Source organism: Coturnix japonica, chromosome 2 (genome assembly GCF_054131305.1).
Source record: "Coturnix japonica strain WE chromosome 2, WE-NBRP24, whole genome shotgun sequence".
Taxonomy (NCBI): domain Eukaryota; kingdom Metazoa; phylum Chordata; class Aves; order Galliformes; family Phasianidae; genus Coturnix; species Coturnix japonica.
In genome coordinates, this window is record NC_140664.1 from 106,488,958 (window position 1) to 106,633,136 (window position 144,179).

Genomic DNA, 144,179 nt, shown 5'->3' on the forward strand with positions numbered 1-144,179 from the left:
AAAGAAAAGAAGAATGTGATCACTGCTTAAAGGATGGTGTAAGTATTGTTTTTCCAAAGTAATTTTTTTTTTTTTTTTTTTTTTTTTTACACCCAGGAGAGTCACACTCACATAAGTGCTGTCTCATATATTTTGAAGCATAAAAGGTGACAGTCTCCTACTTAAATGAATGAAAACAATGATCCTTTCTAATTAGATTTTAAAGGAGAGCACTAATCAGCAATTTTTGAGTGAGAAACTGTAGCCAGATAATTCATATCCTTGTGATACCTTCACCTTCCCATTTGCCTTCTCACTGCCATTGTTCACATGGTTATTTAGCTGATTAGATGCTGAAATGTTGGGCTGGCATTTATTCCAGCTATGTAAGCAGTTTTATGCAGACCAAGGGAAAACACCTAAACAGTACCAAAGTGAAGAGCAGATGTTTGCAGTTTACTTTCCCTGATTGAATTTTAATAGAATTTATATGAGGTCCTTTTCATGTTCAAGTTATCACATTAGGGAACTTGGGCTCTTGGTGAAGAGTGACAGACACTAGACAAATTTGTCCGATATTTGCAGAGGACGAAGATTCCAGATCCAAGCACAAAAGAGAATGGAGTGGTGTTCACTTTTCCCATATAAAAGGACAAAGTAGATTGCTTTTGTGTGAAGTTCATAGCTGGCAGTGTTATCTAATACCTCAACTGATGCAGCACATTCAGTTTCTGCATTAAGCATTAAGATTATTTAAGGTAAACATTTTGACTTTGCTTGCAGGAAAGTTATAATGTCACTTATTTTAATCATTTTTGTTTAACAATTGTCAGTTACACCAATCACACAGTTCTGATAGAGTGAGGACACAAGCTGTCTTGCCCCTTTCTAACACTTATTGCACTATTTTTGCAAGGCTTTAGAAGAGACAAACTCTTATCACCCTCTCTGGTTTCAAGTATTGGAAAACAGACTGAGAGGTCAGGACTACATGAGTGGTTTTGTCATTCCTCTGGGGAAACGTTACCCACCAGTAGTAAAGGAAGACTTCTTCCTCCTTTCAGAACAAGATAGTATTACAGACCTGAAAGATGGCTGCTCTCCTGGCTGCTCCAGCAATTATCAAAGTAGACTTGGTGTCTGGAGCCTTTCAAAGGCAGTATGTCAAACAAAATTTTACTCTCCAGGTTAGAAGTTAAGCTCATAAGTACAAACTGAGCAAGAGCCAAGAGATGCTACCTTTAAAGCAGGCAAAATGCCATCTGTCAGCAATGCTCAGCATCTCCAGGAGGCAGTGGTTTCTGGCTCAAGTTGAGTTCAAAGACCTGTGGGACTCAGAAATTATAAAGCATCTATATGCTCCTCCTTGTGCTGGCCCTGCTGTGTACCACAGAATCTGTCTGTCACCCTACAGCACCGATCCATAATGGTGATAGCTTCCACAGCTGACAGATGTGAGCTTCTACAGCATGATCTGTAGGTGTGCAGGATGAGAAAGTTTCATAGTGAAAATCCAATAGGAATCAAAGGGAAGCAAATATACTAACACAGAAACATTGTGTATTCCCACAGTAATCTGCTTTCCAGACTGCAGAATGCAAGAGAAGACCTGTATCATCTGCTGTGTATTATGGTGAACCTGTTCTATCAAATGGGCAATTTCTGAAGACCTAGTAACTGTTTTACCTCTGGTCACAGTGTTTTCATGCAGTGCATTAGACCCAGAGTAAACAGTTCCTTTTGTACTACTGTTGGAAGTGGACCCAGAAAAAGTTCAGGTTTCACATCTCTCTTGTTCCAAAATCAATGCACAAAAGCAGACCTACCTTTAGGTTCCCTGGACCTTACCTCCTTCTTCAGCCTACTGCTGTCAGGAGATGTCACTGCCACACCACTGCCTGCAAGGGCAGGGCAGTTCACAGCCCCCCTCTCCAAACTATCTTGTTCTGCCCCCAGTGACCACTCTTCCTGGAAAGTAATTCTGAAGACTCATAAGAATGATCTGGGATGTCACTAAGAATGCCTGAGATAATGCAGCTGAAGCTATTTGGGTAGCTATTTGTCAAGGCTACCCAAAGGGAAACACTACAACTACAGTTGACTTTTCACCTCACCATGTTCCTTTTCTGTCTTTTTTCCTTTTTCAGTTGTCCTGATCTTTTGGAGGCACATCTGTCATTTCCTACCAGTAAGTAAGTTCAAAGAGAAAAAAAAAAAGAGAAAAGAAATGTAAAAGAACTAGTATGTTGTTTATCCAGAGTCAAAAACAACTTTTATTCACCCTGTCCCTCATATAGTTCCAAACAACACATACTAAGTCAGGTAAAAATCAGAGTAATTAATCAACTTTTCCATTAAAACTTACCAGCTATTCAAACCACTGTCATTCAAAGATTTCCCCTCCTCATCATGTGTGCCCCGGTGGCACAGTGGGAGGAATGCCACTTGCAACACTGGAGGCCCAGGTTCGAATCCCCCCTGTGGCGCAGGTGGTAGAAGTGCCGCTCTGCTACACAGAGGCTCAAATCCCGGGGGTTGGACTCAATGATCTCTAAGGTCCCTTCCAACCCACATGTTACTATGATACTATGATCTCAGGTACAGCTTTTATACTCAAGTACATGCTCAGGAGTTTTCACATTCATTAGTACCTATATGCATATATATATGAACATATAAATCATACATACTTCATTATAGACCATGTGCTTTAGTTATCATGCTTCTTATTCATGAGTGATCATTTAATAAGTCTTTTAGCAGAATCCCTAACCATATGAAAAGCTGTTTTATAACACACTTCCCTCTGACTAACTTACAGGTATTAGGATACAGTGGTAATCAAGAAAGTCATGGTTGCAGCTAAATTACACTCAGTTAGGGGATGTGTAAATTTAAGACTGAACTCTCTTTCATGCTCCCAAGGAAAGTTTGGTCTTATCCCAAATCAGCTTCCTTCTAATCAAAACCAGTGGTGAGTGAGAGAAAAGAGGCATCACCAAGCACAGTTTGCACATGGGTAACAGCAAAACAAAGAAATGAACTTGCCCGAGATCACACAGGAAGAAAGAGGCAGAGCTGGTAATTGAACTCAAATGTCCTGAATCACTGCCCATTCAGTATAATTTCTTTATTCTTTTTCCATTCTGTGCTGGTTTTAATTCTTTCTTCTTTATTTAGACATTATGGTGACAGCTGCCTTACCAGCAATCTGAAAGGGATGGAAAGCAATTGACAGGGACTTCATGGACACAAAAGTCAGCAAAAGTGAAGAGATTTCACTTTCACCAGAGTATATACTGAATTGTCTGCTATCTACATCATAAGTACACAACACTGCTTAAATAGCTTCTTTATTACCTTCTATATAGATCATTTTTGTAATTGATAGTTATTCTATGAAATGCAGTCTGCTGCTGAATTAAAGATTAAACCAAAACTAAGCCTTTAGACAGTGTGAGTTTGTGTATTATTCAAGAATCTTGTTTATTATCAAGGTGGTTCTACTTTTTAGTGCCCATAAAAAATAAAATAAACTCATCAGAGGAATGAGCTGACCGTAAATTATATTCCCAGAAGGGACGAGTCTGAATTGTCATTACAAGAACAGCCTGCCTCAATTTTTTTGAAAAATGTTGTGTTACAACATAGAGTGATATAAGCACACTTGATACAGCTCGATTTCACCTAGTGTTTTCCTTTGTATATTTAAGAGTTGGCAACACGTACTCTTTCCTGCACTTTCTTCATTAACAGTAGAGAGGGGATGGATTTTATTTCTACAGCTCCCAGCCCAGATGAAGCCAAACACAGGAGTGGGACTGAAGAGAGAGGAAAGGAACAAATAGCCCCACAAATCCACAAGAAGATTTCTTCTTCCTGTTGTGTGCAGAGCAATAACCCTAAAGAACAGATTGTTACGAAACAGCTTATTGTCCTGGAAGCAGGCAGGAAAATGTATTTTACTCCTATCCACTACATACACTGGCTTTCCCAGCAAGGGAGGTATTACAGACTTCCCTAGCCTGGAGAAGAGGAAACTCAGGCTCTGGCCACAGATTACTGGGGCACCATGACCTGTTCTGAAACTGATCCCTACAATTGGATACCCACATGTAAAGCTATTCACTGATAGTGAATCCACTTATCCAAACTAGATGTCTCAAATATGTCAACTGAGACCTGTCCCAAAATTGCTTCTCTCTCCATCAAGCAGAACAGGACTTTTCAGTGGCTTGCTTGCTCAGATGAGAAGACGTAATGTCAAACTGATGAATTAAGAGCCCATCCCCTTCTTCACTGTTAGTAATTTATGTGTCAAATCCATTAGGATTTATAGAGAAACAGCTAAACTATCATGTTAATTCCTAAAAGGAAAAAAAAAAAATAAATAAACAGCAAACTTTTTTTTTCTTTTGTATGAAACATGTAATTACTTAGTCAAAATTTAGAATGGAAAAATATCTCTAGATTCTCTGTACAAAAGTATAAAAACATATACTTTTTACAAGCAAAGTGTTATGCTAGTATTCTATAGGAAGGTAATGGAACAAGGTCTAATGTATTTCATGAGCTCTCTAGTGGTCTTTCCAAATGAATCAGCTGCTAAGGAAATCACACCTATAGCAGTTTAAGAGCAGACAAACTATTTTAAAACATAAAACAGCTACAATGATTTTTACAGTGAAAAAAGAAATATGAAGTAGAAACTTTATTGAGCTGTTAAACGAGACAGTAATCAGTGTAAAAATCTAACATTATTAAGAGGGACTGATGTCCTTAAAACACTACATACTCAACCAAGAGTCATGGTCAAGAACACAATATGGTGGGCCCTGGGTCTGTGGTGTTATATCCTAGGGTGCCTGCCCTCATCAGCTCCTCTCTTTGCTATGCAAATATCAGCATTACTGCAGCATGAGGGTCAGCTATTCATAGGATGACTTGTCTGCATTATTTTGGTTGCTATATATTCCTTGCAGCCCTTGTTTTGCTTGCACTTCTCTAGCATTGATTTCATTGGTTGTGCATACATACATAAAGGCTATTTTAGTACAAGGCCATTTAAAACCTTTCAGGCCAATCAGCACCATTGAGATGTCACAATTTACAGGCACACAGGAGATAAAACGATTTTAGCACCTGTATCTAAGGCAAGAAATTGAAACATTTATTCTTAGTCTATAAAAGGAACAAACCCTGCCACACTGGTAATTATTTCTAACTCTTGGTCATATCCTATAAAAGCGTTCTTTGTGTTTCAGAGGCCCAGAAATGCAGCTGTGCTCTCCCCCTCTGAGAAGGAAATAAGGTCCTGATCCACCCTCAGTATCTGAAGACAGCTGCCCTACCTTCTATGCCCAGAGGTCACAAAGCAGAAGCAGGAATGTGTGGACCAAAAAACCTCAGGAACAGACCAGCAAGAAAAGAGCAGGTTCAGCCCCCATCCTCATCCCCTCTTGCAATAAAAGTTGTAGCATCTTGTACAGCCTCAGAGTAATGCTGAATAACGGGTTGTGACAAACGTTTCTGTTCTCCAGTAAAATTAAGCTTAAAATCTGACATAACTTCCTTGTGAAGACATTGAATATTTCAGTAAGACAACATTTGTTAAAGGTCAAACCATTTTGTCTGCCAATTTAAAAAAAAAAAAAAAAAGTCCTTTGGTTTTCACTGACATTTGCCCCATTATTTACCTGTAGTGTTGTGTGGGTCTTTTATTGTTTTGTTTGTGTATTTAATATTCCCCAGATTAACCCTGATGAAGTATTTTAAAACTTCTTATTTAATAGGACAAGAAACCTCCCACCCGAAAAAGAATCATTCCAGGTCAATGTGAATGGGAGTTTTTTTCAGTCAGTGAACTGAAAAATCAATTATTCCAACAGGCACTGCTGAGAGGAACTCAAGGTCAGTGTGAGACCAAGAGGCAAATTGGGAAAGAAGAGCTGACTGATCCTGCCATAACACTTTTCAGCATAATGCCACTCATCTTTTTCCAACATATTTGCTATTAAGATTTCCAGCTGTCACATCTCGTGCTTGAATCTTGCTAAGGTTTATGGAAAGAAGGAAATAAAAAACAACCAACCAACCAAACAAACAAAAACCAACAAAAAACACTCAAGGAAAAAGAAAGCGGATCCACTATTGCAGCTGGAAACTGAGAAAGATGTAAACTTATTTTTATAATTTGGTTAAAGTAGAATACATTTAAAGAAACAATTCTATTAATGCCCCCTCCAAACACAGACAGAGCTGGCAGGGGGAGGAGGGACAATAAAATACTATTCCTAGAATCAAGATACAAATGCTAGGACCAGAGAAGTACCAATTCATTTCTCAGTACCTTTATTTACAATCTCTTCTTACTCTGAAATCAACACTTTATTCTCTAAACCCTACATTTTTATCCATACTTAAATACTTCTTCAGATGTTTAACTCTCCCCTGCTTCTTTACCTTTTTTTTACTATGACTGGCTTGGAAAGCATTTAGAGGGTATAATGAATAGTCTCAAGATGCTTGATAGATATTTGTACCAAATTATCAATTACCGCAGAAAGACAGAAGGTTTGTTAATTTTTTACTCTCAACAGTAACATAGAACAAATCCTTTTTTTTTTTTTTTTTTTTTTTTTTTTTTGTTAAAATCTGTCAAAATACAGGTACAGAACCTGATTTTATTAATTAATGAGATCTTCACCTTCCTCTTCTTTCTCCACACACAGGCAAATGAGAGTAGTAACAACTCCCATCAAACTTCAAATCCCATCTCTCACACGACAGGTGACCTAGTTCTTTGTGCACCTATATAATTTGTTACCAAAAACATTTTGATAGTTGAGGAAGAAAAATCTATTTTTAATTTTATTTTCTCACTTCTTTATTGATGTTTTTTCCTCTACAGCAGAAGTTAAACTGGCTTGAGTATAGCTGAAGTAAATTGGGAAAATATAGGCATTTGTGCCTGCAAAGTGGTATGATCACACAAAAGTTGCCATCTGGGCATGGGGCATAAATATCTGATTAGCATTACATTTTATTTTCTTTTTGGATGATATTACAACTTGTTTAACTGGAGACATCCTTTAGCAAGATTTTTAAGTACTCTATGAGGTCCTGCTAGAGATAATCAGTTTCATATTCTGGTACCAAAATTAAGTGATCCAGTTCCCATATGGAACATTAGTGCCAGCAAGCTTTCAGTTTCCAGGTTTTAACTAAGTTCTGGATATGTACTGGAAAATAATAATAATAATAATAATAATTTTAAAAAATAAATCTAAGGCTATTGAGCAATCTTTATTGAAAAGGTAAATGAAAAGAAATTTTCATTTAAGTGACGATCAATGCTTTTGCCTTTAAGCAACACTACTTAAAAGTCACTCTGTTCCGTGAAAATAATGTGTTTCTGTTTGGCATAATTCCAAGGCGTGCTATAACTACAAATAACTGAAAAAATGAGAATTATTTCTTGTTCTTTCTACTTTATTTACTTCTGCATTTGTATGCACTCTGTATATCTTCTGTTTGTGTGCATTTCTCTGACTCTTTCTCATTGTGACAACAGAGAGAAAACAGTGACTGTAAAGCCCCAAAAATATTCAGAGCAATCATAGAGTAGAAATTTTATCAGAGAGTACATTTAAATCTATTTATTTATTTATTTATTTACTTAAAAAATAAATGAATATATTTCATGATGATAGTATCCCTTTAAATCTTTCTACTCTGGTAATCTCTATTTCTGAGTATTGTATGCATAATACGAGGCTGAACTTTTCAAAGCAAAATCCCATTTTCTTATTTTCTGCAAAGCTTTGCAACATACATTTTTAGGTTTTTTTTTCTACTGATGTTGAGATGAGGATTTATATGACATTTCTAAGTTCTGAAAGTGATTTGATTTTCCTCTTCAAACACCCCAGATACTTTGCCTTCTTTAAAACATTCCATTTCATACCCAGTCCTGCAAAGATATTTCAGCACAGGCTTAATCCTCAGGCAAATCAAGTCCATAAACACATTAAGTTAATACAGATATATGCCTTAAAGCTAGCACCTAAATGTGTGACCATTCTATCTCCTCTTGACTTCAAAAGACTAGCAGTCCAGGTATTTTCAGAAAGGCTTCTTCATATTTCACTAAAAAAATTAAACAAATAAATAAATAAATAGTATTTATATTTCTGTGATCCTTCAGACCCCATAAAAACCAAAACTGTTTTTATCTATTGCCTTGACTCATATTAAAATGAAAACTAAAATCTTACATATATATTTATGTATTTCTTTTTATTTTCATTTGATAAAATAATCTTCATATTGAAAACTGTGAAACTCCAAGGTACCCCAATCTAATATATTTGGATTCACCATCCTCAGTAATGCAGGCTGAGAAGTTTTCCAACAGAGTTCTTTTCTGCTGGAAAACGTTACTTCATGGCTGAAAAATGCTGCTATTGGAAGTCCCTTTCTACTGCACGGCCTGCACCGTGCCTGTGGGACTGTGATGAGGAGAGAGCACAGAAAGAGGAGTGGGAAGCGCCTGCCAAGGTTGGTGATGGCAGGCAGGATGGAGAGATAAAATTGACAAACATTTTAGGAACCGGTTACATTTCCAACAGCCAGCTGGACTGCTCTGCCTGCGGCACTGCTCTGGTTTCACTGAAGCAGAACATGATAGTGTTAATTTCCTCATTCTTTTTTCTCTGCTTTGTCAAGATCACCAAAACATCCTCAGCACTAAGTTTTCTTTGGAACTCTGACCCCGGTGTTCTTCAGTTTCTGTTGAAATTATTCCATTGTAAAAGCAAAGCTATTAGCATTACTTAAATGTAGATTCAATTGAGCTGCATTCATATAACTTTTTTTGCACTTGAACAATTAACATTCTGTGATAAAGCACAGAGTTCTGGAATATGCATTTGTAAATTTATATATGTATGGTGTTGTGGTTTTTTTTGGTTTTTTTTTTTCAGGTCCTAGCAATTAAAATTTCAATGATGGGCTTTTTTGTTGTTGTTTATTTGTTTGCCATTTGTTGATGTTGTTGTTGCTTGTTCCTGAGTACTAGCAATAAGTTACCACCACTGTTTACAGTGTCCAGTATACCTGAGGGTGGATGGAATTCTCATTTTAGGATAGGCTATTTAATATTTATATTTCAGGATCTATGAACAAGTCCCTGCTCTTGTTTACAGAACTCTTTACTAAAGTACATGCTTTTATGTCTTGCTGAATGGTGGACAATAGAGCTAAATGTGGTCTGGCATTTGGAAACTCTGCAATCTCAGACCTTCTCACAGTTAATAATACAGGAAAAAAACTGAGTAGAGTACTTCATGGCAGTGTGTTTTTACTGTATGTTGACATTTAGTGCTGACCATATTTATGTTACATTAGCATAAAAATCACTCCACTAATGATATTTAGTACCCTTTCAGAACCACTAACAATGAATTTTAAGGAGAAAAAAACACATCTGAATATAAATTCCATAATCTGTGTTAAAAAAAGCAATATTATATTGCTCATATTTTTATGTGTGGTGTTATAAAGATAGCAACCTATTTTCAGGCATTGTATAAAGCATCATCTAAAACAATCTGTGCTAGTGAAATTATCTGGCAATAGTTTTCTGTGATTATTGTTCCTGCAGTACAACTGGAAGCTCAGAAATTCAGCAATCATCATCAGTTTAGGCACAATTAACCATCATGATCTGCAGTTCTGGGAGTCCATAGCTAGTCCTGCTGACCTCATCTTGCCTTTACCTCTGCAATAAAAAGGTTTCATCACTTGTGGCCTATTCGCTCCCCACTAAGCTGACGGCAAAGTATTCATTACATTCTTGTGTCACCACTCTTGTGATCAAAGATTTTTTCTTGGTCTTCCTTGAGAATAGAAGTTATAACATTTTCAGACTGGTCAGTGAATCAGACTGCAATGAAATGATTGCTCCTTTGCCAGATGTGAATCGTTCATTTTAGATTAGAAGGGTTCTGTTTATTTTACTTTACATTGTTCAGTTTATCATGTATTTCTTGCCTTTTATGATACTCTAATATTTTTGCAAAGTAATCCAGAAGTCAATATTTGCCATTTTAATTATGCTTCCTGCGTGCTAATATGAAAAGATAGATTAGCAAAAAACAAACATGAGGGGAATTTTACAAAATCCACCTTAAAGTGAAACATATTATATACCCTCTATAAATATAAAATTCTTATTTGCATAGGTTAAGAGAATAAATTTATATTTTCTGAGAAAAAAATAAAGAAGCTATCATTTTTAGCTTTTAATTTAAAATATGCCAACCAATATCTATGCTAAAAGCAAAGAATTTAAATAAGATTTAAAGTGCTTTGATTTTTTAAATATCGAATTTAATGAAAAAAAAAAAAAATACACATGGAGTTGTAAAAGGTTTCCAGCAGATCTTTAGCATATAATGAAGCAAGCGCATATATTTCTAAGTCCCTTAGACCGGTGCAGGGCTTATAATTAACCAATGCTCTATTTGTTGAGCAGGGCTCCACATACTGAGCTATTTATAAAAGAAATACTTAGTTTAAGTCATAATTTTTTGAAATCAAACAAACAGTTTCTTAGTACTTTTACCCTTCAGTCACAGAAGCAGCATATGTGCATGTACCTACTCAGGGATACATAGATTTACAGACTTCTGTAGCAGCCCAGTTTGAAGGCTCAACCCTGGTGAACTCCATGCCCAGATACTTTCAAATGACTACACAGAAACTGCCATGTTTGCAGGGATCTGCCTACCAACTATGAACAAGTTCACTGGCATTTACTTTGATCAACAGAAGTTATGTCTGGCTTTGGATTTCCCTAAACTTCAAGTGGAAAGGCAGATGCATGATATATGGTGTTATATTTTTAGGATCCTTCCAACTTTTGTTCAGCGCCAGAGCTAGACATGACATTCTGTCTGACCCTGGCATCTGTTTTTGCAGTGATCGGGGCCAAAGCTGCATCCTGGCACTTAGGCTCAACACTTATCCTAACTTAAATACAATAGGTTGTACTTAAGTCTGAAACTTGAGATATTTCTCCTAAGTGTTTCAGAATAAAGTCTCTTTCAATTAAGAACACACCAGAATATGATCAGAATAGCTGAGGCACAGACAGACATGACTACTGAGGATCAAATTACAAATCTTCATTAAAATTCATAGGCAGAAGCAGCCCAGTACCAGCCTGCCATTTCTCTCATATTTGCATTGAACAGTTTGAAATGGAGTCTGAATAAAGAGATCTCATTCAACAACTCATGAAAGGATTTATTCCATCCATACATGCTGAGAGAACCCTCCCAAAATATAATTAAATAAAAATTATTATTAAAATCAGGAAAATTTTGAATAAAAACCCCTAAAGTCCATCGAAGGGAAAAGAACTGTTATAACCCCAAAGTGATCAAGCTGCATTTTTGAAAGTCATCTTTAAAAACCCCTCTGAAGTCTTCTTAGCTTCTGAGCTAATAGCCATCTAAGCAGGCCTCTGAAAGCTCTGATACCTAGCCAAAATCTTCTCCACTGCATGTGCAGCTGTCATGTCTATTTTTGCATGCCCTAACCCTGCTAAGATCTGTAGCTGTCTTTCATGAATGTCAAAATTGCTTTAATGTTGAAATGCCCCAAGAAGATGTGACTTTTTCAGGTAATCTCAGTTCATCAATCTGTCCAAAACTGGTACATCATCCCATAGTCAGTAGTTTATTTTCTGACAGTAATGGGCAATAAAATAATGGAATGAAATATTTTCATATGAGAAGCCTAATTCAGTATAGGTTAATAAAGTCTGGGTGATTCATCATGGTACATTATTTATCCACAGTAACTTGCCAGGTAGATGTGTGAAATCTCATTGGAGTCTGTTGAAATTTATGTTCTGAGCACTCTTTGGCTTTCTTATTTATTTATTTAGCTACAAAGGACATTTTACTTTCCCCATGGCAATTGAATAATAATTAGAAGTAGTAAGAACTGTTTGATTTCTTGTTCAAAATGCATGGCTCAGTGCTATCCTTCTTAGAACGCTGAACTGAGGAAAACTCTTGAAATGCTGATTTTAACACTGATGTAAATCCTGTTGAAAGTGCTGAAATGGTTAAAAACATTTTGGGAATTAAAGAACATTTGGACACTGATCTGAAGATCCTATACATATAAATTAAAAAGCTACCTAGAACGATTTTGAGAACTACTTAAATTAAACCTGTGTAGCTTATGTGCTAAGATAAGCCCCAATAGTCTGAAGAATGGCTAATGAAAATTTATGAGAAATGATCACAGAATGTTGTAAATGAAAATTTATTAATTAACTGCATGAGAAGACAGCATCATAAAGCACTTCAAGGTGTTTTCCACAAACTTCATTACTGATAGCAAGGACTGAATTTAAGAAAAGAAGTTATCTCCTCTCTCCTGTAATCAAAGAATCTCTAGTGCTGGCAACACAATGTGATGCCTGTCTGTGAGCAAAACACTGTCTCCCTGGAAACTGCTGGAATGTGCCACTTCATCTGATCTCAAAATGAGAGAGAAGAAACAAAAAGTGTGAAATCCTTTGCTGTTAAGGTTAGCATTTTACTAACAAATGCCTGGGGTTTGGTGTTTTGCAGTACCTAAGACATACAACTTTTAATGAATGCAAGACACTGAGTGTCATTTTCAATTGCACCTGACATGACAGAGGTCCTTCTTTCACTGTTCTTTTCCTGCCTTGCGTAATCAAAACAAAATTATAAATACCTCTTTTGCATAATTTCATAATTAACCCTCTCTTTGCTAAATACCACATCAACACTTTCCTGGAAGAAAACACTTATTCAACACCACCACTCAGACCTTAACCAAGTATTAAGTACATGCTAGGCATAGATGGGGGTATATACATTAATAATTTTAAATACGCACACATTCTAAACCAAAGTTATAGAAAAGGGACATTAACACCTACAATGTGTCACAAGTAACATTTTTTTCTATTAGAGCTGCTGTGGATTCTCTAAACTGAAAAAGAATTAAGGCTTGGCAGGGAGCTTCTTGGTCTCCACAAGAATAACTGTCCAGACTCAGATGAAATTTCTGATCACAATGAGAAAGTGAAGAGGGATGGGAGGTGAAGAGAAAGTGAGTTTTTGGTGGAGCAGTAGCAGTTATGCACAGCCTGATGCCCAACAGTCATATGACTTTCCCCATTACATGATCGAGACCTATGCAGGGCAGTAGTGGAGGCTATATCTAAAGTGTCCTTGGATTTCTTGAACAAGTCAACTTGCAATGAGAAGAAAGCAATATGAAAATCAAGCTCTTAGTTACTGTGGGTTGATCATACTCATTTTCTATCAGGACAGAAAGCAAGTTGCTTCAAAAGCCTTTGATGTTCCACTGGTTTTAGGGTGGGAAGAAATTAACTTCTCCAGAAGTCTTATGAGGTAGATACAAAACACGTCTGTATGTAGCCCACCCATTTGCTTAGTTGGAAGCAACGTTTACCGACAAGAACATAATCCCCACGCAGCCTACCCAGCATAAACACAGTTGCACAGTGAATAAAATACAACAATTTTCCATTCCTAGAGTTTTTAGGTGAATGCTGAATAATGCAAGACTGCATAAAGAGTGCTTGAACACCATATTTGAGAACTGGACTTGCATTCGCTCATATAATACTGAAACAATGCTGGGTAAACCTGGATTGCACTGATCACAACCACACACAAATGACAGCTTCTCTGTCCTTTATCTTTGTTCTTCATCAAGCTTTTGTGTTGTGATCTTGCTCCACAGAAATGCTGTAGCAGTCAGCAAATGGGGAGATATAAAAAATTACTTAAACAAAAACAATCAATAATTGAATCTTACAAGTTTAACATTGGAAAGTCCCCCAAAATTGAACTTTTCTATCATGAAGTATCCATGCTTTTGTATCTGTTTGTAACACAAGGATGTCAAAGCCAGTTTTTGTAGTTTTTATGAAATTCAGCTGATTAATAGCTGAAAAGCACTGAACCTTTAAATAAATAAATGTCATTTTTCTTTAGGGGAAAATCTAAATGACCTGCCATATAACGGGCATGGGTCAAACATTAAGTAGTGAGGTTATTAACAGCAAATCCATATTTGTTTAGAGATCACTTACAGTCTGAGGTATTGGAAACATTTAAAACAAAACAAAGCAAAATGTGATCATGAAATTAAAGGAAATTATTTGTACTACAATTCAGTTTTTAATAATATGCTCACATAGCTGCAATGTTCCAAAATTAATGAATGCTTAATCTCATTATTTCAGTTTTCAAAAGGTAAGATTGCAGTTCCTTCTGCATGCAATTACATTTAGAACTGAGATAATATCCTCTTTCTAATCTTGACAGGGAGCACATAGCACAGCACTTAGAATGAGGTTGGCTGTACAAAAGCAAGAGAGGAAAAATGATGGAAAATGAAGATAAAATGAAAAGCTTGACTAGAGTGTTCTCTGAAATAATATATTTGCTGGATTTTGTTGCCTAAATATATTATCAGATTTTTATTTTTTTTTACAGAAGCATTGGTCAGTAAAGACAGTGGGATTGGTATTCATGATAAGGAGTAGTCATCAACAGAGAGAAAACAAAAGCAAGTGAAATATTAGGTCTGCGTTCTGAAACAAGTGTTATTATTTTAAATTCATACATGAAAGACTATGATCTGCCATTCCCAAACTTGAAACTTTTAAACTAAGTATTCTCCTATGCACCCTCTTGCCCTCCACGCGTTTTATAATTAGCCACACATTTTTAGCTTATTTCAACTTTTTTTTTTTTTTTTTTTTTTTTTTTAAATCTTTTCAGTGGAGTCTGTAGCTCTGGAGCTTGGAGCTTGCAAAGACTCTTATTGTTGGGCTATGGAAAGAACTCTGAAATGTCTAATCTGACCTAATACTGTCTACTGACATTTTGAAACACATATAGGGTCTTTATTATATTCCTAGAATAAATCAGCAAATAATTGACTTTTCTGAAAACAAAATCTAATAGGGCAGAATATATCCCTACTAGAGTAATTTATTGTTTTTTAATTGGTCATATCATCATGGATAACACTTTAATAAATAATAACTCTCCTAGCCAGCTATTTTAAAAGCTGCTGAGAAGAAAGAATAAATAAGGATTTTATATGCTACATAAACAAGCAACAGAGAAGCAAGTAGTTCATAACAAAAGCATGATCAGCAGTCATAGGTTCTTACTAGCCCTCTTAGTTGCTAATAGTTTTATATAAAAACACAGATAAAAATGCAAGCTTATTGGCAGAGTGATATCATTTTTTGGATCTTAATTACTTAGTGTTTCTATTACCTGGGAAGAACTAACACAGATGCAATTATGAACAAATTATAAGCAAATGTTTTCACTAACACTGCTTCAAAGAGGAGAAGAGAGGAAAGGCAACGGAAAAGGAAGGGGGAAGGGAAGGAAGGAAATACTGTCTTATCTCCAAAAGCACCAGCCCAGTTGAAAGATTAGTAGGAAGTTCTAAAAGTGCAAATGATTTTTAAACACTTGCGGTTCTTCACATCTTCAAATTGTAATGTTTCCTCATTTAATACAAAATTAATCTGTTCTTCATGTCTTCTGTCTTCCAATCACATTGTTTTCCTATAAGATATTTATCTGAAATACAGTTTCAGTTAGAAAGCTGATCCATTGCCATTGGCAACAGAAGTGGGATTCTTCATTTCTTCCTTTCTTTTTTCTCTCCACAGTCTAGGGTTACCTTCATGATTCACAAAAGCCATCCTCAGTTGTTGCAACTGTCTGAAGAAGAAATCTTGGCAACTACTGCATTCTTATGATTTCTGTTCTCTATCACATCTCATCACAAATATCTACCTTGTCATTCAGATTTTAGAAGTTAAGAAAGAAGCGGAATAAATCTTTGTAGCTCTAACACTGCCCCAGTAGTACTCAGAAAGGTGCCGAATGGTTTGAACACAGAACAGGTCAGCACAGTACCTTGCACTACATAATGGATGTAATAATGGTAGAGAATTCAGTTTTCCTGGACATGTCATCCTGGTACTTGGGTTTTAAAACAGTGTTTAGGTTAAAACGTGGTCTTCTCCATGTGCAACCTATGGTTTTCTTGGTTGAGTCACTTATACCTATTACTCTGCACTTCCTCAGTGCTTACTTTGCCGGAGCAGCATTTCTCCCACACAGGTTTTCCAGACTGAATGCTGATGCCCAAGATATGATTACCAGCTCATGTCAAAATTTACTAAAACCACAATATTTTTACCCCACCTAAACTGTCAGATTTAAGTTGACAGAACTCAGCAAAAATATTATTAAAGCTTAGGAACTCCGGTGCTCTAACTTCTATATTTCACATAGCTTTAACTAATTCAGACTTTGCTTCTGGCTACATGGTTTGTTATTAAGTCTTTGTAACATTATAGGTCTGTCCCTGTGAATCAGACTTATAAGCTAACAGAAGCTTTAGTCTGCTTCTTGTTGATAACAATTTTTCTGTGATATGAAGAATTGCTGTGCATTCATGAGGTTAACCTGGAGCCTTTGACAGGTTGAAGAATATTCTGAGATTTGATTAGAAAGGGGAAATGAAAGATAGGAAAGCCAGTTTTGCCATGGAGATGATTTTCCTTGAGCTCAGAAGTAATCTGTAAAGCAATAAGCTAAAAGAAGCATTGGCACAGGATGTTCTGTCAAATAAACTACACTAGCTTATGTTTACTTCTTTTCTGATCCACATGGTACACCCTCCACTTTTCAGACAATGCCTATACATTGAGTAAAATGTCATCTCAGGAAAATATTTGATGCCACCAGAACTCACTTCCTGCACTATTTGTGAGGTACGAACAGAAGAGAGATAAATCAGTGGCACCGATGAAAGAATGCTGTGGTTATCACAGCTTTCATGGTTCTTGCACAGGGCTTCAGAACATGTTGTATTGAGGAAAAAAGGGATAGCCTTCTAATGAAGATAAAACAATTCTGCTGGGTTGTAGAAATAGCAAACTACCATTTTTATCTCATTGGTATAGACCACAGTGAATTAATTTGAGCAAGAAATTTCACAGGAATCTTTTCAGTTTTGTCATATACAGAACCTGTCATCCAAACTGCCAACAATTACATTACCATTTAGCTGATTCTCACAGGTTTTAGACTTTAAAACACATCAAGGATTGTGCCAAACTACTCAGCTTCAAAATTTCTACAACTCTGGTTGTAGCATGCTCTGAACATCAAACAAAAGCAAAGCACAAAGAAACTGCCACTTAGCAGTTGACCAACCACAACTCTGATATGGAAACTTACGACATTTAACAGTGAAAAGCAGAATGCTTCAGTTGATCTGAATGCTAGTGAGCAAAGTAGTGAGCAAAGTTTTTCCTACGCCCTTCCTTTATCTATTCCAAAGGAATAAAAATATACTAAAAATAGTGGCTTAATAGGTAAATAATCCACCTCAATTGGAAGGTCAGTATTGTAGGATGCAGCTATGGAAAGGTGGCAAACAAGATTTACTCTTCCCCCTTCTTGTTAGTCATGTTTTTGCTTGACTAAACCTTTTCACTTTTTCATCCACAGCCAAGTAGCATATTAGTTAATTTGGAGTTCAGAATTGTACCTTCAAAATCCAGCAAAGCATCCAGAAGTACATCTTATCATACTGATCTAGAAATGCATATTGGAAGACATAATTTAAAACCCCTGAAAATCTCTGGATGAGGCAGGAATAAAGAAAAATATTTCACCAAGATCCAAACTATGTTTTGAACAGGATAAGTCATGGTGACCCTCAAAATGATGACAGACATAAACAGTTCTGTATTGTTCGCCAAAATAATACAACAACTACTCTTTTTAGTTCCTCCTACAGAGCTATTTAGTGCACAAAGGTTTGTGGAAACTCTTGGATGCTCTCCAACCTTTCAAAAAACATTCAGACTTCTTGTCAACACTGACCCCCTTTCCCAAGGCACATAGCCAACAGCTCTCAAGCACGAAGCATAGGCAGATACAGCTAAAAGAAATTCTTTCATTTCCACGTTTCAGTGTAACTGCATTAAGGTTAACATTACTTGGTCACACAATTATTGATTTTGATTTCCCATCACAGAAGATACCTTAGAGTGACAGGGAAGCAAGAATCTCTGGATTTTCAGTATGTCTGTAAGAAGTACTCTCTCAAAGGATCATATATATATATATAAATAAATGATTGAACAAAAACCCTAAACTTTTCCATATTTGTGGTTCATAAGACTCCTCATATTGTATTTATTCCCACTGCCCCATTTTTGCCAAGGAAGCTTTGGGTGCTGGTGTGTATAATTCTTTTTCTCGTACAAACAGGAAGGATGGGGACTGACAGTAACCCTCAATTCTTGGAATTATTTGAATAATCAGAGTCAGTACAGATCTTTGCATTAATTTCATAAGAAATGAATTGAATTTCAAGTTTCAAATAGGGGTCACTGTTGCTTGTGTGATGGACAGAGGTTGAGGATCCATAGAATCGAGGACTGAGCTGTCAATACCTAAATCATGTTTCTCTAAGTCTCTCTCTCTCTATATATATATATATATATTTAAAGAAAGATTAAACAATCCCCATTGAAAAATAATTATCCTACTTCCATCTTTTCCTTGCAGTCTGGTTCCACAAACCACTTTTGCTAGTAGCCAGTCAAACACTCCTCATGATCAAGGATTAATGCAGAGAAACATAATAACCCATAATAAAATATTCTGTTTCACAAATTCTGAATAACAGTTAAAACCTATAGCAGTTTCCAATTCTAGATTCTCCAAACCAAGCCAACCAACCAAACATGGCAACTATGAGTCAGCAGACTCGTAGTTTGTAGCTATTAGCATCTTTCCTACCTCTTCCTTCCTTTTAATATTTATTTTTCTTTTTAGAGGAACAGTGAAAAAGCAGCACTGAGATGGATGGTGCATTGCTTTAATAGCGTTTATTACTTCAGGTTTACACAATGAGGAATTCATACCTAGTGACTTAATAATGCTGATGGCATCATTAATCTTGGCAACAAGAAATGGCTAATCTACTTTAGCAGCAAGTTCATTAAAGGTTGAGTCTTTTTTTTCTTTTTCTCTAGAAGAGGAAGGAAGCCTAGACAAGAGCCTTTCAGAGAGTGTTTGCAAACTATTCCTATAAGCAGGCTAATGTGGCAATTCAAAACTAGGAAGGAAGAGAGCAATGGAAAAATCATAAATTCTTAAGAAAATGTTATAGTACATAGATTAAAAGGGTTATTGCTCAGAATATTGAGGAGTTTTAAATGAAACTGGCTGAGGCAGAATAAAACGGATATTCACAAAAAATGAGATTCTAGGAGGAGAGTTAATGATGAAGTGCTGTACTGGCAGGAGGCCAATATTGTCCAGATTAGTTTAGTTGAGTAGGAAGGATAATGTCAGCTGACACGCTGGCAGGAAGAAAGGCCTGAGAGATGGATAGCAACTTAAAGGCAGGCTGGTCCATCAGTCAGTGGAAAGCTTGTTGCAATGATCAGACTGATTATTCTATCCACTGGGATTTGGAGTACTTCAAAGTAACTACAGAATCCACCTGTCAGGGAAACAGTTGGAAAAAAGGCAATCCCATCAATCAAAAAAGCATATGACTGGTGACAGGCTAAACATATCAGAAAAGAGACATTGAAGGCTGTACTCACATCAGTATAACCCTGAAGTGAAACCGGGGCAACTTTACTGACATCTTCAGAACTGAATTCAGATTTACAGTGAACTGCATGAATTCAGAGTATAGCCATACTGGTATATCCAACCAAGTCCACCAGGAAGGCTTTTGTAAAGAAAATGCGTTGCTTTGCAAATAGAAATTGCAGTCAACTTCTGCCAGAATTTCATCCATGGCCTAAATGTTCAGCCAAGGTAAACAACCACAATTCCATAATCACAGAATGGACTTCAGCCCCTTAATATCTTCCATGAGACTGTGACAGTATTTGCAGAACTTCAGTCTCTCCAAAGCAGATGTTGAAACAGCTTGCAAAGCTACTAGCGTAAGTGTAATATAAATATTACTTGCTAATCTTCTAGACTGAAACTGAAAATCCAATCTTGCTGTGCAGTGCCATCCTAAGAGGTTTTTATTGCAGGAGGAGCCAGAGGGCTTAGACAGATGGGATCCTATGAGGCCACAGACTTTACAAATACACTAAACCTGATCTTGCCTTGCCAAAGGTCCTTCAGGGAAAGAGAGATATTATGAAACAGTGTAGAATGTAGACTTGGGTAGGATTTGTCTAAATATAACAAATACAAATATGAGATAGAGGACTAGTTATGGGTATGCCATCTTCACAATAATGATAAACTTTAGGGTGAGAGTCAAGTCTAGGAGCAAAATGGTAAGCTGGGGGACTTCTGGTTTTCAAATTAATTTGAGCACAGGAAGAGGAGCTGCAAGGTAGAATCAACAGAAAGTTACCAACCCAGGAACTAAAATCTCAGAGTCCACATCTAAAGTGCATGGGGGAAAGGCAGTGGTCTCTAGACCCATTCTCTCAAAGAATCTGAACAAAATTAAGGCAAAAAAAGCTGACACACTTGATCATAGTTCTACTTGACTAAAGTGTTGCAGAGTAACTAGAAACAGAATGACACTTCCAATTTATAACATGATTCACTTGTATTTGTGATGTTGTATATTGTAATGTTGATAGATTTTGTTTTTACTTCCTACTCACATTCTATGAACACAGTTGAATGAATGTCTTATTATGAGAGAATATGACAAACTTTATTGGCATCAACTCTTTTCAAGAGTTTAGCGGTGGACAAGTATGAAAACTGGCTGACCTGTTGTCTGTTTCAGTTTCTATTTTAAAATCTGAAATTAACCATTCCATCCTTTATAAACTCAGTTTTGATATCAAGTGTTGGGAGAATTTCAACATGCTAGTTTATGATTTTGTTTTGTTTTCTGTTTATCATCATGTTTAAGGTTGAAAAGTCACACCTCTGTTATCTCACATAACAATAAGGATATTCACATTTGCAAGGTTTCTTTGAAGCCTAATTCCACACTGTCATAACTTTACAGAAGCCACTTTAACTTTGCAAGCAACTACACCAAACGCACATTTCAGAAAATAAATTCTTCATTGTTGTTCCTTTAAATTTCCTTTAAATTTCTATTCTATTTCTATTTCTATTCTATTCAAAGGAAACAATTAAAAAAAAAAATTATGGACATAAAATCAGTCATGATGCACCCACTTGGAATATAACGATCACATTTTCCCACAAATTTAAGTTAAAGATTTGGGTAATTAAAATAACTGATGAAATTTCTCCAAGTACCTCTACTTCCTGCATCCTATTCTAAGCCTCAAACTATTTGCCCCCAAAAGTATGACTTCTACCAGATTTTAGGGAATATTGTTAAACTGATATGATTTTAATCACATCAAAAGGAATGACATGTACTTAGGTGGCAATTATCATTAATGCACTGAGTACACCACAAGCCATCATACAGCAATCAACAACTTTGAAACCTTTGGTTCAAGACAAGGAATTAGAAATGGAAGTTACAGTCATAATCAATGTTACAATCAACAAGCAACTGCTGCCACAGAGGCTGAAAGAGGTCAGTGGGCAATGCAGAAATCAACAGCAACAAGAGCAAATTCTGAAAGACTGTGAAACATACTGAAAGGCAATGCATGAGGTGCTAGTAAGTGAAGCCTTTTATTTTTTATAATGCTATGGAGGCACTATGGGATAAGTGGGCTTTTAAAACTACCTATGCAATCTATCTGTACTGTAGTCCCCAAGAAAGCCAATCTGATAATAACTCCAGAGGTAATTGGAGAATCTGCAATTCCATCAAATAAGGATTTATTTTTAAATTGTCCTAGTAATCATTATGCAGTAGAGGCAATAGATACATTTAATGAATAGGCATTAGGTGCTTTGCTGAGATGCAATGTTAAAGATATCTTCAGCATAACAGACAGAACAATCTAGATTGTCCAAAAATGTCCAATTAAGCTGATTTCACCTTTCTCCATTTTTGAATGCAAGCCCTTGAATAATTACAGCTATGATCTACTAGATGCTAAGAATCAGTGGTTTTCATGGATTTTTATTAGTGTTGGGTTTGTCCTTTACTGTGGTTGGAAAAAAATAATCTAAATTGAGAACCAACAGACAAACTCTTCAAATCCTTAATGATTTCAAATCAGGCACCTACATTTTCTGGGGCACCACCTGAATTTGTTTCCTGCTGAAATAGTTTTGTTTTCAGTAAAGGAAGTGATGTTATATAAAAACCCCAGGGCTTTCTTAGATGCAAAAGAAGGTCATTTCTGTTCCTGTAAGCTAACTAACTTACATGCATTGTTTCACTTTTAATCATCTACAAACTTGAGTTAGTTTTCAGGTGTCTGCAAGTCATTTTCACTCAGACTTACAATGATGTTCTTTAAATGTAGAAGTTTTACTTTCATTTGACAGAATAAGCAAAGGTCACACTTACATTGCTGGCTGAGTTTCATACGTATTCTGGAGGAAAAGTAGATTGAAGTTCTGGTGCACCTGTTTCATCCCAGAAGAGATTACCCTTGAGAAGTCAATGGTAAGCGTTCATTGATGGAGAGGATATTATGTTGTTTTTTCATTTTTGACTGCCTTTCTTGCTTTTGCCATCCAAGTATGACAAAGCAAAATTTGTCAGAAAGATGTGTCATATTCACAGCTAAAAGAAGATTTTCCCATATAACAATTTCTTGTTTAAAGGCAATTAGCATGGTAATTACATCAAAGGTAGTGGAAAACTCTTGATGCAGCTTTGCTTTCTCCCTGTTTCTAGTTATTGTCTATTCATGTTTGATTATTTAAACAGCCAGATTTACACTGATAAGCTGGTATCGAAAGACTACTTCATTTTCCCGGGTTCTCTAATTATCTATCAACAAAAATTTCGTTTAACATAATGTAAACAAAAGGAAGTACTAGCAACAAGTGAAAGCTGGGAACTGCCATGAAGAGTGGTTGGCTGTTCACTTCTAGCAAGTCTCCAATCATTTCTACTCCTTGATCTAAGCATCAGAAAACAAGCAAGAGACCCAAATTATTTCCCTCTGTGGTTCAGCTTTGTTTTGCCCTACAATTGGGTAGGACAATTTTTAATCTATTCTGCCTTTTGCTTGCACAGGAGAACAAATTAAGACTCTATACTGCTTTTGTATGTCATCAGAAGGATGGCACAAAGATTTATATCTACTGAAGATCCAACCAGCTGTTCAGATTAATCAAAAACAAAGGGTAGCTGAAGTGACTTACTCAAGGTCAAATGGTAAATGAAAGATAGCATTGAACAGAAAACTCTAGCCCTTGCTTTCCTTCCGTTAGAGCACTCCTCTCCTAGACACTCATAATTTAAACACAAACAGATACTCCAGGTTCAATTGAAAAAAGCATGTGAATGAGAGGAGGACTATAGCATTTAGTTTGGAGATAACTGCAACAATCATGAAAAACTTTCTTTATCTGACCATGTACAGTCTAAGACTCATGCAACTCAGTCTGCTTTAAGAATGCAAACACACACACACAAAAAGAGTTCACTCATTATTTTAAGCAGCCTTCTATCTGTTCAACCTACATGTGGCAGCTAATCTCATTGACTCCTTAGCTGCTCAAGTTCCATGATCTTGCAAAGGAGGTAAGAGCATCCATCTGGATGGTATATGTGGGTTAAGAAAAATGTAGTATATTAGTGGACTATGACAGCCCTCCAGTCACATGAACAAGATTGAAAGACTACCTAATTTAAAATTCATTCTTCTATTTGATTCTACTTCCCTTTTCTAATATGTTTATCTCATTTTTCATCACACTCAGTTTATGCAAAACATGCCCAGACAGCATTATAATTTATGTACACAAACACTTTTGCTTTTTTTTTTTGTTTCACTTTTTAACTGTGTTAGCAAAAAAAAATATATATATATATGTTTGAAGTTTTGCTTGTCCTCTAGCAGAACTGCATTCACATATGGGGATTGCCTGGTTCAGATGACAACTAGACTCACTGTTGATTCCTTGCATAGGATCAAACCCAACCTACGCAACATACTTCTTGACTTCAGCCTGACTGTTTTAAAAGCCTGTTAATAAAAAGCTCAGCAAGTTCACATACATATATATATATATATATACACTCTATACCTACATAAGCATTTAAGCTAATGGCTTGTATTAAAATATACAATTAAATATTCCAGGATTCACAGAGATTGAGGTAGAAATCCCCAACTGATCTAAGTTCACAAAACTGAATGAATATTGTTCAAAAGCCATTTTAGTATTTATTTCATCAATGTTGTAAGATTTCACCACACAAATAATTTAACTATTAAGTCAAAGCGTTCAATATACACAAGTCACTCCAAAAGTAAGGCCTCTTATTTCCATACAACAGATACAAAGAGCACAATAATACTATGTGATAAAGCAAGTTCTCAACTACAAAACACTATTTTTTCCAATATAGTTATCACCACTAGCTATTCATTTCTGCCATTGATGATCAAGGTCCTGCATGCTGCTTTCATAAAAAACTTCACCAAGGAAGATATAAAGAAAACAAAGCACACCAGTTCATTCTAATAGCTCTAGTACAGTACACTTTTTTAGATTTGCTTTGACATTTATACAAACTAGAGGATATGTGTGGAATTACCAATCACTTTTTTCCCTAACTCATATATTAAAAGTTTATTTAGGAGTGTAAAATTGTCAGAAGGAGTGAAAGGAAAAAATTACTCCTGAGCACTCTCCTCTGGAGGCAAACAGCTCTGGAGGAAGGTGCTTTCAAATGTCCACAAAGCAAAGTTGATTGTTACATGGTAGCACCCATCACTCGCCTCCTCCATAAATCAGTTACAGACTTATCACAAGAAATGCCTCAGGAAGCAAGCTTTGAGACAGAAAACAAAGAAGGAATCTCATAAGTGCAAAGAACTGCACATAAACTGGAAGAAAAGATAATTCTTTCTGCTATGCTCTGTACACCTGTCAAGCCATAACAGGAAAGCAGACTACAAAGTGAAATATTAAGGAACAAATATGATTTTCAAATGAAGTAAATGTACAAGACAGAAAAAGCAGCAATGGCTGAAATTTTAACCTTATCTCGGCCCTTTTTTCTTAAGCTACTCTTCTTCCATAAACACCTAGCGATTGGAACAGACAAGTCAGTAGGGAGTGTTTTGATGTAGAAGCATTGATAAAACATTGCAGTTTTCTTTTTGCAAGCATTGCTAAAGAATGATGTTGTATAACAGTTCATTTCAGCTTCTGGTTACAGAAATATGGTGCCGTTTTTTGCACAGATTTGAATTACAGAACAATTACAGTTATACTATTAGCCCACAGTCCAAAATTTGATTTGATGTCAGACTCTCGTAAAATTCACAGAAGGAATAATGGGTTAAGCAAATCAGTACAACAACGAAATAAATAGCTAAAATGTGACAGATCCAACTATAAACTTCCACTGATATTGTGTGTTTGTGAAAAAATAGCCAGAAAAACTCCATCTATTATTTTTTCTTTTTTTTTCCCCTCTCCTTTTTTGCCATTTCTTACTTTATCAAGTTTTTATTCAAATTTTATTCAGAATAAAGGATTAAAGAGTTCCATCTCACCATTTCTGTCTCTTCAGCAAGTCACTGAGTTCTTCTATTTACCTCAGTATTCTCTGGGAAAATTTGACTTATATTCTTTATATATCAAAAAACATAGATGTGCCCACATAGTGCCATAAACAGAAATGTTAGCACAGAAAGGAAAGCCAGAGTGGAAGTCAGGGTTATTTTAGTGACCTAATATTGCTGAATATACATTCATATATGTATCTACTATAAATGCAGGAAATGACAGAACTAAAATAAAAACTGCAGAAAACTTCATATTACTAAATTTAGACAGCCCTGAGACCATCAGTCTAGTGAGAATATGCTTATTGGAAATGCAGTTAATCACATCTATCATAAAAGAGTACAAAGAACTGAGGAAGTAGGTGGCCCTATCTCTGAACTAAGGCATCCACACAAAGCCACCTACTTATTTTGAAAGAGAACTTCACACATATTACTCCTATATCACAAAAACTACTTATTCTTTCTCTGGGGATGTCAACACAACCTAATGTGAAGAAAGCTGGGGTCTTAACTAACAGATGTATAATATCTTGTCTGTATACAGGGGAGTTATAGTATACTCAACAGATGAACAGGAGCAACTACGTCCTGCATTTCTCATAGAGGCAGAAAATATCTCTTTCTTATTGTTAGCCATGATCAACACAAGCTGGGAAATGAAAGAACTGAGTACAGTTCTGAAAAAAAGAACTTAAGGGTACTGGTGGATGGCAAGCTGGAGATCAGCTAGGAATGCATCTTCACAGGCAAGAAAGCCAACTGTATCCTAGGTTGCACTAGTAAGACCACGGCTGGAATACTGCATTCAAATGTGGAGTTCTCAGTACAGAAGAGACATAGACCTCCCAGAGCACATCAAGAGGAGGATGACAAAAAATGATCCAAGGGATGGAACACCTCTCCTACAAGGACTGGCTGAGAGAGCTGGGATAGCTCAGACTAGAGAGCAGAAGGCTCTCAAGTGACCTGATAACAGCCTTTCAGTATCTAAAGGGGAGCTATAAGAAAGGAGACAGACTGTTTAGCAGGGGCTATTGTGATAAGACAAGGGGAAATAGTTTCAAACTTAAAGAAAAAATACTGAAACAGGATATAAGAAAAAGTTTTTTACATCAAGGACGGTGAGGCACTGGAATAGATTGCTCAGAGAGGAAATGGAAGCCCAGTGCATGAAGGCATTCAAGTTTAGGTTGGACAAGGCTCTGAGCAACTTTATCTAGCTGTAGATATCCTTGTTCATTGTAAAGGAGCTGGACTAGAAGAACCTTAAGAGTCTCTTCCAACTCAAACAATTCTATGATTTTATTAGACCACAAGCTGGTGGTGAGAGGAAGAGGCTTAGTTCCACACATTAAAAAAAAATTATTAGTTACTCAGAAGTTTCTGAAATACTTTTATGTTAAATCTGATTACTAATTGTTTTTACTCCTTCTGTTAGATGGAGAATGGAAACATGAGAATGAGGCCATTTCAAAATTCTAGCTTAAGCCTGTTTTAACTGAAGCATGTTTGAGAAACACATGCAGATTGGCTAGAAGACAAGTGGAGTACACAGTCAATATGGCTCAGTACTTCTTGATGATTTCTAATTCACTTCACACAGCATAGGAAGCACTCCTAGATCCTTGACAAACTCCCCTTGATAGAGGAAATCATCCTTACTGATGCCAGTAGAATTTCTGTGAGAAACATCCTGGTTGGCGGCACCTGAAAGTGAAGTTGGCAGGGGAACTCTTCAAAATAACAGTTTATTCAGTTTTGAAAATAGTTGTAAAATCACTTAAATACTGTGGGAAATTTACAAAGATACTTGGTCTTTGCATCACTCTCACTGACAGATGAATGGTGAGGGGGCAATGAATTGGGAAATCTACACTTTGGTTTACAGTTAAGAAACATTTGTGAATTAAGCTTTTATCTCATCTTTAACACATACTATGAAATGAGTATAATTGTTGTACAGCTATACAATTATACAGCCAACAGGTAAACAGAGGTTAAACAGATGTTTCATACAAAAGATTATTGTGATAAAAAGATAATATATGATAAATGGAAAATGCTCACCAGTGTTGAAGGTTTGCAGTAAACTCCACAAAGGAGTGATCTCCAGAGACATAGGTTCAGTGTTACCAGGCACTGAACTGGTTTCAACTAAAATATCTACCCTCAATTCTAATGAAGATATTTGTTGCCCTTCCCTGCGTATCCAAACTAACAAAAAATTTCCAGATTATTTGGAAGATTTTTTTTTTTTCATTTATTTTTATTTTAACAAGCCCTTCATATTCAACAAGGATTAAACTCCAGATATATATTTACAAAGATCTAACCCCTAGATGTTTGACTTCTGGGAAGACATAGAATTACAAGGAGCATTTCCATGATAACTGTAATGGATTCCCAGCCATCCTTCAGTCAACTGTTGGCAAAAAAAGAAATAAGGAAAAAGATGATATGGCAAATCATAAATAATGTGTGCCCCGGTGGCACAAGTGGTAGGAATGCCGCGTTGCAACACCAGAGGCCCTGGGTTAGAATCCCCCCTGTGGCGCAAGTGGTAGAAGTGCCGCTCTGCAACGCAGAAGGCTCGAATTCTGGGGGGTTGGACTCGATGATCTCTAAGGTCCCTTCCAACCCCCACGAGACTATGATACTATGATACTATGAAACACTAACAATACTCCCAGAATAGAAACTTTCCTACTGATAGTCAGTCTTGCTTGCAAATTGTTAATAGTTTCAAATGACATATTCCACAGTAGCAGTAGAATGGAAATTCTGAATAACTTCAGAACTTCAGTGCTCTGTGACTATCTTAGATTTGTTCATTTAAAATTGCCACTATAAGACAAGATTACACCAGCTTAAAGGGAAACAGGCTTTTAAAGGGAGAGATATCAAGGGTTTACTTGTGAAAGATTATGTACGTATGCTTTTGAACTCAAGAGAAAATAAAATGTTTTTGTTTTTTTTTTTAATTAAAAAGCATTCTCTTTCTTATGTCATTTAAAATGTTTTTGTTATATGTCCTAAAATATCATAATTAATTTGACACTTAGAGAGGTGAGCCAAGAGCCCTAGGCTCTGCCACCCTCATCTTGAAGGATCTTGGGAAAGTTACATCATCTGCTTGAGTATTAATACATTCACATAACAACAGGGAGAGAGAGGAACAACACTGACTTACTTTCAGAAAGGCATTGAGATGCTAATGGTTTAATTAATGTTTTTTTTAATTGTTGAGAAAGACTTGAAATGAAATTTCCATATTAATGTAAATTATCACTATTGTAAAAGATAAAATGAAGCTCTGTAAGACAAAAGCTACAGAAAGCATTGTCCAAATAACAGAAGTGAAACTTCAGGTGTTATTCTAAATTGTTTAGAAATGTCATTAAAAGATGGTGGTACAGAAAAACGGAGTACAACTAAAAAGGCCCACTCATATACGCTGGAACAACTTAATGTTCACAAATGGTGAACATGATAAGTACAGAAATGGAAACGAAAGAACTAGAATTGATATTCTACAGCACAGCTCTAACTGACAAGCAAATTGATGAAAAGATGGTTTACTCTACTAATTCTGAAAAGTCTGAAGTTTTGGCATGCTTGGTAGACTAAAGGGACTTATCACTGAGAATGCCACCGTCTTCCAGAACCGAGATCATTATTTATGATCTTCTTGATGAGACATGATCCAACTAGACTTAAAAAATAAGGAATACACATTCTGTGTCCATTGAATAAATCATTCTTATTGAACCAGATAGAATAGTAGGTTTTACCATTGTTTCTCTCTTTTTACTTGCCTTTTTTTACAGGCTGTTAATGTGGAATTTTACTTAATGCTTTGTAAGACAGTGAATTATTCTGCCCTACTTTTCATACCTTCACATAAAAACTTAAAGCAGGTTGAATTCTGCATATATGTAATAGTGAATCTTATTTCATATTTTGCAATGGCAAAGGCAAACTAACACCCATAATTCACATATTTCAACCAAGATTAGTAGAAGGTAACTGACTCTAGTGAACAGAATACGCATACAATTCTATGTGGTGTGTTTATACGCTGAAGCCTAGCTCTTCCTTCTGGTGAAGGTACAAGCTAATCCTTATAGACCTTGGCACTGCAGAAGACATCCGTAAGTGTCACTGGACCCGGTCCCATACTTGTACAATACTTCAAAGCACAGCTGCCATAGCCAAGTTTATTTACTCAGCAGCACATCGAACTCCATCTGGAGGAGGTTTAGAGCTCTTAAAATAATTGGAGAAGCCATAAGGACTGAGACATGCTTCCCCAAACAGCACGTTGACAGTAGAGAACAAAGCAAGATATTTTCTACCTTCCCCATTTCTCCGATGAGAGAGGATTTGTCCCACTCAATTTATTTCTGTCCTGCTTGACAGCTGAGGCTGTCAGTGACAAATTCTATTCGGGGAATGTGGTTTCCAAAATATAATGCAGCTTATAATTATTAATTATAAAATGTCAAACCCACAGTTTAATATGGCTGTGTAATACTACACTCCTACATTTTGTAAGGTCAGAAGATGACCAAGTTTATAGCGACCAGGTTATGCTGAGCAATAAACTATATGCTTCAGGAGTTGTGATGCATTGCTTGAGGTACTGGCAATGTTCCCCATTGGCGTAGTTCAAATGGTCTTCATGCTGCCGAGGTGCTTACTATCACAGGACAGACAGAAAAAGTAAAATTTCAGCTTTAGGTGAGGCTTGCATAAGGCAAACAAAGTATTCTGAATTTCAAACTCATGTGTATTTATCACAGATTAATTCTGCTAGGAATGGCTGAGATAAAGTAAAAATCTTTCTTGGAAAGAAGGGAAAATCAATTAAAACATGGTCAGTGTCAAGGCAGCTCCATTTAAAACAGATGGGCAAAAAGCCCTTATTAAATCATGTACTTTTAATTTTATTTTATTTAGAGTAAAAACAGCATAGTGTTTAAAATTGCATATACATGATTAACTATATAGAAACACAACCTATTTTTTGTTTGGCTATTAATTTTAAGTCAGTTCATTACTGCATGTGCAGTTGACATAAAATTTTAGAGTTCTGAATGAGAATTATCATTTGATTGGAATGTGCACTTTTGAATTTTTACCTCCACAAATGTACAGCATGAAGAAAAAGTAATGTAATAGTAGATAATTTATTAAGACTCCTGAAGATTTCTTAGACTAGATATTTGAACCACATATAGCTTTCTGTGAATGTTCAATCTTTCAGCAATGCTTACAGTTCCTTGATAAATCACCTTTTTTTAAGCCTGTGTTTGCATTGGATCACCGTGATTTTGTTCATCTTAATGATGCTGTGAAATCTTCCAGTAAAATATGAAAGCATTTATTTCCATCTTTGTTTTGCTGTGATAGATCACACACAGAATCACAGAATCACAGAATGACCAGGGTTGGAAGGGACCTCAAGGATCATGTAGTTCCAAGCCCCCTGCCTAGCAGGGCCACCAAACATCCAATCTGGTCTTGAACACCTCCAAGGGCAGGGCATCCACAACCTCCCTGGGCAGCCTGTTCCTAACAGCCTAACCACTCTCCTAGTGAAGAACTTCCCCCTATAATCCAATCTAAATCTTTCCTCTTTTAACTTAAAAACATTTCCCTGTGTCCTGCCATTGTCAATAGGCTTTGCTACAAACAATGATTACACTTACAATAAAATTTATCAAAATTATGCCGTAACATTTTAATCATACCTTTAGTCTTCAGTGAAAATGCATTAAGAATAATGTTCAGCACAAAATATATATGCATAGGGTTTAATTTTAGAAATGAATGTATATACCACCATATGAAGATAGAAATGTAAGTAATATTCAGTCATTGAAATTAAATCTTCTTAAGATCTTTATAATTCTCAAAGAGCTTTAGAAATACACCTTTCCCAAAGTACAAAGTCTTTATTTAAAGTACTTCTAATAAAAAGGAGACTATTTTAGGATTTATCCAGATGAAAACTATGGAAATTATTATTTTGCCTACATGTGGTTCAACAATTTCATTCATTCAAACTTTACAGAAGAAAACATCTCCTGTAACTCTCTCAAGAACTGAGGAAAAAAAGACTGACAAAGACTTGCTACAAAATTTTCAATGAAAAATAGTAACTAACTGTGGGGTTCTCTGCTGTATTTATTATGAACTTATGGAAAAGGCAATTAGATCAAAACATATATTCATTTTCCTTTTAAAACATCTGTCAATAGAGCCCTCAATAGTTCGCACTATCATTTCCACACACAAATGAAAATAGAGCTTGAAGCCCAAAACTCCTGTCTATGGTAGATCATTTATTTTTTATTTATTCTTTAAAGCAATGATGACTGTATCATCTCAAAGAAGTGTGGGTACCAAAAATATTGTTACAACTTTTTTTGTTGTGATCTATGACCATGGACGTTTCCTTAGTCAGTGTTATTCTACGATTCCTTGTTGTCATTCTACGATTCTGTGATCTACGGTCACAAAAAATAATTTCCCTTTCTTCACAGTGCCTTTAATTGTTTATGTAACTGTAAGAACAGATAGCACATTATTGTCAGTACACAAAACATTTGCTCTATCAAGATGGTCAATTTCCTGGAAAAGAGAAGAGCTTAATTTATCATCCCAATAAAGTGATCTATGTGAGTGATTTTTGGTAACAGCTTCATTTGTTTGTGCTACTTCTGTAGTAGCAAACAATTGTGATTTGTAATTTTCTGTATCTTGACTTCACAGTCAAGGATTATGTTCACTAATTTCTATGGTAGAATATATATATATATATATTTATAACTGAGTTCATTTGCATGAATGTTTCATTTGACAGACCAATGTGACTATTCAAGAAACCTCTTCTGAAAAAAAATCTGCAGTATATTTTATGGATATTATCGCTATGTTCAGTGATATGAATAAAATAGTTTTCCCACTAAAACTGCAAAAAAACTGAGTCAAGGAGTACTCACTGCAATTCTGTTAGCTTCAGATTTCACCCTTCTTTTACTCTAGACAGTTCTAAGTACTCAGCTTGAATCATACCAATGGTTTGGGATGACTTCTTCCTTCTAGGTGAATGTTCAAGGTTAGAAGAGAGTAGGTTGTCAGAAATATTTAGAAAATTTTGAGGAGATTTTGAAAGTCCCAAAGTTTACCCTACCTTCCTGGATGCATTCTACTTTTTCTAGACAACTGAAATAGTGCAAAAGGAGCAAGAAGGTGATATTCTAAACTCATGACTGGAGTACCCTCCTTGGAGCCAGTTCCCGCATTTGCTTCAGAGCATGCTCCTTCATAGGAAGACAGAGCCCATAGCAAATTAGCAGAGCTTTGTGTGCAACTGCTTGCCTGGCAGCTGAAATAAAGACCCACATTCCTACTATCCTGTAGAGAAACAGGGTTTCTAGTCTCTATTCTACTGGACATAATACCACGGTATTTTCTTTCCCACAGCTGCTAGATATTAAACATAAATAATCAAAGACCTTTAGGAGGACCGAAGATTTATTATTTGCAGAAAACTTTTGTCCAGCCCCAGTTGCAAATCATAATGCTACACTTGTGACTTTTTTTATCTGCACTAAGTGGGAAAGAATCCTCAGGTAGAGTGGTGGTAGAAAGTTTTAATTAACTAATGTAGTGGTTCAAATTGAAGCCTTTGCTGGGGAGGACTTCTTAAAAGGATAACTGATATTTCTGCTAAGTCATACTGTTTTATTGCAGTGAAGATGGAAGGATGAAATTGCCAGCCTCTTGAATCATCACAAAAACTGCCCACCAATTTCTAATTGCAAAGAACTCTTAGAATTTTTACATGGTACATCTAAGTAGCATTATTTCACATGATTCCAAACTACAATGACAGGATACTATTGCCATGTTTAAAAAGACAACCACAGTTACTCAAGAGAACACATTGCTATATGTACTGCAGAAGCAAGTCACTCCTCTAAATTGAACTTGGAAGCAATAATTTCAACACTAGTTATTGACTTCATCAAGAATTTGTCTATAGTTCAATCATACTATAATCATTGGAATTAATGACAAGAACTTAAACAAAAGCTTTCTAAACACAGGGCTGAGATGGTACTTAATTAAAATTAGGTGTCTTTCTCATGTTAGGGGTCTTGTCAAAGGAGATACCCACTGAAATTACATGGCCCACATTACACCAGAGCTAAGACTGCTTTTCAGCAATGATTTCTTCCAGTTTCAAAAATCTAAGTGTGCAGTAACAACTGATTTGAAGAATACTGTTTGAGATGAATCCTATTCATTGTGAATAATAATGTTCACTCCTCCTACATGTAAGAAGTTTCATCAAAGAGGAATAAAATATCAAGTTTTAAAAAAAATAGTTTGAATGTCTTTTTACAAAAATGAGATTAGGTACATACATACATACACATCTGTGGGTTAAAATCAGAGCTTAACAGACTGAGAAGCATAAAGGAGACTGAGCAGCAGGAAAAAACATATTTACCAATGTACCTTGGAAAATATTTGCATATTTTAGCAGCAACAAACAATGCAGGAATGGTAGATAGGAAAATTAGGCCCTGAGCCAAGCAGATTAAACAGAAAAATTACAAAATCATGTAAACAGGCAGCAGCTACTTGGGTATTGCAGAAAAACTCTACAAAGAATCACTGAAAAAGAAAAGTAACCCTTGCAAAAGGTGAAAAAGCTGTTGGAATCAGAAATAAAAGCAGATTCTGGAAGCTGAGAAACTGACACTACTGATTGATGTCACCTCTGGCCTTAAGCCTCAGATCACCAGGAGCTGAAGTGTGCAATAGAAATATTTCTATGTGTTTAACTCATTTTACTTTTCCCTGATCATTCACTGGTTGCCACAACTGGAAAAAAAAAAAAAAAAAAAGAAAGAAAGAAAGAAAAGCAGCTGGACAGAGTTCTACTCAGGTCTAGTCTATTTGTATATGCTTATTATTTTAGCTACCTTCCCTCCACCTTGATTTTAGGAAGAGAATGTGAAAGGAAAAGGAAACTCAGTAGAATATGATGTTCTGATAAGAACATTAACTTTTTTAGTCTAGTTTGAATAGAAGAGAAAGTTATTTATCTCACAAAGCGAGCATTCCTTAGCACCGCATTTCTTTTTGAAGATGAAGTAGAAAGTATTTTACTCCACATTTCATTCTTACTTTCTTAACTCTTCAAACTGTGATGATTTCCGAGTTCTGAATTAAATTATAGAAACAGACAGCATGTTACAGCATGAAAGTACCTCTAGCATTTCTTGTCAGTCTTACAGCTCACTAGTGTAGATATTAAACTGCCATTCAACCAATGACAAGCTGCATAAGTTCTGATGGTTAGAAGAATCTCTAAACAATAATGTCTGCTTCCCTAAACCAATGTTTGATTTCTGCATCTAAATCTGCTCTAACATGGACATCATGCTGACATTAGCCTGACATTGACTGAACATACCATTTCATTTTCAGTCAGGCATGCAACTTACAGAACAAGTTACAAGGCAAAAAAATCCAGCAGAATGTTGGAGTGATACCTCTTTTTCACTTACTCATGCTCACAGTAGATTTGCTCATTTGTTTTTCACAGCTAAAGAAGTAGTAATGAATTGGCAGGAAAGTTGTGTTTATTTTCTCTAGTAAAACTGCAAATGTTAAAAATCTATTAAAATTTATTGGAACTGGCCAATACTCGACTCTTCTTGAGTGAGCATGGGCTTTGGTCTCTCCAAAAAGAAGTAAAACAGACTGTTTAAAACGGTTGGCAACAATATCATCCATACAGCAAACTTTTATATCCAGACATTTGGATTCATGTCAGCGTCTAATATTTTGAGAAAATGATCCAAAAAGCAGCCCCAGGGTTGTGATTCAAAATAAATCGCATTAAATATGTCTACCCAGACAGCTGGGCATCAGCTCATAGTTGTTTTTGAGACCAGATTGGTGGAACATGTTGTCAAATGAGCTTCCAAATGCAGGTTCAGGCGCCCTCTTGGGAGCATGTGCCTGTCAGTCTCCCTGCACACAGACCGCAGGATGTCCATGGATGAACGTGTTCTTGACATGTAACATCACAAAAAAGCTTTTCCAGAAACCATGATTGCAGAGGTGGATGAAAATAGCCATTGGCTTTGCAAGAGAGCAAGTAACATGACTGAATTAATGGTGATACATCCAAGTGATACCAGTAAGAGATAACAAAACCAAATAGAGGCTATTTGCCTCACTGAAGAAATATTCCCAAGCAATTCCTCACACACACTCACCTAGGATATATTTTTATCTCTATAGTAGAAATTGTAGAAGAGTTTCATTCATCTCTGTACTTTTTTTTTTTCTTTGTCTAGTATTCATAAGAAGAACATATCTTTCTTCTGGGCCTCATCTCACTAAAAAAATCTGTATCTTTTGAAAACAGAACACAGGTGAAAGAAAAAGTGTTAATATATGTGTCAAAACATGCCAGACTTCTTACTCTTTTGTAGTATTAAAGTTTAGGACTTTCTTTTTTTTTTTCTTTTCTTTTTTTTTTTTTTTTTCACCTGATAAGTTTTCCACAATGCTAAGATGCATCAATTTAGATTTAGTTTATTGTATTGTTAGGTTTTGTTTGGCTATAAATCCCCTGAATATTTCTGCTTCGCTGCAATGGCTAAAGGCATAGCAGTGGGAGAAAGACACTGGGATTGTGTTTGAAAGAAAAGAGGATTTTCTGAAGATTAAAAGGGACCTGGCTTGAATTTTTGGAAAGCTTACGTTTGAGGATAGCTTACAACAGTTTTAATTTTATTTTAAACAGATGGAGAATCATAAACCCAAATTGCTTATTATATCTTTCAAATTACAAACCAGAACTAACTGCAGAGAGATTTATATGACCAATAACAGTGATAGAAAGCAGAGATAAGGGGAAACTGAATGCCTATTAGAAAATATCTGGAAAAATGTTGGTCACGCGCTGTTTCTCTGTTATCCAATCCATGAAGAACTCAGTAAGATATGGCATGAATAAACTTCTCGTACTACTAGTTAACTTAAATATTTGGCTTCACCACCTTCCCCAAAATACAGCATACAAATTTTCTGTTACGAAAAAAAATCACAGTGCAGACATTAGAACAGATCAAATAAAAACTTCTTAGAATTATTCAAAATATTTTACATTTACTGATGTTTTTATGGTTGAAAAATCCATTACACCAGCACAGATGCTGAAGTCAGGCATGAGAGAAGGACTGCAAAGGAAGTGTAGTACCTTAACTTCTAAACAAGATCTTTGTAAAAAGACTGCATTGCTGGTAAGAACGAGCATATCTCCCACTCTCCACTAATGACTCATTCAACTGATCGGAGTGTCAGGCTGAATTACCCTGCCCAGTCCTTCCATTCTGTATCTGAGAAAAATAAAGAGGGAAAAAAACAGAATCTTCAAGAAAGATAGGACAAATTTCAAAATAGATACCACCAACATCTGGCAAGTACCCATGCTGAAGCTTTCACCTAAAATTAATGCAAAAAAGAAGTTACATGCATTCTATTAAAAACTATGTATTAAAGCTTTTCTTTTTTCTTTTTTTTTTTCTTTTTCTTAACAGAAGGTACAGGTACATGGTAAATATAAAGATTTAAAGTAAAATAGTTCTAATAATTATAAACAAAGTAACATGGCATCTGTTACTTAGATATAATGTCACATCCAGTACAATCAGTTGCTGAATTTAAATAATCTTTACAATTCTGTAGATGTCATAAGTAATAGAGCTGTTATTGCTTGTAACAGTTAAGCAGGTATGAAGCAAATTTCATCTATATACATACATATATAGAGAGAGAGAGACAGAGAAAGAGTTAAATTTCAAGTATCTTAAACATCTGAATCAGTCATTACAAAGATAAAGTTCTCACTGATTTCAAAGGAATTCCGTTTGACATCAATATATGATATGTTACTCTTCCTACAATGGTTGCATCCTGCAGAGTGGAACAGTACACTAACTAGTAGAATTTACATCCTTAAAGTCATTCTGGCTGCTAGTTGATCTTAAGATAGTTTGAACAGGGAGGAGAAAAAACAAAATAGGAAAGAAAGAAGAAAAACTCTACAAATGTTTACTTGCATGTAGTATTACACAGTGTAATGCTTCACATGGACATAAAATTTCATATGCTTAACAAAGCCTTTTAACCAGTACCTCTTTAAAGATACAAGTGCTAGCACTACCAGCACAATACTAAAAGTCAGAATAATCATTTTGTTCTGTTGTGGTTTGTTCCATTTCTCTATTTCTTGTCTTCCTTAATGATAGAAATTGAAATGCAAGTCAAATGTAGATTTTCAAACAGTCTCCATGTTGTAACATGAGTCTTATTTAATTCAAAAGAATGTAATATTCAGCAACATAAGTTATAATTTCAAAAGGTTAGCTGCTTTTTAAAGATTGTGTCATTTTATCACTTATCTTTTGAAACTGAGCTTACAGAATTCCTCTGTGATACATACCGTTTTCTCCAGTCAAGATAAGCAAGAGGAAACATAAAGAAAGGAAGAATATTAAAGATTACATTTTTGTCAGCTTTGACACAAAAAATTAATACTGCTGACTGTTTTCTCCCTGTCCCCTCCAGCATAGATACATCCAGCTTGTTTGATGAATGCAGCCTCTGTGCATACTCTGCTTAAGCTCTAACAATCACATTTTGGAATACAGATCAAACAATTTCCTTAAATATAATCTTTCTGAAGCCAAACTCAAGTAAACGTAGATAAGTAGACAAGATTAAAATGCAAGTGTAATATGTTAAGGCCAGTTTCTGCCAACTCTAGTCATGGCATACATAATTAAAATTCTAATAATGGCAACGAGAAAATCGAGAACTCAAGATGAAAGAAAGAAGAAACTAGGGAATCAGTCCTTAGTGAACAGGAAAATAGACAGACAATGCCTGAAAGAATCAGAGATGATATTTGCTCTGCTAATTCAGCACCATAAGAATGAGATGTCTTTTCACTAGTGTAAATAACCAAAGGTTAGGAAAAACAGAAAATGGAGACTCTGAGGGATGGCCACAGTAATGAGGACAGTATTAAAAACATCCATATGTGGCATTAACCTTTGCATTTAAAAATAACAGGAAACAATTCTGGAATCTGGCAGATGTTTCCCATAGAAAACATACTAAGTACTATAGGGATACTGTGGTCTATGGCTTGACCCTTTTACTGCTTCCTTCATGTTCTGGGAAACACTTGAACTGTGGAGGATCTGCAAATGCCTGAAGAGGGAAGAGCATCTACTCGCAGAATAACTGTTTATTTGCATAGGTCTTGGTTGTGTTCAGTGTCACTTGATCATAAGGACTAACTGTATCACATACATGAAAAAATTAACGACTCTGGAAAATACATGAGTGGGAGTAGGAGATGTGATTCCAGAAAGATGGAGGGGGGGGAGGGGGGGGAGAAATGAGGGGGAAGGAGGGGGGGGAAGAAAAAAGAAAAGTGAAATGCAAGAACTTGTGAAGTATTGGGAAAAACCTCCAAGTCCTTGCATTGACTTTGGAGCACTGAGTCTTCCTCTGCAAAGATGAAGAAAAGCTGGTGAGTAGAACAGATTAATCTTCAGAAAATTACTACATTACAACAAGGAAGGTCAACTTTAGAAAGCTAATAAGTGAAAGAAGTTACAGTCTGAGTGAGAATTCTAGCTTGATTGCAATAAATGCCTTGTGGTAAATTTCTGTTTGTACATATCTCTCAAAGACATCATAATTCAGAGTGCAACATCAGCATAAAGCCTTAGCAGTCTCTTTGCACGAGCTGGCAAGAGAACCCAGGACTATGGAGGGGAGTAGTCACAGACATGAGGTCTTTGCCAATGGTAAACCAATCTGAGGTCCTGGCCTTGTGTCAGAGAGCAAGCATGGTGTGTATTACTTGTGTCTCTTTTCCAGAAGCAAGGCTATTTCAATTTATTGTGAGTAAAATGGATTTTACTCCATGAAAATGAATTCCACATACAAGATTTCTTTTAGGTCAGAATTTTTGCAAGCCCCAAGTCTGTCAGAAGTTCTCACACACTTTAAAATAGTTATTAATTAAAAAAAAAAAAAAAAACCAACCAAGCATATATGATACATTCTGAATCCTTTAGAAAGGATCTGATACTTTACTATTTTTACTAAAGTAAAACGAAGACTATTACTACTTTTACTTTTATTACTACTTTTCTAAATTACATTCTATCCACAATGGTACAATCATTTTCTTTAACTTTTCATTTTATGACAAGCAATTGTAGCACAACCAACATGAGGTAACTATACCTTCCATGTCAAGCTGTGTTGATGTTGACTGTCTTCTTTGCAATATCTACAAAGTGTTTTCATTGCATTCCCAATCATCACTGGAATGATATTGACAGTGCATCAGGTAAAGCATTTACCTAACCAAAGCATCAGAATCTGGAGAAATTGTAGCCTAACAATGCATGCTCCTACAGAGAATATTGCCTCTATGCAGGTTAAAGGATAGAATCTGTCACAAGAAGAAATGAAGAAAAGTACTGTGAGCAGCCAGCAGGAGAGCTGATCCTTATGCAGTAATTGCTAACTTAAAGAGAAGCAGAAAATGTTCAGGGATATAAATGCTTTAAAAGAAAATGTGTTGATTACCCAAATGCAAGCAATATAAAGAGTGCTTCTCTCTTTATAAGGAGTCAGAATTTTTCCTGCTTTGTCTATATTAGGCAACACTGTAGATTTAAGCCAGTGAAAGGAATAAAAGAGAAAACAGACAAGCAGGCTTTGATGCTATTTGGAATGAACATAAACTTGTCTTCTGCCAGCAATGCAGTGGAGATTTCCATGTCCCCATATGGTTATTCTCCTGACTGGAGCCTGTAGAGCAGATGTAAAACACATGGAATGAAAAGAAATACATATACTTAGATAATAAAATTAAAGCTGGAAAGTAAGAGAGAGAATTTCAGGAATCACTAAAATGACTACCTCCCACAATAAACTCTTGTTTCACTGGGGTTTGGTTTTGGTTTCTGTTTAATAATAAGAATCTCACTAACCTTCCCATAGTTTATGAAAATGGTTTGCTTTATGAAGAGAGATTGTCTGCCAAAGTCCTGTTGCTCCACAAAAACGTACCCAGGGAGGAAAGGCTGAGTGCTGCTCATGTCTTTGTTTTTCCCCGACTAAAAATGGATGGAATAAAGATTCTGTTTTCCATTCAAAATACATTAAATCTTCATTTAAGGATACTATTGAACAGTCATAAGGAGGACAGCTTCTCCAGGAATATCAGTTTTTCACTGCCCTCCAACAACAAGCCTGGATTTGACAAGTGCACTTGATGGCAAATTTAGAGTTTCCAGATAATAATAAGCTCTAGTAAATACAGAAACTGTGACCTTCCAGAACTACATCAGCTGTGCTCAGACCAAGCAACATTAGGACAATCTGTGCAATGAACCATGCCTCTTTCAAAAGCATCTGTGGATCCTAAGTGATCCCTAAGCATTTAGAAATGCAAAACTAATTAAAAATTTGAACAGATTTCTCTTTAGCCTTAATGGTAGGTGCTTAACTACTCTTGTTAGCTGTTGAATTCCATCTGAGCCAGAGATTAGTGAAATTCTGTGATTCTGTGCAAACAAGCATCCAGTCTGGTTAATCAAATTAGTCCTTTTTAGTTACCCTGTTATCAGCACAACTCACCGTACTCATGTAAGGCAAGCAACTGATAGTAGTTCTGAGTACTATGAAGTGTTAAACAATGGATAATCTCAGAGCTATTGTAGTCTGCAAAAAATATGCAAATTGCAACAGCCTAAAAGAGAAAGCTTGCAGTACTACCAATTAATTTACATTAGGTTTTCCTGTGATGCAAAATTAGTGCCAGCAAACTAAAAGGAACTGCTTCTCTACAGACAAATAGAAATCATGTGCGTGTCTGCTTGTGTTTGTGAGTATGTAAGAACTTCTGATTTAAAGGTAAATTATCAAAGGTTTAGTAAAATATGGGTTAATACATTGCTGGCTCCTCAGTTCTAGAGACCTGGATTCAAAGTAGGCTGCAAATAAAGTAGCACTGATAATTTCGGTTTGGTCCCTAATGGACATCTGTCTACTTGATGAAATCACTATCACTTAATTAGACAGTAGTGAGGAGACATTCAGAGCTGGAACAGAGAGGAGGAAATTGGAGGTCATGACAGAGATGCTCATGCTGCAATACACATGCTAGAGATAACTGAGAAAAAAACAAAACAAAACAAAAAAACAGAGCAGAAAATATCAACATTCACATTTCAATAAATTTTCATTATGCATGCAGAACAGCAATAGGACAATATGCTTGTTGAAATGCCTACACCAAACCCTCTTCTGCATAGTTTTTCAAGCCTTGCTGTTTAGAGCTTTATTCAGTTTACAGCTGGAGGAAATTCTAGAGATAAGAAGGATCTCCAGACAGAATGAGAATCTTAAACCAGATTTAAACATAAACCATGTCAAGTCAAGACACTGTTCAGATCCAGCCTAGTATTCTTCTCTCTATTAGGAAGTTCTGAGTGGATGTAAAACAAGACAGCACTAAGATAGAGGCAATGAAATAAACTTAACAAAAGGTTTAGTTTAGGTCTTCTCTGCTTCAGCACTCATGTCCAGATTCCTGAAGACATCTTTGTATAGTTTATCTGATACAGAAAATATATTTTTTTCACTTGGGCATCATATGGCATGGAATTAGGTTATCTCCTGTTCTGCAGTTGAGTGTGTTTTTCTTCAAGAAGATTCATCTCTTATATCTTATACTAACTTAGGCACTCTTCCTCAGTCCTTACCACAATCCAATCTTCATTTTTACTTCTTACAATACATCCTTTCTGCTTTCTCCCTAAGACTTGATCTATGGATGAGAGTTGTTTTAAAATAACTAACTAAATAAATAAAATTAGAAGACAGTGATACAAAAATTCAGATGATGATATTGAGAAACTGCAGATAAGATTGCTTTAGCGAATGAAAATATTGCAAACACCACTGGCTAACTTAACTAGTGGAAAAGTAATAAACTCCCCCTCTTCCATCTTGCTTTTCACACTCAAAACTGTAGTTTCCTTTCAAATTTCCTGTGGAGGAACTTAGAGCAATCCTCTAAGATTTCACAGCAGAAAACATATCCAGTAAACCGTTTGAAAAGATCTTAAAAGTTTAAGTGTTCAGACTTCTGGACTATATTTGATTGACAGTACTTGAAAAATCATGCAGTATGCTTTAAATGAACAACGTTCAATGCTGCTTACAAAACTACCTCTGTATTTGTGTTCTGCATAGGTCAGAACCAGCCTTCAAAGAGTTGTACAAGAAAAAAAAAATCACTTTATTAACACTAAAAATAAAATCATCATTAATTACTGTTCTACTCGAAAAGCATGAAACTATTATTAAACAGCCAGAACATACATAGACTTTTTGACAGTTAAAACTGCAACTGCCTTGGAAAACATGGTCTGGAACCTGGGATCTGACTGCAAGATGACAGAAATCTGAAAAAAATATTGTATTTGTGGGCAACGGTGATCCCAAGTAGATGCTTATATTCACTGAAAGTTGCCCTGAATGGTGGCTGAGAACCAGAGTCTAGCTCAGCAAACCTGTGGAAATTTTTTTAGTTCAGATAAATGTGAAGTACACACTTGGCTGTCCAAGAAAATTCTGTCCATTTTTACCTCTACAGGGCACCAAAAGACATATTCTTATAGGAAACTCCTTGAGTGATCATATCACTTTATACATTATCAAGGAAATACTGCACTGTTTTTATAAGAGGGCAAATATGTAATAAACAGACTATGAGAGAACATACTTGCTTTTCTATTCATGCTGTTCCCCTATTGTTTTTAGCTTACCTCATGTGATTTCAAGGGAATATCCAAGACAAATATCCACAATATATTACAATATTTTGTACCTTACAGAAAGAAGGCTCTGGCTGCTATTTCTGATGCTTACTGTTTACATGATTTTATATGAGAACTGCAGATAAAATATAATAACTGCACTCTGATGCTGCATTCTGTTACTGTAACAGAATGGGAGGTTACTGTAACCTCAGGGAGGAACTACTACAGAGTACACATTCTGGAGAACTTTTTTTCTTTTATATCTCCTTTCTCATTCCCACAAAAAGGACCTTGTAAGTCTCAGGATATACTCAAGTATGTGATGTCATGGTTTTGTAATTTTTTGCTATTGGTATTCCACATCATGACAGCATGTGGAGCACAGAGAAGAAGAGCTACACCTCACAGAAGACCTCACGATCAGAGAGGAAAATACATCAAGGAAGTGATGCTCGCTCTCTCTCTCACTGCCTGGCAGCGGGTGTGGGTGTACTTCCAAGCCATGCGCCCTCCATTGCAAAGTAGGCTTCTCAGTCTTTGGAAAAATCTCTCTTATTTTACTTCATTTATTAGCCTCAGTTTCAATTAGATTGTATTATATTGTGTTATCTTGCATTCTGATATCATAGTTAATAAGTTTTCCTCTTTAGATCATAGCTACTGCTCTGTTTGTTTCCTTGAGTCCAGCTCCCATCTCCCTATCCCTTTTCCCTTCCCATTTTGTGGGCTGGGGGGCCCACAGGCCTACTGCCCCCCTGTCATGGGCATAGACTGATCTAGATAACTCCATGACAGTGTCCACCCCATTATTTAATTTTTATATACATACTTTGCACATTATTTTGGTGGGGAAAAAAAAAACAAACAGTTAGGGAAACAGTTTCAGACAATCATGTGATTGATTTAACAACTGTTGTCTGAAAGATGACAATTAAAAAGGAAAAAAACCTACATCCTTAAGTTATTAGCATGTATTAAATACTAAAAACCACTAATGTGCTCCTCCATCTTTTCCACTCCTGAAGTAAACAGATTTCTTTTATTCCTTGAATGGAAAGACTTCTGACAAAGAAAAGCTCAGTTCCATTCTGATTTTTAATGGAGTATTTTTCTGCCAGTACATAGTGCTGTCTGGTAAACACTGTGGATTAATTATTCTTCCCTCTAAGTAAACAAAGAATACTTTTTCAAATCACCTGCAAAAAGTGCTAACAAGCTGCCATTTATTTATATGTTTGTTTTCTGTAAGCTGAAGTGGAGCTATTAAAAGCCATGAATAACAGAGAAAAATTATTTTGGAAAAACTTTTTCCTCTCAGCTTCCCTCAGAAAACTTACAAATACTCTCAAAAGCCTGCTGCAGTTCTCTCCATCTATCCTTTGCCTGGATATCTAGGGGAAGAAATAAAATGTTTCTGTGGAACAAAGAAAGTTTGTTAGAACAAACAAAGTTATACAAAGTCCAAATCACCACCTCAAATTTAACTTTTCACTGGCATTGATAGGGTTAGGGTTATGTGTTTATATTGACATACTTCCATGATATCTTTACCACTTTCTGTTGTAGCAAAATGTGTTCTGAAAAAAGAGGTAACCAGACATTTTGCAATGTGTGAAGGGTCCCACCTACCTGGGAATATTTCCACAGAATGGCCTGGGTTGAAAAGGACCACAGTGCTCATCTGGCTTCAACACCCCTGCTATGTGCAGGGTCTCCAACCACCAGACCAGGCTGCCCAGAGCCACATCCAGCCCAGCCTTGAATGCCTCCAGGGATGGGTCATCCACAACCTCCTTAGGCAACATGTTCCAGTGCATCACTACCCTCTGAGTGAAAAACTTCCTCCTAATATCTAACCCAAGCCTCCCCTGTCTCAGTTTAAAACCACTCCCTCCTTATCCTATCACTGTCCACCCTCGCAAACAGCCATTCCCCTTCCTATTTATATGCTATATATATATTTGGCCTTCCAGGCTGCCAGCACACAGTGCTGGCTCACGTCCAGCTTCTCATTCACCAGGACCCCCAAGTCCTTTTCAGCAGGTCTGCTCTCAAGGGGTTCTTCACCCAGCCTGTATAAGCACCTGGGATTGTCCCAGCCCAAGTGCAATACCTTGTACTTGGCCTTGTTGAACCTCATTAAGTTCACATGGGCCCACTTCTCCAGCTTGTCCAGGTTCCTCTGGGTGGCTTCCTTTACCTCCAGTGTGTTGACTGCACCACTCAGCTTGCATCATCTGCAAACTTGCTGAGGGTGCACTCAATTCCATCGCCTATGTCATTTATAAAGATGTTGGTCCCAAGACCAAGCCCTGGAGGACACTGCTTGTGACTGGCTTCCACCCTGACATAGAACCACTGATCATAACTTGAAAGGTGCTGGACACACCAGCACTTTGTGGGAAGGCAGCAAGAAGCCTCACTGATGAGGAAGCTGACTACTTTGACTGCTCTTGTCACTGCAACAGTCTTCCTATAGCACTTTATCCCCTCAGAGTAAATGTTTCTTATCTTCCTGCATCAGGTAGCATTTGGAGACTTTCAGCAAATGAAGTCAATGGAGCTGCACACACAGCACTGATTTGTATATGGAGAAGTCATTCTTTATGAGTTTCTATCTCAGTTCCTGCTGTGGAGTCAACATAGAACTTAATCACCATTTCAAGCACCTAAATTCTAATAAATGATAATATTTGCTGATCTTTCCTTTGTATCAGAATACTTCAAAATATCTCAGACCAAAATCAACACAGATGAAACTAAACTTTGAACATCCTTACTATGCTTGTCACTGAATTAATCTAAAGCCATCAGCAACTTCTTCCAGCATAGTGCACTAAATGAGTTATGGGTCTTGGGAATGAGAGCTCATGGCCCAGTAATTAAAAGATTTTATTTTAACAGAAGTACATTATGTGGATGAACTGAAGCAAACTGAATTCCTGAATTTCTTAACTCCTACATTTTTTTTCCTTAAAAACTTGGCAATTAATATAACTTGAAGTATTTTAATATGCTTGTATGCATTTCATACTATGGCTACGTGATTGAATAAGACCTTTTAATATACTTTTAATTTGTTTTTATCTATGGTATAAATATAATGAAAAAATATGAAAGATAAAGTAATTGAAATAATAAATGATATAAACTAAAGAAGCAGAGCAACAAAAATTATTCAAACTTCATGGTAACTGAAGATGTATTTTGTAAATAAATACATCTTTGCTAAAAGACAACATTGCTACATTGATATCTAGTGACAAATGTTGGCCCTGCAAGCCCTCTACCTAGTGTCTAACTCTGAATAGACAAAGTGTGACTTTTCTTCCACTTTGTATATTGAATTTATGCTATTCTCAGAACACAGCAGAGGTTACCAGTTTTAACATATCCTTCACTTGTCACTGATGTTTTACCAGAGGTTGATCTTCATCCTGTTTAATCACTCTCTAATCCACTTCCACAAAATCATCTTACACTGAATAAATAAAAACACAGACTTAGCTGGAAGAAGAGGAAATGCAAATGTACAGCCTAAGGTTAAATCTGCCCTGTCTGGATATAGATCCCTGGAAGACTGAAGTGGAATGAAATCTTCACACAATAGCCTGTCACACTCAGCTGAAAGACAGCAAGCATCAGCAGCACCACCAATTAGAAACTGATTTAGTTTATGTAATCAAGAACCAAGGACAATTTTTTATGAAGCTTAGATGCAGTTACTAGCCTTTCAAATCATATGTTTAATGGAGTACCCACAACTTTATAACTGGATCAAACTTTCCTGAGGGTGATGCAGGGAGACAAGAGAAAGCTATACATAATTAAAAGAAATTAACAGAAGTTAGGTTCAAGAGAGGCACAAAGTAGTTCACCAAACCTACTTCATAACAACTGAACTTACTCCACCTTACTTCCATGAAATGATATCATGTTACTGAAACAGGTCATGGTCAGCAAGAATCAAATTAAGTCCACAAGGTATTGCATTGGTATTCTTAAGGAAATAACCTTTCCTCTTGCATTTGGAAATGGACATATTTGAGAACTCCATTAGTGACTGAGGTTACAAGATAATATGAGTCTCACACTGTTTGGTACGCACAATGTTGTGGGGCAAACGAAGGCAACGACAGAACCTTTTCCTGGGATACAAGCACCATAGAACAGACTAACAAATGAAGAATTGACTCACCTCTTCCACTGACTAGCAATAGCTCAAAAGAACTACAACCTCAGACAGATATAGTTCTCTTGGCTTCTAACCCTTAAATGAGACAGAGCAAGGGTGGACCCTGGCTCCACCCCTTCTGGTCAGTCTGGTGGATTGCTTGCAGCTAAGCACCCTGGGTTAGCCACACCTGGTGCTCAACCATTGGTTCAGGTCATGACGTAGCAATTCCACTGCAGATGTGCACTGAACTTTCTTGATCTAGAATGAAATCCCCATGGGGTCTATAAACTGGTAGAGATAAATGTTTTTTTGTTTGTTTGTTTTTTCTTAAAGAGACACAATAGGAGAGACTGTTTAGCTCTTCCCTCTTTTAAGTACAAACTGATTGCTAGATGTTATCAAAGTGCCTGCATGGAATTTATTCTGGTCTGAAGTAACACTGTCTATTATTCATTATGTGCAGTCCTAGCAAAAATTGACTACAATTCCAGCCATTTTAGAAAGGTGAACTACTGTCTGGGTAACAAGCTGACATGCACTAGTGAAAAGGGTAATACAACTCAGGTAAGGAATAAAAACTAAGTTCTATAAATCCAGTAAAGCTGTCTTACATGTCAGTCACAGAATGCAGCTTGATCTTCTGGAAAGCAACATATTCCCACAAATAAAAACTAAAAAGAAGACAAAACTGCCAGCTGAAAAGAAACAAGCAAACAAAAACTTCATGCTATGAAAGCCAAAAGAAAACAATTTTATTGTGGCTTCAAAACACTAAGCTAAGACCAGTTACAAATTTCCAAAAATGGGAAGTTTCTGCCAGCTCTAAGTGGCCATCAGACCAATTCCTCAGTGAAACCCTTATACTCAACATTTTAAAATGATGTCAAGGGACTACTTTGGCAGTCCAGCTCTGAGGGTACTACTTTAACCATCTACTTTGAAATTTCTAAATATTACATTAAGCATTCAATTTTTTATAAAGTCTTGGCTAATAAAAATAAATTATGAATATGATGGCATTTCTGGTTTTGAAGGGTTACAGCAGAATCAAGGCCAGTGCAATCAAATGGAAAGCATGCAGCTTCTAAGCTTACACACTCTGAATGTAGATTACATCTGTTTTTCAGAATATAGTCATGAGCACAGGCTAAAAGCTCTCCTAGTAAAATCTGTGTAGGTAGGTAGGTAGGAAGGAAGGAAGAGAGGGAGGGAAGGAAAGGAAGGGGAGGGAGGGAGGTAGGAATATAACTAGAGCATTTTGTCCATCTACTAGGCAGACAGCCCCCATCTGTTTCCTGCTGGACAGGACACCAATGCTAAGCAATGCCAGAGCTGAGCTGCACTTAGTTGTGTCTGATTAACTTAATACAGGAATTCATTTCCAGATGGGACCACAATTTAAATCCAGACAATACACCACTGTTTGGCTCATCAGGACTTCTACATCACATACTGCGCACCCTAAAAGATGTCAGCTTCTGCCAGACAGCACTTTCCTAATACCCTGCTGAGGGAGACAGTGCTGTTTTTCTGATTTTACAGAGTAGAACCGCAAGCCTCAACAATAAATAAATAAATCAATAAATACATTGTCCCCTACCTTTATAAATCTGATGAAAAGTTTGAAAAGTCCACACACACGAGAAGGCTGTCTGAAAAGGATTTTTATTCATTCAGTTTCCTCCAGCTTTATATAACAGTAAGTTTTAAAACAGTTAACTGATCCCCTGATTCTGCGAAGTCCACGTTAGACAGTTTTTTCCTAGGAATTTACAGCATTGCGAGTTTTAGACTATTTCTGCAATGAAGCCATTCCCAGCTGGCTTTCATGCAGACCTTCAGCCCATAGAATAAAATGTAGTGCTATTCCATCATTCCTGAGTTTCTTCCCAAAAGAATCTAAAGGAAAAATGGAAAGACTCACAACATTTTGCACAGCAGACTGAGTTTCCATCAGGTATTAGTAGTGCGCTTTCAGAATCATATTTACTTTTCTTTTAGAACACTGAAACTATTGAAATGAATAGAATATTCATGAAACAAAAACAATAGAGGCAGTCCATCTGCTGGAATTATCATGGAGGCAGTGGACAGAGAAAACAAGGTCTACATATTAAATCATGTTGCTTAGCACTAGGGACCAAGAAATATTCAGTAAGAGAATACTGAAAATGGCTCTGGCAAAAAAGCCAGCACTAAACTACTGTCTAGTATCACTAACCACTAGCACTATGAAATAACCATTATTAGAGTCATTACTCCTTCTTTACCTTTCTTTTCCCTTAAGAGTCTTGCCATACAGTGACAATAGTGCATTGTACGTAAAGTAAAAAGTATTGGCATATTGATCTTATTGATTTTGGAAACTTATGTGACAAGAAAACTCCAATGAACACTAAAGTAAATGCCTGCTTTCCATATGACATTCTGACAAAATACAGGCATGCTGTGCAAAAAGATATAATAGTATTTTACACATTTAGATAAGCACTAGAGCTGTACTCCTGCCACATATTTTTTCAGAATGCATATATCCTCACTATAAATCCTCAGTTTTTCAGAGGTTAAGATCATGTGAAGGATTAGTTGGGATTATAAGCATGCAACTGGTATGAGTAGTATGATTACAACAGTTGTAGTCCATCTGTTAAATAAGTGAAGAAACATATTTGTGCTTTTCCTTATGATGTGAGATGCATTTGCAAGAAGCATTCAAAAAGCATCTGAAGAATACTCCATTCTGTCTGTAAAATTCTTCCTTAAATTCTACTTGTTGCAACAGCTAATAACAACAAAAGATGAAACTTTCAGTGTTCCAATACAAGGAGTCTCTTGTGTTTACCACTATCATCTTGTTCTCATGCATACCCCACCTGCATGCCAGTTTTATACTTTGACAGTAAGCAGATGTCATGTTCCATAACAAGGAATGCCTTGCTGTTAAAATACAAATAGAAATAGCATTATTACTATATGATTAATATAATAATAATGCCATATTAGATTGGTTTCCCTACTGAGGCAACTTTAGAAGAGAAATTCATCTCTGTGTTTCAAAAGAACATAATCATTTCATGAGAGAAGAGAAATATTTCACAAGAGAAGTATGAATCATTCAGGGATGCACATGGTATATATGAATGCCACATTTTTGCATTTTGATTCCTGATTAATCTGACAGATGTGAGAAAATTCATGAAGTTAGACAAGTCCCAAGTGATTGCATGTGTGTGGATGCTGGAAAGCACAAGTTATTCCACCTACTTTGGCACTAAAATTACAGAGGTTTTTTGTGCTTCTTTTTCTTTCTTTCTTTCTTTCTTTCTTTCTTTCTTTCTTTCTTTCTTTCTTTCTTTCTTTCTTTCTTTCTTTCTTTCTTTCTTTCTTTCTTTCTTTCTTTCTTTCTTTCTTTCTTTCTTTCTTTCCTTCTTTCCTTCTTTCCTTCTTTCCTTCTTTTTTTTTTTTTTTCCTTCTGGTTAACTGTTCATTGCAATATACCCACAATTGTGCATTATTAGTAATCCCACTTTTTCACATCCATTAAGAAGACTCAACAGACATTATAATACTCAAACCTAACAGCAGATCGTACCCCTATATTTAACTTATCATGCTTTGAAAACCTTTAAAAACAAATTAAAAGCTCACATCAGGCATTTTAGACATCATGCATGACACAGGACATGAAGAATCATTTTTAATAACGAATACTATAACAGCAGCATTGGCCTGTCAGACAGAAGCCAAAGTCAGCACACACACACACACACACACATATATATACGTGTATATATTGCCACCAGTGTATGTTACTTATTGCAGGTTACATAGCACGTAACACACAGTCTGATTCTTCCAGTTCAATTTTTTACTCCCATATGATCTACTGATATCATCAGACCAACTACTTTTGATTTATCTCTATGCCAGAAATTGATGCACAACTCACTGACCTCCCTGGAAGTTCTCCCACTGAGAAGCTCAAGTTTTAGGCAGGGTTCGTATGGATTCTATTATGAAAATTCAATATACCTATGTGGGACATCATATATATTCACAGCTATCATGTGCATCTTCTGACCCTTCTTCAACTCTTAGAGAATTTCTTTGTAAAATTCACAAGCATGGGATTCACACTGTACAAACAAACACCATTTATTTTCAGTTTAAGAACTTGCCATCAGATAGACAGGAAAACTTAATTTCCTATTTTATTTCTTCATTCTTACCCTTCCTCCCTCTCTTCTGCTGTCTGTTACCAGCAAAAGTGATCACTATCATCACATACACTTCAAGATCCGTAGCCCACCTACAGTGGTTGTGTGTTTGTACATCACCCATTGCAGCACTGTTTTGGTCCTAATTTGGTACTGTCACTCTGAATGCTTTCTGTATGTTTGTCTTCTTTGGAATTCACAGCTATATAACTCACGGCTTTAAGTTAAACAGATGGAATCTACTACTAAGCAGCAGTAAAAACTATAAATATTTACAGTCAATGTATCTACCTCTGATCTTTAAGTGGCTCCTCGCCCCCCCCCGAAGTTAATTCCTTAAATTGAAACAAAGAAAACAAAGTAATGCTTAAGTATTCCTTATGTTTGTCACTTCTAATTTTCTAGTACATGATATGGGCTATTGGACTTCAATGAGACATAGGATGTATTCAGTCCTGTAAACATTTGTTATTTTTTCCTCCTGATTCTGTCTTTTCTTTCATAAAAAATCAGAGAAAAGATAAAAGCTCTTCCAGGTTTCCTTCTCCTGTATCCCTAAATCTGGCTAGCTGTGGTTTACAAAACCATATGCTGCTGAAATTCATTGCTGAAGCTGCAAGCACCTTGGGGTAGGAATGTCATTGTGCATTGATACCACAGCTAAGGAGGCAGATCTACTAAGCAGATGCCTCTGGAAGCTGTAAGCCACCTCCTACTTCCGGCACATTAGTCAATGTCTCTCACTTCCCTACCACGTCTTACAGACAATTGACAGCCCACTGAGGCTGGGCAGCTTGACACCACAGTGCTTAATAAGCCATAAAAATAGCCTCATCATGAGGTCAGAAAAGGATGCTGTGATCACCCCAACCACAGATACCAACAACAAAATTATTCTTTGATACTAAAAAAATATACTGTAAAAATGCTTGTGCATGTGTGTGTGTGTGCAAATCAAACAAATATGTGGTGCAAAGCACAAGAGAGAGATCAGTGTTATTTCAAGATCAACCATTTAAAACAGGAGCTTACCACTTAATAAAAGCAACTAAGAGGTAAACATCTCTCACTGGAGGTCACTATGCTCTCCAAAAGGCTCAGTGGCTGATTCAACATGATGTACATCCACCCAACACCCAGATAGCATGTCACATTATTTTAAGGGGTATGATCAGACTTTCTCAGCTAGTTGGATTTGCTGGTTCAGCAGTCTTGTGACTAAAAGCAGGCATGAAATACTTTAAGTGTCTGCTTTTAAATTATAAAACTACAAGGAACCTGAATCTTGATTAAGAGACATGCAGGCAGTTGTACCTTGAATGACTAGTCTGATGTGCAATTTCCTATCATCCTGCTCAGTGAACCAGTAAGGTGAATGTAATCAAAAATGGTGCCTTGCATGGAGAGTTTACAGCATGATAATTGTAGGAAATGAATACAAATTAAAGCTTTTAAGAGAGATCCACTGCAGGTAATTGTATCCAACATGAGGATAGACATTTTCTACAAACAACTGCATTCTCTACAAGATGAAAAATAGGTGTCTAAATTTTCCAGATTACAAAATTGAGAAAAACAAACAGAAATAAAAACTGTATATCAAAGTCACCACCATTTGCCCAATTTTACAGCAGTTCTTTCAGTAGGAGAAAGATGCCTTTCAGAAACTAGTGGCCCAGATACTTTAGGAGTTTTAATCTGACACGGCTCAGCTAAAACAGAGGTGGCTCATCAGAACATAGCTTCAAAAAGAAAAAAAAATAATAATAGTTTTTCCCCTCAAAATTAATATGGTTTTAGATTCAAAGTATTTTAGCAAAAGCATTTTCATCCTATTGTAGAAGTCTTCGGAATCATTATTATAGAATAGTAACGAGAAATAAATTGCACTTCTTATTGATCAAAGCTTTTGGGCAGGAAAACAAAAAGAGGAAAGAGGGGAAATAGGGCAGTTGGGAAAGGGGAAAGGAACAGCAAATTGCGCATATGGCAACTTCAAAAGCAAACATTTACTTTAAGTTAAAAACAAAAACAAAAAACAAAAACAAAAAAGCCTTTCAGTATTTCCGGAACAAATCTGAGATTAGACTAAGAAATCAGATTTCCTGAGTTTCTATTTTATACTTTTATGCTATCAACTTTGCTGCAGCTTTCCTTCTGCTCTATTTTAAGACACTCACTAGAAATTAAGCATCAGCAAAACAAACTGCAATCAGAGAAGCAATAAATGAGCACTCTGGGAAGATACAAGTAGGTGAGAATCCATTTGATTGACCTAACAATGAGATCAGATAGTGAAAATCTTCAAATAGTTTGCACTAAGCAATTAACGCTGGAGTTGTGATGAGAAAAGAATGCATAATAAACCATTACTGACCCCTCAATGAATTTGTTCAATTGTAAACCAGATGAACAAATGGATTTTAATTTGTTTTGTTATTTATTTATTTATTTATTTTAATAGGAGTAGCTGAATAAGTGACAACACTGAATTAGTCTCTTATCTTCCCTGACAAAGGGTTTGCAAAACAAGACTAGATTACAGGGCCTTAGGTCCACACGGTGCCTGTTCAGAAAGTTCTGCCCTCTGCTGAGCTGCACCAACCCATTTCACCCCATGGTGTCCCGCCACCACTGTACAGCTTCTGCAAGGCTACACAGCCATTCAGTAATCACTTGTTAAACAGAATCTGTGTATAGCTGTGCCAGCAGAGTGCAGAGAAAGATGAAATAAGATGTCATTACAAAGATCAAATGTCTATGAAGATTAGGTTTTGCTCCTAGAACCAGACAAGGATAGCAGAATTATTCAAGTGTTTAATTATCAAAAAAGCTCATTTTAGTTTGATTTCCTCTACAGGTAGCAGATTTTCTCCTATGTTCCTTCCCAGGATATCAGTCTCTCTTCTCCTGGAGAATACACCATTCCCAATGTTGGACTGAATCAGCTTTTTAGTTAAAGCAGACTTCCATCAAGTTAGTCTTTCATACAAGAGCAGGAAAACACCAAACAAATTAGCAACTTATGAGAAACATTTATTTTGGTTACAGGTTGCCAATTTCTCTGCTACTCACCAAGGGTAATACAAATAATGCGCCTGTAATGAGACCACTTATACACACATGCTTTAGTTACAGTCTGTGTGCAAGCTCCTACCTCCTGTCCCCTCTGTCCCAGACTGTTGACTTGCATGCAACAAAAGACTGACCCTGGAAGACTTTTCCTAATTAGACTTCCATAAATAATGTAAAAATTAAGGGAGATAATTGTGTTAGTACAACTGGGGAAAAGCTTTTATGAGCGATGCCTGACAAAGTGAGTTAAAATCCCAAAAGCTCTAGGAATTTTAGAAAATGGGAAAAAAAAAAAAAAAAAAAATAGAGAGTAAGAAAGAACAGCAGGAAATTTTAATTTTTAGATAAGGAAGAATGGGGAATGTCTTTTGTCCCCAACCAATGAGCTCAACTTTCTCAGCTTTGCACTACATGGAGCCTTTATGGTGTAAAAGGTAAAGAGCAGAGTCACTGTTCAATATTATAGCCTAAAAATTCTCCCTCCTCCAGCTCCTAGAGATGTGTTGTCATGCAGTGATGGGAAAAATCTGTTCCATTTCCTCTCAGATACCAGCATTTTTACTCTAAAATAAAAAGCATGCTGCTTGCTTTTCAAATCAGCTTGTTAAATCACTTATTAGTTGAATTCTGATTTACTACTTGTTCATGTATTTGTCTCCCAGGTCATGTAAAGTAATGCGGTTTTGCTTAACTCAGTTGAAATTATTTTGTTCAGTCATGTACTAATGCACTAGCACAGATAGGACGGTGACTCAGAAGTAATATTGAGATCCTCTGTGTCTCATAATGGATTGTGCTTCTTAGCCAAGGATACCTCTCTCCTCCTCATAAGTTAGCTCCCTTAAAATCAGAGAAGTGAGTCATGCCCTAAAAAAGCAGAATAGTTATTACAAGAACTCAGAACCGTTTAAGAACTTTGAAGGATTTTTCAACCCACAAATCTCAAAAACTCGAGAGTTGGGGGAAAAATGTTAATTTCTTAAATACGGGGCAATTTAAAATGCTATTCACCAATAGCTTAAACTTGAAAGATCATCTTAAACAGATAAATATTACTTTTTCAATTTTTTAAGTTCTGGGTTGGAATTATTACACAAATTCTCATGAAACCAAAAGGAAGGAAGGGGAGGGAAGGGAAAGGAAAGGGAAAGAAGAAAAGGTTGAGACTGAAATCTACTTTGAATCACAATCAGCAAGATGATCAATTGTCACAATCAGTAAAACAATCAATAGATTGATTCAGAGTGACTTCAGTAAAAAAATTCTCCCTTACTAGAAGCCAGATTGGCTAAAAATTATTTTGAATCTCTGATCTATATCTATACTATATATATCTATATATCTATCTATACTTCCTGACTTGAATATCACTTTTTTCTTTCTTTTTTTCTTTTCTTTTCTTTTCTTTTCTTTTCTTTTCTTTTCTTTTCTTTTCTTTTCTTTTCTTTTCTTTTCTTTTCTTTTCTTTTCTTTTCTTTTCTTTTCTTTTCTTTTCTTTTCTTTTCTTTTCTTTTCTTTTCTTTTCTTTTTTCTTTTCTTTCCTTTCCTTTCCTTTCCTTTCCTTTCCTTTCCTTTCCTTTCCTTTCCTTTCCTTTCCTTTCCTTTCCTTTCCTTTCCTTTCCTTTCCTTTCCTTTCCTTTCCTTTCCTTTCCTTTCCTTTCCTTTCCTTTTCTTTTTTTTTCTTTTCTTTTTTTTTTTTTTTTTTCGGTGCTCCAGTTAGTTAAGTAATGAACTTTCTTGTGATGTTCTATTAAGTAAAGCAATGGCAGGTCCCATTATGATTTCTTACAGCTTTACTCAGCCAAGGAGCTCTTGCTATTCCTGTCCCTGACATACTTATTTCTCCTTGCCTGTATCATATCGCTTAGGGCCATTTCAAGCTCAACAAAAGTAGAATATTTATGTTAGAATGCTACTTGAGATGAGCAATCACAAAGAAGAGGTTTCCAGCTGCTAGTTTTACAGAAATCAAACAAGTTCTACAATATAAATGTTCAGAGTGAAAATCACTTTTGTTTAGATCAAAAGAGAGACAGAAGATGCATTTTTGTGAACAGAGTGCCTAGCAATCATAGGTGGGACTTGCCAAATATAGTTAGTTTAAGAGTTCAAAGAACATCTGATCTGTACTTAAGTACACTATAAACTGCAAAAATAGCTTCATCAGACAAACTCAGCACTTAGAGCAGAAACAGGTGACTGAATTTACAACAAAGAAAAGATAAATATGATTTAATGCAAAAGAACAAAAGACAAAGCCTGTGTGAGAAAACTAGGTGAGGTGGTAGGTATCAATACTGTTACATCATTCCCAATTATCAGATGTAAGAAGGACAATCAGCTCTGGAAAAAAACCAAAACAGAAACAGTGCATATTTAAAACATCCCTACCTGAGAGGCAGGAAAGAGGTAGATGTGCAGGTTGCTCCAAAAGAAGTGCTTCCCATTTATTTTCGTGGAAATTACTTCAAAATCAAAGAGCACAATAACATTATTTGATAGAGCAAGTTCTCAACTACAAAACACTATTTTTCAACATAGTCAGCACCACTAGTTATGCATTTTTGCCAGCAACAAACAAGAGCCTGCATGCCATGCTCATAAAAATCTGCATGGTCATTCAGAATGTGGCTTTTCTTTCACTACTCACTGCCTCACTGTGCTGATGTTCACTGTTTGGCCTAATAAACATTCATCAGGCATTGATGACAGTCAATGGGTGCCATTTTTTCCACATGGAGGAATTCAGTTCACACATTTCTTCATCCGTACTTGCATGTCAGATGCCATTTTGTCAGACTACCCTTCTGCTGCCATATATGGCAAGGCCACACAATATACCAAAACATGGGAGGGAAGGTTCAGTCTCTACTGCCAAACTACCAACAGCTGCCTCTCATGTTGTGGGCCAACATAATAACATAGAAGGCATTACTTTTGGAGCCGCTTTCATGTCTTCCAGTTTTTCCTTTGAAACAACACCGAATCACATGCTTATTCTTAAATTCAAAAGACTTTCTAAAAATTGTGGGTTTATTAGAAATTCACTGTCCTGCCCCTCAATCTGTAAGGAAGAGGTAGGTGAGTATCCATGAATGTTCTGTGCTTGTGCAGTGAAGCCATCACATGAATGGGAAACATAGTACAAAGCACTCAGCTCATAGTAAGCTCCACTATGATGCTACACTGCAAATCAGCAGGAAATTAGTGTCATATAAAGAGGTGTGAGTTAGGAGTGAAAAAAAGATTCCAGGCGTAGAAAAGGAAGAAATTATTTAGATTAACCCAATTAACAGGGTTTTGTTGTTGTTGTTGTTTTTAGCTTGTTGGTTCTGATCTTTTTTGGGACATGTTTGTTTTTGTTTTGTTTTGTTTTTCCATTGACAGAGTTCCTCAGCCTTTGGAGGTCAGTGATATTTTGTTATACCACCTCTGAATGCTACTGCACTGCCCTGAGACAAGGTACAAATTTAGTCACACGTACATGGACACTGTAAAAGCACATAGAAAGAAATCCAAATGCAGAATGTGCAGCTACTGTTCTAGCATAAAGCCTACAGAATTCCCATTATTTTGGTGGTAAATTTAGAATCAGTTTCACAGCCTATTATTTGTAGTGTAACTAGAAGGGTGCATTGATTCTCTCTCATCACACAAGTTGTTTTCAGAAAAGCAAATGGATTTTAGAGTTATCTTAATTAGACATGTATATGCATACGTATTTTCTGTCCTTAGAGGTAACATAAATAAAGTTTTACATTTAAGACAAAATTAAAAAATAAAACTATGTATAACCTATCCCAAAGCTGAATATTCAAAGTATCTCAGACTTCTCCTGAAATTTACATCTGCATTTTCCATAAATAAATAAATGGTACGTGTCATAACTTTTTTTATTTTATTTTATTTTAATTTTTTTATTGCTGATGGAAATCGACAATATCTCAAAGCACTGAATTTCCAAAATACTTGTACCACATCTGCATTTAAATTCCTAGCTATTAAGTATCATCCTGGCTGAATTTTTGCACTGAACATTCATTTGGAATCATCCTTTATTTCTTTTAAATAAGAATGAGGACAGACCAGCATAATGTATATTTCTTGTTATTTGTTTGATTTTGCTCACATTGAAAAGGATGGAACCGCATTGAAATATGGGTATACAAAATCCCACTGAAAGTATTCCAGATTTTTCTTGTCAAGGGAACACAGGACAATGAATTAAATGTAGCATGAAAGTTTCTGAAGAGAGATCAGAGCTTCTTTGGATACCAGATTTAGATTCAGTCCCTTATGCACATTTTCTGTATATGCAGCATCAGCTTAAACAGGATGCAGATATGAGAATATTTTTATCCACATCACCAAGTGCCTGTACTAAAGCATGAAGTAGCTTTTTGATGCTACTGGAGTCCCAGCACCTGGAACTGTATATAAATACCTATCAAACACTACAGAAATATCTCCTCTCTGCTTTCATTTAAATACCAAAAGGCTCTCTTCTGACACCAAGCTCAAACCTGATACTCAAACTATTTGGAACGTAACCATAATCAGAAAGGGCAAAGTTCCTCCCATTTGTTCAGGATCTTTTGTGCTTCACCAATGCCTTCCAACGTTCAAGATCACAGTTGGCACTGTGCAGGCAGCAGATATTCTACTATGACTAGGGCAGAGAATACAGTAGTGGAAAGTCTCTGAATATGCCCTTATGCAGTGCACCAATGAGAAATATGCAGATGAATGATATGCAATGATTCCAGTTTTCGGGGGAGGGGTTAGAGGGCAGAAACACACAATTTTTGAATGATGTTGTTTGACTGGATTAAAAATAAATAAATAAATAAATAAATAAATAAATAAATAAATAAATAAATAGGTTTCTCCATGCAAAGTCTCTTAGGGTGCAACATCCTGCAACTAGATGTTGGAAACAGGACCTCCAGTCTAACATACTGGGTCACTGAATTCCTCACAGTGTAAACTTTCACTCTTTGTAAAGGCTGTAAACACACAAGTCAGCACAAATGCAAGAGCCTACCAACTTTAAGCACTGTACCTTCAGATAAATCAAAGTTAATTCCTGTTCAATTCAAGACAACAGCTAACTACAATTTAATTGAGTTCCATTTCCCATATGACTTTTTCCCCTTCAGGAAGCTATGAAGCTTCCCATTCTTTATAATGTTTATAAGCCTCAGAGTGGATCTCTGTACACAGCTGTAAATCCTACAACTACTGCCTTGCCTAAGACAGAAGGCTGATACTTACTCCATTTCTAATTCACTGCTGAAAAGGGGGAAATAACAGAATTCTAATCTAAAATTTCTTATGTACTTTTTTCTTACCTCCCTCTAATTAGCTTATTCTTTTTAATGCAATAAATTACAACTTCCATGAGTCTTCCACAAAGCTTTGAAACAAGCATACTTCAGGTCAATGCTACTGTGAGCCTGAATGAACAAAGCACTCTCATTTTCAAGAGACCTACTCTTAATCTACATCAGTCAGGGATCCAGAACTAAAGAACCATGACTTCACAGCAGAGTTAAAACAGGACAACAGGGATGTCCTTCTGAATATTTCCTCTAACCTTATGGGAAGAAATTCCACTGTTCCTTTTCCACCAGAATCAAGCCATCTGGTGATGCTCTCACAGTCTTCTATGCTGTATGAAAGACTGTTTTTGTAACAGAATCAGTTCTCTCATTTACAGTTTAGAATTACAACCATACAGTTGTCTTAAAGGAGTCATAATTTAAACAGGAATTGCATATTTATAATGTTTGATGCAGATTTAATAGAATAAAAGAATTAATTTTGCCTGTTCGAAAAATAAAAAATAAAATGTTCTTAGGAAGTGTAACAAGAAACATCTTTGCTGTCACTTCTTCTCAGTGGCCACAAAGCAGCACTGCTCTACTAATTCACATTTAGCCCTTCTTTGACTTATTTCACCTGTAGATCTCACTCTTGATGAATGTAAATAACCTCATGTCAAAAGACCAAATGCTTAGATGGATTATATCAGTTATTCCCTTCTTTCTAGTTTATGAAATGAAAAGATTTGCAACAGCTGTAAATCTAGTCTTGAACTGTTTGAGTTTTAATTTTGACTAGCATAATAAGCATAGACTGGCAAAATAGGCAAAATATTATTTATAAAACTACATATTTGACTGCATATCAGTAGGTGAATATCATGCTTAGATATAAATATGATATGAAAAAGTTTCCACTGATGTCTGTCAAAATATTCTCCATTCCATGCAATGGCCAATGTGGTCAAAGTAAACATAAAAACACCAATGTTTGTTTGCATCTAGAGTTCACATTCAGAATTTACTCTCCTATTTCTTCTAGGACTTCTTTCAATATGCTCAACATTTGTGGAGTGGACCCAAAAGATGTGCAAAAAGATCCCAAAATATCATGTTGTTGCAATCCATTCAGTATTTATCTAGCTAGAGCCAACTTTACTTTCAGCTTAGAAGACCTGTTTTATTTATTAAAGCCAAAACTGTCAAACTTGGCAGCATAAAGTCAAGTACCAAAATCTATATTTAGGTATTATGTAAGTGGCCTACTTTTCACAGGCAGAGAAGACCTGTAAATTTCAAAAGAAGTCAGCACCCTCTGAAAATCAGGTCACTTAGCTGCACAGATGTGCAATTATCCACTTTTGAAAGAAACATGCCTTCACTTGTATGGCTTAGGTATAAAAAGTGGCATAGTGTGCACTATGAAAAACACTTCAAACACACCTTTTGAGAATTATAATTCCTCCTGCAAATTCTCTCACAAAAGCAATAACCTTCTAATTAAATGTATCATTGATTCCTTTCATCTAGGTTGACTATGATCTGACTAGTGAGTTGCCGAATAGTGTGTTGAAAAGACCCCAATGTTTTCACTCGCTTTCTTCTCATTTTAACACTGTGTAAATCTCAAGCATCATCTCTTTTGTTGTCTAGACTAGGTTGTCTAGAGCTGGTTGCCTGAATGAACAGATAGTCTTCAATTGACTTGTGCAATAAAGATGTTAATTGCATTACTGGGCTCTGCTTATGGCATATCGATTACTGCATGACCTTCTATAGTTCCTATTCCCATATTATAAAAACACCTAGTCAAAATCTTTATAAGTGAGCGGAAATGTCTGTTAGAAAAACTCTCATTTGCTACCAGTCCAGGACAGTAATAAGGGATGCTATTGCTACATCACAGCTGCAATACTCTGGTTGTTGTGCCACTCATCACTAAAACCCTGGTTACAAGAAAAAAGTCTTTTTCCTTACCAGTCATAACACAGCCCTAGCCAAGCTAGTTGTAAGCTGTCTACATGAAACAGGAGTGGCTCAGGAGGACATGCACTGATAGTGCTCCAAAGATATACAACAACAGCAGCAAGGATTTGAGCTGAAGTGAGCTGGCCAGGCAATATAATGGATTCCATTTGGAATAGTAATAGTTTCCCTTTGTACTTTGGACAGGTAACAGTCTTCAGAGCATACACAATGTTACCTTGATTGTGCAAATCTGGAACCAAAACCAACAAGGATGTGATGCCTAAAAAGTGACAAATTAAGGATCCTTAATGTAAGCAAATATGCTAGCGTGCATTACCCACTCTAAAATAAGTGTGAGGAAACACACAAAATAGAGTATTTAAAGTCTTCTTAGTATAAGTAAATTGGAAGAAATATTTTGAAGGTATTTTCTAAATTCAGGAGTGCACCTTGACAATTAACCGAGTATATGTATATATAATCAGATATTATTATGGTCCCTGATGAGTCTTTTAAGGAACCAGATTCCTATTGTATCACATACCTGATGAGTACCAAACAGGAATACCCTGAGGGTACTCCACTCTCTGACCTGGTAGTCTCAGCTGGGGAGCAGACTAAATCCCCCAAAATTCAGGAGGACACAGAGACTTACTACTTCAACTGGACTGTCACAAGTCCATGGGGCTGGGTGAGATACACCTGAGAGTGCTGAGGGAATTGGCGGAGGTGATAGCCAAGCTGCTTTCCATCATCTATCAGCGCTCCTTGTTGACTGGTGAGGTCCCAGAAGACTGGAGGCTTGCCAGTGTGACTCCCATCTACAAGAAGTGTTGTAAGGAGGACCCAGGGAACTACAGGCCTGTTAGCCTGACCTCAGTGCCAGGGAAGGTTATGGAGCAGATTGTCTTGAGGGAGATCATGCTGCAAGTGTGGGACAGCTGGGAGATCAGGCCTTGCCAGCATAGGTTCACAAAGGGCAGGTCCTGTTTGACCAACCTGCTCTCCTTCTACTGTCTAGTGACCCGTCCAGTGGACGAGGGAAAGGCTGTTGATGTAGTCTAGCTAGACTTCAGCAAAGCCTTTGACACTGTGTCCCACAGTATTCTCCTGCAGAAGCTGGCAGCCCATGGCTTGGACAGGTACACACTTGGCTGGGTAAGGAACTGGCTGGATGGCTGGGCCCAGAGAGTGGTGGTGAATGGAGCTAAATCCAGCTGGCGACTGGTCAAGAGTGGCATTCCCCAGGAGTCGGTGCTGGGGCCTGTCCTCTTCAGTAACTTTACTGATGATCTTGATGAGGGCATAGAGTGCACCCTCAGTTAGTTTGCAGATGACACCAAGATGACTGGAAATGTTGATCTGCCGATCTCTATTTTAGCGTCAGCCTTTCCTTGGAAGAATGGAACCACAACTAGCTTGTCTTCCCTGTGCTCCTAACTAAGCAGAGAAAAAAGGCATTAGGATCTTAAGTTATTCTGATAGATAAAAAAGGTTACAGTACAGAAAATACAGAACACTGATTTTTTTCATTTCCTGCCAGAGAAAATATTTCTTAATATTCTTAATATTTTCAAATACTTCAAATAGGACCTTTCATAACTGATTATTCATACTTCTATCACTTTCCTTAGAAGATTAATCAATTGGTTAATACAGTACTTCTTAATCAGTCAGCGATGCTGCAAATGCTACCTTCCACTCACAGTTAGGCTGTTCATTACAGGCGATACTAAGTTTCTCAATTGGAGTGAAATACTTAAGAGACCCTGGTATAATTTACTGAAAATATGAGAAAAGTGATTTTTTTTTAGTGCACTTGGTACATGAGCAAAGTCCAATGAAGTCAAAGGGATCTTTCCACAGACTTTAATGGCCTCATCCTCTTTTATCTGCTTCTAGACTTCAAACTGCTCTGACCTAATTGAATGCAAAATTGGGTTCATAAGTGCAATTTTTTCTCTAATCATTCTAATTATACCTTCTCTATTATATGCTTTGTGTAATATAAGGAAATATATTCACATTTCTTTGCAGTGAATTGCATCACAGATGTCATGAAGAAAACAAGACACCTTTAATATAGAACAGTGTTCACTTTCAAATTAAAGCAGCAATAAACATTACTTTGTTGGATTGTACTGCTAGATCCCCACATTTAAAAGCAGTTATCATTTTCATCAGTACCTTTTCATGTAATAGAACATTTCAAAAGGTAAAGGCTTTTATTCAAGCAAATGACTCCATTTTTTAAAGTCCCTCACATATTTCCTTGCAAAATCACATTGGAATGAAAGAGTGAAAGAAACTTTTATGCATATTGAATATTACAGTCAGACAAAGATATGCCTCTTGTATTCATGTATATAATTATAATAGACACTGTGTAAGTTCTGATGCTCTTTTGCATTTCGGGTGGCACTTGATATCATGAAGCTATGAAGTACCTCTACTGGAAAACAAAACAAAACAAAACAAAACAAAAAAACCTTACATATTTTGTTATCACTCATTCTGCTTCCCCACTGTCCACAAGAAATCAGTTACCACAATTAGGAGAGAGTTATTCCCTTGAAATAACACAATATTAGCTAGAAGAAATTAAGTCTGACAAGATAAGTCCTCTGAAAACCTCTCTTCACAGCTATAAGAGCTATTATTATAGCTTTGCATAGCTATAAGAAAAAGTAGTAGACAAAGAAACTGCTACAACAGACGTCATCAAATACTAGGAAAAGCAAAATCACAGACTAGAGAGAGGGAAATGTTGAAAAGATATTGGATTATGTTTAATGAACAATATTAATGGCTAATTTGGGAGGATGCAAAAGTTATCTCTAGTGAATACAATGTCAGTAAATGCAAAAACTTGAAGAGACTGTCTTGTTAAAATTTGAGGTTGTAGGAGGCCGTCCCTTCATCTCCCTCTTAAATGCCACATAAATAAGTTTTTTCCTCCAAGCAGACTTTCCTCAATGAAAGAGTAAAGAATCCATCTACTTTTCAGTCTACCTTTTTGACCATATAGTGCTAAGCATATTCTCCAAGATTATGTGTAATTGATAAGCAACAGCAACTACTTTACTAGTGTCATACTAGAAAGGCATAAAAGAGACTATTCACAGATTATTGTTTTATGAGCTGTGTAGCACACCAACAAATTATTAGGTCATTTCCCATTCTTTCCTCTCCCTCTAATCTCAAACAGACTTATGAAAACATATATATTATGATATTGCAACTGCCCTCAGAAAGCTCTGATTTTAAAATCATTTTTCTTTCAGGTAGATAAAGCAAAAAATAATAATAATTTCTGTGGATTATAAAATTGATTCATTCTCTTGAGAATAGTGGTGCAGTGCATAAAGAAATCTTTCATAACACTGAGGTAGTTCTGAACTCCATTTGGTATTATAGGTCCTAGTAATCATGTCTGAGAAGAGATGTGCTGAATAGCTGTGGCATATCCCTGACAAATCATGTTTTTATTCAGCTTAGTTTGAAGGAAAAGTAGACAAAGTAGATAATGAAATTAATTTTCTGCTATCAAGAAAATATCAGCTGTCAAGGTCTAAGAAGTTCTTTCTTCACAGGATGTTAATAATCAAAACTTAAAATAATAATGATAAAGGAGGGCCCTGCATTCTCCGTGAAAACAAACAGGTATTGGCCATCTTTAACAGCAGTTGATGAAAACTCAATTTTTTATGAAAGTTGAGGCAGTTTGTTTTAGACTAAGCCCATTGCTGTAATGGTTATGCTAGACATCTTAATTTCTAGATTCTAGATTTTATTCCCCTATGTACATAAAAATCCTTAACATATTAACTGCTTCCAAGACAGAGAACAATGGATTTTGTTCTTTTAAAGGTTGAGCATCTGTGAGTAAATTCTTTTTGTAATCTCTTAAAATAAGAAAGCGATGTCTTCAGGTATGTTAATAGACAGATGATATAGAAAATTAAAAGTCTTTGAAATAATAGAAAGTGTTAGACTTCACCTACGACCTAGTAAAAGTCATTTGTACAACAGTCTTCAGCAATGTATATATTTATATCAACAGTGTTTCAATAGCATCTTTCTTTCTCCTCTACCAAACTCACAGATTGTATGGAAACACATCCAAATCTGATGAAAATCAAATTTATAAATGAATGTCCTCAATTATTTTCATAATGTTATACAGGTACCTTCTGCAGAGATACGACAAAAAAAGTTGATACAACATTTAACTTAACACTTAGGATAAAGTTATGAGATTACATGATAGGATACTTCCAATTTAGGCCAGAACTTGCTCCCAGAGTGTTTCTGAGCTACTTTATCAATTGCATTGAGAACCATTCTGGCACTGTACTATCATATATCCTCAGTGTCTACCTGAACTCCTGAAGCATCTATGAAGATTCAAAGCTTTGTTACAGTCAAAATGATTGCTTGTTATATGAGACCTCCTAGCTTTGAATATACTGAAACATCTAACCAAAGCGATATTTATCTGCATTGAAATAGAATGATTGTATTTCTCTGTATCATCCAGTCAAATATGCTGAGAAGCTCAAAATGAACTATTTCCAAAAATCTTTGATATATTAAAATCTAATAGCTATTGTGGCAATCAGTCAAAAAGCCTGAGATACAACTCAAATAATGTATTTCTTTCTAAAATGTGTATTAGAGAGGAATGGAATATCAATGCATACAAAGAGGCATGTACAATATGACCACTCTGTATTATAGCTTATACAAGTGAACATACAACTGAAATGTACATTGTGATATTTCAGTATAGATTAAAGTAAAGGCAGATAAGATATTTTTTAGATCTGGCATTTCTCAGTACCATCAAAGATTGTGTGGTTATTATTAAGTTTCAAAATGGACAGCATAAGCATATTTTTAAATGCTATTAGAAACAGTGCTTGAGTACCTGAACATTTGAGAAGTGTCCATATTAAAATATGTCAGTTAAGCATGAACTGTTTAAAAAATTACTGAATCATATGGAAAAGCAAACAAGAAGTCTCACTGCAGAAAAGACTTGGTGACATGTATGGGATAAGGAAGTAAAAGGAAGATGAGGGAAAACATAAATTGGCTGCTGAATGGCAGAAGCACCCTGATGACACAGGGCAAGAAAAACGCCAAGGTACTGGACAACATCTTCATCTCAGTTTTTACTAGTAAAACTGGCTCTGAGAAATCCAAGACTTTGGAGCGCTGGCAGTGAGGGGAAAGAAATTTATTTTGTTTCTACTGATTTCTACAGTTAACTTAAATTGCAGATATTTTCATACTACCTGTATGCCAAAAGAAAATGCAAGTCTTATCACTCCACCCTTCCCAGGATACAAAGCTGCAATTTGAAAAAAAAAAAAAAAAAAAAAAAAAAAAAAAAGTTGTCCTCTACAATTTCTGGAGTCTTTTCTGAAATTATCAGTGACTTTAAGCTGTTTATTAGTGTCAGTGTCAAGTTCTAAATCCGTGAAGGCAGACATATCAATCACGCACAACAAGGATGACAGTAGCTGCAAATCAGAGTAAAGTGCATTAACTGCCAAGGCCTCCCACACATGGAAAAACATTTAACAAAGACAGCTGATTAACTCATTTTCACACAGTCATTTATACTCCACTGCTGAGTGCATTTCCAGAATGATTTCCATTACTATAATAAGCACACGATACAATTTGATACTAGCAACCGTTCACAGTCTCCTTGCAGCATTATCATATTAAACACAAAAGGCAAACGAGAGTTCTGCAAAAAAATTCCAAAATCCCTCAGAGAAACTTTAACAGCAGTTATTATAAACTTTTGGAGGCAACCAATCCTTGAATACTCCAGTCTGACGAGAGCTTGTAATGACCATTCACAAGGTTATTAGAGTCCACACCATGGCACCCAATTATACGTCTCCCTACTTCAAAACTACATGAATCTAGTTCACATGGGACACTTGCCCTGGACTTTTGCAGTTTTTCCACCATTCTTCATCTGAGGTTATTTTTAACAGTGAAGGAGTTAGCCTGCAAAGGTTGTTTTAACTGTGAAGATACTGCAGAGAATCTTGACAGCCTAGACAGCAGGGCAGTCATCAGCCAGCATAAAGTTCAACAAGATCAAGAGCTGGATTCTGCACTTAAACCTGGAGGAGTTTGAAGAGACTCTGAAGAGCGGCCCTGCAAAAAAGAATCTGAGGGATTTGGTTGATGGAAAGTTATATGCAAGTCAGTCGTGTGCCCTGGCAGCCAAAAGAGATTTTCTACCCTGGTGTGCACCAGGCCTAGCACTGCCGGTTGGGAGAAGGAAGGGTAGCTTGGACATCTCTTGCCATCAATCATATCAAACCACTGAAAAATTATTTAATTTATGTCAGAGCTTCCTCTAAGGGATTCCCCAGAGGAGAACAACAGTCTTCCAAGGAACTGAATGTGCTGTCACAGAATCTCCCTTATACTATTTAAACTTTCTGTTGTTACAAGCTACTTCAATAGGATACTCACTCAAGTTTGGGTTTTTATAAACGATAATCAGAGAAAATAGCATTTATACTGTAAGCACAGCCATTTATAAAAACTGAGTTCCAAGAAAGGGTAAAATGTTGCATCATCCTTTGGGAGATTTCTGTGAAGACACCAGAAAAGTTAATGAAGACAAAAATAATTGTGATCAATTCAGAATTCATAGACTTTGAGATCTGATACAGAGTTTAGGAGATTGTTGAATTATCTGCTGTGATTTCCTTTATATCTCAGAATTTTTCAAGGACTGCTCCAAAACTAATGATTCCTATTTTATTACCTTGGCCCACAGTGCCAGAGATGAATGTTGATAGTATGGCAGTAAAGGTTGAACCACCCCATCAATATCTGATTACATTTAGTTGCTATGCAACAGATAGTAGCAGAAGGGTAGTCTGACAAAATAGTGTCTGACATGGACGTGAGCATAAAGGTATGCTATTGAATTCTTTCTTGCTGAAAAAAATGCTCATGTTGACATTCACTGACATTTGCTGAATATTTATGGAGACCTAACAGAGGATGTCAGCACAGTGAAGTGATGGGTGGTGCAACAGCAACATGAAGGACAAGACACTTTTGGTTTGACTATGCACAGTTGTCACACCATGAAATGAAGAGCACCTTGATCAGCTCAATCATGCAAATGGACTAATGGTGTTAAGTGTGTTGAAAAATGTCATTGCTGAGAATTTATTAAATAGGGTTATTATGCTCTTTGTATCTGTTGTAGTTTCCACGGAAATAAATAGAAGGCATTATTTTCAGAGTAATCTACATATCTTTCACTTAGAATGCACATACTATGAAATTTTACTTGATCTAAATATATGTCTTAGAAGTTAAACTAGATACAGTAAGGGAAGACATCATTTCCCATTCACCCCTTACTCCTTGCACCCAGTACTTATTTAATTTCTCTGTTAAAACACTGTCAGTTAACTCCAGTGTGAATTTGTCTAGCTGGAACTACTTCTTACGGTGAATCCTTTTTCTAGATAAAACCTACTTCAGAAGGTTTTTCCACATATGACTGAATATCAGAGGATATGACTTATCCCTGATTTTTCTCAATAGCAAATGGAAGTCTAGGTCCTTAACCTCTCAGAAATAACCCATCTTTTAATGTTGGTGGTTGAAGAATGCATTATCCTCTGAAGGTAGTTACTGTAACTTCAATGCCATTATCAATTGTATTCATTCTAAAATGATGAATGTTAGGGGTTTCCTCACAAGGAAATTTGATAGTGATACTGAAGCACAATTTTTGCAGCTGTTTCCTAAAAAGTTTGCTTTATATTTAGTTGAATTAAAATGCATAGATACCACACAAAAGTTAATTATCATCATTTGATATCTAATATTCTATAAGTTTAGTTAAATTCTATATTATGGACATTTGTTTAACATTAGAACAAATTTAAACACTGAGGAATTTGGCCCTTTCTCCTTTTTTTTCTACACTAGTAAAGTTGTCCTAGAGAACACCTCATTAAAGTAAATCTTTTACCACTGTCTAGTCATTTACCTCATGGCGAGAGAAAAGAGTTGCCAAATAGCTGACTGAGCTTTGACACATTTGTTTCCTGATGTTGGCTTAATTTAACCTATCCCTTGGTTCTGTTTCTTAATACAATCTTGTAAATTATTCTTCCTCAGCTTTTTTTCTGTACCGTTTTGATTTATAGCATAAAGACATCCATCATGAGTCGGAAGCTATGTATCCACTAATGGAAGACCCACTGCTTCCAGCTCAGTGCTCTTGTCATTCATCTTGTATGTCACAGTGCAATGCAACTTCCACCCTTCCACTGCTGGGACCGCTGTCCAAGGTACTCACAGACGTGCCCAGGGGGAGGATGTGTTGTGAGCAGAGTGTGCTGCCCTATTCACCTGCTGTTCTCTCCTTTGCTTCTAGAGCTCTTCATTTCCTCCTCATCAGCTTGCATTACTGATTGCATTCATATGTTATTTGAAGGTACACCTGCTTCTGTAACTATCTCACTATGTTGCATCAGCTACATATAAAATTTGCCATTTAAAAACAACTATAACAAAAATAGAACACCTAAATATTGCCACATACTCATAACTACCATAACTATTTGATTTATAAATATTTTGCTGTTCCCTGATCAGATGAAAACTCTGTTAAGTTTCATGTTGTTTATGTTCCCATGCAATCCTTTACAGATCAGATTCTAAAAAAACAGCCCTCCATTAATTACAAACTCAGTTAATGACAGGTGTAACTGATAGCGTATAGACATTCATCTATCCAACCCTACTCACAGGCGTCATTTAGTTTGAATGCTCCCCAGTAATCAAAAAATCAATAACTACCTTCTTTTAACAAGTTCCTCTGTATGTGGAAAACCTTTAATAACTTCCTCCATTTCATGTCTCACTTTTCTGTGACTATTCAGTGATTTTTACAAAATTAGAACCTTCCCAAAATGGAACCTAATTTTCTATATCTATGGTAGCTATACCAACAGAATTTTTTCTATTGTTGTGTCCTCATCTTCTACTCTCTGTAGATTAAATAAAATGTTAATACAGTGATACTGAACTCACAAATAAGCTTCTGAGTGCACAGTATTTGACAGAATCCAAAATCAGTTGAGTTCACCCATCCCCAGTAAGGGGCAACAAATTCAATGTTACATTTGGATGACAAAGTAAACCATGTTTTAACTTTAGCAGACTGTGTAAACTACTTTTTTACTCTTTTCACATGTGTAATTTTTCATGTCATCACCTAATCACGAGATACTCTTTCACTTGTTTGTTGGTTTTTTTTGTTTTTTTTTTTTAATTGGTACAATTCACTGTAATCTTTCACACGAAGTAGAACTCTTCAATATTGCTGTATTAAGGGAAATTATAATAGCCTATTGACTGCAGTTTAGTCAATGATCCATTCATTACTCTGTCCCAAAGGTTTTTGGAATTTGTAAAGTAATGTATTTGATTATCTCAAAAGTCAATATAAGCACAAATGGGAAAATGGGAGATTGCAATGAACCAAACCAGTTAAGATTAATGTAGTTGTGAAAACAGGGTATCAAGCTGTTCATCCCACCCATTACACCTAAGCTTGAGCTGCTTTTTAGGCTTATAGTCTGTACAAATAATAAGGTATAATTCCAAAATGGGACATTTGTTTCTCCAGAGGTCGTTAACTTTGTATGTATTGTGAGCAAAAAATTTAAACAGCAGTGGAAGAAGGCAATAGTTGTTTAAAATGACACTTTTAATGTTTAAAAGGTAAGGCACGAAGCAGGCTTGTTTTGTATTTTACTTAAAATGCCAGGAACGCATTAGGAGACAGACAAAGAGATAGACCATACAAAAGCTTGATATTTACTTGCTTTATCTACTTCCATATCATAATTCTATGACTTTCCACACCAGATTCTGATTCTAATTCTCTGTATTCAATGAAACTAGTTTTCCCAAAAATATAAGAAAAAAGAATATGACATTCTCAAACAGCTCAAAAGAGAACCTACCTGGGAAAGCATACAACTAGACCTGCTTTTCACAAGTAGAGAAGGACTGGTTAGAAACACTGTCCTCAGAAGCTAACTTGGGCATAGCAACCATAAAATGATAAAGTTTTCAACGTTTCTGAAATCAAAAGTGGAGAATGCCCTCTAATTGCCATGTCAAAGCCATAACCAATGGTTGAGCACAAGATCTGGCTAACTAGGGAGCTCAGGTGTGAGCAATGCACCTGCAGAAGGGGTAGTCAGGATCCACCGCCCTTCCCTCACTCATTTAAGGGTTAGAAGCTGAGGGAGCTGTATCTCTCTGACATTGTCCTCCTTTTGAGCTGTTGTCAGAAGGCGTGAATCAGTTCTTATTCTTTTGTCACCCTGTTCTACAGTACCTGTAGCTCAGGAAAAGGTCTCTGTTAATTGTCTTTGTTTTCACTCTACAGGGATCAACAGAACTTCTACCAACCCTCAGAGGGCAGATTTTAAATTGTTTAGGATATTGGCTGGGAGAATCCATTGGAAGTCAGTACTGGAGGTGTCCAGGAAGGATGAAAATTCCTTACAAAGAAAATCTTAAAAGCACAGGAAAAGGCTATCCCTGTGTGCAGGGAAGAAGACTGGTCTGACTGAACAGGAAGATTTTGCTGATACTTTGGAGAGGGGTGGGGGGAAAGTTAACAACTTTGAAAGAAGAGGCAGGCAACTTGAGTATGAGGATGTTTCTAGGGTATGTGGAGAAATGATCAAAAAGATGAAAGCCCAGTAAGAACTTAACCTGGAAAACATTAAAGATAACAAAAGTTTTTACAAATATATTAATGGTAAAAGAAGGGCCAAGGAGAATCTTTCACCTTAATTAGATGTGGCAGGGAACACTATCACTGAGGAAGAGAAGAAGGTTGTGGTTCTCAATGCCTTCTTTACTTCTGTATTTATTAGACCAGTTATTCTCAAACTACTCAGTCTCCTAAGATAGAAGAATAAGATGTGGAATAAAATTAAAACCCCATGACTCAGATGGAAACAGTTAGCAACCTGCTGTTCCACTCAAAATCTCAAGTTCATGCGACCAGATATAATCCATTTGAAAGCAGGGACAGAGTGATTGCCAAGCTGCTTTCCATCATGTATCAGCCAGTCCTGGTCAACTAGGGAGGTCTCAGATAACTATAAACTTGCCAGTGTGATGCCCATCTACAAGAATGGAAGATACAGGGAGGTACAGACATGTGGTTTACGGGCTGGTTCAGCCTGATTCCGTGACTAGCAGGGTGGAGGGATTTTGCAAAATCAGCACCTCCAGACAAGGGAAATGGGATCCCAAAATAATTAGAAAACAGTGGCAGTAGTCTGAGGAGAAACAAACTAATTTTACTAAATATGGTATCAGAATGCAAGATGACACACTATAATGCAATACAATTAGAATTGAAGTTAATAAATCAAATATAATGAGAGAGTATCTGAAAGCTGTAGGCCTTACAGCAATACCAAAGAGATGTGTGCAGTCAGGACAGGCAGCAGCAAGGAGAGGTGAAAGAGAAGAGCACGAAGAAGAACTGAAGAGCCCGATCAGGTGACCTTGCCAGGAGCTGTATCTCCTCTAACTGCAAAGCCCCCTGGGGAATATATATAATTCATAAAGCCGTGACACAACCTGATGTTGGTATTGGGGAAGGTCATAGAGTAGATTATCTTGAGTGCAATCATACAATATGTGCAGAATAGTCAGGGGATCAGACGTAGCCAGAATGGACTCATGAAAGCTGGGTCCTGCATAGCCAGTCTGATTTCTTATGACCAGGTTACCTTCTTAGTGAATGAGGCAAATACTGTGGATTCAGTCTATCCAGACTTTAGCAAACACAAATTTTATGCGCAGGGGTTGATGGAAGTTGGGTTGCTTAGTCTAGAGAAGAGGATGCTTGGGGAGACCTTGCTAATCTTTACAACTGCCTGAATAGAGGTTGTAGTGAGGTGGAAGCAACCTCTTCATCCAGGTAACGAGTGATATGCAAAGATACAAAATGGTCCTAAGTTGCACCAGGGGAGGTTCAGGTTGGATATTAGGAAAAAAATCTTCTTTGAAAGAGTAGCAATGCATTGGAACAGGCTGCCTAGTGAAGTGGTGGAGTCACTGTCCTGGGAGGTTTTCAAGAAAATGGAATAAGAGGCACAGAGGGACATGATTTAGTGGACACGGTTGTAATGGCTGGACTAGATTATCTTAGAGGCTTTTTCCAATCTTAATGATTCTTTGATGAAAAAAAATTGTATAATCAATCTGATATAAAAGTAATGGAGTAGATTATCCAACTAATTTTCTCCTCAGAGTTTATCTTAGAGAACCACCAGCACCCTGCATGACCTACTGAATGGTCAATTTGGATCAAATCAAGTGATCTAGTAGATTTATGTGGGAGGCATATGCCACATTCATTTATGAGTCTCCAGTATGTGAGGATGGGCAGGGAAAAACATGTACAACTGACCTTACCTCAGGAAGAACATCACTCACAAGTAAATAACCACGTGTTTCTGTACCTCCCGCAGTCATATCACTTAGAGTAATAGAAGCAGAAAACACGTGGCTCTCAAGCAAACAATGTGGAAAGCAAAGTACTCACACACAGCATGATCCTAAGCCTTTCACACTGAGGCAGATGTTAAAGCTCTCTTTCACGTTGCTGTGCCTTTAAAAAGCAATGTGCAGACAGCAGTCCTGTTTTGCTTTAAAAACTCAGGAATGCATTAGTTCAGCCTAAAATAGCCGTAACTAACACTCATTTCACTTAAATGATATCTCTTTTATACATGAAAATGTCTTTTTTGTCATCACAGGGTTTTAAAAAGCTATTCACCAAAATTCCCGTCTTCCTTTTTCAATCAGAATTAAGATACATCCTTCCCACTTGTTCATTCTGCTTTCTGACTACAGCATAGCTCAATAATCTTTAATACATTTTTCCTCATGTAAGCTTTTCCAGCAACATTTGAGAATATTAATATATGGGTTAACTGTATCTTAAGAATAACTTGAATCCAGTTTTCAAATTTCATTTCTTTTTCAAGGGGAGGACTGTCTTTTTATGAAGGCTTGTAAATATGAAGTTATATAAAATATTATTTCAAATGTGTTCCATTGCTGCTCCTATGTACCTCACCAATAAATTGTCACAATCATTTGGTTCATCTTCCGGTATTTATTTTCTCTAACAGCTGTGTGTGTGGTACAGTAACTACCAATTAACAAGCCAGCACATGAGAGTGCTCATTCAGATTCTGAATATATGCTGAATAGACAAAATACATCTATGGAACATTTCTCATGTACTGCTCATGAACTCTCTGTTGGGAAACCACTCGTTGCATTCTGCCCTTTCTCAGAGTATGTTTTTGTGTGCTATAAAGGCAACAAAACAGAGCTGATGATTTGTTCCACATACTTTCAGCCTGTGAATTAGTAAAACTGTTCCACTCAGTCCCAGTCAAATGAAGGCTAGGCTCCATTGAAACAAAAATATGGATTCAGCTATTCTGGCTAATTTATATGTATTTTTATATGTATTTTCACCTGGCTTTTGACTTCAATATTTTTCTTTCCTCTATATGTAGTTGTCAGTATTAACTTACTTGGGTTACTACCCTGGAAACACCCCTTGGAATGTTTATATCCTATAGGAAATGAATGGCATCCTCAAGTAAAAGATTAGCACTGTCACCCTCAGGAATTCTAGCAGTTGTTAGACTTCCCCTAGAGACCACTAAAAGAGTAAAAGCTGTGATGTAGTTCCCAGTCCTCTGGAAAATGACCAGAAGGAAGTAACTCAGGTCACAGTCTAAACTGTAGCCTTCAGGTAACACTGAAATTTTTGCTGTAATTCAGACTTCAGTCTCTACTCTGGAAACAAAATGCTCTTCTAGATCAGAAGAGAGATTCTGCCATCAGTGTAAAAGGAAAGCAGAAGCAGTTCTGCTTCCCTTTATAGTGGAAACCATATATAGTGGAAAGCAACTTGAAACACCAGATTCTTGGAAGGGGGAGACTGTACCTTCACCTATAAGCTCACCTTCTATATTTTTTTTTCCTATATTTTTTTATCCTACCTTTTCTTCTTTTCCATAATTACAGTACAAGAAATCTGCTGAAAGAAAATTCCTTAGCTACTGTAGCAACAAGTACAATAAAACTAAATGTAAACTACAATATATAGGCAATTCTCAGTCCCTGTAAATTTAGCATCATAAATAATTTAATCCCTGTTTCTCTTCATCGGCGCAAAATGAATTTAACTTCTTAAACATTGGTTCACCCTGTCACATTGGAAGAACCTCAATCTGGAGTCTCTCCATCAGAGAGGAGATAATAGAGCAATACCAAAGGGACAATGCAGATACTAAGTAGTTTGAATAGCATTCAAACATGTCTATCAATCAAATTCTTTCAATCACAGAGGCACTTAATGCCATTCAACTCTTAACTCTGGAATTACAATTAAATGCCTGAAATTGACATTAAATAAGTGTATTCAAATCTGATTGAAGTCTGTGAAAAGGCCAAAAGACCCTTCTATTGCTTTTACTGGCAGTAAGTGATTTATCTGTCAATACTTCTCACTTTGCCTGAGGTGCTGCCTTCTTTCTACCCCACTTCCAAATAACCATGTCAAATTAAGAAATATTCCTGATAAATCACTTCTGTTTCAGGAGCAGTTAAATTTTGTCACAATCCTTGAATTCCGTCTACCTAACTCATATCCTTTCCTCTAGTGAAATCATGATGGACTCTGAATTCTTTTTACCAGCACCTAAGAAACCACAGGTTCACTTAGCTAGTGTTATCTTCTTTTCAGCATATGGTGCACATTATTCACAGAGAGTGCTCTCCCTAGCTATTTTCTGCCTCTAATCTTTGCAATTCTATTAATTACGAATGCAACACTGTCTGTCAAGAACTTACAAATAGAGAAAATCTTCAAAAGTCTACTTTTGAAGAACATTTTTCTGGAAATAACTAAAGCAGAATATGAAAATGCAATAATTTCATTTGCAGTGGAAATGTTCTTTCTTCTAAGACACAAAATAAATCACCAAAAGCTTTCAAAGCTGACATTTAATCCATGAATTCAAATCATTTCTAAGATTTATGATCCATTAGAAAGACAGTTTCAATTCCCTATGCCCTTGCAACATTTTAATGTATAGCTTGCAGAAAATACATTTCCTCATTATGCTTTTCATAGCCAACAATATCATTTATTGATAAGGCTTTTTCTTTTATGATATAGGTGAATATGATTCTCTTATTTGTCTATCAATAAATAATAAAGAGAAGCTGAGTCAAGTCTTACAGTTCACAAACCTGTTGAATAGCACTCTTTTCCTCAAGAAAGGAATACCACGGACTCCACAAAAAGAAATTATAGGGATAGTTCAAAGGGCAATCATGCTACCATAAATATGATAGTTTGATGTATGCACATACAACCAAATTAAAGTCAAAATAAGATTTATGCAGCTCTCCTAATTCTTATCTAAATAGAATTCATCCTATGTATCCTCTTGCTAACTGCAAGGAGTGTTACCTTGAGTCGATGGCATGGATAGATAACTTCAAATACGTTAAGATGTTGATCAAGAAATGAAGGATAAATTATATCTAATAACCCATAGAACTGCAACACCAATAAGGCAAAAACTTATTCCCCTGCAGTTTTTTGTGCACCCCCAAGGCAGTGTCCACAGAGTCTCTTTTGGGCCTTAAAGTTCTTCAGTTAAGCAATCAGAGCCTGTAGTGAGTAATCTCTTTTCTCTGAAGAAACTGCTTCAGTTTGTTACCCTAGACATGTACTTCATTCTTATTAAAACAAGTAAACAAGTGCCCTACTGAGTTTTAGATGACTGGATTAAAAAAGAATTTAAAAAAAAAAAAAAGGAAAAGAAAGGAAAAGTACTATCAGAATTTATCTTTAGTGGTCAGTATTTGTTCCTTTGACTTGTATCTATATCTGAAAACAAGCCAGAAAAAACAAGAGCAGAATGCTGTTGTAAAGACTATGTCACTGGATTATGTGCGTTAAATATTTAAAACAACAGCAACCAACACTTCCTGGGGGTAAAGTCACAAAATCCAGAAAGAAATACAGTAGGGAGCACCAACCTTTTCTTTTAGATCACCAACTGTGGGCAACTCCATTAAGGATGAAATATCACATTTGCAGTCCTCAATATAACATTTGTAACTTATGTACATATGATAACCAGTAGTCTACTGACTTCTTAATGGTTCCAAGTTGTCACAGTATGATAACAAATGCACTCGTGAGAGGCTTTAATAAAAAAGTATATTATTCAAATACAATAATTGATCTTTGCTTAAGGTAATTATTTTTAATACCTCTTCTCATCTAAAATAGTTTAAAACATTTTCTCTTACGTTAGTTTATTGCCTTTCCAAGACAGCACTGCAGTTTTAATGGGAGAACAATTGCTCTTCCTGAGGCAATTTTTTTTTTTTTTTTTCTGATTTAAAAAAATAAAATAAAATACGGTCTACAGGGAAGATTCACCTAATGTGCTAAATGTTCTTACTAGCCATATAATTGAGGCTTGTAATACATGCTCCATGTGGTTTTCAGTAAGGCTGGATTTTTTGATCAATCAAAAATGACAGTCAACATAAGTTTTTTGTTTTTAAAAATCATTTGCATTCGAGGTACAAGCACTAATCTCACAAGTCTACTGGAAAACTAGATGTCTGAAAGGAGGTGTCCTCTCTTTTCTTTTTCCTCCAGCTAAAAGCTTTCCATCACTGCCTCAGAGCAAGCTTCAAAGCTTTTATGTGATACCACAGGCTTCTTAAAACAATATATTCTCAACCAGTTCCAGATGTAGGCTCTTTAGGGTGCCAAATTGGTTAATTTTCCCTTTTCTTCCCAACCCCTTGATCTCAGCTACCTCTGATAGTTTTATCTCTATTTCCCAACCCCCAAAATATTCAGTGAGTGTTCTAAAGACTAAAGTCTTCATTTCATACTGGATTAGTGTAACCATAATTAAAAAGGCGGGTATATTAATAGTTTCAATTAAGCAGTTAAAATATTTCTTCAAACACAACCAAACTGAACAGAAATTCCAGATGCTGCTTTGATAAATACATCTCTGAAAAAGAGTAACAAAAGAAATCTTTACACAAGTGAATCCTTTAAAAATGTTCATTTGTAGGACAGAGCCTGAGACTATCAGTTATTAATTATTCTTCCAAGGAAAATAAATACAACCAAATCCAATTCTGCAGAGGAATGAACACTTCAATTATGTGGTGGGCCTTGATAAATACATCAAAAAACTTTCTTATTAGCCTTCTCTGCTGAACAAAAATTATCATTTCTTATACAGTAGTTCAAACAATACATGGTGTTCAACAGCTAACCTTGAGTAATTAGGATCACAAAATTGTAGGTGTTGGAAGAAACCTTTGGAGATCATCCAGTCCAAACTCCTGCTAAAGCAGACTCCCTACAACAGATCATACAGGTAGGCATTCAGGAAGGTCTTAAATATCGTCAAAGGAGATTTTACAACCTTTGGGCAGCCTGTTCCAGGGCTCCATCACTCTGACAGTTAAGAAGTTATTTGTTTTAGCATAGAACTTCCTATGTTCCAGGTTTCTGCAACCAAAATGATTCTGCCCCCAGAGACTCAACTCTGGCACGTAAGATATTCATAAACATTTATTAGATCCCTTCTCAGTCTTTTGTTCTCCACACTGAAGAGTAACATGTCTCTCAGTCTTTCCTCATACAGGGCAGCTAATCAGTAGTTGGCAAAAAGCAATACCTCATAGTGAGAACTCTTAGGAAGACAGAATTTGGGGCTGGAGGGTCATGAGAAACTATTTCTGCTGAAAAATAAATAAATAAATAAATAAATAAATAAATAAATAAAGGAACCACATTGTTGTAGTATGGATATATGGATCTACATTAGAATATCTAAAACAGTAACACACAGCCTGCACAGCTTGCTGCTAAAGGTTTTCAGCTGGAGATATTACTGATACTTCTAGATCTGTCCGCAGTAGTGACTGATGAATTGTGAGTGCAAGAGGGTCAACATGTTTTTTGGTATGTTTATTACTAATTCAATAATACCATTATCCTTTTGGAGAACTGCTAATGAAAAACCTCCTGTGTTGAATAGTTATTTATCAGATATTTCTACAACTAGTGCAATAAAGAGTCACACTTATCTACTTTGAGGTTTTACTTTATAAGAATATTTCCCATTAGAAGTAGCTACAGCAACAGCCATTACTCTGGAGATAGCTGAACAATATGGGATTGTGCTGAACTCCAATAAAGGAATAATTTATTCAAACAAAATAGGAATCCTGTCTGCCTGCAAAATGATAAATGGTAGGAGGAGAAAGAACTTGATAGGACTTTAAAAATGTGATTCTACTTTCATGCCTAACTAATAAAAAATAAAAAAAAAAAAATTTAAAAAGTGTTTTTTTCTTTCCCCTTATGGCTGCAGCAAGAATTCTGAAAATTCACTAGAGATGGGACTGAAGGAAGCAAGAAGAGAGAATATTGCAAAAGCATACATTACGTTACAGCAGAAACAACTCCTAATTATTCCAAGAATATTGTATTTGGAAATAAAAATACTATGGCCCCAATGTCCAGTATCTATAGTGAATTACAGTTATCCCACATAATATTCTTAAGAGAGGGGAGATCTAAAACAAAATAAAAGTGTAAGCCTTAGCAGACAGATGCCTAACCTCACATCCCTCTGATCTCCCACTCAACCTCTGTCCAACCTTTGTTAAATAGGTGCTTTGGGGAATATCAGTACCTTCAAAGATTCAGACAATCACTTGTGATTGGATGATATTCAAATTGATTGTCTAAGATCCAAATCCTTCAGTATCTATCTTCACTGCAATGGACTGTTAAAATAGCACAGAGACAATTCGAAAGGGAAGTCTAATGTTACCATTATAACAGTCATTAGAGAATACAGAAACTGCAGATGGCAGTTTCTTAGCTCAAGAAGTCTTACCTCCAACTAAAAACAAAAACAAAAGAACATTAAAAACAACAACAACAACAACATGGTTTCTGCTATCTTTATAGAAAAAGGAATTGACTCCAGGAATTGAGTCCAAAAATAGAAAAGAAATTGCTTCAGTATAAGAGGTTAAAGCATCATCGTATATATTAGAAAACCAATTAAGTCTATATCAGTAATATGTATTTAGTGCTTTAATAAAAATTGAAACAAACAGCAGTTAAGATTACCTGTTAAAAATAATTTAAAATAAAAAAGCATAGACTGTGCTTTTGAACATTTTTCTAGAGGCCACATTTACACACCTGAGGTCAAGAAAAAGAGGAGACATTAATAAACTGGAGAAAATAAACAAAGTTCTTGCAAAATTTAATTTAGAAAATAGTATTTTAATATCAGTGAATATGAATTAGGTAGTGGGAAGCCAGCTGTTAATGAGTAAAGCTGAAAGTTATAAGAGGAGGATGAGTAGAGTTAATGACAGAAGACAACATTTTATTACACTAGAATGAACAGAACCTTGACAACTGTGTTGGGACATTGTTCAAAATGCAAAAGGCAAGCATTAATAAGACAAACAAATTTTCAAAATACTTTTGTTTTTTATTGCAAAAAGTAAACGTGTAGATAAAGTGATCATGATGAATCCTTGCTGTTAGCAATGCAGGATTGTAAAACAGAAGCCAAATGGATAAATAATTACAGATTTTGTAATGCTGATTCCTGAGAAAATAATAGAAGAGATTATATGGTGATACATAGACCAAGACAGTGATACAATGAAGGGTCTTGTATATAGTAGGTCTTCTCAGACTAACTTTTTAAAATCAGATTGTCTAACTGATAGAGAATGGTGTTATACAACATATTTTAAAAAGTAGCATTGTTAAATAAACTAGACATGAATTATAAAGTCCAGAGTGATTTCCCAAACTGTACATTTTCAAAATGTTTTTTAATTATTATATCAAACACAGCAGCAAAACATTAACTTTGGCCACCTCTGTTATCTGTTATCAAACAATGAAATATCAAAATCATAGTCATGTTGCCAAAAATCTTCGCAAGATCATCTGTGATTTGTTTTAAATATTATCAATCATGTAGATAATATATTTAATTAAAAGCCTATGAAATTTTCCAATGGAAGCCTAATTTTTAGTACTGCATTGTCTTCACTACATCTAATACCCAAGGAGAATGGAAACTTATCTCAAGTTCAGTAAAAAAACTTCTCTGTGTCAGGGCAAAAAGGTAAGCAACCTCCAGAGAAGGATATTCAGAGCACCTAGTCGTGATGCAGATATTATAAATAATTTCCTACACATATGATCATATTGATTCTCTGCTAGGATAAATTTTAAACTTCTAAAAAAAAAAAAAAAAAAGAAAAAAAAAAGAGATTGAACCAATTTTTATTTTGATTGGCAGGAGTCCCAGTAATCCAAATTAGTGTAAAACTAAAAATATTCACTATATTCACTATAATCTATAGTAAGAATTCTTGTCTATGATTACTTTGAAGTTAATTGTTGGAATTGTTAGGGATGATATTGCAAGTGAATTACAAAGTGTTTAGCTCTTGTATCATTACTTTGGATCTCATAGTTCTGAGAGCTTTGCAGTGTACAGAAAGAATAGCAAGACTTCTCCTGCATCTTCTCCTGCATCAGGGCTTGCCTTTGAAAAAATAAGTAAGCCAAACTAGAGCCAGGAAGAAAATTTATAGTACCTTAGAATACAGCCATCTTTTTGTTGCCTTCTAAACTGCATTCCAAACAACAGATACCCTCAACAACATCGCTTTCTTTTCACTGTTTCATAAATTAATATGAACACAGACTCATCCCTGCTAGCAAAGTTATGAGATGCAATGCTACCCCAGACAGCCTTTCCTGACACTTTAGTGGACAGCAGTGAAAATTAACTTCTCACACATTCCAAAGGTAATGGATTTTGGGCTTATCTACACAGAAAACCCTGTGTCAATGGAAATATGCTGACAAAGGAATAAGTTGCAAAAAAACATTCTGCAGCATTTTGGTCTCAGCTAAAACAGTATTAACTGCATCCTGAGGTTTTGGTTGTTTCTGAGAGACGAGAGCATGGACAGGGCAAGTCCACTCAGTGGGAAATAACTGCTGTCTTTCTGGCACAGCAGCAGAGGACAGGGTAGAGTCAGGACAGATGGCCCAAACTAAGCAACAGGTTATTCCATACCACATGATATCATGCAGCTTGATATCCTATAAAGCTGTGGAGAGTTGGCCAGGGGTCAACAGCTGCTTGGAGGTTGTTGGGCATCAGTTGGAAAGATACTGCATTGCATCGTGTTGCTAGCAGGGCGTCAATCAGCAGGCTGTTGTATTGTTAGCTGGGCATCAGACAACAAATGGCAAGTAATTGCATACACACACACTATTATCATTGCATTTTTGTTTCTTTTTTTGCCTTAATAAATAGTTTTTATCTCAACTTGTGGGTTCTGTTTTGTTTTCACTTCTCTCCCTCATCCCACTTGGAGTGAGAAACTGACTATGTGGTGCTTAGCTATTGCTGAGTAAAGCCACAACACAGCTTTAAGGAGAAATGAATAGATAGGTGTGGTTGGTTTTTTTTTCCATCCCTAGGAAACAGTTAAAAGATTGCTATGCACTGCCTTCCTATAAACACGCTGGTGATTCTGCAGACAAGGAAAAGGTTGTAGGATAACTTCTTGCTACCTTCTAATCTGATCATACCAACATCATCTTTGTCTCCTTTCTCCTTTTCTGCAGGACAGGTAAGGCAGCACTGGACACCTGCCAGTGCATGGTGGAACACTTCTCTCAAAGGTTCTAGAAATTCTGGTTGTTTAATGAACAAAAATGTTGATGTGTTTTTACAAAACCTTTAAACAGAAAGGTCAAAATTCTGAAAGCACGTTGGACATTCTGAAGCTGGGCCCCAGGTTTGAAGTTTTTTGGGTTTATAAAAGTCCATCCATGCTAACAGAATTTTTGCAAACTGCAACTGGCTTTGTCTGAAAATGATATAGCCAGAAAACTACTTTCCTTCAGAGAAATCTGCACATTTTTGTAAAAGGATCCATAAGCTTTCTTCTGATTTTAAGCACATCTGAGAGTTAAGCATAAAATGATTTCAAAAGCTTTGATGTTTTACACACTCAACACTCATATTCCTTCTTAGAACCTGTGTGTGGAAATATGTTGTATAGTTTCATGATTTTTCTTAATTAATAGGATAAAAACTAAAAAGGATTTCATGATAGTATTTGAGCAATTTGTTATTGCAACTAGTTCTGTATTATTATTTTTTTTTTATCATTACAAGTTTTAAGATGGAAAATCACTGGATTACTGTAATATAAATGGTTAAAGGAGAACAAGATGCTTCTTTGAATACCAGGTAATCTTGGGTTTCTCCACAACTGAATATAAATTAATGAAACAAATAAATTTACATAAGAAAATATGGAGGCATATAGGAAACTTCTGTCTTTGTTTAATATCTTTGCATATTTGTCTGTGTCAAAATATCATAGAATCATAGAATATAATTGAATCTGCCCAGTTTCATGGTATTATCTCAATGCAGGAGAATTAAGATCATGCGCGTCTAATGGAACCTGAGTCTTTAAAAGAACTTTTCCCATTAGCCTTCACAAAAAGCACTGTAGACTGAAAACAAATGATAAAAGAGCACAGCCAACTGCATACAGAAAACATCATTGAGAGGTTTCTGTCATTGAGAATCACTGAGATTCTCCTATACTAGTCCTAAACTGAGATCCTGTTGTACATAACTTGGAGTAGTGCTAGAAGACCATACTACGCTCTCATTTGGAGTCATAACAAATGTGAGTGACTACTATTGTTAAATTCTGGTTAGCATCACTGATTTGAAAAACAGAATATCTCTTTCTTCCAAAACTGACATGTCATGGGAGCTCTGCTGGATGCTTCTGCCTCAACACACACCACGCTATGACTGCTTACAGCTTATCTCACATCCATAACTCATCTTCTGGATTTTACTTCCATATGTATTGAAAAACTAGTTGAGGTAATTGAATTTGTTCTTTGCTTTAGTCTATTTAATGACAGTAGAGCATTAGAGAACTACTGTCAGGATAAGCTTTAAAGCTACATTCCTCTGCTTTGCAAATATTCATTTGTAGTTACATGAATGTGGACATATGTGGAACACAAAATTTAGTACAAAATACATGAAATCATGATATTGCTGGAGATTTCATCTCAAGATGTAGATTTGTCTATACAAGAAAGAGCACAAGATGTACTGTTCATTTATTTTATCTAGAACTACCAAAAAAACTTAAATTATCTTGTTAACATAATAGATTCATGAGCTCAGATAATATTCTTCACCATCAAGTTACAATAGGTCAGTAGAAAGAGCAATTCATATGTAGTTTTTGTAGTACAAATACACTAGGAAGAAGTGCTAATGCACAGTTAAAAAAAAAAAAAAAAAGAGGTCTAGTTTTCATATACAAAGCAAAAGTTACCAAAGTTTACATTACAGATTTTAAAACACTTATGGCATAAATTATCAAAACCATACTCTTTCATCTAGCCTACTTAAATTACTTGGACGAGTAGTGCAAGAAGAGTGCAAGAAGAGCACACAGAGCATGAACAATGAAGCTGTACCAGAAATTAAAAACATAATAAAAATGCAAAACAAGTTACCTAGTCATGATTGTAATGTATAGTAGTTTGTCTTTATTCATAATTTAACTCTAGAAACTCTGCTATATGTACAAAACCAAGCCCAGATCTTTCTTTGTCATCTTGTTTGAAAGCCATCCAGAATCTGAACATTTCAGAAAATATTCTTGAAACATTTATTTCTTTACGGTGAGTATTTCATGATAACATAATTCTATTTGTATTTGTTAGATGATTAGTTCCCCTAGTTGTTTTTCTTTCCCCCCACCCCCCTCCCTCCTCCCTCACTAGTTTGGCTTTGTCTGGGGGATTTTATTTAAATGCACACAATTATAAGTACAAATAAGATCATTTTCAGATAATGACTTTCTGAGTGCAGAGCACAAAGATAAGAAAAAAATAACTTCATGGTAAATTTGAATTTAACTTGAAAATGTAACATTTAATTATGAAACAGCTTCCTAAGATGTTCTTGTCTAAACTTAACTAGGAGATACAGATTTCTGATTGCAAAGGAGAAATAATTCAGCAAAAGAAAAATTACTTCCAGCTGGCTCTATAATAAAAGTCCTTGGCCCTTATTAAATCAAAAGTGGGAAGCTCAGGCTGCTACTTTATGTCTCGCAAATCTGAAAGGAAACCATTTAGATTTTTTTTCTGACACCAAAAATTTGCAACGCTAAAAATAACTTCACACAGTGAAGCACCAAGCACAGACATACATATGAACAGGAAATCAAAATCTGACTAATAGATTAAATGGCATCCAAGATCATTTCCCTCATGTACTCTGAAAAGCCCTCCAACTACACCGCTTGATAACTTCTTGTGCTGACCTAACATATGCCACATTTGATCTCAAAATACATAGTGATAAGACATTAAAACAGCTGAGAGACAGAAATGTTCCTTTTATTGCCACTGAGCTGACAGACAAGTCACAAAAGCCAACATTTTCAAGAATGGCAAGGACTGAGGAAGGGGCTGGAAATTAAAGCTTTTGTACATGTCTGATGTTACAGAACAACCTAAAATATCAGAGATGTCAGACTAAGTGCAGGTATAGAAAGACTTCAAACAAAAGACAAATATAATGGGAACTATTTGCTATTGACAAATATTGCACTGATTAAATTAACATTGGATTAGAAATGCTTGATATCAGCAAATATATGTCAGCACACATTGACTTGCAAAAGCAAAAAAAAAAAAACAAAACAAAACAAAACTGCAGGACTATTATGAGAAGTAATACATATTGGTATTTGATAACGGCTTATATCAAGCACAGAAATATAACAGACACACTCATGTTGGTTTTAAATGTATGTTTACTTAGACAAGTTCCTGAACAAAGAGCTGTTCAGCTTTAATTTCAGACTTAAGTCTTCTAGCTCTAACTCATTCTCCACTATATAACATTTCAACATATTTACATATTGACCAGCAACCATCCTTACAGATAAGTCCATTTGTCTTTTAACTCAATTAAAGACTGAAGCTGAATTCATGCCTCTATTGCACAACTCCAAAAATCTTTAATACAAGAAAAGAATCATTCACCAAAAGACACATAATCCTACTCAGCTAGTACTTCTTCATAGAGTGCAGAACTTTGATAAGCCAGTTCCAAAAGCAAAAATCATTCCAAACACATCCAGTTCCACAGTTTTTCTCCTTTCCACTTGCCCATCAATGTTAATTACAGCCCTTTGTGCTAACAAAGTACTACACAAATTTGGACTTGTTTAGGCAAGTCTCTATATTTGACATGCCTTGAAATTGCCAAAATTTGTCAAACAAGCCAGCACACACAATACATAGCTTATGTCAGCTATTGGATTTGAACTGACTGAGGGAAGAGCAGATGGTGCCAATCTGGTGGAAGACAGGAATGGCACAAGCAAGGCTGATCTACCATAAAGCCAGAGGTTCACATGCCAATGTTTTCTAAACACACTTGAATCAGAAGAATGAAACAGATCAAGACTCTGTGCCACAGGAAGGACAAAAGAAAAAAAAAAAAAAAAGAAAAAAAAAGAAAAAAAAAGAAAAGTGCTTTTCATCCAGTGTTAAGTTCTGCAAGATCAGATTTACATTATCATGCAACCATAACTTAAGCCAAAATCTCTGCTGCCTACATTCTGAAATGATGTATTGATAAGATAAATGGCTCTAGAAAGGAGAAGATTGCAGAACAGCTCATCAAGGAAGAATAAGCACATGAGACTTGAGTCCTGAATTGAAATACATAGTGTCTTATAGCTGGAGCAACAGGGTCTATTTTTCTTGCTTTCTCTTTTTTTTCCTGCACTGTGCTAAACACTGTATTTCTTCTCTGCCTTTGGCACCTTTCATAAATGTAAACCATCCTCTCTCTGTTCCTGCACTGGCACTTTATGAGAGAAAATAAGGAAATACGAAATTCAATTTCCAGAGACAGATACTTAAGTACATTTGTACTACTTAAACAACTCTGCCTTAACATCGTATTTGAGTAGTATGTAAACTATGTAAAATAGTCACATAGGAGCATGAGAAAATGTAGTGTCATTTTATTTTCAAAGGATGATGTGTCCTATTTATATTCACTTACCATCCATCCAGTGACCCTTTCAGTTAAAGCAGATACACTGTTCTTTGTTCAAGATGGGTGACAGCTACAAAGCAGTTAGGTGGCAAACGCCTATTCATTCACTATAAAACCAAGCCTGTGAAGATTAACACTCCTGAGTAAAACTTCCTGATAACTTGGCCCAGAGCCAGTTGTTAGCCTTGGTGTCAGGGCTGAACTCTTCCACCAGCATGCAGAGAGTGCTTTCATTTCAAGAAGTGAAGTGAAGGGTGATGGAAAGGGGACTGCACTCTCCCTCCTAAAAGGATGAAAAAAGGGAATGGAAAAGGGGATGAATAAACTTATAAATATCTTAACTATGAGCTAGTGGCCAAATTGCCAAAGGTAGACCTTAATTCTGACTTCTTTTGACTATACCAAAAGCCAAAACGTGCTTAGTATGTGGCTAAGGTAGGTCCCAAGCTTATTCTTCACTCTCTAAATTGAATAAATATCTTTAATCTTTTATTCTACTCTTGATTCCTGGGATGTCTGCCACAGATATATCTCTACCATCCTTTCTTCTTTAATGCCAGATAATGCATTTTTATTTAGAGGCAGAGAAGAAACAGAACAAGAAATAACAGATTTAAACTGTTTTCTAAAGTTGCAATGTCACTTCAAGGCAACAGTTAATGGATAAATTCTTATCTTCCCTCAAAGAGCACGCTCAGCAGAATTGCTGTAGACAACTGCCTGCAGATCAGGAGAGATGATATTGTTTAATTACCAAACATTCTATTCTACCTTGAAGTAGATACATTTGCCTATTTAAAATGTTCAAAATGAACTTTGCATCCAGTCACAAGAGTATGTCATTTCTAAGCCTTTCAGAAAATTTCACAGATACTTATCCATTCAACCATGTATCTTCTTGTCAGGTCACCCAAACAACAACAACAACAAAAAAAAACAAAACAAACAAACAAAAAAAACCAACCAACAAACAAAACCGCCACACTTCAGGATTTGAAGGCAGATGTTTGATTTCTTCTCCCTGTTATTACTGAGCTGTGCTCTAGGAAGCCTGATACTGTTGGTGTTTCAACAGTCAGCAGAAAGCTTTGTCTCTTTTGCTCGTATTTCATCTGAGAGAATAACTTGTCTTGATCACAGTACTACCAAGTTACTTCTGACAGCAAGTTCTTAGCTTTGGAGTTACAGCTTTTTGAAATTCTGTTCTGTGGTGTTTTTGTTTGTTTGTTTTTCTTTTTTGTTTTGTTTTGTTTTTCCCCAAAGAGAAATGTTTTGCCCTTGAGAAGGTCAGGGTAGTATCATGTTATGATTATGAGAAAGAAGCTTTACCCATATGAGTTGACAAACTCTCCATCTTTCTACAAATAAAAGAAGCCTTTGAAAAGACAGTCCAAAGGAAAATAAAGCATTTGTGTTCAAAACGTTAAAAACTGCTCATTAACTTACTACCTGCTCAATTGTTAGTAATAGACACTGGTTGACAGGCTATCTGCACCATCTTAGTGCTAAGTGGAATGAAATCCTGCATCTTTTCTGCCCAGCAGTTGTTGCAGATGGAAACATCTGCACTATTCTGCACTCATAAGAGAGAAGCTAGAATATGTTTATTAATATGAATACAATATAGTGATTTAATGAAGCTTAATTGTCAACAAGACAACAACTTTGCAAGATTTGAGATGACTGGATACACTTATTTACCACATAGAGGGTACAGTAAACAACTTTATAAAGGAGACTCTCCCACTGAGTCATGAGATTTAGAGCCTTTACTTTCTAAAGTGCTTGAGCCATGGAAGTAAGGAACCATGGAAGCTGAGGCACAGCTGGATCCACTCTCATTCACATACTTGGTCAACAGCTTATGTCTAAGGGATTATATGTACACAATCAAAGGCAATCTTAGCAATGCAAATAAATCTTAAAAGATACAAAATTATTGAAGCTAACAAAGCCTAAAACAGCTAATCACTCACTGGGGATCTGTAGCTGCAAGGCATTTTGATGTCAAGGCGTAGGAGATGTCTGCACAGGCAGAACCTTGAGAGGCCCCTCCTACTCAAGGGGAGATCCTATTGTGCAGCTAGCTGTCCCACAAGTGAACTCAAAGGGACTCTTGGACTGCTTGATAATTATGTGGTTAGGTGATTGACTCATAGTCATAGGTAGTTCTAGGCACATGCTTAATGGTCCTCAGCTTTTGAGCCAGAAGTCGTTGGTTCAGCCCCTCCTCATGTAAGACAGACTTGCGGTCATTATTAATACTGTTGCCCACTGTCTTCTTGTGTAAGGCCTTGTGTGTGGGAGGCCAGGCCAAAGGAGGGAGAAAGATGGAAGATGAAGCAAGAAGAAACATGCCATCACAGCACTGCCTGCTGATTTTCTGCATGTTGCAAAAACCTTTCTCTCTAAAGCATAACTGACATTTTATGAGTAGTTAAGAATAAAGTGCAATTGCAACTTTTTTTATTTTTTTATTTTTTTAATTTTTTTTGCACAGGGCTGCATTGAGATAATGTAAAGGAAGATGAATGAGGCTTGAACCCAAGAAATATTTAAGTGTCTGTGTGACATCACTTCGCCTACAAGCCTGAACAAAGAATTCAGTTTCCCAAGGCATAACATGGTGTATTGTCTTTGAAAGCCACTAGTTATACATGAGCACTGGTAAAATATTAAGTACTCAACAAGATGAAAACTTATATGGTGGTATTGTGTATGAGAGGTCTTGAGGCCACAATATAGTAAAGTACACAAACTGACAATAGCTCAGGAAAAGCTTGAGCACACACAGGCTGAGAGAAAGAAACAAATTGTAAAAGCTCAGATTAATAAACAGTAAGGTAGTGGGTGGCAGCCAGCCAGCATTCTCCATATGAAATCTTCAGAATAACTGCTGTCAGACCAGAATTAGTATTAACTTCAGACCAGGTGCAGGTTAACACAGTGGTTTCACTCCATCAACATTTCTTTTCAAGGTTATCAATACCACGAAGAAGCCAGTGAAGTTAGTCTATTATGCTGAGCTGACCCCAAAAGAACAATCTACTTTTCTTTTTCTTTTTTTTTTTTTTTTTTCTTTTTTAACCATTCAGCTCTCGTTTTCCTTATTTCTTTATCTTGGATGGTGAACCTGTAAGATTTCACACGCTAAATGAGGTTAGCTTGGGTCACTGGCTAGATATAAAATCCAAGACATGACTGCTGGTGTCTTTCCTCTGAGTTGCTGTTAAAGGTGAGCATGGAGCAAAGTCATTCAGATAAGATCTGAACTTCCAAAAGCCTGAGAGCATTGTGATTGAAAGTTTTGGTGTGTGCACATTACTAGATGAGGGCACAAGGTTAAGTACACTGTAATACAAAAAAAAAAAAAAAGTCTCAACTACTCTGATTTGTTAAAATACTCAGGAGACTCTTGGAAGGACATTTTTCCAGTAGTACTCAAAATCATATCATATCTAGTGCTACAGAAATCAGTGAAGTTCTCTAACTGGTTCCTAAAAGTGAGTGATAAACATTATATACCTATTCTCTGATTCATGTATATTATCAGTTTCAATTTTTCTTCAAGATCATTCTTAGTATTTCTACATAAATATAAAATATTTTTTTTATTTTCAAGAAGTCCAGATTCTGAATTGTTATCTCTAAAAAAAGTGATCTGTTATTTAAATCATCATTATGATTGTACTTGAATCTTACAGAATTAAAGTGAACCTATTGGTTTTAATTCTGCCAAAATTACAATGCAGTGAAGTACAGACATAATTCCTATGCAGTTCAAAGGACTGGATGAAACAATTAACGAGATTTCCTGCTATTTATTTGGTAGCATTAGAAGTTTAGCTATTTTCCATGTCAGGTCAAGTAGAAATGTTTATATCCTGTACTAATGTCATGGTTTTGTAATTTTTGCTATTGGTATTCTACATCATAACATCATGTGGAGCACAGAGAAGAACTACATCACAAAACCATGACAACTGAAAATAAAACAAGTTTAGAAATGGAAAGAAAATGTCCAATGGCTAATTATTCAGAAGTACTTATCAAGTGATACATCTATAACTGATGTACTTAGTACTTCATAGCCTGTAACTGAAACTCATTTACCTTTTCGAGATTAGTTGCATAAAATTGGAATCATTATTGAAAATCAGTCATCAAGAAAATGATTTTCTATTGGAAAACAGAAACTATTTTTTTAAAGTGAAGTTTTTGCTTCTCATGGACTTACTGAAACAGATTTAGTCTGATAGCATAAGAGAGAAAACCAAAAGTTGAAACAATGTGATAGTTATTTAACATTTTATTTTCTACAAAAATTAAAATAAAGATGATGAGATTTTGCTGTCAGAGACTACTCTGCCATTTTAATGCCAGAAAGTTCAGAGGGTTAAAAAAATGTTTCCTTTACACACTTAGAATGCCACTGTCTTGGAAGTCTGTACTTGAAAGAATGGTTTAAATGAACAGAAAAATATTTCACACTATTCCAGGCTGTGAATGAGCTGCGTCCCCCAAACATTTTCATCCTGTACATTTTCCTTTCTGCCAGTCTACTGAAGTTCTGATAAGTTACCAGAGAAAGGGCCATTATCCAGCCTCATCACTACCACTCCTGTTCATCTGGCCTTCACAATCATTACTGGATAGCATACAGAGCACGAAAAACTACCACACATAAGAATCACAATAGTTAACCAGTGTTCAATGAAAGACATATTTGTGTATGAAATAAAATGCAGCCTAGCATCTTTTCAGTTTTGAAATCTTCATAGCAACTCAATCCAGTACTGTAACCTGGACTGCTTAGCTTACAGCTGAAGTCATAGTAAAACTGAGGAAAGGCCCTGGCACAGCTGGTGAAAGTGGGTGAAAAAGACAAATGGCCCAATGACAGATGCCTTCAAACCTTGAATTTTCTTATTTACAAGCTAAGCAAGGGGGAGGCCACTACACTCCCAAAGTGGATGGAATTTTTATTATTGACTTCAAAATAATGCAGGCACTCATCCTTTTGGCAACATGTTTGTGCTGTCACTGACCTAAAACTGACATGTTTTATTTGAGTCTGTTGAAGTTTCAGAGTTTAATATCTGCCAAATCCTGTAGCATAAATGAAACACTGGAGTGGATTTTTCAAAATGATGAGAGAGAAGTACTCTATTTTTAGAAACAGTTATTTCTCTGTCTGCCAACTTATAAATACATTGCTAGTTCCCAGAAAGTGAATTCCTTATCTCATTACCATAACATTGCACTTTTAACTCTATTTAGTATGCAGAGAGAATAAGTAATTGGTTAATATTACTTCCTTGACACAATATTGCATCAGAGCAGGTGCAACTGCAGTAGAGTTATGAATACAAAGTAGAATGGCAGTAAGTTAGTAGTCACATGTCATTTAAGACTGCCTTTTGGATTCTACTGCAGTACAGAGAAAAGGTAAGGAAAACACAAGCTACAAAGAGCACAATAACACTATTTGATAAAGTGAATTCTCATCTGCAAAAATGTTCTTCAACACAGTCACCACTATTAGCTATGCATTTTCACCAGCAATGAATAAGAGCCTGCATAACACATTCATAAAAACTGGCACCAGCAGAGGTGACCCACTATCACTACCACTGAAATGCAACACCCTTCACCTCACTGTGCTCACATCCTGTTTGGTCTCCATAAACATTCAGCAAGCATCAATGAACAGCAGTGAGTCATTTTATTTATTTTTTTTTCACACAGAGGAATTCAGTAACTCTTCAGAGACACTTCCATGTCAGATAGATACCATTTTGTCAGACTGCCCCTCTGCTGTCATCTCTCACACAGCAACCACATATAATGGAATGCTGGTGGGAAGATTCAGACTCTACTGCCAGTCTATCAGCATCTGCCTCTGATGTCGTAAGCCAACATATTAAAATAAGACGCATTACTTTCAAGGTAGCCTTTATATGTACTCAGAACTAGCAGAGATTGACAGTCTGAAGAAAAGAAAATAACCAATGTCACTATGAGAAGAGAAATCCTTAAAATTTCTCAGGCACTAACTTAGTGACCATCAATCTTCAGAGGCTCAGCAGACTAATACTTCCTCAAAGAGGAACTTACCTATACCTTCAGACTTCCGTAAATACATAGACTCCAATACTTGTCAATGTTTTCCTTAACTGTGTATAAAAATGAAAAAAGCTTTATACTCAAATCCGGTTTCCAGTCTGAACTGAATCTTACATTCATAGTTAGAAGGGAGGCTGATAACAAAGGCCCCAAGAGGCTTATAATTCCAATTCCAATTATAATAGGAGATATGATACTGTCTAGATTAATCCACAAATATCTCTAGGTAAATCAAAATTTTGGACCACGTACACAAAAATATCCTGAGTTGAAGCTTCCAAATAAGAAAATACTTGATTTTATTCTAGTTCTCACATTCCACCAGATTTAGCTACCTGAATATTTACTACTAAAAGTCACTGGTTTACCAGTTTCAGATAGTTTTTTGAAACTTGTCTACTAATGTCATAGAATCATAGAATCCTTAGAGTTGGAAGGAAACTATGAAGGTCATCCAGTCTAACTGCCCTGCAATGTACAGGGACACCACAGCTAGTTGCCCAGGTTGCCCAGAGCCTTATCCAATCTCACCTTGAGAGTATCTAGGGATGGGGCATCAACCACAGCACTAGGTAAACTGCTCCAATGCCTCACCACCTTCACTGTAAAAGACTTTCTTTTTATCTAACTTATACCTACTCTCTTTGAGCTTGAAACCATTTCCCCTTTATCTATTACCACAGACCCTGCTGAAGAGTCTGTCCCCTTCTTTCCTGTGACTCAACTTTAGATACTCAAAGACTGCTAACAGGTCACCTTGTAGTCTTTTCCACTCCAGGCTGAAGAGCCTCATCTATCTCAGCCTGTCCTCACAGGAGAGGTGCTTCATTCCACAGATCATTTTCGTAGCCCTTCTCTGGATGTGCTTCAACAGGTCTATGTCTCTCCTTTACTAAGGTCTCCACATCTGGACTCCAGATGAAGTTTCACGAGCTCAGAGTAGAGGTGCAGGATCACCTCCCTCAACCTGCTGGCCACACTTCTTTTGATGTAGCCCAGGATATGATTGGCCTTCTGGGCTGCAAGGGCACACTGCTGGCTCATGTCCAGCTTCCTGCTGAGTCTGATGCACGGACTCAGATGAGAATGATCCAAATTGTTTATTCCAAGTACTAACATCAGTTATATACCTTCACAAGCTTTCTTTTCTTAGCTTTCTCATTTGCCCCTACACAACAATAGAACATTCCATAAACACTCTTCAACTGTTCATGCGGTTGCTTATCAAATCAGAGCAGCTAGCTGTTCTTTCTTCTTCTAGAGGTGTCCTTGGTTCTCATGCTGTTTATCTTCCTCCACAGTTGCTGTTCTCTACAGTCCTTCTTGTATTCCCACAGCTTCCCATCCACCTTCATCTGGTCTGCTCTCAATCCTTTCATTCTCCAGTTTGTGTTAGTAAAGGGGGTTGCCTTGACCCAGGTGCAAGACCTGGCCTTTAGATTTGTTGAATCTCGTGGTTCACCTGGGCTCACTGCTCAAGCCTGTCTTGGTCCCACTGGATGGAATTCTATCCTTTTGATGTATCAACTGCACCCCACACCTTGGTATCATCAGCAAACTTAATGAGGGTGCACACAACCCCACTGTCAGTGTCACTGATGAAGATATTAAAGAGCACTAACCCCTGGGGGACATCACTCATCAACAGTCTTCACCCAGACACTGAGCCACTGACCACCACTTTTTGCATTTGATGTATTGAGTCCACATGTATCTCAAGGCTGGAGACTGATCGATGGTCTTTAGGCATAGATAATAAAATAATTCATTGGACCCCACTGCACACTCCTAATTCATTACATCAGCCTTTTTCAGCATATGAACCCCAAGGACCTCTTTAAACTCCTATGAGCCAGCAAAAGAAAACAAAACAAAAAAAAAAAAGAAAACTGTGGTGACTAGGACTGAATTTTCAGTGCAAGGGCTGACACCTGCTTCTGAAAATGCCAAGGGGTCTATATATGAAAAAAGACTCAAGCAAAATACATTAGAATGACAGGAACATAAGTTTTTGAGTTTCACAAAAACCTTGACACCAGTGTCTCATAACCATGGACTTCTGCCTCTGAAATGCCAACCAGCTGGCTACTCTTTTCAAACTCGCCAGTCAGTCAAAATGATTTTTTCAATGATACCTTTGCAGATAAGATGGAAAGAGTATTCATTTTTCTTTATTATGAATAAAAAAAATATGAAAGCATTCTTCACATATCCAGTTTTCTCAGATCTATGCAGCTGTGAGTTTCTATATCTTTTCAGATGTTTTCCAGGTGTTTTAATCCCAAAATCTCTAATATTGTTTAGAATACCTTGGTTTCAGCAATGTGTTTCTAAACCCACAGTGTGGTTCTGAGGAAATTATGCTTGGGGTCCTGCTGTTCTTATGCACTGGTCAATGGCTCTTGCCATCCTGGGAAAAGGATAATATTACTTTTGGGTGAACTCATATAAAGAGACAGGACTTCTGCATCTCCCCTGTGTCACTGACCTCCTACTCACTTCATTACCACTGTCAGTTTCAAAAGGGACAATCCATCCTGTATTTTTCTTGGCTGATGTAGAAATCCTCTGATTTGTAAGAAATAATGTCTATGTAAATGTATGTATGTAATATAAATCTTATAATTGCATATAATAAATATGACATAAGTGTGTGCATATTTATCTTCAATTAAAAAGAAAGGAGAATCTTTAATGGGGAATGGAGGAAAATTGTTCTGTTTTTTGGTTTGTTTGTTGTTGTTTTTTTTATGTCAGATCTGTAATATTACTATGTCAACCGCAAAATATTTTCATCACTCCCCAGAGGCATAACACCTTCCATTTCTTTAAACAGCTCCATTTCTCTTTAACTTCCCAAGTTAGAAGTTCAGTTCAGGTCATTTCTCTAGTTATCACCCTCATATGACTTTCTACCACCTTCTGCATCAGGTTCAAAATCCTCATCCTCAGGGCATAATTGACAATCTGCTAACATCCAAACTCTCATTCTCACTTTGTCTGTGTATTTTACTTTCTGTCTACATAAATAAAGTTCTCCTTTATCATTTCACCAGATAGGTTTTGTTTGTTTGTTTGTTTGTTTTTAAAGGCAAATAAATTTAGTCTTTATTCTGTGTCATCCTTGAGACATCTTTCATGGAATAGCACCATACCTGCGGTGGCATTTTAGCCAGCCTCATTTCAGGACATCTTCACAAGCACTGAGCACATCTCACCGTGGCTAGCTGCAAATACTCCTTGGAAAGTCAGAGTACTCACTTTCTGGTATGTAACATAATCTCAAATAAATATGTTTGCCATTTTAGTAATACAGGATTACAGGATTTCATTCTTATGCTGGAAATAGGAGATAAGTGACTCCTAACACTGGTCTTCAGGACTCATAACAAAAAACAACAACAACAAAAAACAAAAAAACAAAACAAAAACAAAAAAAAACCCAAAAAACTAGACCCTATGATCTCAGTTTATTCCCTTTCTTCACAGCATCATGTAGATAAAGGAGACACTGCTTTGACAGAGCAATGCAGTGGGTAGCTAAACATCCTATCATTATGTTTATCAAAGAAAAACATGCAAAACAGATACACAGGCTATATGCAACCAGAAAGCTTTCAGAGTTTCCTGGTTATCAGGGACAGACTGTGCAACAGTAACGGCAGAACCATCCCTCCAATTTAGACTGTAAACAATTGGGAACATTCAACAAAGAGGTACATCTATGTGAGTTTGCATATGCGTGTCAAAGCTGTTGGGTTTTAATCATCATTCTCCATTCTATTAGGAAACTACTGCCAGTTGGTATGTGTGCTGCTCTGTGACTTCCCTGGTTGATTGTCTGCTACAAGGAGTAGATCTGTAGACATCTTAACCATTTGTTGCATATGCATTACGCAAATTGTCATGCTGATGTGCCTTCCTTTCATTATGAAGTGCTACAGTGAATGTATTTTCTGTTCTAAACATATGACACTTAAATATTCCCATCCTGGCCCCAAGTAATGCTCCATATAATCCTATTTTCACTTTCCTGAAAAAATCAGTCCTTCATTGTATTGCTCACACAGGTGTTTGATGCACGAAATGATTATGATGGACCCTTCATTACTGACAATTTGTGGAGTTTAGCTGCCCATAGTTGAAGTCTGAGTCTTAGATGTCAGGGCCAGCAGATGGGCTGCAGATGGCAGAGCTGCTGCCCAGAATTTAATAGTAGCTGTAGAAGAAACTGCAGTGCTAGTTTGCTGTGTTGTGGGAACTCTGTGATATCAGACCTACTGAAAGTTGCTGTGATGTAGAAAGGTAACAATAAACAAATAAACTCACTGTTGCTTTAATAAATCTCTCTCTCTCTCTGTGTATATCAGTTAAATAAAGTATGCTTCCAATGACAAGATTTCACACTTCAGGTATTGATATTTACCATTGCTTAAATCACCTGACAATGTGGAGAAACAACCAGCTGAGACACAAAGGGAAAATTCTTGGAAGTGTGTAAAGACAGGGAAAATGGAAGGAAATGCCAACATCGGTTCAGAAACTGCATTTCTTCAAAGTGAGCATTACCCCCAGAAAAACTCCCCCCTTTTACATCAAGGGGCTGGGGAGGAACTGTTTCAATGGTTCTGTTTAAGAGATAATGCAGTATCCTGATCCAATTTGGCAAATAAAGGAAAGCTTCTCAAGATAGTGAAGTAAGGAGTTAGAGGATGCAGGACTTAGAAGATTAATATTATAGTTAGTTCAGCTTTTGCAAGCTCAAGAAAATGCTCACTTAGTTTAGTTTTTGGAAGCACTTGCTTGGTTTGACTTTTGTTGGCCCAAGGAAGCACCTGATTAGCTTGACTTCTGTTAGCCCAAGGAAGCACTACCATGAGCTATCCCAAAAGGAAAGTTATCTCCCACCAGACCAATGAGAGAACAATGGAAAGGGGAACAAACATGATAAGGAACTGCAGAGGCAAGCAAGGTAAGGGGAATGCTCTAAACTAGGACAAAGTTTGGGAGGACATAGTGATGAAGACTACTGACTTCATCCAGGAATGACCAACAGATGGTGAGGAAGATGTCGAGCCTTCATCCAACGACCACCAGAGGAGGCTACAACGCATACCCCAGGAGAACGGGCGTTACGGAAACAATTTCTTGCAAAAGAACGGAACATGTGAATGAGTTATTGGAAATCTGCTGATTTTGTATGAGCTTGGCTTTTAAAAATGTAATGCTTCTGTTTGCAGATGTGCAAGTTCGGAGGAGTGATCCCCCTTGCACCTGGCGTTATGTGCAGTGCTGGAATAAACATACCTGCTCTATATATCTTGGAACACAGAGTTTGATTTCTGCAAATCAATAGTATTTCTGTTGGCCACTCCAAAATATTTGTTACAAACAGACAATATCTTGCCTCCTATTTCCAGGGTGGTGAACTCACCTTCAAATTTGTGGAAATACTTGAGGGATCTCAGCTTCAGAAGGAGGAACTTTTACTATCCTTCCATTTTGGGACGATCATTCCTTATTGCTAAGATATGTCTTTCCCACAATTCATTTTGTGTCATGTCAGGCTTCATAACATATAGATTTCTTCTAAAGGAGGAGATGGGAGGCAAGTCCACAAAAGATCCAGATACCATTCACACCACTAGTGAAATCAAGACCTTCTGTCTGTTTAACTCCCTTCTGCACAAAGACAACCTTTCTTTCCCATCCCTTAGAGTACGTTTCATGACATATTTTTCATTTGCAACTTCTCTCATGATCAGCAAAAGAGCAATTCCCTTCCACCTGTTAGTCCTCCTCCATGCGGATTTCTATGTACCATAAATACTTTCTAAAAGCAATAAAAATTCCCAGACATGCTGAAAGCATTTAGGACACTTCTAGCAGATGCAGGAATGCATAGTGAAGTGGATATGCTTTTATAGAGCCACGAGCAGTTCATGTTACTAGCTGCACCCATATGAGATGCTCATGTGTTGTACAGATGTGAGTCCTCAGCAATGGAAATGCTAGAAAGGTGAAACAATGCCACATGAAAGTGCTTTTCTCCCACAGGAGCTTTCTTCACTGGTTGGGAGGGCAGTTGTATACTGCCATCTTACATGACAGAAGATTCCCACCTCTGATCCCTGTCCTCAGGAACAGAAGCCTACATAAAATAATATTTGCATGCTCTGTTTATCTTCTACAGGCTCCAAACCATGTCATTCATTTAACAAAGAAGGAAAAGGATACAAAACTCTCCCTAGCCATGTTTCAGTGTGCTCAGTATTTGTGAAAATGTTCTGAAATTAGGCTAGGTAAACTCTCATTAATAGATATTGTCCCTTTCTCCATATGAATATGAAACACTACACCCTTAAGAGAGAGAGCTATCAGCCTTGCATTTCATTGCAAATGCTACAAAAATAATAATAATAAAAAAAACCTAGACCTTTGATCAAAGCACTTTTTGCATTTAACTTACCTTGGAAAATTTAATTCAGAGAAAAACATCTGGTATATAACAAGTCTTGCTTTCTGTCCAGTTTTCCTGTTGGAACAGGCAAAGAGCAGAGAGATTTAACTGGCTGCCTGTGGTGACAGAGAAGCCCATAGCTCCATCCAGGCTAGAAGCCAGAACCCCTGCTCACCTCTGACTTCCACCTGGCTCTGTAAACCTGGGCATGCCAGACCCTCCATATAGAACAATGGTCTTTTTTAAGGCCGTACACTGAAAGCCTGTGGAAAGAGAACACTGAAAGCCTGTGGAAAGAGACATCAAAGCCAATTAGAAGTCAGATGTTGCTGGTATGGATTGCCAGCAAAATCAACCAGAGGTGAGAGCGCCAAAGGGCTTCCTGGAACCACGTATTGAAATCTAAATCTATAGCTTCAAGCTCTCTGTGACAGAAGTGAAGTCTCAAAGGTTGTTATTATGTTCTGTCCAAAACATACCTTTTGTGTACCTAACAGTTACATCCATAGATATGTAACACATATGTAATGCAATGGAAAGCGCAGCAACAACAGCAGAGTAGAAAGGCCCTAAGTTGCAGCAAGTGAGAATTTGCTAAATGCAACAGCTGTGGGCACAGAAATAAAGAAAAAAATAAAACCAAAAACCTGCTTACCTTCAGAAGGCCTCACGTATGCCATCTATGGCAGTTTTCTACTCAAAGTATCTTGCAGTACTTTCAAATAAATGAGTCTGAAGCTGTAAGTTCAACCATGCCTGGATGTCAGAACTTCGTCTGGTAAAGGGAGGAAAATCCTAGCCAAAGTTTCCTCCTCATTCTTTTCATGATGTCCATTAGCTCTTTAAATCTCACCTGGCAAAACCAAAAGTTCTACCAAGTATCTCACTTAGGCAACTGTAGTTTAAAACTCTTTGTGCAGACATTCACAGGCACTTCCACACAGACAAATGTCTAAAAAAAGAATTGTTGCAATGTTTCCAGACTTTAATTTTCACTACAAGTCAGTCATTCACCTTATAAGCAACACAGTGCTGCTCACTTTCAGAACAAGAACACAAAGAACTCTCTGCATGTCCAGCTAGTGGAAATTCCATTTTACATCAACAATCATCAAACTTTGTTCCAGTTTGCTAGGTTTCCCCTGCCTACAGTATTTGCCTACACTAATAAATACTCATTTCTCAAGTATTTGTGCTTGCAGCAACTACTTGCAACTCCCCATAACTTCGATAGGAGCTACATCTGTGCATATACAACTTGTTCTGGACTCTGTTTTGCTAATGATTTCCTATACTGTACATACTATACTATACTGTTATTTTCAAGTCAGAGTTTGTTAACTGAACTCTCATTTTCAAATAACTGTTATACAAAAGAGCAGGACAAACAAACATTAAGTCTAGACTTATTTCAGAAAGTGGCAAGTTTGCCCAATAATTTCCAGAAGCTGAGGAGCCAGACAAAAGCTCAGCAATATTGCTTCACCTCTTTCAAGAATCCACAGTTTCACCTACAGTAGGATTCATATGGCTTGTCTGTTTTTTTCCATTCTTACAGAATTAATATTCTTCATTAGACCAACTAACACTTTGCTAAAAAAGACAAATGGATTTAAAAATGACTCCTGGGGCCAACAGACCAGAACAACTGTCAAACCCTGTCCATACAGTGGACGCTAACAGAAGTCTTGACATCAGATCAATGGCAGGCAGATGGTGGAAAGCAAAAACAGAAGAGGACATGCTATGAAAGAAAAAAATAAATAAATAAAAATGATGGAAATGAGAATCTGTTCTAAACTGTGAAAATTCACTGACTTTGAAGCAAATGCTCCAAGGTAAAAGCAACGTAAATGCTATACTTGAGGTATGATTCACTTATTCCCCTCTAAGCCTCTATAAAACATATACAGTGGTAATAGAGTATTTAAAAATTGGGATTTGGCACCCTTTTAGATTCAGAGACATATACAAGTTTGTAAGTGGATGAGGTAGATAATTTTCATCACTGAAAGATAATTCTTCTGCGCAGAATTGAGGAGTAAGCAGAGATACGTGCTGATGACGTGAGGAATTCAAGAGGTCTGAAGAAGTAGGCTGAGTCTCTCCTCTTATCATAGCAGCAAAATCTGCTGCAGTGTTTGGAGAGTTGCAGAATTAAGGACTTTTCAGAATGGCCACCAACACAGCAGAGGAGCACTTCACAGCACTTGACCTCGTCACATGCTAGAAGGATATTACTCATTTGTTTACAAGTCATGTCCCGCTGCAGTTCAGAAGAAATACGAGCAATCAGGTAAGCACTTAAACAATGGTATGCAGGCAGAAAGAACAAAAGAGGATTTCTGCCTGCCTCCCTCTTCATATCCTCCACCTGACTTTTCCTTCTACTATGGGGCTGGAAGCAGTGCTGTTATGAGTGAACCTCTGCAAAGCAGCACCTTCAAGAATTTAGATAGATAGATGAAAACCACGACCTTTTTTCCAGTCCTTGTTTTCAGCCATTCTTGTGCCCTTCACCCAACCACTGCGAGAATAACAACAGCTGAAGAGTCACGCTAAGTGGCAGGCTGTTATCCAGTTGAAATGTGGCAGAACTGCTTTTCACCTTGCCAAAAGGAAAAAAATAAAATAAAATCTTTGAATAATTCATTGTGAGGTTCGACAAACTGACCAGTGTCCCTGCTCTCTCTTGTCCCCTGCCTGTGTCTGAGGAAGGAAAGTGAGTCCTCTATGCACTTTCTTCTCACATCCTCCCAGCAGCAAGCTCTGCTTGAGAGCTGAATTGACTTGACTGTAGTAATATTGTTCTGCTGAGACAAGAGCGATGATCAGCACAACAGCACTGTTAAAAATGTTATAGGCTTCATAAAAACAATCACATCAGCTATAAAACGGTAGGTGATCATGACTGCTGCACCGCTCCCATCATAACTTAGCTTGACTTCTCTGGATGGAGAAACAAATTATAGACAATTCCCTTTTCTTTCCCCTATTACTGTGCAAAGTGATACAGTGTCCCTATTCCCTGCTACACCTCTGATGCTATAAAGATAGAACAATGATTTTAAAAGATTGGAGATGAGATTTGGGGTTGGAAATTGTCTGCATAGTGTTACAAGGTCTGTTAAAAAGCAGAACTAAGTAATAACCAGCATACATTTAAGGTTCATGAGAACCAGTAATATAATTCTGGATAGCTCATCTGTACTAATAGATTGAGCATTTCTGCATCTGCATTCCTCATGTAGGTAAGGCCTCCTCTAGTAAAACCACTGATAGTTCTGAATCAGGTCTTGAATATATGTTCTCTGAAAGGCTTATGCTAGCATATAACCAACATTTTGATTTTCTCTTATGCTCTACACATGTTTACATGGCATAAGCCATCAGGACTTAGTACTGAGATCATTCAAGGAAGACTCTGACTTTGGTCAGAAGAATCAGTGATGTTGTCACTCAGGAAGCTGTGGGAGTTTTCATTTCAGAGTGACTCATGAGTCTCCAACAAGGTCTGTTCAGGAAAGAGAATTTATCTGCCACAATGATGGCTGCGCAAATAAATAGCTGATTTTTCAGAGGACTATCTGAAAGGAAAAGAGGTGAGCAAGCAGCTCAGGCTTTATCAAATCGGACTTCTTTTGCTTGCACTTTTGTTTTCCTCACTGAAACTGAAAGTCCAAGAAATAAATGTTTTATATACAGATGCCTTTGAAATCGAAAATTTGAAATTTGAAATCCTTTTATTTCTGTGGGAACTACAACAGTTACAAAGCACACAATAACACTATTTGATAGAATAAATTGTCAGCTACAAAAATTTGCACCAACAGAGGTGACCCACTGTCACTGCCACCACTGCTGAAATACACCACCCACTGCTTCACTGTGCTCACATCCACTGCTTGATCTCCAGAAACACTCATCAAGCACCAGTGAATGTCAGTCAGTGCCATTCCTTTCACACAGAGAAATTCAACCACACTCCTTTGCTTCAGAGACACTTCAATGTCAAACACCGCTTTGTCAGACTGCCCCTCTGCTGCCATCTGTTGCACAATGACAAAAAGTAATAGAATATTGGTGAGAAGGTTCAGTCCGTGCTGCTATACTACAAACATCTTCCTCTGATATTGTGGGCCAACACTATAAAATAGGAGGCATTACTTTTGGAGCACTCCTTTTATTAAATGGAACAGTCTGAGGTCCCATACTAAATGCGCTGATTTGGATGAATGATACTCTGCTCTGCATTTGCCTTTTACAATGTTTACAAAACATGAACAAGAAAATAATGTTCCCTTCCTCCCAGAGTGAAGGAGTTCTTGGCCTAGGTCATGGGTGCCCAACCTTCTGGCTTGCCTGGGCCACACTGTGTGAAGAGAAATTATCTTGGGTCATGAGTAGCAATATAATTAATAATATAATTATTGCATGGTTTGACCTGGCACTGCTAGGCTAATGGTTGGACTTGGTGACTTTAGAAGTCTCATCCAATCCTAATAATGTCACCAAACAACAGAAGATTATGGTACCTATAGAGTCATGGACCATGTCCTGTCTGCTGTGACATGTGACAGACGTGATACCGTGCAACCATATGTTCCTCGTTGGCCACATCTAGGGGTAGTCAAGGCTGAGAGACAGCTGCCTGCTGCGCAGGACAACCATGAGGCCCATCAAGCTCTCTGTGTGGGTAGTTGAACAGTTCATAGAGCACTTTGTCTCTTTGCCTTCAATGCCAGTACCCAACTTCAGTCAATTTCCATTATGGCATCACACCAGCACCAACGGCACTGTAGCATGCTTTCTATCCCCTGTGCCACTGCCACCCCAGCAGAAGGCTTTGGAGCCACAGATATGGGTAACAGTGGGTGGCCTTCTGCCTCCTCTTCTACTTCATTCAAATAGTTTAATAAGAGCTAGAGTAGTAACAGCTACTCAGCATCCCTAGTCTTACATTTCCCTGTCTTCTCCTCCCTTTTAATTAAAGCATTACAATGAATGTGTTTTTTCTAAATACCTTGAACACCGATCCTTTTTTTTTCTGTTTTCTACACTTGGTCTTCTGACTTTTGTATTACTTCATCCCCAAAATATTATTTTTTTCATTGATTTAACAGTGTGAGATTCATATCAAATTTAAAAGAAGCCATTTAAAGATGTGGCATGTAATGTCACGTTATCCAGAAACTGAAAATGTATACATAAATATTATCTGCTGTTGAAGGAGAAACAGTCTAAGTACAAGATACCATACGTCATATTTACGTGTCTTACAGAAAGATTAGGGCTTTTCTCTTCCCTAAATTCTCAGGATCTAAAGCCAAGTACTGTTACTACAGTAAGAGATAAACATAATGTCTTCAGATGGAGGGAGGAAACAGTAAGTTTTAGGAGTTTCTAAAATAGGTATTTTGCCTACAATAATTCATGTACACTGATTCACATTTCCTGAATATAGAGGCTTTGAAACTAAAGCCCTATCTCATTGAGTAGTAGTGAGTCATGACTTTTGAATGACAGTAAACTGCAGTGTCTAGCTCTGACAGCTCACAAGACAGTAAATTTTTGATCTGTCATTGATCTGAAAGTATTTTTAGTCCTGGGCCTTTGGGAGGGGAAAACCAGACATGCTGACATCACTGTGAATGATGCTATAGGATAAAAGTGAAATTCTGTTGCTTGGGAGAAAGTAAGAAACATTTTTTGTGGTCTGGTGTTTTAACGGTGATTTTTTGCAATTATGCTTATTTGAAAAAGACGTATTTTTGATGGAACTGTATTAGCAAAGAAATTTACAAGTTAAAGAATTATAATTAAATGGCATAAATCTCCCAAAGACATGTTACTGGCTATTATGCCATATACTGCTATAACAGTGATTTTTTATTAAATGTTATTTTGAGCTGAGAAACATTAAAGTTTATAATATTTGCAAAGCAACCAAGAGAGTTTAGGACACAGTACTCAAAACTGTTTATCATTCACTACTACATACACTTAAAAAACTTAGAGTTTGGTGTAGAATGTTACATCATCGTTTGAAACATTGCCCAGTTTGGAGAATGGAAGCAGATAAGCCTTCTCAGAAGAAGACGTTTTAACATTATATGCTGGATTTTTTTACAGCATGAATCCTTTGCAACAGTGATTTCACAGTTTGCTTCCCCTGCATTGATCCTCCATAGACTCCCCTGACTGTTTCAATGCAAACATATGCTACTCTGTTCCATAGTCTTTTTGTCAGCGGTAGGCAGTACATGGACAGGGCAAAAGGGATATGTAGGGTCAAACGATTCAGAGTCTTCAAAGCCATAAAGTTTGCTCTCAGCATATTCGTCAGACCTCCACCCTCCAGAGCACAACATGACAGTGTACTGGAGTGTTGCTTCTCAAAGACAAATGTGCTCCTTCCTTTTAGATGTTTAAAAATGTAAATTTTTATTCTTCATCAGACTAAAATTATACTTCAAAAGCTTGTCTTTGCTGCAGAATGTAGAAGCACACCTTTCCAGACAACACTCCTTTTAATGTCTCTAAATGAGGATGACACATTTTCTTTTAAAACAAATACACCATTGTGAAACATTCTACTTGAATGAAAATGAATTCAGTCCCATAAAAACTTTGGAAGCATCTTTCTAAGCCCGGCCCAGCAATAATATATAATAGCAGATGATACAAGCTAGTCCTAAAAGCAACTACAGTGCTTGCACAGTGAAATTTATCTATCTTCTTGCTTTCTAAACTTTCATCACTGAAAAGGGCAAGGACTGGAGCGCTGTCCTACCCACAAATCCTGAGCAAGTCACTCCATCACCCCAGGACATGACATGGAGATCCCCAGCTCTCTTCTGCAAGTGTTCTAACGCTGCATCTGGTGTTGGGCTAGGTACACTGAGGCCCAGAACAACCAGAATTCTCTTGAGACTTCTGCAAACTGTGGTCCCTGACTTAGAGGCAGGTGACAGATCTCCCTCACTGTGCTGTCACAGAGAAAAAAAAAACAGCATTTTTGGGATTTAACAAAGTAAGCAGGTTTTTTGTGTTTTGTTTTGTTTTGGGTGGTGTTTGTTGTTGCTGTTTACATAAAATCCGTGCCGTTTTAATTTGAAAATTCAGTTTTGACTAAGAATTTTCTTCCCCCCACTTCCCCCATCTGGCTGTTTATTGCTGACTCTCCTTCCAGCTGAGAACAGTTTCTGGCACATCACCACCCATAGAGATACTCTAATGATCCAAGGGAAATCTAATCACACCGTACGATCACATAAATCCCAGTAGTTGGTCCGTGACTTACAAAGCCCTAGTGAGGGCCAAATTTTGAGCTCCCAGTGTTCACAATCAGTTTTGAGGGGGGTGTTTGATTTTTTATTTCTTTTTTTACTTCATTTATTTTATTTATTTTTTTTTAATTTATGCATTTATTTTGCAATAGAAATGCTTTCATTCCTGCATTTCACCTGCTGAGTCAATCTAAGGCATCGTAATGGCCCATAAGTCTACCATCTGGGACATAAAATCTCAGGTTTCTGCTCACTAAAAAGTTCTACTACCTATTATGGCAGAACTTCCCCTGCTATGATGTGCTCTGATTAGCCCAGGTTGTTACAGAGGGAGACTGAGCATGTATGCAAGCTACTCTATTATGGTAGCACAGCAGAACAGAGGGTTAAGGCCTATGCTGATTTTTCTCTGCCAATATTTTAATCTAATGTAAATTAAGTGATTTCTGGGAAAAAGTTTCTACTCAATGCACATGCAAACTCACATGCAAAAACACATACAAAAATCACATATTCTCTGCCTACACAATCCTATCTGAAGTGTGCTGTTGTGATATACAACAAATGTAAAAGCAAATCGAGCGCTCAGCAACAACACAGTAGAAGGGCTATTTTTTCTTTTCACAGGAGGATATTGACATCAACTCATGATGAATCAGGAGAGTAATGGTACTCAGAAACCAATAGAGCCTGTACTTCAAAAGCGCCCATCCTTCTGAGCACCCACAGCATCCCTTATGTACACTGAGAATTGAGGACTCAGTACTGCTGAGGATGAAGCAATGAAAGCATTAACTCAACAAGAAGAAAAGCTTACTGTATGGAATGACAGAAAAGAAAAATGCTTCAGTAGAAATCTTTCTGTGGCATCAGACACTACGTGAGGTTTATGGTATATATGTGAAAATAAAACAAAACCAACTTCCCAGAGCTTGTGTCATTCAACCCCTCCCTTTCCTCCTACCTTTCATTTTAACCAAGAGGAAGCCTTGGTTGAAAACCTTAGGGCATAACTTTATCCGATTTTGATTTACTGTCTCTACTTATAGCAGTTACTCCATCTGAAAACTAAAGTCCTTCCTAGGATTAGTTATTAGTTATATAGTCAATATTCAAAGCACTCATAGATACATTGTTTATCAAAACATAATAAACATGTTCAATAATCACACTGAAGTATTTAAATATGTATTAAAACAAATATTTGGCTAATTTTAGCTCTTGACTGGAGGGCACAGTAAGCAGCAATTCATCTTATCTACAATCATAAATTTGTGTGAGAATATCAGTGTCAAAACCGAGTCTGAGACCAATAAATACAAAACACGAACATTTTTCCCTTATAAAAAATGATCGCAATACAAAAATACTCTGATATTAAGACTTCAAAGTGACAAAAAAAAAAACCAAACCAAAAAAAAAACCTAATTACTAATTGCCAATTCAAGTTGAACGTGATCTAATTAATCTCTCTCTCCCCCTCTTTCTTGCTTTCATTTTTTTTCCCTTAAAAGGAAGAAGAAAATTCTAATTTAGCTCCTGGTGCAGCATTTCATGGAACAGTGATGAATTTTAAGAACTGAAATGAGCCAGTATTGCCCTTAAGAGGAAGCTGATGTAAATAAAGTATAACTGAGATGGTTGAGGGACACAAAGCTACAGTCTTGCAGATTTAGATAATATATTTGATTATTAGCAGTTTCTATGTTTAGAAAAAAATAAAAATTCAAAAGCCCACATTTTCAGTCTCAGAGTTCCATAAGCTAGCATTGGCATAGGGTAAGAATGAAATAAGTGCAAGTTACGTAGGCAAAGCTGGCAGGGAAGATGAAAAATATCACAGAGCAAAGCATATGAAGCATGAAGCAGTAGACCAGTTTGAGTCTGGTCATGGCTCAGGAGCCTCTGAACACGCTGTATCTGGCGTGCGCATCTTTCACTTGTGCATTTCATACTGAGGGGTCTGGTGAAGGCACAGCATCAGGCACAGCTCAGTAATGTGATCTAAAAGGACAAGCATAGTCAGGAAACATCAGGATTCATCCTGGCTGGGTGCTCTGATATTTTATAGTCCACTCTCAACAGTCTGTGCTTAGACATAGTGGCCATTGATTTATGTGGAAGGTGACTGCTTTCAAAACTTGCCTAAGAGTAATATTGCTTAGATGGCTGGTTGAGAGCAGGATCCTGGACCTTGCACAGATAAGGCAGATGTGGCTGCCAAAATAAGTACAAGAAAAATCCCTTATCCAGAAAACCAACATACATCCTCTATGTCAGAGGTAGAGATTCAACATTCACAGCAGATCATATTGTCACAATTCTGAATGTAATTTTGGCCTTAAAATGCACACTCTCTCTCTGAGTCACTTCTGGGCCAGTCATTTATGTTAATCCTGGTTTAACATTTTGGTGTTTTCTTTTAACACAAGTGCAGCCTGGATGACTGGCAACTTCATTAACTCTGGACATACAGATACAGATGTTCTCTGTGGCTTGCTCTGGAGACAAGTGCTTTGGAATCTCAAAGTGATCTCCTTTGCATGCTATCCCAGTGCCTACTCAGTGGGACTGTAGGAGATAAGTCACATCGAAAAAGCAAGGTGACACTGGAGCTGAAAATTATCTGTCTCTTACTAATTCAGTCTGCTGTCTGTTTCATTGCTACCCAGTGTGAATAGGTCCCCTTACACAGAGCTCTTACAAATTAGATATCAATAATACAAACAGTATGTGAACATATGATTTCTAGTGTTTCAAGTGAGTTCTAGGCAAACTGCAATCTGTTCATCATTAACACTGACAGATTTGGTGGTAAGATGCTTTGCTTGGACATATCTATGAAAAGATGCATTCATTCACAACTTTCCTCCTAGCACATGAGCTAGCAGAATGTTGTAACATATATTCATGTTGTGAAGTTCTGGATTGTCTTTGTCCCTAGTAAAAGGCCCACCCATTTATTCAGAATAATAAGGAGACAAATTCTGCCTTGTCTAAGACTGACGGATTTGACTTTATTGCCCCTGGGCTATATTGAAGTTCCTATGAAATCAGTGTCACATACACTATGATGCTCTGCCTTTTTTAACAGTTAAAATATTAATTAGAACAAAATCTAATTGACAAGCTGGAGCTGAAAGTAGGAATTATCTAATAATGTATGATTAAACAATAGTAAACAAGGTCACTGCTTGACTAAATATTCAGTAATCAGTAATTAGATTTTGTTGGTCGATCTCTTTAAAAGACCTGATTGGAGATGACCTCTTTCTTTTAGATTAAATGTCTGCTCAGTCTGAGTTGTTATTGATCAAGAAGCTGACCTTACTGCCAACACTGGTGTTCCTACACTACTAATCTCTTTGCATATTGTGTGCACGTAGTTGCTGGAAAACTTCAAAGAGATTCGATCAAGTTCACGATTGCTTAGTTAATTAACAAGGTGTCATTTGTTAGTATTCCAGACTGAGTTCCTCTCTGCAGTCTTCAAGAAATCACTCGTAAAGTTTAGTTAAAAAAGGAGACAGAGAAAAAAGACTCTGGAGTTTGCATTCAGTAGGACAAGTCTTGCTTTGTTTTCCCAGACATCAGAAATGAAGGTTTTTTTTCTCCTCTCTTTTAAGCAGAGGAAGGATGTAATGAAAAAGGTGGTGCCTTTACTTCTTTGCATACTGCAAGGTGAACTTAGGTGCCTGAGTGGGACAAGGTGCTTTGCAAATAGTTAAAGCACAAGAATGACATCACAGAGGCTTTTAGCTGCCTCAGCTTCAATTACCTGACTTCAGAGAGTCTGTAGGACCAGATGGCAATGAGCAAAAATTTCCCTTTACGACATAAATTCATAAAGCCTTATGTCTACTCATTTCCCAGTGGATATACTCCTCTTAGGCTGCATATTACCCAAAGTCTTCAAGTACTTCCTTCAAAACTTTGCTGTAAGTCTTCTGATAGAAAGTAAAACAGCAATTCTTTCTTGGAAAAAATGTCCAAATATGCATCAGACACACAGTCCCAAAATGTTATCATAGTCAGAAGGATGCTGATAATAAATTATCAGGAATAAATTATTTTCTTGGTTTGTCATTGTGCAGTAAAACACTCTCTGTGTTTTACTGAGAATCAACTCCATCAGGGTTTAAGGTATATATACCTGACAAAAAAACACCACAGGTCTATACAAAATCTCAACCAATTCCACAGGTGCATGGAGACGCATTAAGAAATGGGCTTAGTATGAGAAATTTCACAAATCAAGTACAAATAGTGCTTCAAGAATTTGCAGCAAATGTTTGGTGCACAACATGGATCTACGCAAATATAAACATTTCAAATGTCAAACTCTGCTTTGGGTTACCAGAACATTTAAGTTTGAGAGCATGAGAAATGCTGTCTGAAGTGATATTGTGAAGATGCAACATGGATGAAATCTTTCAGTTAGTCTTTCCAATCTACCTGAAAACATAGAGTGAATATACCCTCATACAAAAGACTTTTATGCTTTAATTTTCAGAGTCATTCCTTTTATTTTCCCATAGCTTTCTTCAAATTAAGTTCCAAATTTCCCATCTGTTATCTACATTCTAAATGGTACATATGGAGTTTGAGTAAGGCTATTCTTCTGAAGCATCCTGAAATATCCAAGGAAAAAAAATCAGAAGAAAGAGAAGTTACAAACTTGAGACAAAGAATAGCACAACACACAATCAGTTTCATGTTCAGGCTCTTAATTAGCTGGCTGTTTTCTGTTTGTATATTTCTACAATCAGTCATTGCAAAAATATTACAGAGAGGAGCTTACCTGCATCCAACAGTTATTATTAAAATACCGCTTGTCTTTGAGAGCTGAGCAACAAAAGCAACAAGTTTGAAATTACATTTTCAGAACTGAGATGTTCAACATTCATAGCACATTGCAGATAAATATCAGTTGGATATTTGCTGATGTCAGTATAAAACTTTCAGTGTAATGTGAAGATCAAAATGGAAGAAGACAGATTAGAGATCTTTTAAAAATAGTTCTCAGAACACTGTAGCTACTGGCCTTACAGATAACTCTCACAGTGTCACTTAGGGACAGTTGCACAATTTATCAGGCCATGGCAACCTCTGCTTTAATAATGTACATACATGGTTACAACTATTTGCAAAAGGTCAAAAGTGTTAATAGTTTGCCTTCACAGGGCCTGTTTCTCTGAGATTTGCAATTCAACACAAAGACACTCCCATATTTCTCTAAGTATTTACTGAGATTAGTGGAATTATGACCCACCTATTGTCTAGCACAGTGTACACTCCTACTGGTGCGTTCTCTGTTTTTAAACAGATATCCTGGCTATACCCACATTCGCTCTCAACATAAGCAAACATTTCCTCCCTGGATCTTAGCTAGACGTCATACAGATGGACATGTCACAGAACAGCATTTTTTCTCTAGGCAATGCCAGAGATGATTACGATGTCATTAACTCTTACTTCTACACCATTTGGTTGCAATAATGTCTAAAATAAAGCATGTGCCTGGTTAAAAATGATAGTGGAATCTGTGACAGAAAATTGCAGTTCTCCTAGCCAAAACAGCATGGTTTACAAGCTTAGTTCCTGTTAATTTTCAAGTTACTTTTGTATGTAAAAATCTTAAAATAAGATAAATATTTTAATTTTCTTCTTTGCTCATGAGTCCCTTTTAAATTGTTATTAATTTGGAAGCTTAACGGGAAGTGTTTAATTCCAGTGTTTTTATTAATTTGTTTTAAAAATATTGAATACTTAACTAAGGCATTGTTTCAAAACCAAAATTTGGAGTAAAAATGTTTAAATGAAATTTTTACATTCTCTCTCTTTCTGGAACATAAATTAATACAGCTTTCACTGCAGTATTTGATAAATTCATAGTTTATTGGTGAACAAAAATGTTTTGGTGAAAAATGCCATTTGTGTTTAGAATTCTACCTCTGCTATATCTGTTCTCACTCCAGAGCTCACAACAGAAGAGTAGAAACTCACATATATTACATTAAGTGGCTTTATCAGGTCTCTTTAGACAAAGACATGCTAAGAGAATTCCCATTGCAGGGTTCCATGTAGCAAATATATCTGTATTGGAAACTGACTGTTGTCTCCTCCTGCTGAAGACATGGGCAGTAGTGAACACAGGTACCTGAATCACAAAGAACCCCAGAGAAGTGGCACCTCAACTAAATCTCTCTTACCACTTTGCTTTGAAGCCATGAAAGGATTTTCCTTCAGAGCCTAAGGAGCTCTTAGAGAGCAGGTACTTAGAGCTGCGTACAACTTGGAATAAAGTTGCCTGAAATCTGCCCTTCTCTTCCAACCCACAAAGCAATTTGTGGAGACAAATATACATGTCAGACTGGACAGTTATTAAAATTCTGTGTTTAAACAAGAAGTAAACCAAAACCTCCTTACTCACAAAAAATTAGGAGGTAAAAGTGTTAAGCAACTTTCTGCTGAACATTTATTACCTAAGGACCAGTTCTGGCTTGTAATTGCTGCTAAATATAACTTTTAAACAATAGAAAGTTGACTAAAAATAATAAAACTGGCCTGGAGAGAAGTAATAATTTGATTATTTTACTCCCTTAGGAGCAACCTGTGTTTAATCTACCAGTCCTCTTGTTTAGACATCTGTCAGGCATTTATTTTTAGATATGTTAACACAGATCAAAATGTTTGTAAAATTATACATCTGTGAGAAATATAATCTGTATAATAGAAAAAAAAATGAAAAAAACAACAACAACAACAAACAACAGTCTCTTAAATAATTTTCAGCCCTGCAAGGTGAATAATTTTCTCTAAATCCAGTGTTATAAATAGAGTAAGAGGACATCAACAGTGAATTATCTTCAAGTACAGAAGCAAACGTCTATCTAAAGTAAGGGGTTAAATGTGAAATGTGTGAAGAGCCAATTCTTGTTTGAAAAAAAACACTGAACAAATATTAGGCAAGTTGTAGCTTTCTGCTGACCTCCTAAGTGTTGGGGACTAAGAAAGGAAACAACAGGAAGAAATTCAAACAAAATTAACTCCCATAAAATAGCAAATTTATTCAGAAGGTATAGAGGAATGTTAATGCTTTCAAATGCATCCACCTTTCGTGCTGCCCTTGAACAGCTAAGAGAAGGTCATGCACCATACAGACAAGCATCTGGAGTCTGCTTCTGCGTACAGCTTCTGTCTGCTTGTTCCATAGTAGCTAGAATCCATTCTTATGAGCTTCGTGCCTGCAGTATTAAGTGCTAATACCAAAAGCATCAAATGACCTAAAAAGCCTGTCACCCTCATCTCTAGTGTTGCTTTGGGAATTAGAACAAGTCCTGAGGGGGGATCCAGATCTACAGGCAACTCAAAAATAAAGGGGAGGGGAAAAAAAAATGGAAAAAAAAAAAAAACCTTGATAGATCAGAACACTGGGAAACTTATCTGCCCTCCTGTCCTAACCAAGTGGGACAATATCACAGATGCTCAGATGCCCTGAGCTCTGGGGAACTGGCCCACTTTCAAGGAATTGTTCTAATTATGGCTTTGGGATCCTTCCTGAGATTCACTGGCAGCACTTCACATTTCCAAGCTTGGACACCCTCAGGCACTGTGCAAAGGATGCACTCAGTTCTACGTGGATTGAATGGCAGCTGAAGGTAGTGAGCTCTTAACATGGTAGGATCAGGGGAAGTTACTAGCCCATGGAGCAACTGTACAATACTTTAACAGCTTTTATGCTGAAGGCAGCTGATTAGGCAAAAGTATCCCACAGGCTGAATTTGAACCACGCTGCCAGCTGGAGCACACTGTGTGGTCAGGCATATAACTACAGGCAGAGAATATGAGGGGGTGAAGAAAAGTTCATTTATAGCCACCTCCTCCGAATGTCTTACCAAGGGCTCTATACCAGTTTCCCATGTAGGGAGTGATAGAAGAATTTCTTCTCACAAGCACCTCAAGAATTTCGCAAAGACTCCTGTAAGCACTATAGTTAACTCAAACCATTTAATATTAATTCCACATGTGGGAAGAAGGCGACTAGATTTACCCTCACCTCCCTTTTTATGTTTCACAAACTCTAAAAACACGCTGCTAATGAAACATGCATTCACTATGCGGAGAGAAGCAGGGAGACCACAGCTGAATGTCACATTAATTTATTTTCTTTGGGGGTTATAAATTCACCACGGGCTGCAGTGCAAGGCACATTCCCAACTCATCAACCCCAGCTTTCCGCCAGTTCCTTGGAGCTGGCAGCCCTCTACTGGCCACCAACTCACTCTGCCTCGCACTCACATCCTAAAAAATCACCCCAAAATATCAAGTGAGACTGAATGTTCTTTAGTAGTGTCAGAAAACAGACAGTTTGGAGCTTCAAGCTTAATTTTTACTGCATTCGGGTCTGGTCAAGCTGATAACAGCAGTCTGTTTCCAAAGAATGAGTCTGTTAATAAAATTAGGAGGCAGCTCATTGTGCTTTGGCTTTTTGTAGAACTTCCCTGGTGTGTGTATATATATTTAAGTCCTTGACAAATTCAAACTCCACTGGAGTAATAAGAAAGCTAAAGTCAAATTAATCAGAATAGATTCCCTAGATGAGACACTCATTGCTGCTGAGCAAACCTTTAGGGAGAAAAGTTGTCCTTGAAAAATATTTGATGAAGCTGTTGCACTGGGAAAGGGGCTAAAGCTATGAATAAAACAGTCACAGAGAGCTCCAGGGGCCCCATAGGCTCACTTTGTTAAGCAGAGATACAAAGGGGAGAAGGATGCTGATATGGAGACTTTGATCATGAACAAAAACACTAAACACCTCCAAACCTAGAGAAATCAAGATCTCTGTGCTACCAAGTCCAAGAATCAGAAGCAAGGTTTTGCCCCAAGGTGTTCTTTGAGCTAGGCTAAGCATTTAGATCCCTTGAGTAGGTGGCAATGGAGCCAAAGGGAAGTTTCTTCCAAATCACATCCTAAAACACTGGTTTACATGGGGATTCTCTCTCCATTTCACAGCCAGAACTAGAGCAGAGGTTCTTTCTGGGTCATGACACAGCCTAGGGACACCCGCTCCTCCTGCTCCATCCACAGCTTTTATTCAGTGCTCAGAGTGGGAAGGTCTTGCACCATTTATAACTGACACTGGACTCAGCTCACCTCCATGGAAGGAAGCATGAGGGACCATGCAGCACTTAGATCAGGAGATTGAGAATTCCTCAGTCATACAAAAAAATGATCTTTCCTTTCTGGAAAGTCTTAAAATTTTTCTTAAAATATGTTTGCAAATCTGATAGGCTGGAACATTTTTCTGAGCAACTGGAAATCCAGTAGCTGAGGAACAACGCACTTGTCCATGCCAGTGGCCCAAGTGGTCCAGTTGAGTAGCAGCAGTGTCAAAGAAGGAGGATGAGAACAGCACAGATTTTTAGAGATAACCCTTGAGATCACTCCCTCACCCATCAGTGATTTGTAGCTCAAGGAAATTCCTGAAGCAGAAGCAGCATATATTTTTTAATTTTTTTTATATTCTTCATATTTGTTTGACTTCTTACGCCCTTTGGCATGTTCATTTACTTTAGGGATAAACATGAACTTTTATCTTATGCCACACCCTGTGGCAAGGAGTTCTCTAAAATATTATTTTCCTATGACTCAGCAACAAAAAAATGAATGTGACCTCAGGCTCACCTTAGAAAACACTGAGACAAGTACAGCTGCTACAAAGCCTTTCTGTCACAGCATTCTTTTTTTCTGCCACTTCTAGACACTTCCAAAGGACAGTGTGGTGATGTGTAGAAACTACTTTTCAGTAACTGAAGTGATGAATTTAATAGTGAGACCAACATACAAGCTTTCATGCGATTATGTCGAGCCCACTTAAATGAATTTCTCCCATAATCCTCAAACTTCAGTCAGATACCATTTTCATCTCCCTTTGTACTAATAAAGTTGCTTTATCATTTCTGTCTAAATAAGTAGAATCTATAGAAGTTTGGGTATTTATTTATTTATTTATTTATTTGGAGGAGAAGGCAGTATGCAACCACAGATTACAGCAGGATCAGGGTCATGGTATATAAATAGAAATACTGCCAGATGTAATTTACTAACATCTAAGCCAGTAAGTACTGACTCTGGCTAGCGTGAATAAGAAGTACACAGATCTGTTCACTCTGAGCCATCTCAGTACTGAACTGTACTGTCAGAGGTGTCCTTCTGCAGAAGAGGCATAAAAACAAAGGCCTGACTACTAGTGGTCTTGAAATTTCTTACAATTGTATTTTTGTAGCAGTAGTGTCATCTCAACATAAAATTTTCTGATATTCAGTTTGACTCTCTGTTTTTCTTTCATCTACCATTTTCACCTGATAAGAAACAGTACCTTCTTAATGCCTTTCTCTATGGGTTGTGTAGCAATGCTCATCTGCTGACACCTCTGTAAGAGCTTCAGAGTACCTCACAGTTTGAGAGGTTTCAAGGGGGACTTTTAACTGTTATTTCAGTGAAGTTATTCTCACACATGGTTTATAAAGCATTCTGAGATCCTAAGGGATGGAAGGTGCTATATAAATGCAAATTGTTACTGTTGCTATGCATGAAACACAGCCAGGTTTTAAAGTAGACTGACTGTGAAAAATGTCATTCCTCCTGACCTTTCCTGATGAGAACCAGTGTGATTAGAAAATCTCTAAACTGTTTGGACATAAAGACAAACTCCAGTTCAAATTATCTGGAAGGTAATAGCTATACTCAAAGTGAGCAGATGAGTTAAGGGAATAAAAAAATCATCCCTGACTTAAGGCAATACTGATAAGACACTGGTCTTCAGGCCAAGCAATTTGGACTCTTATTTTGACCCTATTCTAGTTGTACTAGACTAGGACAACTGGGAGGAAATCTGTTCACTGTTCTGCACTTCTGTTCCCTCCTCCTCCCTCACACACCATCTGTTTTGTCTATCCATATGCTTTGTGTCTGTCTACATTGCAAATTGTCTTTTGCTCACTGTTTGTACAGTGCTTACTGAAACCACCTTATTCTCACAGTCTCCACGTGAACAAAGTAGTCTAAGCAGCTGTGTCAGGTGCCCAGGAAAAGGTCTGCAAATTGGATGGTGCTAATGGGTGGAGAAAAATGGGGCTATGGACCTTTAATCTCCTATCTTCTTCCTCCCAAGTAAATATTCAGATTCCTCATCATGCTATTCTGAGAAACATGAGCTAGCTCACAGTTAATTAGCTGGGGCAAACCACTGTATTAATATAGATTAATACAGATGTATTGCCCCAGGTGTAAGCTAGATTGTGCAGAACCAGCCTGGGAATCACAGAATGACGGTTGGCCTTTGAACAGTTAGCTATCCTCAGTACTCAGTAAGAAAAAATGATATAGAATAATGAGACTGAGGAAGAAATTCAGTATCCACCTTCCCTTATAATCATGGAAGAATACTCTCCACAGTTAGTCCTTAAATTGTCTCACCTTTTGCATGTCCTCTCCACTGGATATGAGAAGATTGCCTTCTCAGGAACCTACTCATGGAGAAATACAGTCATGTTCATCTTACACAGATTCCCTGGATCACATTTTGAAAGCTGAAAATATCTTTGTGCTACATGGCACCATTCTCTGCTCTTTCCTTCAGCAGTCTCCTGCACGGCCAATTCAGGCAAACTTTTGTCTATTTTGTCTGTTCTCCTCCTATTCTGTTATGCTGGCAAATAGAGTGGCCTGTTGGAGACACCAGAATAATTGTGTCAGGCCCATTCGCCAACTATTTCCCAATCCCTCACCATAATTAAATTTCTAACAGAAATCACAGCATTAGCCAGGTGTGATAGCTGTGCAAACCAGGGCAAAATGATAGCAGTGGGGTAGTACAGAGTGTGAATAGTGGATCAGATTACCAAGCTGGTAATAAAAGGAACAGATGTCTTTCATGCAGTTTTAATATTGAAAGTACATTCTTCCCATGTTAGCGTACAAGGTACTTCCTTTTTTTTTTTTTTTCAGTGGAGGTTTTATTTTGAAGCAAAATAACAACTGAGAAGTCAGTGGCAGCATTTCAGCTGGTGGACTCTTGCCCATTTTTTATTTTTCTTTTTGAATGTGGGAAGGTGCAAAATGTCTAAACAAAAATGCCAAAGGGGCCCACTTTGGCCCCAATTAATTTCATAGAGAGTTAAACACGAAATTGTAGAAGTCAGAAAAGAAAGTGCTAGTTTATTTTTGTCCAGACTAAGAGGACAGTTCTTATTCAACCTAGCAGCTTATTCCCACTACATCAGTTCAACTTTTTCTGGACAACTCTTCCACAAGAAATTATGAAGTGTGAAATTAATCTTGGAAAGACTGTAGAAATTAGTCACTCCATACCGGGTATAAATCTCTCATTCACAGATCTGCTTTTTAGTATTGGCATAAAGTGTCTCTCAGTATTCTAGGCGTGCACAAAAACTGCAAATCAGACACTGAGAAAACCAAACATATTGTGAACTTGTGTTGCACCTGGCTTAAAACTAATCAGGGATTTTATTTATTTATTCCAGAAAAGCAAAGTCTCTTACCTCTTTGGGCAATCTTAGAAGTGTTACCTCACATATAGAGATGATTACACTCTTATAAAGTATAAGAACCATCCACAAACCTACTTCTACCTTGAAACACTGGTAAAATGAGTTTCACTGGAAACTCAGAAGGATCAAGGGAAAGAATATGCACACCATTTTAATCAGAAACAATATCAAGAATGGGAAAGGAAGGGAAGGGAAGGGAAGGGAAGGGAAGGGAAGGGAAGGGAAGGGAAGGGAAGGGAAGGGAAGGGAAGGGAAGGGAAGGGAAGGGAAGGGAAGGGAAGGGAAGGGAAGGGAAGGGAAGGGAAGGGAAGGGAAGGGAAGGGAAGGGAAGGGAAGGGAAGGGAAGGGAAGGGAAGGGAAGGGAAGGGAAGGGAAGGGAAGGGAAGGGAAGGGAAGGGAACAGTTCTTCCTCAAATGCAAATTGGAAAAATGGATCCACCTGACTCAGAAAGAAATAGCTTCTCGGGGGGATTCAGGTAGAGTCCAGAATTAGACAAGGATTAAAACATAGTTCAAATTATTATCAAGCTAAACATGAAAATTTCATTCTCATTTACAGAAGTGATCAACAATGCAATTTCACACTGTCTTTACAAACCTTTCCCTAATTTCAAAGCAAGTTCAGTGACATTTGAGTTTACATGCTTGATATTTTGAAAACTGTGTTAAAAATTAAGAAGAGTAATTCTACTCCTGAGTGAAACATTGCAAGATTATATCTCCAAAATGAATTTAAAGCTTGTTCAGCTTCTAAAAAGCTCTCTCAGGTGAACAAAAAATTCTTCACACCCATTAAAGGTTTATACATATTACCCTTGTAAATGGGTAACAACACTTAGAATGCTCTAATAAGGAAAAACAACTTCATCAGTGAATCAGTTTCTTGTCTTTGAACAATCATGAAAAAAAAAAAAAAGCAGCTGTTTTTTCAGTGGTTGTTTTCTTGTTGTTGATGATGGTGGTGGTGGTTTTGTTTTGTTTTGTTTCTGAAGGTGTATCCTATACTTACAAGGAAGCATTTCAGCTACTCTACCAACAGCAGCTGAGGAAGCATACAAAACTTACTCTTGATTTTTTTCCCCTAAAAATATTATTCACTGTGTGCATTTAAATTCATTTAAATTGTATCAGGATAATCCACATAAAAATAATCAATGATAACATGGAACTAACTGTCATGTTTCTTCTCAGTTAAGTAACTATAATGACAGATATGCCCCAGCAGATCTCTCAGAAAACAGCAAGTTGCTTTACTCTTTTTCAGAAGAGTTGCATAAAGTTTTGTAAAGAACACTGCAGTTCATCACAAAGTGCTTCCAGCTGAGACAATTTCTACCAGGAATTTAAAAAATAAACTTTTTCCTTATACGTTATCTTTCTTTTCTCCAGTTTTTCTCCTCTCTGATGATATTTTAATTTTTTACAAGGTAAATGAAGACTTTGCACTGTTAAAAGAAAATAAAAGGCCAAATACAGAAAAGTCAGAAGAAAATATGAGCAAAGCAGAACTGTGAAGAGAGTTTGTTTTCAGATGGTCAGCCCATCTGTCAGTCCTTACTTTTCGAAGTGAGGAACTATACTCTCATATTCCAGAACATGACATAAAATGTGTATTAATCACCACTTAATGCAGGCCTGACTCTGAGGACATCTATGTAATTTATATTGATTCAGATTGAGTTGCTAAAGTTACTGGCAGGTAAACCACTGAATACCTCCTATTTATCCTTCTGTTTCCATAAAAGCCTATTTCCTTAGAGTGATATTAGAGAAAATTGCATTTGTATAGGTGAAAATTGCTTCATTTATTCTTCCACACTATGCACAAACTTCACTGTCTTTACTAGCATTATAAACTTGTTTGAAAAAAACAAGTTATTTGAATTTAAAACACATTTTAAGTTTTAATTTTATTCAAAGGAAATAAGGTTTTCTTTTATTCTTCTTTGATATTTTTGAGTCAAATAATCCAGCTATTTCAAAAATACTGACCACATAAAATTGTATAACATAGTATAATTGTTTACAATTGTAACACACACACACACACACACACAAAAAAAAAAAAAAAAAAAGAAAAGGAAAGGAAAAGGAAGAGGAAGGGGAAAAGGGAAAAGGGAAAAGGGAAAAGGGAAAGGGGAAAAGGGGAAAAGGGGAAAAGGGGAAAAGGGGAAAGGGGAAAAGGGGAAAAGGGGAAAAGGGAAAGGGGGAAAAGGGGAAAAGGGGAGGGAAGGGAAGGGAAGGGAAGGGAAGGGAAGGGAAGGGAAGGGAAGGGAAGGGAAGGGAAGGGAAGGGGAAGGGAAGGGGAAGGGAAGGGGAAGGGAAGGGGAAGGGAAGGGGAAGGGAAGGGGAAGGGAAGGGGAAGGGAAGGGGAAGGGAAGGGGAAGGGAAGGGGAAGGGAAGGGGAAGGGAAGGGGAAGGGAAGGGGAAGGGAAGGGGAAGGGAAGGGGAAGGGAAGGGGAAGGGAAGGGGAAGGGAAGGGGAAGGGAAGGGGAAGGGAAGGGGAAGGGAAGGGGAAGGGAAGGGGAAGGGAAGGGGAAGGGAAGGGGAAGGGAAGGGGAAGGGAAGGGGAAGGGAAGGGGAAGGGAAGGGGAAGGGAAGGGGAAGGGAAGGGGAAGGAAGGGAAGGGGAAGGAAGGGAAGGGGAAGGAAGGGAAGGGGAAGGGAAGGGGAAGGGGAAGGGAAGGGGAAGGGGAAGGGGAAGGGGAAGGGGAAGGGGAAGGGGAAGGGGAAGGGGAAGGGGAAGGGGAAGGGGAAGGGGAAGGGGAAGGGGAAAGGGAAAGGGAAAGGGAAAGGGAAAGGGAAAGGGAAAGGGAAAGGGAAAGGGAAAGGGAAAGGGAAAGGGAAAGGGAAAGGGAAAGGGAAAGGGAAAGGGAAAGGGAAGGGAAAGGGAAGGGAAAGGAAAGGGAAAGGAAAGGGAAAGGAAAGGGAAAGGAAAGGGAAAGGAAAGGGAAAGGAAAAGGAAAGGAAAAGGAAAAGGAAAAGGAAAAGGAAAAGGAAAAGGAAAAGGAAAAGGAAAAGGAAAAGGAAAAGGAAAAGGAAAAGGAAAAGGAAAAGGAAAAGGAAAAGGAAAAGGAACTGTTGCTGCAGAGTATACATGGCCCAAACAACATGAGGAACACACAGCAAATAGGATGCTTTGCAAGCAGTCAAAGATGATCAAACACAAGAAGGTTTGAACTATACTGAGGGATGACCAAACTGTATGCCTGTAGGGATCTGAATGCAGAGAAATTTAATGAGTTGCTGAAAAATAAGGACTAAGTCAAGTACAAAATCAAAGATAAAACCAGGTCTACAGGGCCCTACTGTTAATATTTAAGGAAAATCTATTTTCCATAAGAAATAATGTATATATGTATATACATGTTGTTCCCTGTGCAATGATATGCTGCCTCATAACTCAGAAGGTGGAGCAGATTGGAAATACATCATTTCTTCTTTTATGGGAGCACTCTGACATTCTATGAAAAGATTATTCAATCCATACTATAAAGGTCACAAGAACATTTGCTGTAAAAACATATAATTATTCAACATCTGTAATGACTGAAGAATTTATTGATGTTTTTCATCAACTTTCTCCTTTTTGTTCACTGTTAGTGAACAGTTATTATGAGGTGATGAATCTGATTGCGTGAGCAATTTTTAATTTCTTGAACTGTTCTAGCTGACAAACAGCTGTTTCCAATGTAGGATTTAGAGGCAAGCTGATTCTGCAAGAGAATGTACATTACTCATTTTTTCCTCCCCTTTCCCTAAATAAACTCTTCACTGCCATCCCCTTCACCATCCTACAACCTCTTATTTCAAAATACATTCATGCAGAATGAAGATATTGCAGCCCAGCACACAGGGCCTTTGCTCTAGTACTAAAAATATTTGCAATCTTTCCATAAAGTTATCAGCAACAGAATACATTCATATGTTTAAAGAAAAATCTTTAATTTTTGCCTCCCTAAATATCCTATCCTACAAATTAATCCATACATCAGATTGTGTAAACGTTATGTTGTTGCCCTTAAAAGATTTATGTTTGTGGCATGAAGTGGTAAAGATTAGTATTTCCTCATCTTATTACTCTTGCCTTGCTGAAACATGCTGGCTATTACCATGGTCTGTAATGCTGTTTCTGACTGATACAATCCAGCTTGATAAGGACTGACTGCAGATATTCATCTGGATGATTTAAGCACTTGCCTTAAATTTTTACTTAGGCTATGAAGCCATAGCTGGGTTGGCTGTTGCACAACAGTGCATAATGCACTCAAGTTTTCAAAATGGGAAAGAAGGAGGATCCAGAAAACTACAGGCCAGTCAGCCTCACCTCCATCCATGAAAAGGTGATAAAACAACTTCTTCTGCATACCCACTCCAGCAACTGGAAGAGAAGGTTATCAGGACTAGCCTACATGGATTCTACATGGGAAAATCATATCTGAACAACCTGGTAGCCTTCTATGATGTCATCATAGGCTGGATAAATGGGGGGAGAGCAGTGGAAGTTGTCTACTTTGATTTCATCAAGGCGTTTGGCATCATCTCCCACAACATCCTAGTTATGAAAATTAGAAAGTGTGAAACAGATGAGTGGATGGTGAGGTGGATTGAGAACCGACTGACTGGCGGAGCTCACAGAGTTATCACCAGTGGTGCAGAGTGTGGTTGTAGGCCTGTAACTATCAGTGTTCCCCAGGGGCCAGTGCTGGGTGTGGTCTTGTTCAACATCTTCATCAACAGCCTAGATGAAGTGATAGAGTCCACTATCAGCAAGTTTGCTAATGATAGAAAGCTGGGAGGAGTTGGTGATACACTGGAAGGCTGTGCTACCATTCAACAAGTCTCAGACAGGCTGGAGAGTTGGGCAGGGAGGAACCAGATGAGGTTTAACAAGAGCGAGTGTAGAGTCTCCCATGTGGGGAGGAATAACCTCGTACATCAGTAAAGGTTAGGGAACTACCTGCTGGAAAGTATCTGGAGATCTGAAGTGAAGGATCTGGATGTCCTGGTGGACAACAGGTTGACCATGAGCAGCAGTGTGCCCATGTGGCCAAGTAGGCTGAGTAACCTCAGTTCATTTAGCATGGGGAAAAGATGACTGAGGAGAGATCTGATTAATGTTTATAAATACCTGAAGGGAGGGGAGAGGCAAATGGATGATGCCAGGCTCTTCTTGGTGGTGCATAGCAATAGGACAAGGAGTAATGAAGTAATGAAGTAATGAAAACATGCAGAAATTCTTTATGGTACTGTGGAAATACAAGAAAGACTGTATGGAGCAGCAGCAGCTGTGGAGAACCAACCAAACAGCATGAGAACCAAGGACACCTCTAGAAGAAGAAAGAACAGCTCACGGTTCTGATTCAAGTGGGGTTCAAGTGCCCACGTGAATGGTTGAAGAAGTCTTTGTGGAATGTACTGTTTACACGTTGGGGCGAATGGGAAAGATAGGAAAAGAAAACTTGTGAAGGTATATAAGTGATGTGAGAACTTGTAATAAATGATTTGGATCATTCTCATCTGAGTCCGTGCATCAGGCACAGCATGGTACAGGAGACAGAGCACAGGAACAGTTTGCCCAGAGAGGTTGTAGACTGTCCTATGAAGATATTCAAGACCTGTATGGATGCCTACCTGTGCAACCTACTGTAGGGTACCTGCTTTAGCAGGTATCTCTTGAGGTCCCTTCCAGTTCCTGCAATTCTGCAGTTCTGTGATTCTGTTGTCTGACCTATAAAATTCCCACTCAGAGAAAGTGGGAAAGAGAAAAAAAATGATAAGTGAAATCTTACCAAGAATGATGATATCCAGGAGATAAGAGGCACAAGAAAGGAACAGCTAAGCTTTGAAGTCTAGTGGCATAAAATATTTAAAGATCTCCATGTCAGACAACGACTGCCAGCAAATAATGGAGGAAGTAGTGGTATTTGTCTCATCAAAATCTCCTTCCTCCTTAAATATATGTTTGTTTGTTTGAGTTTGTTTTTTGTTGTTGTTGTTTTTCTGGTTTTTGTTTGTTTGTTTGTTTTGAGCCATTCTTGTAATGCAGTTTGGGTCTCATGACAGAAACACTTCTGCCTCCTATCTTAAAACACAGATGAACAGATCTTCTCCTAATATATATTTGCCTAGTTAGCCTTTAGGCAAGAAAATCTTTCCTCCACTCTGTGAATAACAAGCTTTAAGATGACAGCAAAGTTAACACAATGTCCTTATTTACTGATATTGAGAAACCTGACCTCTCATTATTTTTGATATGCCTTAAAAACTTAAGGGAGAGGGAGAGGAAGAGTACAGATCTGCAGATCTCCTCTTTAGTCAGTTATCTGCTGCAGGAGTAAACCAAAACAGTTGAAGGACCACATTATAGCCCTGCTGTCACAGATTATCTTTTTTCGCAGTGTATTTTTTATACATTTCTAGCCACATCACACACATAAAGGTGGTACAAACTGCAAAGCATTCCAGAAATTAAACGAATTTGAAAGAATTCCTGTTTCTGTCATTTCACTATAAATTTTCCCATCTAACCCCTACAATTCTGTGATTCGGTGATACGTGATACATATTCAGAAATATCTCTAGAATTTTTATGTTTTCTTTCAGAAAATGTTTACAAATATTAAGAAGTAAATATTTGCAGAACATTTAAAAATAATAATAATAATAATAATAGAGTGCGGTGGGGAGCCTAAAGCCCAGGCCTCCTGGATTATTTTTAAGCCACAATGTCTTTCACTACATTTAAACAGAAAAAATACCATTTTGGAGGACAAGTGTCTTATTTGACATTTTATGTCATTAATATCAGTCACACTGTATTTCCTAATGCAAAGTGACATGGGCAGCACTGAACCAGAGCCAATTGTCATGCCGTTGTATCTGCAAGAATAATTGCAATGAACTTGATTTTTTTTTTTAAATTCAGAGATGAAAGCAAGAGTATCGTACATTAAATTTTGCCTTTTCTCTGTGGAGAGCTGATGTTGCAGTGGAGAATCTCATTCTAATTGCTTGAATTTTTACTTCCTACTACAGCAAATAAATTATACACATATACAGAGAGGGATAAATAAATCTCCCCTCCGTTTGATAGTTTTGTTTTTAGTGAGCACTGCAATCTTACTAATCTGATGTATTTATATTAAATTAAAATATGCCAGATGATTAAACAAAATGTTAAAAAGCTGACAGCTCAAATGAGAGCAATATCAGTATAAATCAGCCCTCCACTGCCTGAAATCTAAGTATAGAGTAGACAGAGGTATTATCTTTAGAAGGAAGCAGTGACAGAGCAAAAAGCAAGAAAACCAACCTGGGAAATTCCATGATCTTTTTTCTTTCTTTTTTTTTTTCTAAAAAAAAAAAAAAATAATAATTAATTAATTAATTAATTAATTAATTTAATTATGAGAACAGTTAAACACTGGAAAGGATTGTCCAAAGAGGATGTTACTGAAAGCTTTCAATTCTTGTCATGACAGGGCCCTGGATAACCTAGTCCAATGCCCTGCTTCAGTAGGAACTACTACCATAAGATTTTCAGAAGACCTTTCCAACCTAAACTGTTCCATCATTCCAGAATTCTTAATATTTAGTTGTGAAAAAAAATATGAAAAATTTACCGTATGTTACTGTTATTTCTCATTTCTTTTTCACATGTAGCTTACCAAGGTAAAGATATTTTAACTACCATTAAAAAGACAGTTGGAACACTAAAATTTATGTGTCACACTTCTATGGTGAGTTAAGACAAAGACTAAAAGTCTGTTCAGAACTTCACACAACCTGTATATCTGTAATCTGTGTATCTTTATAGCTGGGCCATTAATGTTTTGTAAATCATCCATCGCTTTATGCACTTAGCAAAAAAATAACCAATTTTACACAAATATATTGCACTCTAATCCTAATCTTTACCTACAAATGAACTGTATCCCAAAAGACTACCTAAAAAGATAAAGAAAACAAGAAGAGATCGAAACCTCTGTGTAAGTAATCTGATCTTTCCAGATTCTTTCTGATCTGCTTACTGACACTTAACTAAAAGCTCTAATCTTTGATCCTTAATTGTAGAGCCTTATCATAAGAAGCTTAAAAATACTTCTCTTCAATTAAAAACAAATAAATAAATAAATAAAATCTGAACATAAAAAATAAATTAGGAGCATCAGTTGATATTATGGGTACAAAACTGCTTCAGATTTTCTGAAAAGGCAATTCCATATATAGAATGGGTCCAGTTTACTGTGAGTTCAGCCATCAAAGTTGAAGCCTGTTTTGTGTAGTGGAGTAATTGTGTTTTTTTTTTTACTTTTATTTTTGTAAAAAAAAAAACTTATTTTTCAAAAACTAAATACAGCATAGATATGCATATGCATAGGAGATGGCAAATGCTTTCTGTTTAATTATATACTCACATAGAGAACACTTTTATGCATTTCCATCTCCTGCCTCTTGCCCCTGTATATCCTATAAGATCCTATAACTTAGTTATTAGAATAGTTTGCTGCTCAGAAATTAAATTAAATTCTCATTTCCCATCTGCCTAAATCACAGCAAGTATCTGATTCAAGACATCCATATGTACAGGTGGAGTGTCACACATATCAGATTAGGGGAACAGTCTGCCCTATGGTGTCCATTCTCCCCCAGTGAAGGTGTTACACTTAACATGAGCTAACACAAATGCAAGAAGAGCAACAATACTCATATCTTCATTGAAAGAATACACTACCCATCATCTCCACTCTCCCTTATACAGTGAGTTCCCAATGACAGATGTAAGGCGAAACAGTATTGCACAGACTAATTCAGTTGAATATTTGCAATATTTGGTTCAAATGCTTAAACAAGAAATAAATAAAAAGGAAGAACTGAAGCAAAATCTCCTGAAAACCTGTCTTTGTACCCAGCCCCAAAGAATTTTAAGAATCAGTCTCCACTGTTTCATTCTCAGTTTTGTGAATTTTTGATTTATTTTGCATATTTCAAAAGTAAAACCATCAAAGATGAAAGCAAAACAGGAAAAAGATTCAGAGGATTCATCATAAGAAAATATTATCCCTAAACTGGGCAGCTCAAGATGATTAGATTTGTATCAAATGAACTGCTGTGGTTTTAGGTTAGTTTCTCGTGAATTATTTGCTAGCTCCTACCTTGAAAGAAAGCCCACAAACACTACAAGCATAAATGATAAATTATAGTAGATATATCATGTACATATAGGCCTTTAGGCCAAAGTCCCACCCACCTGGCTTTTTAGAAGTTTAGACTTTTCTTAAGGTCACTTTAAAGCTATTACATATATATATGTAATATAATATATATATATATATATATTTCTGAGAGTTAGGAAAGCAGCTGTTTGAGAAGACAGATGTGGTGGAAGTGTCCTGAAGGACCTATGGAAAATCTGCCAGATTTCATTAACAGGTTTGAATCTTATGACTGTAACAAACCATGCTAAAACCTCTATTCTGACGGAGATATTTCCCAACCCATACCAGATATATTCAGTTCAGACACAAGCCATGTTTAATAGATATTTCCAGAAGGATTACTTTTAAATGATAGGTCAGGAAATCAGTGATGGTTGTAAACCAGTCCCATGTGACTGCATCACAAATTCCACAAAAATACTGTGGCTTGCTTTAAGTATGCACAGTACAAACAACCAAGCAAGTCCTCCCCTAGGGACTAGTACATGTGGTTTAAAAGTGTAACAACCTTTAAGTTTTACACAGCTGTGGTAAACGAGAATAGTGTCCATTCTCTCTAAATCTTTTCAGTCCCACTCAACAAAAGCATTCACATCACTTTGTCCTAGGCACCATAATTAATGGATATCATAAGTACACTACAAGCCAAAGGGAAGGACAAGATCCAGTAAAGGGAGACATTCACAACCTCATAATTTGAATTACCATTTAGTGCAATCTTGCAATAACTCTGTTTCCCAGAATCAGAATGTGCAGAGGAAGAGCAGTTACATCCCAGACATGGCTCTAGAAATGCAGCTTCCTGTTCTAGCCCCATCATGATCTACCAGTGTAACAGACCTTGATATGCTTCAATTTATCATGTGTTGATAGGACTCTACTTTCCTCTGTTGATAAGAAGTAAGGGCATGCAGCAAAGAACTTTCTACAGAGCAAAGAGATATAAGATTAAAGTGAACATAGTGTTAGACACTTTACTATAGAATAGCAGAGGGAAAAATGAACTCTTACTATTTAATTCTCCCACTTAATTGTTTGGATTTGTTTTATTATTCTAATTTTACTGTTCTAACTTTATGAACATTTCCTCTAACTTTCAATATTCAGATTCCTACTCAAGTTCTAATTTATAACTGTTTGCCTAATACCTGAGGGATTAAGCCAGCAAGACTTAAACTATTTACTGCAGGTCTTTAAAAAGGTTACTTTTTAGTTTTACTGGGGCCTTACACACTTGAAAGGTCAGGAAGCCCTTGCCTCAACTATTAATACCAGGTCCTGACACACTACTGCAGCAGTCAAATGAATTCATAAAAAAGAGATCTTACTGAACTCAAATCACATACTGCAGCATTTGCAGGATCAAGGTTTAAAGTCTGTTAAGATTTCAGTGTAGTGACAGGTTTTCAGATATTCTCTGTAACCCAGGACGAATGCAGAACAGTTTGAAAGATGCAAGAATGAAGCTGTAAATTGAGACTATGTAAACTGAAGACAAGTTCAGTCATCCTTCTCTAGATATTTGAAGTTCCCCTGACCTGGTGTGGAGTTTGAGGTGAAAAATAAAAGATTGGCTGTGGGGTTGTGACACGGAGCATGACATTTCTCTGTTAAGGTCGACAAAGCCATTAATAACCATGAAGTAGGAGTTTAAAACTGTACGATATAGTGTAGCATTGCACATTGTGTTTTGATTTAAGGCAATACATGAGATAAACATTAGTTGGGAATCACAACTTCTGCTTTGTTGTCTGTCTCCATCATCACATGTGATCCAGTCACCAGAGCTCAGCTAACTGAAAGTAATGAAAGTAAATCAGACTAACTCCTATCCTTCCAGTCATATAGATGGACATTGTCAATGTTTTACAGGCTGGTTTGGCCTGGTTCCATGATGAGTAGGGCAGAGGGATTTTAGAAAATCCATGCCTCTGGAAAAGGGAAACAGAACACCAGAATAATTAAAAAAAAATGGCAACAATCTGAGGAGAAACAAACTAATTTACTAAATATGGTATTGGAAGGCAAGATAACACACTTTAATAAAATACAACTAGAATTGAAGCTAGTGAATCCAATATAATGAGAGAAAGACTGTCTGAAAAGCCTTACACGAATACTGAAGTGATGTGCACAGTTGGGATGGGCAGCAGCAAGAAGAGGTGAAGGAGAAGAGAGACATCAGGTGACCTTGCCAGGAGTTATATCTCCTCTCTGACCACAAAGTCCCCTGTGGAATGTAGTTCTTCTCTTCTAGACAGGTATCTGGAACTGGAGCATTAATTCCCAGTGCCCTACATGATGTTATGATGTGGAATACGGATAACCAAAATCATAAAACCATGACAGACGTAAATGCAAATCTGTTAAAATGACTTTAGCTGAGATTAAACAAATGTCCAAGATGACACTAGAATACTTTGAGGAAAAACCTCAGAGTTACATTTATTCTATTTTCTCATTTTTCTGCATTTAAAATTTATATTTTGCTTCACATGTGGGAAATATTAAAAAAGCAGTTAGCAACATGATGTTAAGCTTCATTTGTGAACTGCTTGAGAAAAATCAGAATCTGTCCAGCCCATTAGTAAAATGAAAATTGTACAGGCAGAATTCCAGCGCTTTTGAATAATTGAATCTAGATTTGTTCATTACAGTAACCTTCAGGGAACTATAATGCAGATCCATGACACCAACAGCTTTAATAGGGACAAGAATGTGAATTTGACAGCTATTCTCAGATTTTTTCAATACAAAATTGCACTACGCTTACAGACATTATGTATAAGCTCTTCATATCTCCTCACACAGAGAAAATCATTAGCTTTTTCTCATGTTTTATGTAAACTGGAGACACTGAAAAATTATATGAGTGTTTCTGCACAAGTGAGGGTGACAGACTAGAGTAGAAGACTTCCCTGTGTCCACCTCCAGGGACAGGGTTCTGAGGAGGTAATCACTACAACAACAGCAAAATGATTCAGCCACTGACCTATACCTACCTAAAGGTCACACCTGGCTACTGCAGGACAGGCTTCCCTGTCCTGAGCCTTCACCTCATGCTCAATCTTATGCCCTATCTTCTCCACCAATTATATTTATGTTAAGAAAAGTAAGGGATATTTTTTTTCTAGGCTTGTAGACTTGCAACAGACTTTTTACATCATGAAGTAAGAGCTGGAGCTTGACAACATCTAAGCTGTTTCTAAAGATTTGTCACTAAGTTGGATGGAAAAAGAGCTTACACAGAGAAATATATGGATTGCATGCTGAATTATGCCTTAACTCCAGGACTGCATATCTTAATCTCTTTCTGTCTTGACTCTTTCCCTACTGCATGGAAGGAAAGCTCTTTGAAATGCATAGTAACATTTCCATTGATGTGGGTTGATGGAGAAAGAATACCACTGATACCACATTTCTTGTATCCTCTCTTGCTTTTCCAGTCCATTACTAGGAGAGAATGAGATCTGAGAAATGGTGGTGCCTATGTATTTTATGGGCAGCTAAAGCAGATCTGCAGAAACTGCAAAATACTGTCCAGCATTTGTAAGCGAGTGACTTTTCAGTCATGGGTAAATTTTGTTCTACTGACAGACTATACAATATTTTCCAATCAGAAAACTGCCTGAGTTTCAGCACTTTTAAACCATTACATAACAGAAATGACAGAGCAATAAAAATGCAAACAGTTTTTACTGGTTATATCTTCCCATTATTTATAGCTTCAATTCCCTTTTGGGAAATGCCATCCCAAAATTAAACTTAATTTTAGTCTCCAAAATTAGGCAAGTCCTATGACTCAGTGGAGGAGAGAATGTTACATATGCAAACTTCTAAATAGGGCGGGCAGTTTAGTCTATTAGAATTCATTAAAGGCTGAGTCATGATTGTGAAACTGAATTTACTTAGGACAATAACCTTCAAGTAAATATGACAGTGAGACAGTTCTCATCTCAATAAAAAGTCAGGCAGCCTCCAAGCTTTAGTAACTGTGGTAATTGCTTAAAGTTTCAGCTTGGCAGGATTTAAGCTGCCTCCTCTACTTTCATATACCACACATGATACCTGCAAAAATGTAATATGAAATTGGTATTTGGCTGCCTGGAATGTTTAGTCTGTATAATATCATTATCAAGACACCAAGAATTCATTCCCAATCTAGTTAAGGAGTAAAATTAGAAAGGGATCGCATGCAAAAATAACATGAATAAATAGAAACAGCTGAAGTAATTCCCTCTGCACACAAAGAATAAAGTCTAATAATAATTTATTAAAACAAAATGTTAAATGTCAGGTGAAGATCTAAGGATAAAGTTTAATACTGGATGTACTATTTCAAGAGTGAGAAGCACTGAGTACATAACTCTTAATAACAAAATTATTGACGGTTGCTGAAATAAAAACTAATTCCGAAAGAAAGTGCTGTCTGCCAACAGCTTCTCAGTTTGGCAGGAGGTAATTGCACCCTGCTATGTGAGGGCATGATTTGAGTACTTGCTTCTCACAAGCAGCACACAAAAGAGCCTGACTTTCTCAGTTCTGACTATGTAAAGCACTGGGAGAAGAAAATAACTTAAATGGTAGAGGATTTACTTGTATTCTGTTTTAGGATCATAGAAGTAATAATGCTGCTGACAGTATAGTGCAGTTTCAAATTTCGACAATGATTGGAGAATGGCAAGTACCTGCTTTTTATTCTTCCCTGGTTGAGCGGTGTGTACACTCCCTCATGTACACTCAGGTGGTTCCAAATTTAATTTTCTCCCTAATGTACATAATTAACAATTAATACTGATGCTTCACAATTCATTTAAGCATACAGCAGTCCTCTGTTTTTCAAAGTGGCAGTTGTGCTCCAACTCAATTGGGACCTTCCCTAAATCTATCGTCTAATAGCTTGCTTAATTTTATTTTTGTATTCCACAGTCCTTGATAACAGCAAACTAATTTCTATAACTCTGTTTGATGAAAATGTGCTGATGGAACTCATATTTCACTTCATTGACTGTAATGAGCTATTTCATCAAACTGTCCGTGTGACACTATTATAGAGAAAATGATAAATTTACTAATTTATTCACTAGAAATTCCATTGGAAATTTAAAAAGGAAAAGAAAAGAACCATGAAGTGATTTACATTAGGCTTCTACCAAATAATATGTCAGGGCCTACATGAAACAAAAGCACTGACTACTGCTACACTTAATGGAGCATAAACATAAAGTATGTGTTGATTAATTACTAGGTTTTTTGAAACTCACCTGAATAAAAACATGCTCCATGGTGCAGGTTTTCCCCTTGTAAATGTTTTTAATCTTTGCTTGCTTATCACATGTGGTACTGGTACTATAATAAATCTAAGTTTCATTCACACACTTCCTCCTCATCTGTGAAACCTTAACTCACAGTAAGGTACATGAATTTTGATAAAGTCAGCTGCTGATAACCAAGCTTTCCAATTGTATCATCTACCTAATCAAGCTTTGCAGTACACTAAGGCAAGAAAATGATTCCTCCATAGATCATTCTTTCCAAGGATTATTTGGATTTACCTCTTTTTAAAAGGTGCTTACTGGAATCACACTGTTGTGTGGGACGACACAGTACTGGAGTACTGGGCAAACAGTGGGAAGTATATAGTAAGCCTATTCATCCAGTGTTAATATTAGGCCCGAAAATAGAGACCGTCACATGGCCTGCCTGGCTTACTTTGATTAGATGTCCTCCATCTGCCATTACAATCATGATCCATATATTTGACTGCTCTGCCGCAGATCAAACCGAAACCCAGACACCAGCTGAGAATATCAAGTGGAAATGCACAAAAGCAAGCAGGGACAATGACTTAAGTTCTTCTTTGCTTCCCATTTTGTGCCTGCCCAGGGAATTTCTTCATCTGTACTCAAACCTGTAGTACAGTTCTCCTGCAGTACTAACTGCCAGCACTTGTTTATTGCCGAATGGAATTTTGAAGGTGATTCACAGAAATGGACAATTTTAATTACCTTCAAATGAGTCTAAAAGCAGCAGCAATGTTGGAAATAACATATTATTTAATATTGTAGATCAGTTTATTAGAATTTTCTGTTCCACAAAGGTTAGAGGAAGCCAGATGTTGTAGGGAAATATGTTTAAAAGTAAAAAATAATAACTAAAAACAAAACAAACAAAAACAACAACAACAACACAAAACAGAATTATTAAGCTGAGATCATTGCTTTCAAGAACTATTTTTCTTTGCTAATCTTTGAATCCTTGAAGGTTGTCTGGAAGACTAAAATCTAAAACTACACAATTGTAAAAAAAGCGCAAAAAAACAGTTTTGGAATACTTTATATTCACATTAATGTACTGTGTACACATGTAAATATAAAACTGCCAAGTGGGAGACAGCAAAAGGACATTATTTTTCTTTAGAATGTGGACATATTAAGACACCTCATTCTGTGCTTACTGTGCTCTCTTCTGAATGTACAGATTCCCTTTCTTGCAAACAGCATCTAGACAGAAAGAGCTCAAACTCCATTGGTGCAAAGTATGCAGCAAGCTTCCATTGACAGTACATGACCAAGAAGATGATGGTTTGTATTGCTTTTATTCAGTTCCTAATGGATTGCCTTCTCCGTGCTTGGACAGGACCTCTGGGGAAGTGCCATGTCTCTTCTTACTCTGGCCCTAGGTCTAATTACTTCTCAAACTGCCTTTATATTTAGATATCATAGAATCAGAGAAGTGACCCCATTCAGCCTGCCCATGACATCCAAGTAACAAGGATCTTGTTGCGCTAAGACAACTAGCTCTTAGAAATATAACCTCCAAATATCCTCTAGAAGTACAAATTTTGTTCTTGAAGAAGGTAAATATCGAGGAATGGAAGCTGTTCTCTTTTTTTATGAGAGCAAGTATGCCACTCACTAATTAAGACATATAATTATATAAGTCCTGAGCACATCAAGTGCTATAAGAGTCCTCCTAAGAGGTTTCTGTGATATAGGTCAATTAGTAGTCCCTAGATCCCTATCCTGAAATTTGAAAACAGTGAGAGGATCCAAGAAAGATTGATTCAGATGCTCTTAGTGAAGCAGACCACATATTCACATTCATGTACTCATTAGTAACCACTGTGATGAAACTTGTACAATATTTGTCTGAGAAATTCAGTTTCTATAGGCTTTTCATAAAGCATAATCAGATGAATTAAACTGTTTCTTGTAATGTCACTGCATTATTAATTTAGATATTTTTATTCTATACCATTTTAGTCATTTTAGTCTTTTTTTAAAATTATTATTATTATATAGATTGAGGTAGCAACTATCAATAAACATGAATGCAGTCCTGGCATAAGTGGGGAAACAAAAAATAGAAAAATGTTTCCTCTGTCATGTCAAGGAATACCTTCAGCTCAGTACAGTGTCAGATAGAATTTGTCTGCAAAGCACAGAAGCAGCTTGGAAAACCATTCCGATTCTGAACACTGTTTTTGTTCTTCACACAATGGCTAGGGAGCAAGAGATGCAAATTAATTGAGTTACTAAAGACACTTTGGTCTTTTTCACCAGATTTCAGTCTGGGGACTGTTACTCCAAGATGCTGCTGTAGGCTTCTTTGGTTGATTGGTTTGTGTCTTGTGTTGTGGTTTTTTGTTGTTGTTGTTGTTTTTCTCCTATTGAAACTGTGGTCCTGATAACAGTAAAACAGAGTGAGAACACAGCAGGAAAGCTGTAAGCTCAAAACAATCAATATTAAATATTTGATATAGTCTATTAAAATGCATATTGGTGCAAGTCTTTAGGGATAACAGAAGCAAAAAATCATTTAACAGAAGAGAACTGCAGAATAATTTTCAGAATCTGATTTTGTAAGTATAAACAAATGTCAGAGACTAATCAAACCTTTAGTTTTTCCCCATTCTCTTTACGTATGCTCCTGCTCACATTCAAACTTGGCACAAGAGTGTTATAACCCATCTGTACCAATATTTGTTACCTTTTCAGATGATGTTATGCCCATTCCATAAGCATTAGCACACTGCATTTTATGCCACATTTATGTCCTGTTTCTTACAGCAGCAGAGAGTGATACCAGAATTACTTTGCGTAGCAATGGAATACTAAGAGTAGTAAAACTAATTGAAGAACAGCTAACGTTAAAAAATAAACTAGTCAAAGGATTGTCTAAAACATATACTTACTATAATGAAAATAGCATGCGACACTCAAAAATTGAAAGATGATAAAAAGTAGAGGCATACAGAAGTGCAGAATTGTTAACAAATATCCTGAAGAAAACATTATGCATGTTCTGAATTGCCAAGCTGTTATCAGTTAACTGAAAAAGTCAGCCTCTGACCAAAGGGCCCTAATAATATATATATATATATAATATATATATTATATATATATATTATATATATATATATATTAATATATATTAATAAATATATTGTATACTTCAGAAAGAAGTAACCAGACAGAACAGAATGATATTTAGGAATAACCTGTGTGCATTTCAACATCAAAAAACTTAAGAGCATTCAATTCTGTATTGAAATATCTTGTTTTACACCAATTGAAACACAATTTACAAAGCCCAGAATTCTTCTGTGAAATTGTGAATTCCACAAGCATTAAGATCTACCTATTTCTTCAAGTATGTGTTTCAGCTGGAATCTCAAACTCAAGCTTGTTTCTAACATTTTGCCAAAAACTGCTGGCTAGTAATCCTGAAAGTAAAACACGTTCTACATGGATTCAGTTGCCCTCTTGCTGTGAATTGGCACAAATTTTTTGTTGGTAGTTTAGACAAACTTTTTGAGCCTAACACAATAGGCTATTTCATCAGCTCTAAAGAAAATTTCCTTAACATAGTAATTTATGTGGCCATATAAGTTGCTCTGGTCCTTCTTGCACTGTCAAGATCCACACTTGGCTTATTATTATGGTATTCAGAAGCCAACCAAAACTTGCATGTTTGATAGCTGCATGGAAAAAATGAACAAATATGAACAAAGCATGCTTGAAGAATGTCTCTAAAAATGCCAGATTTTCTTTCAGAACAGAAAAGAAAACATAAAATATGTTTCAGACATTTAACCTGAGTCATATTAACATGCAAACAACTTCCACGGCTTAGTGAATATAAATATATATATTATTTAATAAAAGCACAACTTCTCTGGCAATTTTTATCTTGTGATATAATCTTAGGAACACATGAGTTTCTAACTGCATTCAAGCAACACTTACTGGTAAAGAAGGCAATTGTTTGCGCTCTGTCATTAGTTTGAGGCACACCTGGAGGCATTCAAGGCTGGGTTGGATGGAGCGCTATGCAGCCTGATTTAGTGGGTGACTATCCTGCCCATGACATGGGCTTGGAACCAGATGATCCTTTAAGTCACTTTCAACCTAAGCAATTCTACAATTCAATGATTTATGATGGACAGTTAACAACCTGGCTAATCTGTACTATGTTAATGAGGCAACAAAATGTTTTAAGTAATAAAGTAGATTTTAAAAGACGTATTAAGGAATAACAAGGAACAAAAAAAAATCCCCTTCTGAGTTGCAACAGCTTGCCTTAACTATACTTACTGAAATATGAAAAGAAAATTTAGGAGGTTTTCTGGAAGGGATCAATAAATCTAGTTGCTCTGACACACAGATACTACAATACATTTTCTTTTTTCAGACCAAAGGAACTTCAATGTAAGGTGCATACAGAGTTGTACTTCCCCTCACTGTCATAGCCATTCTTTTTTTAAAACCTACTTGTAGTAATACATAGACATCTTTTTAAACTTTATGCCCGCTTTTCTGTCATGGTATACCTTGTTTGCCTTTATAGTAATGTTATCACTTATCATTCTTTCCCTTTTTATTCATTCATTCTCTGTGGTGTATTTGAATTCAGAATTTTTGTCTCCACATTTTTTTCCACTGAACTACAATACAAGGCAGCAGCTGATGATAAACAATACAGTGGCATTCAGATTGCATTACAGCTGAAATAATTAGCCATGCTGAGAAACACTGCCCACCCACCCAGGAATTCAGCTAACATACCCATACTACCTCAAGATAGACTCTGATCATTGGCAAAGAAGGCAGTTGATAAGAGCTATAGAACAGGTATAAACTCATGCTTAACTTTTTTTTTTTTTTTTATGTCAACATTTAAAAAACCAAGCTGATAACTTTTTGACTGGGAAGAAGGCCAGAATACATAGACTATTGCTTCATCTGGCAAGTTAGATTAGCCTGCCTGTCCCTTTGCATTTCCCTCTTCAGGTTGGTCTTTTTGTAGTGACAGCAACTTAGCCCTTTTCCCCAAACCATCAGGAAACAGAATTAACTTTGTTCTACAACGATAACAGCCTTTGAGACCAGGATTACTGTTTGCACACTGCTGTGATGGACCTTTGCATTCTGGCTATTTATGGGATCTGCTGATAATAAGACAAGCTTTCCACAAAACTTGACAAAAAATATGATTTGGGCAACTGATCCAGCAGGAAATTCATCACACCTCTTCTACATAAAGGGCATAAATGAATTGACATTACACCCAGACAAGCCAATAATGTTTCCAAAAGGTGAAGTAGTGACGTATTGGACTGCATATTGTTTCAGAGTACACTAGCATGACTGAACTCTGTCCAGAAATGAAACTCCAAATATCTTTCTTTCTTTATTTTTAGAATCTGTAGTTTTCCATTTGTAGCTCAGTGCATGGTGAAACAAAAAGGCAAAAGAGGACATGAGAAGTGTCTAGTTTTTCACCATTGTTACCGTTTTTTGGTAGGGATTGTTGGAGGTCTTCTGTGTTGTTGTTTTTCTGCTTGTTTGTTTGTTCTCTTTTGTTTTCATTTTTTCTAATTCTAAGAGTTGCTTTGAGGAAAAAGCCAAGTTATGATTTCCATAACCACAGCATAAATCTTTTTGGTTAGGCTATGTTCTACCATTAGCTTTTGGCCTTCCTGTGCAATTACAGTTCATCAAGCATGAAAACTATTTATCAGTCTATTAATTTTCCACTAGAATCCTCCATTATTGCTCACTTGAGTGTGCAGACCAAGTTTCTTTGGGATCCAGCTGGTAGTGACCACAATCTTTAAAGAGGAATTCCAACCTTTGTTCAATCCTTCTCTTCTTCAGCAGCTCCTAACTTTCTCAGAAAATTCTGCCATGCCACAAATGTCTGCAATTGTTCTCAGCCCAATGCTGATTTATTTTGGAAAGCATGAGTAAAATCATTTTAGTTACTCAAGTTAAGCTAGCATGAAAAATAAACTGTGCTTTCACCATATGTCCTGATTGAAATGTTCAAGCATGGAAATCTTAAAAATGGCTAATTCTCCACACATCAGTCCAGGTTGTATTATAAATCCTCACAGAGGAAGGAAAATTTATTCATGGCTAATGAAAAAATGGTTCAGCAATTGTAAACTTATAAGCATTTAAAGTCACACATTTGTTTAAATTTTCCTTGAAATAATGGGAGCATTTAATGCTGCTTGAGTTTAGAACTGAACAGTTATCAGTAGTGTTTTCTTGTTAAAGTCTGATTTAGTGTACGATTAAAACATGTTGGTACCATATTTTCACTTTTTTTTTTTTCTTAAATACTACAAATAACTAACATGGCATTAATGATTCAAATATCCCCAAAAATGTGTCTCCTCCTTCAGTATCAATTCTGTTACTTAACATAGACAATGCTTAAACTCATTTTCCAGCATTGTGTGAATCTTGAAGCACTATTTTTTCTATTGTTTAAAATGTTACCTAGCATACAATACACAGAAAGAATACAGTGGCCAAAACAACAAAATTATGTTTCTTATAATGTATCAGTGTAGTCCCAATTTTCACAAGGAGAGAGGAAGAAAGGTTCTGCAGTCACACAACAGCACTGTTTTACCTACAAGTCAGGGTACACCACACTCAAAAGCAAGTGACTATGAAAAATGGAGAGGAAGATCTGACCTATTGGATCTCCGATCCTTCTCAGTAAGCTAGCACTTGTTTACGCAGTGCAGGAGCTATAGATGTCCTGGGACTGTAGAAACAAACAGGAAAAGATAAATCTTGCTTTGAGAGCTTTCATCTTTGAATGTAATTGAAAGGAAAGGAAAATGAGTTATCACATAAGTAGGCCACTAAACGTGTGACAGTGCCCATCTTGTCCTCCTGGACATATTGTGTTTAAAGGCTGGGGAGCTAATCACAATCCAAATGTAATGACAGGTATAGTGTTAAAGCAGTCAAAGTGTAAAAGGGGAAGTAGGTTAAAAAATAATCAGATGAAGAAAATGAAAATAGCTACAGTAAAGTATATAAAAGAACATTAGTAGACTCAATTTTTCAAGAAAATGCTACCACATAAAAAGCAAATCAGTGGAGAGTATTGAGCTAAAAAATCATTTCTCTCTCCCAGTTTCTTAGCTGAACTCTCTGCCGAAGGCTTGATTCATCTAAAATCAAAAGGAGCAAAAATTGCATAAAAATGAAATAAAGATCTCAGGATTTGGCTTCTAGCATTTTTATCTGTCCTATTTTCTGCATTATAACCAGCAAAGCTACAGCTTTATGTTAGAAATGTAAAGCATCTGTGTAGTAGTAGTCAATAGTGTTCTCATTAAGACTAACTAATGTTCTTCAATTGCTTGAAACACTTCATTTGTAATACCAGTAAGGTCAAAGACTTGAAAAAGTAAATTAGTAGTAGTGGCAGTTGTCCTAGTTGAGAACACATCCAGCTACTCTTGAGACCTGGTGGTCAACACCACTAACCTAATCCAGGTAGCAATGATATGAAAGTTTATGACCTTATTAGAGAAATAGCCTTGTTACTTTAAAAGCTGAAGGTTAAAGAATACAATAAAAGTGACCTACAACCTCTAGAATTATATTTTAGCATAACTAATTGCACTGAATAGAAGTCTCTGTAAAATGAGCATCATGGGTTCAGTGCCTCCAATGGTACATTATCACCTACATTTATTCTTTAATGTTTCCTTTGTTGATTGGAGTTGCATGTACTCAGCTGCACTAAATATTCAAGTGTTGCAGTGCTCTTTGTTTACATTACAGGTAACGTTTGCTGTGTTTTCTCATGTCATTCCAGTCTGTATGCTGTAGACCTAATACGTTATTGTTAGTCAATCATGAAATGTTTCACAGTTTGAAAATACTTGCTGCTGCAGACTGTATTTCAGACAGTTTAAAGACAGATCCAGTATGAGGGTCTTATGACACTATTTTTTACTTTTTTCCTCAATGTTTTTAAAGGCAGTAAATAAAATAAAATAAAATTAAATTAAATTTTAAAAAAAAAAAAAAAAAAGGACAGAGAGAATGAGTGATCCATGTTTTTAAGAATTTTGATATTCTTGCCTAACTTGAAAGTCATCCTGTCAAGTAACTACATAGGTCACTCCAAAAGGATTAGTTCCTGCTTATTCTCATGGAAACTGCAACAGATACACTTTTTGGTAGAGCAAATTATCAGCTACAAAACATTATTCCTCAACATAGTCACCACTATTATCTATGCATTTTCACCAGTAATGAACAGGAGTTTGCATGCCACACATAAAATTCTGCGCCAGAAGTGACCCTCTGCTGATGTCACC